This window comes from Ranitomeya variabilis, chromosome 4, assembly GCF_051348905.1.
Source record: "Ranitomeya variabilis isolate aRanVar5 chromosome 4, aRanVar5.hap1, whole genome shotgun sequence".
Lineage (NCBI taxonomy): Eukaryota > Metazoa > Chordata > Amphibia > Anura > Dendrobatidae > Ranitomeya > Ranitomeya variabilis.
This window is the reverse complement of record NC_135235.1, coordinates 686,927,055-687,071,233: the sequence shown is the minus strand read 5'-3', so window position 1 is coordinate 687,071,233 and position 144,179 is coordinate 686,927,055. Positions and strand designations below refer to the sequence as shown.

At 44.3% G+C, this 144,179-nt stretch overlaps 1 protein-coding gene across 1 annotated transcript; it reads right to left on the bottom strand.

Annotated features, from left to right (window-relative positions):
* Window positions 1-36,454: 36,454 nt before the first annotated feature.
* On the bottom strand, window positions 36,455-117,576 carry LOC143767630 (uncharacterized). Its single transcript, XM_077256067.1, has 11 exons — window positions 117,199-117,576; window positions 82,412-82,561; window positions 82,103-82,282; window positions 81,897-82,020; window positions 81,716-81,813; window positions 66,257-66,406; window positions 65,948-66,127; window positions 65,742-65,865; window positions 65,561-65,658; window positions 65,273-65,363; window positions 36,455-38,354 (listed from the first exon to the last, which is right to left on the bottom strand). The coding sequence occupies exons 1-11, from the start codon at window positions 117,223-117,225 to the stop codon at window positions 36,562-36,564; spliced, it is 3,015 nt and encodes a 1,004-aa protein (XP_077112182.1). The 5' UTR covers window positions 117,226-117,576; the 3' UTR covers window positions 36,455-36,561.
* Between the last annotated feature and the right edge of the window lie 26,603 nt (window positions 117,577-144,179).

Here is a 144,179-nt window from a genome sequence, read left to right as displayed (position 1 = left end):
ATGGCGGCGACGGGGGTAGAAGTAGCGCTTGGAAAGCCGGCCGGCTGGGACGCCGGCGCATGCGCAGTGGAGCCGCATCACGGAAGTAGATCCCTGCCCCCAGGAGGTCAGCAGTCTATTTCCGGGGGAACCGCCATATTGGTTTCCTCTAGGCGGTTTTCTCCATGTCCCCCTGACGCTGCACCAATGGATCAGGTAAAAAAAAAAAAAAAAAAGGGGAAGGGGGTGTGTGTGTGTGTGGAAATCCTGCACTATAAATGGCACATAAGCGGGACAGACAGCGCGCTATCATGTCTTCCCAAGAGGAAGTCTCTGTGCGCCCTATGGAGGACCCACTGATACCTAGTGGTGATACCAGAAATAAGAATAGTGGACACTCAAAGAGGAGTGATTCCACTGTGAAATCAGGAGGCAGATCGTCCCGTTCCACACCCCAGGCCAGGCAAACCCAGCAACCGGTAGATACATGTGCTTCTGGGTGAGTGTTGTATAGCTTCAAGAAAGCTTATAAGTATTTCCTCTGCTTATGTTTTAGTCAAAGAGGACGGGGAAAACAAAGCATAAACAGTGTGCTATATGTACTGAGCCCCTGCCTGACTCTTATCTTAAAAAGCTGTGTCAGGCCTGTATAAACAACACCTTGCAGCAGGAGGAGTCTGTCAAAATGAATGACATACGGCTTATAATTCGGGAGGAGCTGCAGTCGTTAGGAGGGGGCTCCTCTGTTAATATGGAAAGAAGGAGTAGGAGAAAGTCCTCACCTAAAGCTGACACGTCAGCAGAGAGTGGAGAGGTGGATTCGGATGTGTCTCAATCGTCTGAGTCATCAGGGGAACAGAACTATGTCTGTTTTCCTACTGACGGTGTCAACAACTTAATAAAGTCAGTAAGAAGTATGATGGGGTTGGCTGAATCAAAAGAACCCCAAACGCCTCAGGAACTTATGTTCGCTGGTCTTTCTCAGCGGAAGGGCCAGGTATTTCCTGTAAATCAGGCCATAAAAGACCTCGTTAAAAAAGAATGGGGTAAAGGGCAAAAGGGGTTTGTGCCAATACCCTGCAAGAGACGCTACTCCTTTGATGACGAGGATATGGATTCCTGGGCTAAAGTACCGAAATTCGATGCGGCAGTAGCATCTACAGCTCGCCGTTCCTCTTTACCTGTAGAGGATGCAGGCTCCTTATCTGATCCGATGGACAGGAAATCGGATGCACTCCTTAAAAAATCATGGGAGGCCTGTGTCACTGCTTTCAAGCCAGCAATCTCAGCCACGTGTACCAGTAGGTCTATGCTGGTTTGGTTGGAGCAGCTGGACCAAAATATCAGAAACGGTGTTTCTAGGGAGAAATTACGTGCGTCAATTCCCTTGATAAAAGGTGCTGCGGCATTTATATCCGATGCCTCCGTGGATTCTCTCCGCCTGGCGGCCAGAACAGCTAGCCTCTCCAATACTGCTCGCCGAGCTTTATGGCTAAAAAACTGGAAGGGAGATGCCCAGTCTAGATCCAAATTATGTGCCATACCCTGTCAGGGTGAGTACCTCTTTGGAAGTGTGTTGGATGAAATTCTCACTAAGGCGGGTGAGCGAAAAAAGGGCTTCCCTAATCCATTTGTTCCTTCTTACAGAAGGGCATTCAGGAAGCCATCATTTGGCAGAAAGGGAGGCTTTAAAGAATGGAGGAACAAAGAGTTCAGGCAAAAGGGCAATTTGTTCAACAAACGTCCCTTCAAACCAGCTGAAAAATTCCGGGAACCCTATTCCACCAGTGGGCGGTAGACTTCTAGGATTTATAAATCAGTGGAATAAAATAACTGTTAATCCATGGGCCTTAAAATTAATATCCTCAGGCCTTACCCTAGACTTTATTCGAAAACCTCCGGATTCCTTCCTGCTCACCTCCCTAAAATCCAGACTACAACAGGAAGCACTGGAGATAGAAATTAAGTCCCTTCTTGCCAAACGGGTTTTAATAGACGTTCCGTCATCTCAAACAGGGGTGGGGTTCTACTCCCCCTTGTTTCTGATTACTAAACCTGACGGATCCTATAGAACTATATTTAATTTGAGAAGACTGAACACGTTCATAAGACCCACAACATTTAAAATGGAGTCTGTTCGATCAGCCATTAAAAATCTGTTCCCAAGCTGTTACATGGTAGTACTGGATCTTAAGGATGCGTATTACCATCTTCCTATACACCAGTCACACCAGCAGTTTCTCCGGGTAGCAGTATTTATAGACGGGCAAATTCGTCATTTACAATATAGGGCAATGCCCTTTGGCCTATCCATGGCTCCTAGGGTCTTTACTAAATTGCTATTGGAGGTAATGTCTTTTCTGCGATTAAAAGACACTCTGGTCATTCCATATCTGGATGACCTACTAATTGTGGGAAAAAACTCCTTACAGTGTGAACAAAGGTTGGAGGAGGTGGCGTTTTCCTTACAAACGCTGGGCTGGATTGTCAACTGGGAAAAATCCAGACTCCAACCCGTCACTTGTCAGAGATTCCTAGGACTCCTTCTGGATTCAGTGGACCAAATTTGTCGGTTACCTGATGATAAGAAGTCTTCTATTGTTGGCAAAGTAAGCCTGGCAATCAAAAGACGTGGTATGTCTCTGAGAAATGCCATGTCACTACTAGGTTCACTGTCATCATGTATCCCTGCGGTTAAATGGGCACAATTCCATACCAGGCAGCTCCAGAAATTCATATTGCAGGAGGACATTAAAAATAAAGGACATTTAGACCGAACAATTTATTTTACATCAGAGGTAGTACACTCCCTTACATGGTGGTTAGATTGGGGAAATCTATCAGAGGGGGTACCTTGGGTCATCACCCCTGCTACCATAGTAACCACGGATGCTAGTCCGGAAGGCTGGGGAGCACATTTTAAAGATCAGGTGGTTCAGGGCCTTTGGTCCAGATCAGAACTGACTAATTCCTCTAATGTAAAAGAATTAAGAGCCATATATTACTCCCTACTCCACTTTCTTCCCCAGCTACGAGGCTCTCACACAAGGGTCCTCTCGGACAACACCTCGGCAGTAGCCTATTTGAATCATCAAGGAGGTACACGGTCAGAAAATCTTATAAAAATCTCATCAGACATCATGACCTTAGCCGAAAGTCATCTGTTGTCCTTATCAGCTGTGCACATCAGAGGCATAGACAACGTTCGGGCCGATTTCCTCAGTCGCCATACCCTTCATCAGGGGGAGTGGATGCTCAGCAGAAAGATTTTCAGATTGATAACAGACCGATGGGGAGTACCTCAAATAGACCTATTCGCAACAAGGTCCAACCGTCAGGTCAAAACTTTTGCCTCCCTTTGCAGACTAGACAATCCCGACATATTCGATGCCCTTCAGGTGCCATGGACATTCGACCTAGCCTATGCGTTCTGTTGTGAATTCTGTTTTTGGGCTCCCTCTGGTGGTTACTGGTGGTACTGGTTGACTGGTGTCTTGTTTTTTCCAGTGCACCTGTTTCCATTAGGAAATTGGGAGTCTCCTATTTAGTCTGGCTTCCCAGTCATTGTAGTGCCGGCAATCAATGTTATAAGAGCACCTTGTTGCTTGCTTCCTGCTCCAAGTCTGCAATTCAGCTAAGTTGAATCTTTGGCTTTTTGTGTTTGTTTTGTCCAGCATGCATTTACATTTCTCGTGCTGCTGGAAGCTCTAGTGATCTGGAATTGCTACTCCGGTGTCATGAGTTGACAACGGAGTTAAGGTAATTCCAGGATGGCTGTTCAGGGTTTTGAGGTGACCGCGAAGTCCTCTTTTGTATATTCCGCTATCTAGTCAGAGGGCCTCGCTTTGCTGAATCTATATTCATACTGCGTTTGTGTTTTCCTCTTACCTAACCGTTATTATATGTGGGGGGCTACTATAACCTTTGGGGTTTCCCTGGAGGCAAGTCAGGTCTGTGTATTCCTCTACTAGGGGTAGTTAGTTCTCCGGCTGGCGCGAGGTGTCTAGAGACAACGTAGGCACACCCCCTGGCTACTTTTATTTGCGTGTTAGGTTCAGTATCGTGGTTACCTAAGATACCATCCTTCCTAGAGCTTGTCCGTTTTTTGCCTAAGTCCCTGCCATTGGGAATCATGACAGTATTGCCGGCCTAATGTATTAAGAGTATTGGCTGAAGAAAGAGAGAAAAAAGAAGTCTCTGACACTTTTTTTTTTTTTTTTACTCAGAAGTTCTGTCTAGCCATAATTGCAGTCTGCTGTTTTTTTTTTCTCTCCTCTTAACCCCTGAATGGCTCAGATCTCTGCTGTTGAAAAATGGATATCCAGAGTTTAGCTTCAAACCTGAATACTCTCGCTTCTAAGGTTCAAAATATCCAAGACTATGTTATACATGCTCCTATGTCTGAACCCAAGATCCCTATACCCGAGTTCTTTTCTGGAGATAGATCTCGTTTTTTGAATTTTAAGCACAATTGTAAATTGTATCTTTCTCTGAGATCTCGCTCCGCTGGAGATCCCGCTCAGCAGGTTAAAATTGTTATTTCCTTGTTGCGGGGTGACCCCCAGAATTGGGCATTTGCATTGGCACCAGGGGATCCTGCGCTGCTCAGTGTGGATGCGTTTTTTCTGGCACTGGGGTTGCTCTATGAGGAACCTAATTTGGAGATTCAGGCTGAAAAGGCCTTGATAGCCCTCTCTCAAGGGCATGATGAAGCTGAAATATATTGTCAAAAATTTCGAAAATGGTCTGTGCTTACTCAGTGGAATGAGTGCGCCCTGGCGGCGAATTTCAGAGAAGGTCTCTCTGACGCCGTTAAAGATGTCATGGTGGGGTTTCCTACGCCCACAGGTCTGAATGAATCCATGACTGGCTATTCAGATTGATCGGCGTTTACGGGAGCGCAAACCTGTGCACCATTTGGCGGTGTCTTCTGAGCAGGCACCAGAGATTATGCAATGTGATAGAATTCTGTCCAGAGGTGAACGGCAGAATTATAGGCTCAAAAATGGGTTGTGCTTCTACTGTGGTGATTCTGCTGATGTTATATCAGCATGCTCTAAACGCACAAAAAAGGTTGATAAGTCTTTTTCAATTGGCACCTTACAATCTAAGTTTATTTTGTCTGTAACTTTGATCTGTTCATTATCATCTATCACTGTGGATGCCTATGTGGATTCTGGCGCTTCCTTGAGTCTTATGGATTGGTCCTTTGCCAGACGCTGTGGGTTTAGCCTAGAGCCTTTGGAAGTTCCTATCCCTCTGAAGGGTATCGACTCCACACCTTTGGCTAGGAATAAACCACAATTCTGGACACAAGTGACTATGTGTATGACTCCTGACCATCGGGAGGTGATTCGCTTCCTTGTGTTGCATAACTTGCATGATGTCTTAGTGCTTGGATTGCCATGGTTGCAAACTCATAATCCAGTCCTCGACTGGAAAACAATGTCTGTGTTAAGCTGGGGATGTCGGGGTGCTCATGGGGAAGTACCTTTGGTTTCCATTGCTTCATCTACTCCCTCTGAAATTCCGGCATTTTTGTCTGATTTTTGTGATGTTTTTGAGGAGCCTAAACTTGGTTCTCTTCCCCCTCACCGGGATTGTGATTGCGCTATAGAATTGATTCCTGGCAGCAAGTTTCCCAAGGGTCGTTTGTTCAATATGTCTGTGCCTGAGCATGCTGCTATGCGAGAGTATATTAAGGAGTCCTTGGAAAAGGGACATATCCGTCCATCCTCATCCCCTTTAGGAGCAGGTTTTTTTTTCGTGGGTAAAAAAGATGGCTCCCTGAGGCCCTGCATTGATTATCGCTTGTTGAATAAGATTACAGTCAAATATCAGTATCCTTTGCCACTATTGACTGATTTATTTGCTCGTATTAAAGGGGCAAAGTGGTTCTCTAAGGTTGATCTTCGGGGTGCGTATAATTTGGTGCGGATTAAGCAGGGAGATGAGTGGAAAACTGCATTTAATACGCCCAAGGGCCATTTTGAGTATTTGGTAATGCCTTTTGGTCTTTCTAATGCTCCTTCAGTCTTTCAGTCCTTTATGCACGATATTGTCCGTAAATACCTGGATAAATTTATGATTGTGTATTTGGATGATATTTTGATTTTTTCGGATGACTGGGAGTCGCATGTTCAACAGGTTAGGAAGGTTTTTCAGGTTTTGCGGTCCAATTCTTTGTTTGTAAAGGGTTCAAAGTGCATTTTTGGGGTTCAGAAGATCTCCTTTTTGGGGTATATTTTTTCCCCTTCTTCTGTTGAGATGGATCCTGTCAAGGTTCGGGCTATTTGTGATTGGACACAGCCTACTTCCCTGAAGAGTCTTCAGAAGTTCTTGGGCTTTGCTAATTTCTATCGTCGATTTATAACTGGGTTTTCAATTGTGGCTAGACCTCTGACTGATTTGACTAAGAAGGGTGCTGATGTTGCCAATTGGTCCTCTGCGGCTGTGGAGGCCTTTCGGGAGCGTAAGCGCCGCTTTTCTTCTGCCCCTGTGTTGCATCAGCCTGATGTTTCGCTCCCTTTTCAGGTTGAGGTTGATGCTTCCGAGATTGGAGCAGGGGCAGTTTTGTCGCAGAAAGGTCCCGATTGCTCAGTGATGAGACCATGTGCATTCTTCTCTCGAAAGTTTTCGCCCGCCGAGCGAAATTATGATGTCGGTAATCGGGAGCTCTTGGCTATGAAGTGGGCATTTGAGGAGTGGCGTCATTGGCTTGAGGGTGCTAGACATCAGGTGGTGGTCTTGACTGATCACAAGAATCTGATTTACCTTGAGTCTGCCAGGCGTCTGAATCCTAGACAGGCGCGCTGGTCTTTGTTTTTCTCCCGGTTTAATTTTGTGGTTTCATACTTGCCGGGCTCGAAAAATGTGAAGGCAGATGCTCTTTCTAGGAGTTTTGAGCCTGACTCCTCTGGTGATTCTGAGCCTACGGGTATCCTTAAGGATGGAGTGATTTTGTCTGCTGTCTCCCCAGACTTGCGGCGTGCTTTGCAGGAGTTTCAGACTGATAGGCCTGATCGTTGTCCGTCTGGGAGATTGTTTGTTCCAGATGAGTGGACCAGTAGAGTCATCTCAGAGGTTCATTCTTCTGTGTTGGCAGGCCACCCTGGAATTTTTGGTACCAGAGATTTGGTGGCCAGATCCTTCTGGTGGCCTTCCCTGTCTCGGGATGTGCGTACCTTTGTGCAGTCTTGTGATGTTTGTGCTCGGGCCAAGCCTTGCTGTTCTCGGGCTAGTGGATTGTTGTTGTCCTTGCCTATTCCGAAGAGGCCGTGGACGCACATCTCTATGGACTTTATCTCGGATCTCCCGGTTTCTCAGAAAATGTCTGTCATTTGGGTGGTGTGTGACCGTTTTTCTAAGATGGTTCATTTGGTACCCTTGCCCAAATTGCCTTCTTCATCGGAGTTGGTTCCTTTGTTTTTTCAGAATGTGGTTCGTTTACATGGTATCCCGGAAAACATCGTTTCTGACAGGGGATCTCAATTTGTGTCCAGGTTCTGGCGAGCGTTCTGTGCCAGGATGGGCATTGATTTGTCTTTTTCGTCTGCGTTCCATCCCCAGACTAATGGCCAGACGGAGCGAACTAATCAGACCTTGGAGACTTATTTGAGGTGTTTTGTGTCTGCTGATCAGGATGATTGGGTCGCCTTTTTGCCGTTGGCAGAGTTTGCCCTCAATAATCGGGCCAGTTCTGCCACTCTGGTTTCTCCTTTCTTTTGCAATTCAGGGTTTCACTGTTGTGAATTTGGATTCTGGGCTCCCCCGGTGGCTACTGGTGGAATTGAACTGGTGTCTTCATCTTCTCTGTTCACCTGTTCCCATCAAGATGTGGGAGTCGCTATATAACCTTGCTTCTCTGTTAGTTGCTTGCCGGTCAACAATGTTATCAGAAGCCTCTCTGTGCTTGTTCCTGCTCCTAGACAACTACTAGATAAGTTGGACTCTTGTCCATGTTTGTTTTTGCATTTTTGTTCCAGTTCACAGCTGTAGTTTCGTTACTGTGTCTGGAAAGCTCTTGTGAACAGGAATTGCCACTCTGGTGTTATGAGTTAAGGCCAGAGTCTTAAAGTAATTTCTGGATGGTGTTTTGATAGGGTTTTCAGCTGACCATGAAAGTGTCCTTTCTGTCTTCTGCTATGTAGTAAGTGGACCTCAAATTTGCTAAACCTATTTTCATACTACGTTTGTTATTTCATCTTAACTCACCGCCAATACATGTGGGGGGCCTCTGTCTCCTTTCGGGGTATTTCTCTAGAGGTGAGCTAGGACTAATATTTTCCTCTGCTAGCATTATTTAGTCCTCCGGCTGGTGCTGGGCATCTAGAATCAACGTAGGCATGCTACCCGGCCACTGCTAGTTGTGCGTTAGGTTTAGTTCATGGTCAGCTCAGTTCCCATCTTCCAAGAGCTAGTTCCTATATATGCTGATGCTATGTTCTCTTGCCATTGAGATCATGACAGTTTGACCGGCCCACTAAAGGGTTAAAATCCTTGGCTGAGAAAGGAGAGAAATAAGAAGTCTGCTGAAATTTTTTTTTTTTTTTCTCTCCTTCTAATCTTTGAATGGCTCTGTGTCCACCTGTTTGTAATGGATCTTCAGAGTGTAACTGCAGGTTTGAATAATCTCGCCACGAAGGTACAAAATTTGCAAGACTTTGTTTGTCATGCACCTGTATCTGAGCCGAGAATTCCTTTGCCGGAATTTTTCTCGGGGAATAGATCTGGGTTTCAGAATTTTCGAAATAATTGCAAATTATTTTTGTCCTTGAAATTTCGCTCTGCCGGAGACCCTGCACAGCAGGTCAGGATTGTGATTTCCTTGCTCCGGGGCGACCCTCAAGACTGGGCTTTTTCATTGACACCAGGGGATCCTGCGTTGCTCAATGTGGATGCGTTTTTTCTGGCCTTGGGGTTGCTTTATGACGAACCTCATTTAGAGCTTCAGGCAGAAAAAACTTTGATGTCCCTATCTCAGGGGCAAGATGAAGCGGAAATTTACTGCCAAAGATTCCGTAAATGGTCTGTGCTTACTCAGTGGAATGAGTGCGCCCTGGCGGCGACTTTCAGAGAGGGTCTCTCTGATGCCATTAAGGATGTTATGGTGGGGTTCCCTGTGCCTGCGGGTCTGAATGAGTCCATGACAATGGCTATTCAGATCGATAGGCGTTTGCGGGAGCGCAAACCAGTGCACCATCTGGCGGTGTCCACTGAGAAGTCGCCAGAGAGTATGCAGTGTGATAGAATTCTGTCCCGAAGCGAGCGGCAGAATTTTAGACGGAAAAATGGGTTGTGTTTCTATTGTGGTGATTCTACTCATGTTATATCAGCATGCTCTAAGCGCACTAAAAAGCTTGATAAATCTGTTTCCATTTGCACCTTACCGTCTAAGTTTATTCTATCTGTAACCCTGATTTGCTCTTTGTCATCTATTACTACGGACGCCTATGTCGACTCTGGCGCCGCTTTGAGTCTTATGGATTGGTCCTTTGCCAAACGCTGTGGGTATGATTTAGAGCCTTTGGAGACTTCTATTCCTCTGAAGGGGATTGACTCCACCCCATTGGCTAATAATAAACCACAATACTGGACACAAGTAACTATGCGTATTAATCCGGATCACCAGGAGATTATTCGCTTTCTGGTGCTGTATAATCTACATGATGATTTGGTGCTAGGATTGCCTTGGCTGCAATCTCACAACCCAGTCCTCGACTGGAGAGCTATGTCTGTGTTGAGCTGGGGATGTAAGGGGGCTCATGGGGATGTACCTATGGTTTCCATTTCATCATCTATTCCCTCTGAAATTCCTGAGTTCCTGTCTGACTATCGTGACGTCTTTGAAGAATCCAAGCTTGGTTCGTTACCTCCGCACCGAGAGTGCGATTGTGCCATAGATTTAATCCCGGGTAGTAAATACCCAAAGGGTCGTTTATTTAATCTGTCTGTGCCTGAACATGCTGCTATGCGAGAATATATAAAGGAGTCCTTGGAAAAGGGACATATTCGTCCATCGTCATCTCCCTTAGGAGCCGGTTTTTTCTTTGTGTCAAAAAAAGACGGCTCTTTGAGACCATGTATTGATTATCGGCTTTTGAATAAAATCACTGTTAAATACCAATACCCATTGCCGTTGCTGACTGATTTGTTTGCTCGCATAAAGGGGGCCAAGTGGTTCTCTAAGATTGACCTTCGTGGGGCGTATAATTTGGTGCGAATCAGGCAGGGGGATGAGTGGAAAACCGCATTTAATACGCCCGAGGGCCACTTTGAGTATTTAGTGATGCCTTTTGGTCTTTCAAATGCTCCGTCAGTTTTCCAGTCCTTTATGCATGATATTTTTCGCGATTATTTGGATAAATTTATGATTGTGTATCTGGATGATATTCTGATTTTTTCGAATGACTGGGACTCTCATGTCCAACAAGTCAGGAGGGTTTTTCAGGTTTTGCGGTCTAATTCTTTGTGTGTGAAGGGTTCTAAGTGTGTTTTTGGGGTACAGAGGATTTCCTTTTTGGGATATATTTTTTCTCCCTCTTCCATTTAAATGGACCCTGTCAAGGTTCAAGCTATTTGTGATTGGACGCAGCCCTCTTCTCTTAAGAGTCTTCAGAAATTTTTGGGCTTTGCTAACTTTTATCGTCGATTTATTGCTGGTTTTTCGGATATTGCTAAGCCATTGACCGATTTGACTAAGAAGGGTGCTGATGTTGCTGATTGGTCCCCTGATGCTGTGGAGGCCTTTCGGGAGCTTAAGCGCCGTTTTTCCTCTGCCCCTGTGTTGCGTCAGCCTGATGTTGCTCTACCTTTTCAGGTTGAGGTCGACGCTTCTGAGATCGGAGCTGGGGCAGTGTTGTCGCAGAAAAGTTCTGACTGCTCCGTGATGAGGCCTTGTGCCTTCTTTTCCCGTAAATTTTCGCCCGCTGAGCGGAATTATGATGTTGGGAATCGGGAGCTTTTGGCCATGAAGTGGGCTTTTGAGGAGTGGAGCCATTGGCTGGAGGGGGCCAGACATCAGGTGGTGGTATTGACTGACCACAAAAATTTGATTTATCTTGAGACCGCCAGGCGCCTGAATCCTAGACAGGCGCGCTGGTCATTATTTTTCTCTCGGTTTAATTTTGTGGTGTCATACCTACCGGGTTCTAAGAATGTTAAGGCGGATGCCCTTTCTAGGAGTTTTGAGCCTGACTCGCCTGGTAACTCTGAGCCCACAGGTATCCTTAAGGATGGAGTGGTATTGTCAGCCGTTTCTCCAGACCTGCGGCGGGCCTTGCAGGAGTTTCAGGCGGATAGACCGGATCGTTGCCCACCTGATAAACTGTTTGTTCCTGATGATTGGACCAGTAGAGTCATCTCTGAGGTTCATTCTTCTGCGTTGGCAGGTCATCCTGGCATTTTTGGTACCAGGGATTTGGTGGCAAGGTCCTTCTGGTGGCCTTCCCTGTCACGAGATGTACGAGGCTTTGTGCAGTCTTGTGACGTTTGTGCTCGGGCCAAGCCTTGTTGTTCTCGGGCTAGTGGATTATTGTTGCCCTTGCCTATTCCTAAGAGGCCTTGGACGCACATCTCGATGGATTTTATTTCAGATCTGCCTGTTTCTCAGAAGATGTCTGTCATCTGGGTGGTGTGTGACCGTTTCTCTAAGATGGTCCATTTGGTTCCTCTGCCCAAGTTGCCTTCTTCTTCCGAGTTGGTTCCTCTGTTTTTTCAAAATGTTGTTCGTTTGCATGGTATTCCTGAGAATATCGTTTCTGACAGAGGGACCCAATTCGTGTCTAGATTTTGGCGGGCATTCTGTGCTAGGATGGGCATAGATTTATCTTTTTCGTCCGCTTTCCATCCTCAGACGAATGGCCAGACCGAGCGGACTAATCAGACCCTGGAGACATATCTGAGGTGTTTTGTGTCTGCTGACCAGGATGATTGGGTTGCTTTTTTGCCATTGGCGGAGTTCGCTCTCAATAATCGGGCCAGCTCTGCCACTTTGGTGTCCCCGTTTTTCTGTAATTCGGGGTTTCATCCTCGATTTTCCTCTGGTCAGGTGGAATCTTCGGATTGTCCTGGAGTGGATGCTGTGGTGGAGAGATTGCATCAGATCTGGGGGCAGGTGGTGGACAATTTGAGGTTGTCCCAGGAGAAGACTCAGCTTTTTGCCAACCGCCACCGTCGTGTTGGTCCTCGGCTTTGTGTTGGGGATTTGGTGTGGTTGTCTTCTCGTTTTGTCCCTATGAGGGTCTCTTCTCCTAAGTTTAAGCCTCGGTTCATCGGCCCGTATAAGATATTGGAGATCCTTAACCCTGTTTCCTTCCGTTTGGACCTCCCTGCATCCTTTTCTATTCATAACGTTTTTCATCGGTCATTATTGCGCAGGTATGAGGTACCGGTTGTGCCTTCCGTTGAGCCTCCTGCTCCGGTGTTGGTTGAGGGTGAGTTGGAGTACGTTGTGGAGAAAATCTTAGACTCCCGTGTTTCCAGACGGAGACTCCAGTATCTGGTCAAGTGGAAGGGATACGGCCAGGAGGATAATTCTTGGGTGAATGCATCTGATGTTCATGCCTCTGATCTGGTTCGTGCCTTTCATAGGGCCCATCCTGATCGCCCTGGTGGTTCTGGTGAGGGTTCGGTGCCCCCTCCTTGAGGGGGGGGTACTGTTGTGAATTTGGATTCTGGGCTCCCCCGGTGGCTACTGGTGGAATTGAACTGGTGTCTTCATCTTCTCTGTTCACCTGTTCCCATCAAGATGTGGGAGTCGCTATATAACCTTGCTTCTCTGTTAGTTGCTTGCCGGTCAACAATGTTATCAGAAGCCTCTCTGTGCTTGTTCCTGCTCCTAGACAACTACTAGATAAGTTGGACTCTTGTCCATGTTTGTTTTTGCATTTTTGTTCCAGTTCACAGCTGTAGTTTCGTTACTGTGTCTGGAAAGCTCTTGTGAACAGGAATTGCCACTCTGGTGTTATGAGTTAAGGCCAGAGTCTTAAAGTAATTTCTGGATGGTGTTTTGATAGGGTTTTCAGCTGACCATGAAAGTGTCCTTTCTGTCTTCTGCTATGTAGTAAGTGGACCTCAAATTTGCTAAACCTATTTTCATACTACGTTTGTTATTTCATCTTAACTCACCGCCAGTACATGTGGGGGGCCTCTGTCTCCTTTCGGGGTATTTCTCTAGAGGTGAGCTAGGACTAATATTTTCCTCTGATAGCATTATTTAGTCCTCCGGCTGGTGCTGGGCATCTAGAATCAACGTAGGCATGCTACCCGGCCACTGCTAGTTGTGCGTTAGGTTTAGTTCATGGTCAGCTCAGTTCCCATCTTCCAAGAGCTAGTTCCTATATATGCTGATGCTATGTTCTCTTGCCATTGAGATCATGACATTTCACCCTCGTTTTTCATCTGGCCAGGTGGAATCTTCGGATTGTCCTGGAGTGGACACTGTGGTGGATAGACTGCACCAGATTTGGAGTCATGTGGTGGACAATTTGAAGTTGTCTCAGGAGAAGACTCAGCAGTTTGCTAATCGTCATCGTCGTGTGGGTCATCCTCTCCGTGTTGGGGACTTGGTGTGGTTGTCTTCTCGTTTTGTCCCTATGAAGGTCTCCTCTCCTAAGTTTAAGCCTCGGTTTATAGGTCCTTATAAGATTTTGGAGATTCTTAATCCTGTATCTTTTCGTTTGGATCTACCAGCATCTTTCACCATTCATAATGTCTTCCATCGGTCGTTGTTGCGGAGGTACGAGGTACCGGTTGTTCCTTCTGTTGAGCCTCCTGCTCCTGTGCTGGTGGAGGGTGAATTGGAGTATGTTGTGGAGAAGATTTTGGACTCTCGCATTTCCAGATGGAGACTTCAGTATTTGGTTAAATGGAAGGGATACGGTCAGGAGGATAATTCTTGGGTGACTGCCTCTGATGTTCATGCCTCTGATTTGGTTCGCGCCTTTCATAGGGCGCATCCAGATCGCCCTGGTGGTTCTCATGAGGGTTCGGTGCCCCCTCCTTAAGGGGGGGGGGTACTGTTGTGAATTCTGTTTTTGGGCTCCCTCTGGTGGTTACTGGTGGTACTGGTTGACTGGTGTCTTGTTTTTTCCAGTGCACCTGTTTCCATTAGGAAATTGGGAGTCTCCTATTTAGTCTGGCTTCCCAGTCATTGTAGTGCCGGCAATCAATGTTATCAGATCACCTTGTTGCTTGCTTCCTGCTCCAAGTCTGCAATTCAGCTAAGTTGAATCTTTGGCTTTTTGTGTTTGTTTTGTCCAGCATGCATTTACATTTCTCGTGCTGCTGGAAGCTCTAGTGATCTGGAATTGCTACTCCGGTGTCATGAATTAATCCAAAAAGTCCTTTTTATATCACTTAAGATGGTACTTCCACAATACTAGTAACCAACCACAAGATGGCAGTAGGATCACTGTCACCTTCAAGAAGCCAACCATAAATAAGAAATTATTCTAAAAAAGTTTTTATTAAGGAAACAAACAATGAAAACAATACATCAAAACATAGATTAAAAACTACTGCATTCCATCAGGATAGTACCCCATGGGAAAATAGCAGTAGGAGGCCGTATGTATATATTAATACTGGGAAGAATAATGCAACAGATACAGACAAACAGAGAGATAATTCAAGAGTTCAGGATTCCATATGGATTTACATATATGGCGCTATCAGCATCCCTATTGAAACACCATAAATCCCCCGTATTTCTAGCAACTCTGCATGTCATGAAGGCATAAAGACAATCATCATGGATCTAATAAAGCTGAATGCCACATCATACCAAGTAATACAATAAGAGATAAGTGCAAAATATCTTTACCCAGATACCGTGGATAACCGTGTGCCTCCTATACAGCTTTTTCCGGCGCCCCGACGCGCGTTTCGCCCTTTGCTTCTTCCGGGGGCGTGTCTCAAAGGAGACCGGGTGACGTATATATATATATAAAGAAGGCCAATCAAATGCCGCCGCTAATGAAAAAATGGGACCGCTCATTCCGCCGATGACTCAATCGGCGCATGCGCAGATCCATCTCTCCCTGGATGAACCAACACTTCCGGACATCCGCCGTGTGGACCGCAAGCTAAAGCAAGCAGGAACCACCAATGACGCTGTCTGAAGTGTACAGGGAGGAAGACCCACGCATGCGCACTATCATCCGGAATGAAAACCGGAACAGTGAAAAAAGAAGATGAGAATTTAATATACAGAGTGCCAAAATAAGAATACGGTACTAGTAGTGCAATAATAATAAAGTGCTAAAGTGCAATTACCACTTGGTATATAGAAATTGTCTATAATAACCAGAAAGTGCATGTTTAATTACCCGAACAAGGGTGCAAAAAAGCCATATGTGAAAAAGTGCGAACTAGTGCGCATGAATGCAACATGAAACCACAACGCATGCATATTGTAAGTAATGCATACGCAGAAGTGAAAACATATTTATGGACATACAGCAAGTGCCGTGAAAACTATACTATAAAGCCAACCGAAGTGAATCAGTGCAAACAGCCACAAAAAATCTATAGTAGATAATTTAATATACTAAAAATGCCCATACAATAGTATAAATATAAAGTGCAGTATAAATGTAGAAAGTACATAAAACACATAAAAAACATATACTAACTACTCAGGATCTCATTAGTAGAACAATTAATATGTGTTCATAATCTAATAAATAGAATAATAAACATCCATTCATGATACACCTCTTATAATGGATAACCCTTTAAAAATTACTCTATATCCAAAAGACCACATACAAACATAACACAATATCAAGACATATAAAAAGTATTTTTTCTTTTCTAAAGTGCATATAATAAAGTTAACCAAATTAAACAGCAAGTGTTCTTCACTCTTGATATAGATCCTTTTCGTAAGATCAACGTAACGAGTCCTCCCATTCTTCATCAAAAGCGGCAGAAGAAGCGGCCATGGCAAAATGCTATATCAACTATATGAATAAAATACACAAAATTAGAAACCATAATTAAAATACACTAAACTATATACTAATAACCCCATTAAAAACACCCAACCCTAAAAATACCTCTCAAAATGGATTATTAATGTACTTATATGATACTATTTACAAAAAGGCAGAGAAACCAAAGTTTTCATTAAGGCCACCTGGACTAAGGGTTCCCAGGCGATATATCCACTTACTCTCCACCCGGGCAAGAATTTTGGCCAAATCACCCCCTCTAGTACCCAAGGAAACTTGATCAATAGCTTTTACTACCAGACCTCTAGCATTACTTTCATGATAGATTTTAAAATGTCTGGCAATAGGTTTGAGGGGCACACCATTATCCACTTTTTTAGCCTTAAGAATATCCCTAACATGTTCCCTAGTTCTTACCTTCAGTTCCCTAGTTGTCATACCAATATACACTTTACCACAAGGGCATTGCGCATGGTATATAACCCCTTCGGAACTACAATTAAGGTGTTGTCGAATGTCATATTGTTTAGAGCCATCAAAATTACCAAAGTTTGTTGCCTTTGTGTGATTGAAACAGCCTTTACAAAAGCCACACGGAAAGAAACCTGGCCTTCCTATATTCTTCTTATTCTTTTTACGCTCGTAGTGGCTATGCACCAAAGTATCTTTCAAATTTGCAGATCTTTTCGCAACAAAAGATGGACGATCAGGTAAGCAATGTCGTAAAGTTGAATCCGCTTGCAATACTTTCCAATGTTTTAACACAATTTCTTTGAGTTCATTCCACTTATTGTTATAAGTTGAAATAAAACGTACTTGTTCAGGAAGATTTTGTACTTTAGTCATGGAAGAGTCTTTATATAATAGTTGGTTGCGCGAGGTTTTTGCAGCTCTAAGGTATCCTCTTTTAATCATCCTTTTGCTATATCCCCTTTCGGTAAATCTTCTTGTTAAATCCATGGCTTGTTTTTCAAAATTAGTATCATCTGAACATATACGCCGAGCCCGGAGAAACTGCCCAACCGGAATACCACGGACTGTGGAGAGGGGATGGGAGGAATCTGCACAAAGAAAGGAGTTAGTAGATGTTGATTTTCTGAAGATATCAGTATTTATCACACCACTGGGACCGACTCCAATTTTGATGTCCAAAAAATCAATTTCCCTTCCAAATTTAAATGTTAGTTTGATGTTCTTGGTATTGTTGTTTAGATGTCGCATGGTACATTCTAAGCTTTCCAACGAACCTTCCCATATAAACAGAACATCATCGATGTATCTCATCCAGTTATGGATATGACACATTTCCTGGATGAGATCACCTTGAAACACCTCCCTCTCCCAGGCCCCCAAAAACAAATTAGCATACGAGGGGGCACAAATGGCCCCCATTGCAGTACCCTGCAATTGTAGATAGGTCCGGTTATTAAACGTAAAGATGTTATGCGTCAGCAAAAATTCGAGCAAAATCATGATTAGATCCACCATGTCGGGTTCCACTGGACTGGAATTTAGAAAAAATCTTGTTGCCTCCAACCCATCTTGATGCCTTATGGATGTATATAAAGATTCTACGTCGGCCGCTACAAAAATCATGTTGTCCTCCAAACACAATTGATCAAGACGTTGCAATGCCGACGTGGTATCTTTAATGTAAGAAGGAAGGTTAGTGACCAACGGTTTTAAAAAATAGTCAATTACACTCCCAATCACTTCACAAAGTCCCCCATTACCTGCTACGATAGGACGGCCTGGGGGATCCAGATGATTTTTATGTATTTTCGGTATCAAATAAAGAGTGGAGAGTTTTGGATGGCAATTTCTAATCTGATCCACCAATTTCTTAGTCACCAGACCTTGTGTGAAAGCTTTTTCCATAATATCCACCAAAAGAGCCTGAAAGGAGGACATTGGATTATACGATAATTGACGATAGCAACTATGGTCATTCAAAAGTCTATTGGCCTGTTTTTCATATTGGTCAATTGGCCAAATGACCAAATTGCCCCCTTTATCGGCCGGTTTAAAAACAATATCGTCCCATGTCTGCATTTCTCTCAAGGCCAACCATTCCAATTTAGAGAGGTTCGATTTACTTCTTTGTTTACATGCCAACTCCTCTATATCTTGTGTGACCAGTTTTGTAAAGATCTCTACCGCGGGGCAGAGATTTAAAGCGGGAAACGTTTTACAACTAGTATATAGATGTTTAGGGATCATACTCACACTTGATGTACCAGATGTACCAGCATTTTCTTCTTCTAAGGAGATTAGAGCCTCCAAGGCCTCATCTTCAGCTGTTGTAGGTATATGATCCTTTTCTATCTTCAATGCATGTAACTTTTTAAGAACTAATTTCCTAGCAAATAGATGAGTGTCTTTTACCGATGTGAACGGGTCTAGGTTATTAGAAGGGGAAAACGTCAGACCACGTTGCAAAACATTAATCTGTTCTTCAGTTAAAACACGGCTAGATAAATTAACTATCTGATAGCGATCTGCAGGTCTACCATTCTTTTGTGCCTTTTGGAAGATGTCGGGGAATTTTTTCTTTCTCTCATTCCCTTTAAATTGAGGATCTCGTGTATTCTCTGCATCACTCGCCGAGGTTGCACTATCCGCCTCAGAAGCATAGGATCTGTCAGATTGTGTCCTAACTCTATTTCTTGGACCATTTTTCCCTCCTTTTAATTGCCACCTAAAGATTTTGTTAGAATCATAGTCTTCCACATCACGGAGATATTTTTTAGATTTTTCTTGGCTAATTTTATCTTCCCATTTTAATGCATCAGTCTCCAGATCCTTGGACCATTTACTGAATTGATCTGTAGTCATTTCTTTTGCTAATGTTTTAGAGATAGATTCCAAATCATTGTCCAGCTCTAATAATGAAGATGTATTATTTTCAATTAAAATTTGAATGAACTCTAAAGAACACCTCGATGCTGCTGATGTCCATCTTGCAATTAGCTCTTTATTGCCAAGTTCATAGGTAGGATACAATTGAATTCTCAATCCCCTAGGGACTATTTTTTTCTCTAAATAATTTTCGAGTGTGGTCTTATTCCACCATAGCTTTGTTTTACGTTGCAGAGTGTATCTATATTTATGCAACAAATCTTTAATTTCAAGAGAGGTATTCTGCGAAACCACAGGGGTACTTCGTGAGAAAATATCAGTAGTCTTTGAACGCCAGGCACTTTCCCTGGCTTTCAGATCCATACTGGAACGGACACTCTGTTACAAAAACAGCAATCAATAATTAATCCAAAAAGTCCTTTTTATATCACTTAAGATGGTACTTCCACAATACTAGTAACCAACCACAAGATGGCAGTAGGATCACTGTCACCTTCAAGAAGCCAACCATAAATAAGAAATTATTCTAAAAAAGTTTTTATTAAGGAAACAAACAATGAAAACAATACATCAAAACATAGATAAAAAACTACTGCATTCCATCAGGATAGTACCCCATGGGAAAATAGCAGTAGGAGGCCGTATGTATATATTAATACTGGGAAGAATAATGCAACAGATACAGACAAACAGAGAGATAATTCAAGAGTTCAGGATTCCATATGGATTTACATATATGGCGCTATCAGCATCCCTATTGAAACACCATAAATCCCCCGTATTTCTAGCAACTCTGCATGTCATGAAGGCATAAAGACAATCATCATGGATCTAATAAAGCTGAATGCCACATCATACCAAGTAATACAATAAGAGATAAGTGCAAAATATCTTTACCCAGATACCGTGGATAACCGTGTGCCTCCTATACAGCTTTTTCCGGCGCCCCGACGCGCGTTTCGCCCTTTGCTTCTTCCGGGGGCGTGTCTCAAAGGAGACCGGGTGACGTATATATATATATAAAGAAGGCCAATCAAATGCCGCCGCTAATGAAAAAATGGGACCGCTCATTCCGCCGATGACTCAATCGGCGCATGCGCAGATCCATCTCTCCCTGGATGAACCAACACTTCCGGACATCCGCCGTGTGGACCGCAAGCTAAAGCAAGCAGGAACCACCAATGACGCTGTCTGAAGTGTACAGGGAGGAAGACCCACGCATGCGCACTATCATCCGGAATGAAAACCGGAACAGTGAAAAAAGAAGATGAGAATTTAATATACAGAGTGCCAAAATAAGAATACGGTACTAGTAGTGCAATAATAATAAAGTGCTAAAGTGCAATTACCACTTGGTATATAGAAATTGTCTATAATAACCAGAAAGTGCATGTTTAATTACCCGAACAAGGGTGCAAAAAAGCCATATGTGAAAAAGTGCGAACTAGTGCGCATGAATGCAACATGAAACCACAACGCATGCATATTGTAAGTAATGCATACGCAGAAGTGAAAACATATTTATGGACATACAGCAAGTGCCGTGAAAACTATACTATAAAGCCAACCGAAGTGAATCAGTGCAAACAGCCACAAAAAATCTATAGTAGATAATTTAATATACTAAAAATGCCCATACAATAGTATAAATATAAAGTGCAGTATAAATGTAGAAAGTACATAAAACACATAAAAAACATATACTAACTACTCAGGATCTCATTAGTAGAACAATTAATATGTGTTCATAATCTAATAAATAGAATAATAAACATCCATTCATGATACACCTCTTATAATGGATAACCCTTTAAAAATTACTCTATATCCAAAAGACCACATACAAACATAACACAATATCAAGACATATAAAAAGTATTTTTTCTTTTCTAAAGTGCATATAATAAAGTTAACCAAATTAAACAGCAAGTGTTCTTCACTCTTGATATAGATCCTTTTCGTAAGATCAACGTAACGAGTCCTCCCATTCTTCATCAAAAGCGGCAGAAGAAGCGGCCATGGCAAAATGCTATATCAACTTCAGTTCCCTAGTTGATTGGCCTTCTTTATATATATATACGTCACCCGGTCTCCTTTGAGACACGCCCCCGGAAGAAGCAAAGGGCGAAACGCGCGTCGGGGCGCCGGAAAAAGCTGTATAGGAGGCACACGGTTATCCACGGTATCTGGGTAAAGATATTTTGCACTTATCTCTTATTGTATTACTTGGTATGATGTGGCATTCAGCTTTATTAGATCCATGATGATTGTCTTTATGCCTTCATGACATGCAGAGTTGCTAGAAATACGGGGGATTTATGGTGTTTCAATAGGGATGCTGATAGCGCCATATATGTAAATCCATATGGAATCCTGAACTCTTGAATTATCTCTCTGTTTGTCTGTATATGTTGCATTATTCTTCCCAGTATTAATATATACATACGGCCTCCTACTGCTATTTTCCCATGGGGTACTATCCTGATGGAATGCAGTAGTTTTTAATCTATGTTTTGATGTATTGTTTTCATTGTTTGTTTCCTTAATAAAAACTTTTTTAGAATAATTTCTTATTTATGGTTGGCTTCTTGAAGGTGACAGTGATCCTACTGCCATCTTGTGGTTGGTTACTAGTATTGTGGAAGTACCATCTTAAGTGATATAAAAAGGACTTTTTGGATTAATTATTGATTGCTGTTTTTGTAACAGAGTGTCCGTTCCAGTATGGATCTGAAAGCCAGGGAAAGTGCCTGGCGTTCAAAGACTACTGATATTTTCTCACGAAGTACCCCTGTGGTTTCGCAGAATACCTCTCTTGAAATTAAAGATTTGTTGCATAAATATAGATACACTCTGCAACGTAAAACAAAGCTATGGTGGAATAAGACCACACTCGAAAATTATTTAGAGAAAAAAATAGTCCCTAGGGGATTGAGAATTCAATTGTATCCTACCTATGAACTTGGCAATAAAGAGCTAATTGCAAGATGGACATCAGCAGCATCGAGGTGTTCTTTAGAGTTCATTCAAATTTTAATTGAAAATAATACATCTTCATTATTAGAGCTGGACAATGATTTGGAATCTATCTCTAAAACATTAGCAAAAGAAATGACTACAGATCAATTCAGTAAATGGTCCAAGGATCTGGAGACTGATGCATTAAAATGGGAAGATAAAATTAGCCAAGAAAAATCTAAAAAATATCTCCGTGATGTGGAAGACTATGATTCTAACAAAATCTTTAGGTGGCAATTAAAAGGAGGGAAAAATGGTCTAAGAAATAGAGTTAGGACACAATCTGACAGATCCTATGCTTCTGAGGCGGATAGTGCAACCTCGGCGAGTGATGCAGAGAATACACGAGATCCTCAATTTAAAGGGAATGAGAGAAAGAAAAAATTCCCCGACATCTTCCAAAAGGCACAAAAGAATGGTAGACCTGCAGATCGCTATCAGATAGTTAATTTATCTAGCCGTGTTTTAACTGAAGAACAGATTAATGTTTTGCAACGTGGTCTGACGTTTTCCCCTTCTAATAACCTAGACCCGTTCACATCGGTAAAAGACACTCATCTATTTGCTAGGAAATTAGTTCTTAAAAAGTTACATGCATTGAAGATAGAAAAGGATCATATACCTACAACAGCTGAAGATGAGGCCTTGGAGGCTCTAATCTCCTTAGAAGAAGAAAATGCTGGTACATCTGGTACATCAAGTGTGAGTATGATCCCTAAACATCTATATACTAGTTGTAAAACGTTTCCCGCTTTAAATCTCTGCCCCGCGGTAGAGATCTTTACAAAACTGGTCACACAAGATATAGAGGAGTTGGCATGTAAACAAAGAAGTAAATCGAACCTCTCTAAATTGGAATGGTTGGCCTTGAGAGAAATGCAGACATGGGACGATATTGTTTTTAAACCGGCCGATAAAGGGGGCAATTTGGTCATTTGGCCAATTGACCAATATGAAAAACAGGCCAATAGACTTTTGAATGACCATAGTTGCTATCGTCAATTATCGTATAATCCAATGTCCTCCTTTCAGGCTCTTTTGGTGGATATTATGGAAAAAGCTTTCACACAAGGTCTGGTGACTAAGAAATTGGTGGATCAGATTAGAAATTGCCATCCAAAACTCTCCACTCTTTATTTGATACCGAAAATACATAAAAATCATCTGGATCCCCCAGGCCGTCCTATCGTAGCAGGTAATGGGGGACTTTGTGAAGTGATTGGGAGTGTAATTGACTATTTTTTAAAACCGTTGGTCACTAACCTTCCTTCTTACATTAAAGATACCACGTCGGCATTGCAACGTCTTGATCAATTGTGTTTGGAGGACAACATGATTTTTGTAGCGGCCGACGTAGAATCTTTATATACATCCATAAGGCATCAAGATGGGTTGGAGGCAACAAGATTTTTTCTAAATTCCAGTCCAGTGGAACCCGACATGGTGGATCTAATCATGATTTTGCTCGAATTTTTGCTGACGCATAACATCTTTACGTTTAATAACCGGACCTATCTACAATTGCAGGGTACTGCAATGGGGGCCATTTGTGCCCCCTCGTATGCTAATTTGTTTTTGGGGGCCTGGGAGAGGGAGGTGTTTCAAGGTGATCTCATCCAGGAAATGTGTCATATCCATAACTGGATGAGATACATCGATGATGTTCTGTTTATATGGGAAGGTTCGTTGGAAAGCTTAGAATGTACCATGCGACATCTAAACAACAATACCAAGAACATCAAACTAACATTTAAATTTGGAAGGGAAATTGATTTTTTGGACATCAAAATTGGAGTCGGTCCCAGTGGTGTGATAAATACTGATATCTTCAGAAAATCAACATCTACTAACTCCTTTCTTTGTGCAGATTCCTCCCATCCCCTCTCCACAGTCCGTGGTATTCCGGTTGGGCAGTTTCTCCGGGCTCGGCGTATATGTTCAGATGATACTAATTTTGAAAAACAAGCCATGGATTTAACAAGAAGATTTACCGAAAGGGGATATAGCAAAAGGATGATTAAAAGAGGATACCTTAGAGCTGCAAAAACCTCGCGCAACCAACTATTATATAAAGACTCTTCCATGACTAAAGTACAAAATCTTCCTGAACAAGTACGTTTTATTTCAACTTATAACAATAAGTGGAATGAACTCAAAGAAATTGTGTTAAAACATTGGAAAGTATTGCAAGCGGATTCAACTTTACGACATTGCTTACCTGATCGTCCATCTTTTGTTGCGAAAAGATCTGCAAATTTGAAAGATACTTTGGTGCATAGCCACTACGAGCGTAAAAAGAATAAGAAGAATATAGGAAGGCCAGGTTTCTTTCCGTGTGGCTTTTGTAAAGGCTGTTTCAATCACACAAAGGCAACAAACTTTGGTAATTTTGATGGCTCTAAACAATATGACATTCGACAACACCTTAATTGTAGTTCCGAAGGGGTTATATACCATGCGCAATGCCCTTGTGGTAAAGTGTATATTGGTATGACAACTAGGGAACTGAAGGTAAGAACTAGGGAACATGTTAGGGATATTCTTAAGGCTAAAAAAGTGGATAATGGTGTGCCCCTCAAACCTATTGCCAGACATTTTAAAATCTATCATGAAAGTAATGCTAGAGGTCTGGTAGTAAAAGCTATTGATCAAGTTTCCTTGGGTACTAGAGGGGGTGATTTGGCCAAAATTCTTGCCCGGGTGGAGAGTAAGTGGATATATCGCCTGGGAACCCTTAGTCCAGGTGGCCTTAATGAAAACTTTGGTTTCTCTGCCTTTTTGTAAATAGTATCATATAAGTACATTAATAATCCATTTTGAGAGGTATTTTTAGGGTTGGGTGTTTTTAATGGGGTTATTAGTATATAGTTTAGTGTATTTTAATTATGGTTTCTAATTTTGTGTATTTTATTCATATAGTTGATATAGCATTTTGCCATGGCCGCTTCTTCTGCCGCTTTTGATGAAGAATGGGAGGACTCGTTACGTTGATCTTACGAAAAGGATCTATATCAAGAGTGAAGAACACTTGCTGTTTAATTTGGTTAACTTTATTATATGCACTTTAGAAAAGAAAAAATACTTTTTATATGTCTTGATATTGTGTTATGTTTGTATGTGGTCTTTTGGATATAGAGTAATTTTTAAAGGGTTATCCATTATAAGAGGTGTATCATGAATGGATGTTTATTATTCTATTTATTAGATTATGAACACATATTAATTGTTCTACTAATGAGATCCTGAGTAGTTAGTATATGTTTTTTATGTGTTTTATGTACTTTCTACATTTATACTGCACTTTATATTTATACTATTGTATGGGCATTTTTAGTATATTAAATTATCTACTATAGATTTTTTGTGGCTGTTTGCACTGATTCACTTCGGTTGGCTTTATAGTATAGTTTTCACGGCACTTGCTGTATGTCCATAAATATGTTTTCACTTCTGCGTATGCATTACTTACAATATGCATGCGTTGTGGTTTCATGTTGCATTCATGCGCACTAGTTCGCACTTTTTCACATATGGCTTTTTTGCACCCTTGTTCGGGTAATTAAACATGCACTTTCTGGTTATTATAGACAATTTCTATATACCAAGTGGTAATTGCACTTTAGCACTTTATTATTATTGCACTACTAGTACCGTATTCTTATTTTGGCACTCTGTATATTAAATTCTCATCTTCTTTTTTCACTGTTCCGGTTTTCATTCCGGATGATAGTGCGCATGCGTGGGTCTTCCTCCCTGTACACTTCAGACAGCGTCATTGGTGGTTCCTGCTTGCTTTAGCTTGCGGTCCACACGGCGGATGTCCGGAAGTGTTGGTTCATCCAGGGAGAGATGGATCTGCGCATGCGCCGATTGAGTCATCGGCGGAATGAGCGGTCCCATTTTTTCATTAGCGGCGGCATTTGATTGGCCTTCTTTATATATATATACGTCACCCGGTCTCCTTTGAGACACGCCCCCGGAAGAAGCAAAGGGCGAAACGCGCGTCGGGGCGCCGGAAAAAGCTGTATAGGAGGCACACGGTTATCCACGGTATCTGGGTAAAGATATTTTGCACTTATCTCTTATTGTATTACTTGGTATGATGTGGCATTCAGCTTTATTAGATCCATGATGATTGTCTTTATGCCTTCATGACATGCAGAGTTGCTAGAAATACGGGGGATTTATGGTGTTTCAATAGGGATGCTGATAGCGCCATATATGTAAATCCATATGGAATCCTGAACTCTTGAATTATCTCTCTGTTTGTCTGTATCTGTTGCATTATTCTTCCCAGTATTAATATATACATACGGCCTCCTACTGCTATTTTCCCATGGGGTACTATCCTGATGGAATGCAGTAGTTTTTAATCTATGTTTTGATGTATTGTTTTCATTGTTTGTTTCCTTAATAAAAACTTTTTTAGAATAATTTCTTATTTATGGTTGGCTTCTTGAAGGTGACAGTGATCCTACTGCCATCTTGTGGTTGGTTTCCGGTGTCATGAGTTGACAACGGAGTTAAGGTAATTCCAGGATGGCTGTTCAGGGTTTTGAGGTGACCGCGAAGTCCTCTTTTGTATATTCCGCTATCTAGTCAGAGGGCCTCGCTTTGCTGAATCTATATTCATACTGCGTTTGTGTTTTCCTCTTACCTAACCGTTATTATATGTGGGGGGCTACTATAACCTTTGGGGTTTCCCTGGAGGCAAGTCAGGTCTGTGTATTCCTCTACTAGGGGTAGTTAGTTCTCCGGCTGGCGCGAGGTGTCTAGAGACAACGTAGGCACACCCCCTGGCTACTTTTAGTTGCGTGTTAGGTTCAGTATCGCGGTTACCTAAGATACCATCCTTCCTAGAGCTTGTCCGTTTTTTGCCTAAGTCCCTGCCATTGGGAATCATGACAGCGTTCCCTCCATGGAATCTATTACCTATAGTAATAAGAAAAATAAGGGAGGAGGGGGCAAGAGTTCTATTGGTGGCCCCATTTTGGCCCAAAAGGCCATGGTTCTCCTGGCTCAGGGCGATGTCAACTACAGACCCTTGGATCCTGCCTCAGTCCAAGGACCTGTTGTCTCAGGGACCGTTTTTCCATCCTCGGGTAAAAGGCATGAATCTGACTGTATGGAATTTGAGAGGCACTTACTAACTCTAAGGGGTTTTTCCAGTGGGCTTATAGATACTCTTATGAAGAGTAGGAAGCCTTCTACTACCCAAATCTATGTTAGGGTTTGGAAAAAAATCCTTCAATTTCATACTGCACAACTTTCCGCTGAGGTACCTATATTTTCAATATTGGAGTTCTTACAAAAAGGGCTTGAATTGGGACTGTCTGTAAATACCCTAAGAGTCCAGGTCCCAGCTCTGGGAGCACTTTTCAGTTATGATGTGGCGGGAGATAGATGGGTTTCTCGTTTTATATCAGCATGTGAACGATCAAAACCTATTCATATACCACAGGTGCCTCAATGGGATCTATCTCTGGTCCTAGATGCCTTGACACAAAGCCCGTTTTAGCCTCTAGATGCGGCCTCATTAAAGAACATCTCGCTAAAAACGATATTGTTAGTAGCGTTAGTATCCGCTAGAAGAGTGAGTGACCTCCATGCCTTGTCAATTGACCCTCCTTATCTATCCGTGACATCTGATAGAATAATTTTGAAAACGGACCCTTGTTATCTCCCTAAGGTAGCCACTAGTTTTCATAGATCCCAGGAGATCTTGTTACCTACCTTCTATAAAGACCACTCGACTCCAGAAGAAGCCAGGCTTCATACCCTAGATGTTAAGAGAACTATTCTAGCCTATTTAGAGAAGACTAGGGACTGGAGGAAGAGTAGGGCTCTCTTTGTGTCTTTCCAGGGAAAAACCAAGGGTTCCAGAGTTACAAAGAACACGCTGTCACGCTGGATAAGAGATGCCATAGTCCTGGCGTATAAAGCTGGAGGAAGAGATCCTCCAATGCATGTGGGAGCACACTCCACAAGAGCCGTGTCGACCTCCTGGGCAGAAAGGGCGAATGTGCCGATAGACCTTATATGTAAGGCTGCAACTTGGTCTTCACCAAATACCTTCTATAGACACTATAGATTAGATCTATCTGCTGCTTCTGACCTAACCTTTGGGGTTTCGGTTCTTGATTCAGTTAACCCACCCAATATATAGTCTCTGAAAATCTCTCAGTGGGTGCTGTCGTGGCGAATAGAAAATATCGGATTACTCACCGGTAATGCTCTTTTATAGAGCCCACGACAGCACCCATTCAAATCCCTCCCTTTTCTTTTCTTTAGTTGCACGTGGTGCCTTGGTAGGGAGATGTAGATAATAAAGTAATATATATTTAAGGTTGTAAATATGTACATATGTCTGAACCTGTTAAACTAAAAAACCTGGCGGCGGTTCCTCCTTTTTCTCTGTAAAACAACTGAGGAGCGAGGGGGGGCCGCCCCTTTTATCTCTCTGTAGGTTTCCTGTTCCTAGGGGCGGATCCCCTCTCTCAGTGGGTGCTGTCGTGGGCTCTATAAAAGAGCATTACCGGTGAGTAATCCGATATTTTTTTTTTACTTTTACAATGGTAACCAGGGTAAATATCGGGTTACTAAGCGCGGCCCTGCACTTAGTAACCCGATGTTTACCCTGGTTACCCGGGTGCTGCAGGGGGACTTCGGCATCGTTGAAGACAGTTTCAACGATGCCGAAGTCGTTCCCCTGATCGTTGGTCCCTGGAGAGAGATGTCTGTGTGACAGCTCCCCAGCGACCACACAATGGCTTACCAAGGATCACAGCCAGGTCATATCGCTGGTCGTGATCATTGGTAAAGGCCCCGTCTCACTTAGCGACGCTAAAGTGACCCCGACAACGATACGACCTGTCAGGGATCGTTGCTGCGTCACTATGTGGTCGCTGGTGAGATGTCAAACAGTGAGATCTTCCAACGATCGCAGCTGCGATCTCACTGTTTGACATCTCACCAGCGACCTGTAGCGACCTGTACAACGATGTCACATGGGAGCTATTATGACGATTTAGTGTCTGAGTCGTCAACGAGGTCGTTGGTAAGGTGTCAAACACAGCGATGTGTGCTACCCAGCGGGACCTCAACGATCAAAAAAAGGTCCAGGCCATTCCGACACGACCAGCGATCTCACAGCAGGGGCCTGGTCGCTGCTACGTGTCACACATAGCGAGATCGCTACGGAGGTCGCTGTTGCGTCACAAAACTTGTGACTCAGCAGCGATCTCGCTAGCGATCTCGCTTAGTGAGACGGGGGCTTAAGTCGTTTAATGTAAAGGTACCTTAAGAATGGAGATGAGATCAAGTAGGATTACTTGATTATTTAAACAATTTGCAGTTTTTCCTTCTCTTCTTTAGAAGTCAACAAACTGGCTCCATAACACAATGCATAATTAGCATAGCAGCAAATATCAGTAGTGATTTAAGGATAAGCACACAATAAAAGTCAATATTCCAGGCTTACACAAACAAAAGTCTGTTTTATTGACCAACAAGAAATCAACACTTAAATTTAAAGCCAATATACAGATAAAATTCTATTATTCTTTGTTTGCTAAAAAATAGTTGTCTGGTTAATTAAGATACAATGCTGTATATCTTCACAATGCCAAAAGTAAAAAAGATTGTTTTTAGAAATATTAAAAAATATATAAAATCACCCCCCCCTTTCACCCCATTCAAAATAAAACAATAAAAAAAAAACATACACATATTTGGTATAGAAGCATTCAGAATCTCCCGATCTATCAATATAAAAAAATAATTAACCCGATCGCTAAATGGCGTAACGAGAAAAAAATGTCAAAATGCCAGAATTCCTTTATTTGGTCGCCGCAACATTGCATTAAAATGCAATAAAGGGTGACCAAAAGATCGTATCTGCACCAACATGGTATCCATTAAAAACATGAGCTTGGCATGCAAAAAATAAACCCTCACCCAACCTGAGATTATGAAAAATGGACAGAGAGTGATGGGTATCGGAAAATGGTGCAATTCTTTTATACTTTACAGAAATTCAGCAAACAGAGAATAGTCAATTGCTGCGTACACGTCGCGTTAATAATACACAGGAAGGTTTTAAACGACAATCTGAAGAGCTTCTGTCTAGGCTCCGCGATAGAGGCTATCCTGATGAGGTATTAGAATCTGCTGTTAGTCGAGTTGAAACTAAAACATGGAGTGTTAGAAAAAACAGACACGATTCTTTTGACCAACGATTTGCTTTTTGTTTTCAATATGGTCCGTTAGATCGAGAAATTAGATCCACCATTCGAAAACACTGGCATATTTTGGAAAGGGACAAAGAATTGGCGAGCAAAACTGGAGATGGTCCATTAATATCTAACAGACGAGGGACCCGAATTAGAGATAAGATCATACATAATCGGGTGACAGAAGATAAAACTACATGGTTGGAAAGGGGGATCCCTAAAGGGAATTATCGATGTGGCCAGTGTCACTTTTGTCGTTTCCACACTATTGGACAAACATTAAATATCGGCCCCATTACACATACAATTCGACAATTTATCTCTTGCAGACAGAATACGTCGTTTACGCCGTGTTCTGCCCATGCAGGAGATTTTATATTGGAAAAACCATCCGCAAACTGTTTGTCAGATTTAGAGAACACTTTAAATCCATTTCTTCGGGTAAAGGCGCTCTGAGATTGATTGAGCACATTAGAGAAGCCCACGAAGGAAATCCAGAGGTGTTGACATTTGCGGGGATTGAGAGAATTTCTCTCCCCGCACAGGGGGGCGATCTACATAAAATATTATTGCGACAGGAGACCAAATGGATTTTACGAACACGTGCCACTGGTTTAGCTGGCATGAATGACAGAGTAGACATGTCTATATTTTTATAGTCCTAAATTACAATTTGATTATAATATTGTAGATTATTGCTGTACCTGGTTGATGAAATTTATCTATCCATATTTGTATATTTAATCCTGCTTGTCTATGACTTTTGTCATTCCACAGATCCTGGGACATTTCAGCTTGATTGCATCCATACATATCCAACAGTTTTGATGCAGTAGTTTTATTGTTGTTCTGTTCCCTATGCCCGCTACCATTATTGTATGTATTTCTCGTATTTTTTGTAATTTTTGTACTTTTTGAGTTGTCTGATTCCAGCAATATTTATATCTCTTTCTTCTCGGAGACATATGATATATATCCCAGACTTTGGTGCTGTGAATATTTGTTTTTAAATGTTTTTAACAAGCACCGTGCACCTTGTATACTCTGATTGGAATTCGACGCAGGAGGAGTGAGGTAATTACTCACCTTCTTATTGTGGCGTCATTTCCTCTCAGACAGACCCGTGGAAGCGCTTTTCACAGCGCGAAACGGCCGTCGTCTCGTCTGATATGGACTGCACTCCCTCACACCCCCGTGCCGTGAAGACTTGTCGTTTATACGTGATTCTGAAATAAAGGAATTTTGACTGCCAACTTGGTGAGTGCTGTAGCGTTTTTTTCTACCATTTTTGCTCTTTTATACTTTATCTACTAAAGATGAGTTATTTTTACTGATACAGAGGGTATAGAAAGTATTCAGGCCCCTTTACGTTTTTCACTCTTTGTTTCATTGCAGCCATTTGGTAAATTCGAAAAAGTTCTTTTTTTTCTCATTAATGTACACTCCACACACCATCTTGACTGAAAAAAACAGAAATGTAGAAATTTTTGCAAATTTATTAAAATAGAAAAACTGAAATATCACGTGGTCATAAGTATTCAGAACCTTTGCTCAGTATTGAATAGAAGGTGAATGATGATAGACAGCCATTTTCAGGTTACTCAAGAGATGCTCAATTGGGTTTACATCAGGGCTCTGGCTGGGCCTGTCAAGAATGGTTAAAGAGTTGTTTTGAAGCCACTCCTTTGTCATTTTAGCTGTGTGCTTAGGGTCATTGTGTTGTTGGAAGGTGAACCTTTGGCCAAGTCTGAGATCCAGAACACTCTGGATGAGGTTTTCATCCAGAATATCTCTGTACTTGGCCTTATTCATGTTTTCTTCAATTGCAATGAGTCGTCTTATCCCTACAGCAGAAAAACACCCCCACAGCATGATGCTGCCACCACCATGTTTCACTGTTGGGATTGTATTGAGCACGTCATGTGCAGTGCCTGGTTTTCACCACACATACCGCTTAGAATTATCACCAAAAAGTTATATCTTCATCTTATCAGACCAGAGAATTTTATTTCTCATAGTCTGGGAGTCTTTCATGTGTTTTTTAGCAAACTCAATGCGGGCTTTCATATGTCTTGCACTGAGGAGAGGCTTCTGTTGGGCCACTCTCCCATAAAGGCCCCACTGGTGGAGGGCTGCAGTGATAATTGACTTTGTGGAACTTTCTCCCATCTCCCTAATGCATCTGTGGAGCTCAGCCACAATGATCTTGGGGTTCTTCTTTACCTCTCTCACCAAGGCTCTTCTCCCACGTTTGTTCAGTTTGGCTGAACGGCCAAGTCTAGGAAGACTTCTGGTGGTCCCAAACTTCTTCCATTTAAGGATTATGGAGGTCACTGTGCTCTTAGGAACCTTGAGTACTGCAGAAATTATTTTGTAACCTTGGCCAGATCTGTGCCTTGCCACAATTCTGTCTTTGAGCTCCTTGGCCAGTTCCTTTGACCTTTTCTCATTTGGTCTGACATGTACTGTGAGCTGTGAGGTCTTATATATACAGGTATGTGCCTTTCCAAATCAAGTTCTATCAGTTTAATTAAACACAGCTGAACTCTAATGAAGGAGTATAACCATCTCAAGGAGGATCACAAGGAAATGGACAGCATGTGACTTACATATGAGTGCCTGAGCGAAGGGTCTGAATATCGTATTTTTTGGATTATAAGACGCACTTTTTTCCCCAAAAATTTGGGGAGAAAATGGGAGTGCGTCTTATAATGTGCATCTACCTTACCATTACCATTGCTGCAGGCCACAGGCTGGGATGAAGGGGTGTCCAGCGGTGCTGCTGGTGTCTGGCGCTGCTGTCCATTGCTCTGCGGATGTCTCCAGTGCCTAGTGGCACTGCGGAGGTGTCCGGGGCTGCTGTCCGATGCTCTGCTGGTGTCTCCGGTGCTGCGGGTTCGTGGCCGGTGCTGCCCGATGCTGCTGCGTCTGTCTCCGATGCTGCGCAGAAGCAGATCTCAGCACCGAACTCTTGGGAAGTGAGATTTCAGCGCTGAAATTTCATCTGCTGAAATCTCAGTGTTGAGATCTCCATCTGCGTATATGCCACCCACTGGGCAGCCATTTTCCCGGAGTCCACCTCACAGGAAAAAATGGGACTGCCGGGGCTCTGGCCTTTCACAAAATGTCAGCAGAGCTCAGGTAGCACCCAAGACCACCACAGCAGCACCAGACAGTGTCGGTGGGGCACCCGCAGCACCAGAGACACCAGCAGAGCACCGAGCAGCAGCGCCGACACCCACAGCACTGCTGGGCACCGGAGACACCTGCAGAGCACCTGGCAGCAGCGCTGGACACCCACAGCACTGCAAGACACCCCTTCATCGCAGCCTCTGGCCTGCAGCATCACCCCACTCCTGCCTCCTCCAGCAGCGACCCTGGGTCCCCGCTTCACAGCAGCCACCACCCCCAGTAAGCAATAAGACTCATGGATTATAAGAAGCACCATCATTTTATAAAAAAAAATCCTATTCTTCTCAAAATTTGGGATGCTTCTTATAATTTGGAGCGTCTTATGAAGCAAAAAGGATGGTACTTATGACCATGTGATAATTCAGTTTTTCTTATTTAATAAATTTGTAAAAATTTCTGTTATTTTTCAGTCAAGATGGTGTGCAGAGTGAACATTAATGAGAAAAAAAAATGAACTTTTTTGTCAGCCACCAATTGTGCAAGTTCTGCTACTTAAAAAGATGAGAGAGGCCTGTAATTGACATCATAGGTAGACCATAATTACGAGAGACAAAATGAGAAAACAAATCCAGAAAATCACCTTGTCTGATTTGGCAAGATTTGTTTTTGCAAATTATGGTGGAAAATAAGAATTTGGTCACCTAAAAACATGCAAGATTTCTGGCTCTCACAGATCTGTAATTTCTTTAAGAGGCTCCTCTGTCCTCCATTCATTACCTGTAGTAATGGCATCTGTTTGAACTTATCAGTATAAAAGACACTTGTCCACAACCTCAAACAGTCACACTCCAAACTCCACTATGGTGAAGAACAAAGAGCTGTCAAAGGACACCATAAACAAAATTGTAGCCCTACACTAGGCTGGGAAGACTGAATCTGCAATAGGCAAGCAGCTTGGTTTGATTAAATCAACTGTGGGAGCAATAATAAGAAAATGGAAGACATAAAAGGCCACTGATGATCTCCCTTGATCTGGGGCTCCACGCAAACTCTCAGCCCGTGGGGTCAAAATGATCACAAGAAAAGTGAGCAAAAATCCCAGAACCACATGGGGGGACATAGTGAAAGACCTGCATAGAGTTGTGACCACCGTAACAAAGAATGCTGAGTTGCATCAAAAGAACACCATCCCTACTGTGAAGCATGGATGTGGCGACTTCATGCTTTGGGGCTGCTTCTCTGCAAAGGGACCAGGACGACTGATCCATGTACATGATAGAATGAATGGGGACATGTATCGTGAGATTTTGAGTGCAAACCTCCTTCCATCAGCAAGGGCATTGAAGATGAAACATGGCTGGGTCTTTCAGCATGATAATGATCCCAAGCACACCACCAGGACAACGAAGGAGTGGCTTCGTAAGAAGCATATGAAGGTCCTGGAGTGGCCTAGCCAGTCTCCAGATCTCAACCCCATAGAAAACCTTTGGAGGGAGTTGAAATTCAGTGTTGCCCAGCAACAGGCCCAAAGCATCACTGCTCTAGAGGAGGATCATGGAGGAATGGGCCAACATACCACCAACAGTGTGTGCCAACCTTGTGAAGATTTACAGATAAAGTTTGACCTCTGTCACTGCCACCAAAGGATATATAACAAAATATTGAGATGAACTTTTGTTAATGACCAAATACTTATTTTCCACCATAATTTGCAAAAAAATCTTGTCAAATCAGATAAGGTGATTTTCTGGATTTGTTTTCTCTTTTTGTCTCTCATAGTTGTGGTCTACCTATGATGTGAAATACAGGTCTCTCATCTTTTTAAGTGGGAGAACCTGCACAATTGGTGGCTGACTAAAAACTTTTTTCCCCACTGAATATATAATTATCCCTTGATTAGAAGATTCACTGAGAAAAGCATGAAACTAAACTTTATTATTTCCAAATGTAAAAATATACCCATAATTCACTCCCTGAAAGTTATTTAGAAGGTGACTAATAGAAAAAACATATACCCCACGTCTCTGTATATAGGTTGAGGTGACATATACACACTCGCTCTCCAAGTCTCTCATTTCTACTGGTTTCGTCTGCCTCGCCAAAGATGACTCATCAAGAGATTAATATTGACCTATATTCAAGCGAGACTAAATGAAAAAAATAAAATAAAATCATGTATCATGTTATCCAAAACAGTCAGAAAACTAGCCATATATTGGCAGATCCCAGACTTCAAACTATATGCTTCGGAAGTTTATAAGCCACTCCAGTGTCAGGAATAGATAGTATGTGAAAATGCAGTATATACCGCTCAGGGTACACTTAACTTCCAGAGATAATTTCCATATTCATACTAAATAATTGCATAGATCTCCCAGACATTATGGTTGTACATTTCCCTAGTCTTTATAAAGATATTGCACTCATTCCCTGACAAACCACAGCATGGCCATTAGTTAGAAGCTGCAGATGATATTTGGAGCAGGTAAGTTTCTGACACTGGGAGTGGCTTATATACTTACGAAGCATATAGATTGACGTCTGGGATCTGCCTATATATGGCTAGTTTTCTGACAGTTTCGGATAATGTGATACATGATTTTAGTTTTTTTTGTCTAGTCTCGCTTGAATATAGGTCAATATTACATAAAGTCTCCTGATGAGATGTCTTTGGTGAGGTCGATGAAACCCGTAGAAATGAGAGGCTTGGAGAGTGAGTATATAAACATCACCGCACCCTATATACTGAGATGTTGAGTATATGTTTTTTCTATTAGTCACTTTCTGACTAACCTTCAGGGGGTGAATTATGCATATAGTTTTACAACTGGAATTAATAACGTTTAGTTTTATCCTTTTGTCAGCAAACATGAGGAATGACAAGGGACAACCCATTTAAGAAGACCAAGAAATGTATATTGAACAGCGCTCAATCCAGGTGTAAAAAATCTTCAAAATGAACTTTATTTAAGCCATGGTTCAACGCGACGTTTCGACCACAACATGGTCTTTATCAAGACCATGTTGTGGTCGAAACGTCGTGTTGAACCATGGCTTAAATAAAGTTCATTTTGAAGATTTTTTACACCTGGATTGAGCGCTGTTCAATATACATTTCTTGGTCTGCTGAAATCCAGGACGGTTCTCTGGATGTGGAACGAGCGCTCTACCAAACAGTGAGTGTTGTCAGCCTGTTTTGTTTTTTATAACCCATTTAAGAAGATCCGATTTTGGATAAAACTATTCCAACATTATGAACATAAAAAAGACTTCTCCCCTATGTGACATCTCTGATGTTTATTAACAGTTGATTTCCAAGTAAAATATTTCCCACATTAAGAAAATCAAAAAGGCTTCTCTGATGTCTAACAAGAAGCGCTTTCCGATTAAAACATTTCCCCGAATTCTGAACAGGAAAAAGGCTTCTCTCCTGTGTGAATTCTCTGGTGCTTAACACAATCTGATTTTTTGTTAAAACATTTCCCACATTCTGAACAGCAAAAAGGCTTCTCTCCTGTGTGAATTCTCTGGTGCTTAACACAATCTGATTTATTGTTAAAACATTTCCCACATTCTGAACAGGAAAAAGGCTTCTCCCCTGTGTGAGTTCTCTGATGGACAACCAAATGTGATTTCTGTGCAAAACATTTTCCACATTCTGAACAGGAAAAAGGCTTCTCTCCTGTGTGAGTTCTTTGGTGGATAACAAAATGTGGTTTATGTGCAAAACATTTCCCACATTCTGAACATGAAAAAGGCTTCTCTCCTGTGTGGGTTCTCTGGTGCATAACAAGATCTGGTTTATTGTTAAAACATTTCCCACATTCTGAACAGGAAAAAGGCTTCTCCCCTGTGTGAGTTCTGTGGTGGGTAACAAACTGTGATTTACGTGCAAAACATTTCCCACATTCTGAACATGAAAAAGGCTTCTCTCCTGTGTGGATTCTCTGGTGCTTAACACACTCTGATTTATTTTTAAAACATTTCCCACATTCTGAACAGCAAAAAGGCTTCTCTCCTGTGTGAATTCTCTGGTGATTAACAAAACCTGAGTTAGTGTTAAAACGTTTCCCACATTCTGAACAGCAAAAAGGCTCCTCCCCTGTGTGAGATCTCTGGTGGATATCAAGAGCCGATTTCTGATTAAAACATTTCCCACATTCTGAACAGGAAAAAGGCTTATCCCCTTTGTGAGTTCTCTGGTGGGTAACAAAACTTGATTTAGTTGCATAATATTTCCCACATTCCGAACAGGAAAAAGGCTTCTCCCCTGTGTGAGTTCTCTGGTGGGTAACAAATTTTGATTTCTGTGCAAAATATTTCCCACATTCTGAACAGGAAAAAGGCTTCTCCCCTGTGTGAGTTCTCTGGTGGGTAACAAAATGTGATTTCTGTGAAAAATATTTCCCACATTCCGAACAGGAAAAAGGCTTCTCCCCTGTGTGAGTTCTCTGGTGTATATCAAGTGCTGATTTATGTTTAAAACATTTCTCACATTCTGAACATGAAAAAGGTTTAGCTCCTGTGTGAATTCTCTGGTGAGTAACAAAATGTGATTTACATGTAAAATATTTCCCACATTCCGAACAGGAAAAAGGCTTCTCCCCTGTGTGAGTTCTCTGGTGGGTAACAAAATTTGATTTCTGTGCAAAATATTTCCCACATTCCGAACAGGAAAAAGGCTTCTCCCCTGTGTGAGTTCTCTGGTGGGTAACAAAATTTGATTTCTGTGAAAAATATTTCCCACATTCCGAACAGGAAAAAGGTTTCTCCCCTGTGTGAGTTCTCTGGTGTATATCAAGTGCTGATTTATGTTTAAAACATTTCTCACATTCTGAACATGAAAAAGGTTTAGCTCCTGTGTGAATTCTCTGGTGAGTAACAAAATGTGATTTCCATGTAAAATATTTCCCACATTCTGAACATGAAAATGGCTGTTTTGCTTTAGGAGAAGTTTGCTTTTTATTGCCTCTTTTTGGACTTTGATTTTCCTTAGTAGTCGGTAATAAATCAGAAGGGACCTGCTTCATAGGATCGGATGACAGATCTTTGCTGTAAATGGAGGATGGTATATCTGGAGTAATAGCAATCATTTCAGTTGTATCTTGTAGGATCTCAAGATCATCGGATTTAAAAATTGAAGATGTCAGCTGTCCCTCTAATCTGGTACAGTCATCTGCTAAGATAAAAACTATTTTTTAATAAAATATCCTTGAGTTTTATATTTTTGAACATTTCTACTTAAACTATCCATAAAAATGGCAAGCTATGTAAAAAAACTTTAATTATTTATTAAGACAATGACAGTCTAGCAGTGTGCTCAAACAACATTTAGGATCCCTGTATTTAGCAATACTATAGCGAGAATTTATGGTGTGTGTCTCCTGAAGCACAATTTTGGCACTATATGTTGGGTAATAAAATGGCAAATGTGTAATTTTTCACTCTCCAACATCACTACCACGACAATGACAGTTCACAGTCTAATAGAAAACCTTGTTGGATGAACCAGTAATGCATGGTGTTCAACTGTTTGTTCATTATGCCTCCCAAATATCGAATAAAATGAAACTAATGTTATGTAAGCGAAAAAAATACCAATTCTCCTCTCACAAAAGACAAGTCCCCACTCAGGTCTATTATCTGTCAATGGAAAAGCAGAGGTTCCCACACTATTAGTGGCTCAAAGGCTATTGAAAAGCAACAAGGTTTCCATAAACCAATTCAGCAAAATCAGCTCTCACTTCTGAGTCTTCCAGTGTGCTCAAACAACATTTAGTATCACTGTATTTAGCAATACTATAGTAAGTAGAACCCACTTAATTTATAGTGTGTGTCTCCTGAAGCACAATTTGGGCACTATCTGTTGGGTAATAAAATGGCAAGTGTGTAATTTTTCACTCTCCAACATCCACCGTGTGTTAATTTACAAAAAGTGGCTGTGGAGTCAAAATATTCACTCCTCCTAAGGATTATAACCCTCAGTGAATTAATTTATAAAATGGAATCACTTTGTGGGGATTTAGACTGTTCTGGTTTTCTGTAATTTAGTTATATTAGGGCTTCTGCATTTGATGTGTCCAATCTCATCTGGGATCTGTTCCTGCTGTTCAGCTGGAGAAATCTACTCCCTACTACAGCCAATTGGAAAGTACCACACCCTACTAAAGCTCAAAGCATATTGTCGGAATCTGCCTGATACAGCGTTGTTCTCCTCGGGTTCAGTCCTCTGTGCTCAGCTAGCGGCTTGTGTATTTGTTTCCTGTTCAGACCATGACCCATTTACTGACTACTCCCATCTTCTGATTCTGTATTCTGTCCTTCTGGTTCTGACCCAGCTACCTGACTATTCTTCTCGCCATCTAACACCACAGCATAGCAGGTAACACCATGGTCCAAGCCTAGGGGTCCCTTTGTAAGTCCAGATTCCATGTAAGGGTGCTAAAGGGTCATGAGCAAGGCAATCCTTGGGATATGGAAAGCAGAGAAGATAGTGCCAAGCTTGTTCATGGTGGACATCTTTTGAGCTGCCAAGTGACCACGAATAGTGCTTCCAATACATTGTGTCTTTAAACTATTCCAGCAAGATCTGTATTCAAATAGCTAAATGGCGTTCCTTCCCTTCTGAACACTGCCATGTGGCCAGACAGTAGTGTACAACTGTATATAGGGTATTGTGCAAAGCTGGAAAATAATTTGAAAGATCCATTTGTTTTCTATTCTTTGTGAAGAATTCCAAACTTACCACCACATAAAGTGACACAGATATGTAAAATGGGGCCTGATTAGGAACTACTGAAATGATCAAGCTCAACAGTCTTCATCAGTAATAAATGAGTAACTAGTGGTGAAACCTTTTCATTTAGTAACATCAGGTGGTGGCTGTTCCCCAGATAGGCAGCTGGAAACTTCATTATTTCTTTTGTGTCAAGCGCCAGTGGATTATCTCTTAATAGTGGTGAAACCTCTCTGGTGTAATTAGCATATGGAACTCGGAGACTTCACAATCTAAACTATCGCAAGCTCCAATATTTTCGGTCAGATGAGTTTCAAGAAGAAATATTAGGCATTTAAAGAGAACTGTGTATAAGGCCGGTTGCACACGTCCTGATATTTCCGGTATCGGAAAAACCGGTACCAGAGATGTCCATGTGTGTAATACTTGTGGCACACGTGTGGAAACCGTGTGCCACTTGTGTGCAGCATCAGTACCACATGGACGGCTGGCAGGGAAGAAGCGCTACAGTAAGCACTGTTCTCCGGCGGCGGGTGCTGAAGATGCTCTCATCAGTCTCCCCCTGCTGGGAGGAGAATTATGAGAGTTATATTAAAGTCAGAATGATGACAGCAGGTGGGGGCTTTGGGACTATTACTCCCATCAAACTATAACTGCTGCTAAGAACAGTGACAGCAGGAGCGGATGATGGGGGTATTTGTTACCCGCCGCCTGCGCTATAACTAAATAAATTGGTGAAAAACCCGGCGTGGGTTCCCCTGTATTTTCTTTAACCCCTTCACCCCCAAGGGTGGTTTGCACGTTAATGACCGGGCCAATTTTTACAATTCTGACCACTGTCCCTTTATGAGGTTATAACTCTGGAACGCTTCAACGGATCCCAGTGATTCTGACAATGTTTTCTTGTGACATATTGTACTTCATGATAGTGGTAAAAATTCTGTGATAGTACCTGCGTTTATTTGTGAAAAAAAACGGAAATTTGGCGAAAATTTTGACAATTTCGCAATTTTCCAACTTTGAATTTTTATGCAATTAAATCACAGAGATATGTCACACAAAATACTTAATAAGTAACATTTCCCACATGTCTACTTTACATCAGCACAATTTTGGAACCAAAATTTTTTTTTGTTAGGGAGTTATAAGGGTTAAAAGTTGACCAGCAATTTCTCATTTTTACAACACCATTTTTTCTTAGGGACCACATCTCATTTGAAGTCATTTTGAGGGGTCTATATGATAGAAAATACCCAAGTGTGACACCATTCTAAAAACTGCACCCCTCAAGGTGCTCAAAACCATATTCAAGAAGTTTATTAACCCTTCTGGTGCTTCACAGGAATTTTTGGAATGTTTAAATAAAAATGAACATTTAACTTTTTTTCACAAAAAATTTACTTCAGCTCCAATTTGTTTTATTTTACCAAGGGTAACAGGAGAAAATGGACCCCAAAAGTTGTTGTACAATTTGTCCTGAGTACGCCAATACCCCATATGTGGGGGTAAACCACTGTTTGGGCGCATGACAGAGCTCGGAAGCGAAGGAGCACCATTTGACTTTTCAAATGTGCCTAAACATTGAAACCCCCCACAAGTGACACCATTTTGGAAAGTAGACCCCCTAAGGAACTTATCTAGAGGTGTGGTGAGCACTTTGACCCACCAAGTGCTTCACAGAAGTTTATAATGCAGAACCGTAAAAATAAAAAATCATATTTTTTCACAAAAATTATCTTTTCACCCCCAATTTTTTATTTTCCCAAGGGTAAGAGAAGAAATTGGACCCCAAAAGTTGTTGTACAATTTGTCCTGAGTACGCTGATACCCCATATGTGGGGGTAAACCACTGTTTGGGCGCATGGCAGAGCTCGGAAGGGAAGTAGCACCGTTTGACTTTTCAATGCAAAATTGACAGGAATTGAGATGGGACGCCATGTTGCGTTTGGAGAGCCACTGATGTGCCTAAACATTGAAACCCCCCACAAGTGACACCATTTTGGAAAGTAGACCCCCTAAGGAACTTATCTAGATGTGTTTTGAGCGCTTTGACCCACCAAGGGCTTCACAGGAATTTATAATGCAGAGCCGTAAAAATAAAACAAACATTTTTTCCCACAAAAATTATTTTTTTAGCCCCCAGTTTTGTATTTTCCCGAGGGTAGCAGGAGAAATTGGACCCCAAAATTTGTTGTCCAAGTTGTCCTGAGTGCGATGATACACCATATGTGGGGAGAACCACTGTTTGGGTGCATGGGAGGGCTCGGAAAGGAAGGAGAGTCATTTGGAATGCAGACTTAGATGGAATGGTCTGCAGGTGTCACATTGCGTTTGCAGAGCCCCTAATGTACCTAAACAGTAGAAACCCCCCACAAGTGACACCATTTTGGAAAGTAGACCCCCTAAGGAACTTATCTAGATGTGTGGTGAGCGCTTTGACCCACCAAGGGCTTCACAGAAGTTTATAATGCAGAGCCGTAAAAATAAAACAAAAATTTTTTCCCACAAAAATTATTTTTTAGCCCCCAGTTTTGTATTTTCCCGAGGGTAACAGGAGAAATTGGACCCCAAAAGTTGTTGTCCAATTTGTCCTGAGTGCGCTGATACCCCATATGTGGGGGGGAAACACCGTTTGGACGCATGGAAGGGCTCGGAAGGGAAGGAGCGCCATTTGGAATGCAGACTTAGATGGAATGGTCTGCAGGCGTCACATTGCGTTTGCAGAGCCCCTAATGTACCTAAACAGTAGAAGCCCCACACAAGTGACCCCATTTTGGAAACTAGACCCCCCAAGGAACTTATCTAGATGTGTTGTAAGAACTTTGAACCCCCAAGTGTTTCACTACAGTTTATAACGCAGAGCTGTGAAAATAAAAAATCTTTGTTTTTCCACAAAAATTATTTTTTAGCCCCCAGTTTTGTATTTTCCCAGGGATAACAGGAGAAATTGGACCCCAAAGGTTGTTGTGCTATTTGTCCTGAGTACGCTGCTACCCCATATGTTGGGGTAAACCCCTGTTTGTGCACACGGGAGAGCTCAGAAGGGAAGGAGCACTGTTTTACTTTCTCAACGCAGAATTGGCTGGAATTGAGATCGTACGCCATGTCGCGTTTGGAGAGCCCCTGATGTGCCGAAACAGTGGAAATCCCCAATTATAACTGAAACCCTAATCCAAACACACCCCTAACCCTAATCCCAACAGTAACCCTAACCACACCTCTAACCCTGACACACCCCTAACCCTAATCCCAACCCTATTCCCAACCGTAAATGTAATCTAAACCCTAACCGTAACTTTAGCCCCAACCCTAACCCTAACTTTAGCCCCAACCCTAACTGTAGCCTTAACCCTAGCCCCAACCCTAACCCTAACCCTAGCCCTAATGGGAAAATGGAAATAAATAAAAAAAAATTATTTTTCCCTAACTAAGGGGGTGATGAAGGGGGGTTTGATTTACTTTTATAGCGAGTTTTTTAGCGGATTTTTTTGATTGGCAGCCGTCACACACTGAAAGACGCTTTTTATTGCAAAAAATATTTTTTGCGTTACCACATTTTGAGAGCTATAAATTTTCCATATTTTGGTCCACAGAGTCATGTGAGGTCTTGTTTTTTGCGGGACGAGTTGACGTTTTTATTGGTAACATTTTTGGGCACGTCACATTTTTTGATCGCTTTTTATTCCGATTTTTGTGAGGCAGAATGACCAAAAACCAGCTATTCATGAATTTCTTTTGGGGGAGGCGTTTATACCGTTCCGCGTTTGGTAAAATTGATAAAGCAGTTTTATTCTTCGGGTCAGTACGATTACAGCAATACCTCATTTATATAATTTTTTTATGTTTTGGCGCTTTTATACGATAAAAACTATTTTATGGAAAAAATAATTATTTTTGCATCGCTTTATTCTCAGGACTATAACTTTTTTATTTTTTTGCTGATCATGCTGTATGGTGGCTCGTTATTTGCGGGACAAGATGACGCTTTCAGCGGTACCATGGTTATTTATATCTGTCTTTTTGATCGCGTGTTATTCCACTTTTTGTTCGGCGGTATGATAATAAAGCATTGTTTTTTGCCTCGTTTTTTTTTTTTTTTTTCTTACGGTGTTTACTGAAGGGGTTAACTAGTGGGCCAGTTTTATAGGTCGGGTCGTTACGGACGCGGCGATACTAAATATGTGTACTTTTATTGTTTTTCTTTTATTATTTAGATAAAGAAATGTATTTATGGGAATAATATTTTTTTTTTTTCATTATTTTGGAATTTTTTTTTTTTTTAATTTTTTTTTTACACATTTGAAAATTTTTTTTTTTAACTTTTTTACTTTGCCCCAGGGGGGGACATCACAGATCGGTGATCTGCCAGTTTGCATAGCACTCTGACAGATCACCGATCTGCGAGAAGTGCAGGCTGCTTCACAGTGCCTGCTCTGAGCAGGCTTCTGTGAAGCCACCTCCCTCCCTGCAGGACCCGGATCCGCGGCCATCTTGGATCCGGGTCTGGAGCAGGCAGGGAGGGAGGTAAGACCCTCGCAGCAACGCGATCACATCGCGTTGCTGCGGGGGGCTCAGGGAAGCCCGCAGGGAGCCCCCTCCCTGCGCGATGCTTCCCTGCACCGCCGGCACATCGCGATCATGTTTGATCGCGGTGTGCCGGGGGTTAATGTGCCGGGAGCGGTCCGTGACCGCTCCTGGCACATAGTTCCGGATGTCAGCTGCGATAAGCAGCTGACAGCCGGCCGCGATCGGCCGCGCTCCCCCCGTGAGCGCCGCCGATCGCGCTGGACGTACTATCCCGTCCGTGGTCATGGGGGCCCACCCCACCTCGACGGGATAGTACGTCCGATGTCAGAAAGGGGTTAACCAGTCTGGCAAAACTCACAACTAGAGGCTGCAACCCTCAGTTTTCAGCTTCAGCACAGGCTGGTTGTCAAGAATAGAGGGGTCCACACACTGTTTTTTTTAATTATTTAAATAATTTAAAACAATTATATGGGGGTCCCCCCATTTTTGACAACCAGCCTTGCTAAAAAGCTGACAGCTGGTTGCTGGTATTCTCAGGCTGGTAAGGGGCCATGGATATTGACAACCCAGCCTAAAAATAGCAGACCGCAGCTGCCCAGAAATGGCTTATCTATTAGATGCACCAATTCTGGTGCTTTGCCTGGTTCTATCCACTTGCCCTGTAGCGGTGGAAAGTGGAGTTCATATTTGTGGGGTTGATATCACCCTTGTATTTCCAGGTGACATCATGCCCACGGCTTAGTAATGGAAAGGTGTCTATAAGACACCTCTCCATTACTAATCCTATAGCTATTTGGTAAATAAAGACACAGCCAGAATAAAGTCTTTCATTAGAATTAAAACAAAACACAGTTTTCGTTTTTATTTAAAAATAAGAAACACAGAATTCTCATGGTGATCTGCTGTGAAGTCACTTAGCTTGAACTGTGGCGACCTCATCACTGAATTTTTCCCATGGTTCTGAGGTCACTGCAATTCAGCCTGACTGGGAGCCTCGATTATGTCACTGCTGGTTAATGATGCTGCATTTGCAGCAGCTCATTCACCAGTGGTTCTCAGCCTGGACGGTCACAATTTTCACAATCCAGGTTGCCAATTAATTATCCCCCAGTCATGGATTACGGCATGGGACAGAATGACAGACAGGTATGGTATATTGTTGTTTTTTATTTTATTTATTACAGGAGAACGAGGGCTTCGGTGGAAATAGGCGTTAGGTGAGTATAACTGTGTTTGTTATTCTTAAATAAAAATGGAAAACCGTGTTTTGTTTTATTTAGAATAAAAGACTTTATCCTGGCTGTGTCTTTATTTACCATGTAACTATGGTGTTAGTAATGGATAGACACCTATCCATTACTAAGCCATGGGCTTGATGTCACCTGACAATACAAAGGTTACATCAACCCCAAAAATATAAACCCCACTTGCCACCACTACAGGCAAGTGGAAAGAGCCAGGCAAAGTGCCAGAATTGGCGCATCTAATAGATATGCCTTTTCTGGGTAGCTGCGGGCTGGTAAATGTTTAATCTGTATTTGTAGTTTTCAGTTAATGAGATTCTCGTGCTTCAGGGTGGTAATGTTGCTGTGGCTGTGGGTTGGGCTGTGGCCAGGGCTTTATGTGGTGCTCTGCGTATATATTCATCTGTATTGGCTTATGACAGGTCACTGATCCTTCAGTGACCTGCCACCTATTTTACATAAAAAATTACATCCAGCAAAATGTCACCGACGATGGCGGCGCCTGCGCAGTAGCATCTCTAAGTAAGAGATAGATACTACTGCACAGGTGCCGCCAGTGTCATTTGTAAAAATTTTTTCCTCACAATAGCCACCATATTATATACATTATCAACAATAATATCAACACTATTATATGCATTATGTAAAAGGGAGTTACAGACTCACATTAGTCAGGAAGGCCGATCCCACCACAATCAAACTATCATACAGAATGAACAGGTAAAAAAAAAGACAGAATAAAAAAAATGTTACAAATTCCCAACAACAACGTATGTAAGAGGGGAGAAAGAACACTAAACCGGAGTTGCACTCATTTATGGTGGATCATTGGAGCTACTATGAGTCCTGACCAAAAGCATAGAGAATGTATTAGCGCCCCCATTTCAGGAGAGGTTGTGTAGAAATCTGAATTCCTTAGGATGGAAAACATAATGGAATTCATGACGTTTAAATAAATCTATGAAACCAGGGCTCGAGCCATGCCAACACATCTCCTGCAGGCGTGAATAAATGTATATTACGGCCATCAGCCATACACAGCTTAGATATATACCATGTGTGATGCAGTGACTCATGCTGCAGCTAGGGGGCGCTGTGTGGGCTCCTCAGGATACACATGGAGGCGTAACTGGGTTTGTGAAACAGTGTTCGGCATGATTGTAAATGGCAGTTATGTGTCGCAGAGGGAGTCTGCGCTGTTAGCCAGTATTGTTGTTCTGGGACTTGTAGTTCCATAAGAGTTGTGTTTGTGTAGCTTTAAAGGGAGTCTTACAGGGTTAGTCAGAGAGCTGGGTGGGTCTGACTAACCACACACACATCCCACCTATGGGAGTAGGTACAGGTACATAATGTGACCATGGTTTGGGTCACATGTGTCTGGGGGAGAGAGAGTGTATGGACCTGAATGGCCTGTGTGTTCTAAGATCCTGGATGGACTGAGTGTTGGGAGATCCTGGAAGTAGGATCAGATCCCTGAAGAGCACATGGTGAGCCCATGGATCTAAAGGCCTGTGTTGGAAGATCCTGGGAGTAGGACTTCCCGAATAGCACATGGAGAGGTCGTATGTGCAGAGTCTGTGATGGCACTGCGTTGGGAATCTACCATTTCTTCTGTGGGTCTGGACTGTCATGAATGCAATGGTCACAAGGATGGTGATCCCAGTTAGACAGTTTCCCCAGGAGAGAGGACTGACAGGAGGTCAGCGTGTGGAGCAGGAGCTCCAGGAAGGTAACCCAGAGCGTTGGGGGACTGGGTGTTCTGACGAGAGTTAGTTAATGAACTGTTCGGTCACCCATGGTAACTGGACGGAGTAAGGTCCAGCATGTTTAGTGAGCGCAACTTAATGTCATGTTTCAGTACAGCATGTAATAGAATGTTCGCGGTACGGTTTATGACTGCATAATAAACCGCATACACTGTTTAAGTGGAAAGTATTCCTGTGTGCCTTAAATTTCGCAGCCAAGTGAGTGTCCCCCAATACATTCAGTAAGCGCTATCTTACATATGGTGCTAGACTGCGATCAACGGTCCAGGTGTGCTGTTTCATGTATGTTCTTCAGTTTCTATGTATGTTGTTATATTTTAATCTGCTGCCACCCAATGGCCTTTGTCCGTATGGCAGCTTGTTATTAATTATTCTTTTGGGCATGTCTTCCACTTCCGGTTCAGGGGTCAAGTCTTCTCTTCCTCTGGCAGCCATTTCAGTTTCAGTTACTTGCTGTTGTGAGAGGACACACTTTAACCGGGCTTAGGAAGGCATCAGTCTTTCGACCTCTTTTGTTGCTCACACTTGCAGTCATACTTGGTGCTACATCTTACTGTACCTGGTCTACACCTGCATTTCTGGAGAAAGTACTGTATTACCAGGTATTGGCTGTATGTCCGGATTTACAAATAAACAAGTCTGGATTGCACAATCCCTGGTGTGCATCATATCTCCGGACGCTGAGCAGCATTGGTCCTGTCTGCCTCACGTGGAGGAAAATACTGAAGGTACGATTATCTCTCTCACAACGCTTATTAATCAACACCTCCATTCGCCTCATGTGGGGACAGAACAGTCGAAAGACTGCCTTGAAGCCCGGCCAGAATCACCCTTATATCCCTATCCATGTGCCCACGTGTTGTGAATTAGACTTTTTGGCTCCCTCTTGTGGTTACTAGTGATATGACTCTGGGATTTTCTTCCCTCAGGTTCCACCCACCTGTGTCGTTAGTTCAGGGGTGTTGCTATATAAACCTCCTGGATCCTTAGTCCAGTGCCTGGCATCGTTGTAATCAGACACTTTCTGTTTGCTCCTATCTGCTGGTCCTGGTTCGTGCAAAATTAAGCTAAGTCCTGCTTCTTTGTTTTTTGGGTTATTTGCTTGCTCTCATTTTTGTCCAGCTTGTACTAAATGTGATTCCTGACCTTGCTGGAAGCTCTAGGGGGCTGGTGTTCTCCCCCCGGGCCGTTAGACGGTTCGGGGGTTCTTGAATTTCCAGTGTGGATATTTTTGATAGGGTTTTTGCTGACCATATAAGTTATCTTTCTATATTCTGCTATTAGCTAGTGGGCCTCTCTTTGCTAAATACCTAGCTCATTCTTATGTTTGTCTTTTCCTCTTACCTCACCGTTATTATTTGTTGGGGGCTTGTATCCAACTTTTGGGGTCTTTTCTCTGGAGGCAAGAAAGGTCTTTCTTTTCCCTTCTAGGGTTAGTTAGTTCTCCGGCTGGCGCGAGACGTCTAGAATCAACGTAGGCACGTTCCCCGGCTGCTGTTATTTGTGGTGCTAGGATTAGATATATGGTCAGCCCAGTTACCACTGCCCTATGAGCTGGTTTTTTGTGTTTGCAGACTTAGTAATTATTCCTGAGACCCTCTGCCATTGGGGTCATAACACCCACGCTCCGACTGCTCACATACTGCAGCCCTGCTCTGCTAAGAAATCTCCTGCAGCATCACCTCAGACCGCATTGTGCATAAAGGCTCTCTGTATATTATACCACATCGCTGCTGGTTGTCGGACCGCAGAACCCCACAATTTTCCAAAAACACCTTGGGAATCTTATCAGGGGGTCGCAACTAAGCTGCACCGTGATTTCCAGCCCCAATTCAAAAGGTACGTTTCTTAAAGGGACAGCGCACCTGAAATCAAAATGTCCGAAAAGGACCTTAGGCTACGTTCACATTTGCGTTGTGCGCCGCAGCGTCGGCGACGCAATGCACAACGCAAACAAAAACGCAGCAAAACGCATGCACAACGCTGCGTTTTGCGCCGCATGCGTCCTTTTTTTGATTGATTTTGGACGCAGCAAAAATGCAACTTGCTGTGTCCTCTGCGCCCAGACGCGTACGCCGTAGTGACGCATGCGGCGCAAAACGCAAGTGCAACGCATGTCCATGCGCCCCCATGTTAAATATAGGGGCGCATGACGCATGCGGCGACGCTGCGGCGCCCGACGCTGCGGCGCCGACCGCAAATGTGAACGTAGACTTACGCAGTTCCCTGATGCTGAAACAGAGCAAATACCAAGATGCACGACCAGTACGCTCCATCAAGCCAACATTAAAGGTCATCGAGAATTACCATTCCACAACGGATGAGTTCAATGACAACCTGGACGACCTATGGGAACGAGTTGCCTCCCTCATGTGAAGCAACCAGCGCCACAAAGATGATGCAGCGAGTTTACAGGACACTATAACACAGCTAGACATGGCCCATGACAGATTCAAGAGACTGTCCGCAAAGTATCCTGCCTTCCTAAAAGATTCTAAAATCGACGAAGCCCTATCAGAGTTAAGCAAGGCAGATTCCACAGACAGAGGAAGGGACGCCGCCATGCAAGACACCAAAGGTAAGGCGGAGCTTCTTATCGCCCATCTGCAAGAAACTAGATCACACAGGTCAGCCTCATCTAAACACTCTGTTCGGTCATACAAATCATCCTGCTCAAGAACTTCAGCCCTCAGCGACAGAATTCTAGTGGCCCACTTAAATGCAGAGCGGTCCAAACTAAGACGTTCCTACACAGAAAAGAAAGCTGAGGCAGAAGTCAAGGAAGTAGAGGCAGAAGCACAGAAGTGAAGAAAGGCTCGAGCAAGGATTCTTCCAGCAGAAGCAGAGGCTCGAACAAAGATTCTTCAAACAGAAATGGAGGAAGAAATCGCGCTAGCTGAAGTAAAAATACTCGCGCAAGCATAGAAGCAAAACTTCGACCCGATTTGCCTGCCACCACAGGAAGACGACCCAGCTGTTCATACCAGAGACTACATGCAGAGACAGATACCTGCAGCGCACACCTTCTCCAGCGACGTTCAACCCAACATTGCGGAAATGTCCAAGTCAGCCCAACCTATGGTGCCAGTATCGCCCACAGCCCCTACAGAGACCCAAGACCAACGCCATGATGCACCCCCTCAGGAGCAGTCATCACCGCAAGACGACCGCAAGGGGCACTCCAGCCTGCCTCCACAGTTCAAGCAGCAGTCATCAGAATCTCCAGAGGTCAAACCACAGCTTAACCCTGCAGCGACATCATTCTACCCGGGAACAATTCACCCTTCCACGCCACACAGCTTATACGCCCGAGGGGCACCACAAGCTAATACGGTAAGAAGGAGTGAAGGATCGGCCATGTCCGAGTTTGCCAGGTTCATGGTGAGCAGAGAGCTAATCAGCACTAGCCTCTCAAAATTCGACGACTGTGTAGAGAACTACAGAGCCTGGAAAGCAACCTTCAAGGCTGCCATTGCTGATCTCAACCTATCTGCGGAGCAGGAGCTCGACCTTATGGTAAAATGGTTGGGTCCCAAATCCACAAATCGTATTAAGAGTCTTAGGACCGTATATGTGGGGCAAGCTGAAGCAGGTCTCGCAGCTGCCTGGCAGAGACTCGAAAGAACCTACGGCAGCGCTGAAGCCATAGAAAAGTCCCTATTCAAGAGACTGCAGAATGTTCCAAGGATCAACCTTAAGGAAGCCCACAAGCTTCTGGACTTAAGTGATCTGCTAATGGAGCTGGAGCTTGCTAAAAGAGACCATCGTCTGTCTGGAATGTGCTACCTGGACACTGCCCATGGGTTGAACCCAATCGTCTCAAAGCTGCCACATAGTCTGCAAGAGAAGTGGGCAGTGTGCATCTCCAGGTATAAAAGGTCACATGACGTCACCTTTCCTCCGTTCATTCAGTTCTGCAAGTTCACTGACGAACAAGCCCAAATGAGGAACGACCCTAGCCTTGACTTCCTGGAGTCTAACACTGCAGCTCCAGCAACACCTTCATCAAGGTATGAAAGCGCCGCACATAGACGCAAGGGCTCAAGGAACAGTGTAAGCGTCAGAAAGACTAACCTGCCATCACCTGCAGTACCTGCCAATAAGCAGTACACTATTCCGTCGAGGGATAAGTCTTTCAATCGTGAGTGTCCCATTCACAAAAGACAACACTCACTGCACAAATTTAGAGGCTTCAGGTCGAAAACCATGCAGGAGCGCAAGAAAATCCTCAGCGAACTTGGGGTATGTTTCAAGTGCTGCGCTTCATCAGAACACATGGCCAAGGACTGTAAATCTGCCATTAAATGTGAAGAGTGTCACAGCGACAGACACCCAATAGCCTTGCACCCAGCCTCAGCCACCAGCGATCCAGCAGTCGCAGTTACCTCTAGTCCCGCTACAAGCCATGGCGGGGAGCCACAGAATCACGCCAAGTCCACCACAGCTGTTTCCTGCTCATGCTAAGAGGTATGTGGGGAGAATCAAAGTGCTAAATGCTGTGCCAGGATATGCCTAATCAATGTTTATCCAGAAGGGCAACCAGAGAAGGCAGTTAAAATGTGTGCCATCATTGACGATCAGAGCAATCGATCCCTAGCTGGAACTAAGTTCTTTGAAGCCTTTAGAATCAAGGGACCAGCAATGCCCTACACCAGTGTTCCCCAACTCCGGTCCTCAAGAGCCACCAACAGGTCATGTTTTGAGGATTTCCTTAGTATTGCACAGGTCATTGCATGCTTGCCTGTCCAGGTGATGCAATTATCACCTGTGCAATACTAAGGAAATCCTGAAAACATGACCTGTTGGTGGCTCTTGAGGACCAGACTTGGAGAACACTGCCATACACTCTGAATACTTGCTCGGGGCGCATAGAGACTAGCGGCAGAGGAGCACAAGGTTTCATTGCTTCTCCTGTCAGTGGAGATGTAGAGATACCCCTACCTATGCTAATCGAATGCGATCAAATACCAGACCAAAGGGATGAGATCCCTACCCCGGAAGCTGCTTTCCACCAACCACACTTAAGACACCTAGCCAGCGTTATCCCACCTTTGGACACAGATGCTGAAATCCTACTTCTGCTCGGCAGAGATAATTTAAGGATACATAAAGTCCACCAACAGTGTAATGATCCTGACTGTGCCCCCTACGCCCAGAGACTTGACTTGGGGTGGGTAGTCATAGGAAATGTATGCTTGGACCGAACAGGAGTCCATTCCTTTAAGACCTACGTATGCCGGGATGGGCGCACTACTTTCTGAAAACCATGTGCTCATCACTATGAGGTGAAGGAAAAGCCTCCAGATCCTGTAGAGCTGCCTGATGTTATCTCTTCTCCCTATGCAGACAACCTGGGAAGATTGGTGTTTCATACCACTAAGGATGACAACAAAGTAGCCCCATCTATGGAAGACAAGGAATTTGTCAGGATAATGGACAATGAGTTCCTTAAGGACGAGACTAATCACTGGGTTTTTCCCCTACCCTTCCGAGCTACCAGGGTAAGGCTCCCGAACAATCGTGAACAAGTCCAGATTCAACTCTCTCCAGTGCATACTAAGCAATAAACCAGAGATGAAAGAACATCGTCACCTTTATGGGCAAAATATTCTATTACAACCATGCGCCTCCCTTAAAGGAAAATGAGGAGTGCTGGTACCTACCCTCATTTGGAGTATATCACCCGAAGAAACCTAAACAAATTAGAGTTGTCTTTGATTCAAGCGCCAAACATCAAGGCGTATCTCTCAATTATGTCCTCCTCACAGGTCCTAATCTGACAAACAACTTAGTAGGAGTGTTGATGAGGTTGAGGAAAGAGCCCATTGCCATCACCGCCGACATTGAACAGATGTTCCACTGTTTCATAGTCAGAGAGGACCACAGGAATTTCCTCAGGTTCCTGTGGTACAAGGACAATGACCCCAGCAAAGAGATGGTGGAGTATTGCATTCGGGTGCACGTATTCGGGAACAGCCCTTCACCCACAGTGGCAACCTATGGCCTGCGGAGAACCAGACTAGAAGAAAAGTCCGAGTATGGAACAGACGCCAGAGACTTTGTAGAGAAAGACTTTTACGTAGACGATGGACTAAAATCTCTACCCACAGAAGAAGCGGCAATCGACCTACTTAAAAGGACCCAACATATGCTGTACCGAGCTAAGCTTAGACTGCACAAAATTGCTTCAAACAGCCTGGCTGTCATGACAGCCTTTGAGTCAAGTGACCACGCACCTGGATTCAAGGACATAGACCTAGGACCAGACCGTCCGCCTGTGCAGAGAAGCTTAGGCCTGAGGTGGAACCTGTCAGCCGACACCTTCGGTTTCCAAATCGGCTGTGCAGACAAACCATTCACTAAACTTGGTGTCCTGTCAGTGGTAAATAGCCTATATGACCCACTGGGATTTGTAGCACCAATTACCATACAAGGTAAATCCCTTCTGAGACAGCTTTCTGAAACCGTCAAGGACTGGGGTGCCCCACTACCTCCTGATAAGGAACCAAAATGGGAAACCTGGAAGCAGTCTTTGTGTGCCTTGGATAAAATCCATATACCGAGATGCTACACTGGAATCTCACTTGCTGCTAGCACTAGGACAGAACTCCATGTGTTCTCGGATGCATCCACGGAGGCCATTGCAGCTGTTGCCTACCTGAAGGTGACGGGATCCGACAATCAAGATCATGTTGGTTTCGTTTTCGGCAAGGCTAAGTTGGCTCCCAAGCCTGACTACACTATTCCCTGGCTTGAACTCTGTGGGACCGTGCTTGCAGTAGAACTTGCAGACTTTATTCAGCATGAGCTGGACACTCACATAGATGACATACAATACTACAGTGACAGTAAAGTTGTCTTAGGTTACATCTACAACCAAACAAGGCGCTTCTACGTGTACGTCAGTAACCGCATCGAGAGAATAAGAAGGTCTTCCAAACCTGAACAGTGGCACTATATCCCATCTGAACTTAATCCAGCCGACCATGCCACTAGACCTATGTCTATAAATTCTTTTGCTAACTCTTCTTGGCTTTCAGACCCAAAGTTTCTGCTGGAACAGAAGGGAAGTGAATGTTTCCAGGAAGTCTTCAGCATCCAGGATCCGGATGACGATCCAGAAGTCCGCCCGAGATCAGTGCTCTGGCCCCGAACGCTAAACCAACCTTCACCTTCGGGTGCCAGCGCTTCGAACGCTTCTCCAATTGGATGAAACTCGTCAAGACTATCGCAAGGTTAGTCCATATTGCGAGATCTTATCACAATTCACATGAAGACAAAGACTGTCATGGTTTGCACGTCTGCCAAAAACCACTCTCTGCTGAGGACATTTCTCACTGCGAGTCCCTTATAATACTTTATGTCCAGCAGAGTGTATTCAGTACTGAATGGGAATGCTTATACCACAAACAGCAAATCCCTCTGAAAAGCCCCATTGCCCATTTGAATCCACTAATGGACAGCTTCGGTTTGCTGAGAGTCGGTGGTCGATTAAATCGAGTGAAGCTAGAGTATTCAGAGCAACATCCTTGCATCAGTCCCAGTAGACATCACATCACCGATCTACTGATTCGGCATTTTCATGAAAAAAACTGAACACCAAGGCAGGCAGGTCACAGAGGGCAAGATACGGTCTGCGGGACTTTGGATCATAGGCATGAAAAGACGTGTAGCGGGACAATACATCGCTGTGTGCAATGTCGTAAAACTAGAGGAAAACAGGTGCATCAACAAATGGCCGACCTACCCTTTGACAGACTGAGTGCTGAACTGCCTTTCACCTACGTCGGCCTAGACGTCTTTGGGCCATGGAAGATATCTGCACGCACGACTCATGGAGGTCATGGCAACAGCAAACGTTGGGCCGTACTATTCACTTGCTTGAGTGTCCGTGCCGTTCACATAGAAGTGATAGAATCTATGGACACATCCAGCCTGATTAACGCTCTTCGAGGGTTTCTAGCGATCAGAGGACCAGTGAAACAGTTAAGGTCCGACCGCGGAAGCAACTTCATCGGTGCATGTCGAGAGCTGGATATTGACATCAAGCCAATTCAGGATCAACTGGCAGAGAGAGGTTGCACCTGGATCTTCAATCCTCCGCATAGTTCTCACATGGGAGGTTCCTGGGAAAGGATGGATCTCACGCAACATCTTGAACTCTATGCTTATGGACATAAACTCTTCAAGACTTACGCATGAGACCTTGGTTACTCTTCTGTTGTGAACTATACTTTTTGGCTCCCTCTTGTGGTCACTAGTGGTATGACACTGGGATTGTCTTTCCCCAGCTTGGTACCCACCTGGTTCGTTAGGCCAGGGGTGTTGCTATTTAAACTTCCTGGATTCTCAGTCTGGTGCCTGGCATCGTTGTAATCAGTTCATTTCTGTTTGCTCCTGTCTGCTGGTCCTGGTTCTTTGCAAGATAAGCTAAGTCCTGCTTCCTTATTTTTGGTTATTTGCATTGTTCTTATTTTTGTCCAGCTTGTACAAAATGTGATTCCTGATATTGCTGGAAGCTCTAGGGGGCTGATTTTCCCCCCCCATGCCGTTAGTCGGTTCGGGGATTCTTGAATATTCAGCGTGGATATTTTGATAGGGTTTTTTGCTGACCGTGTAAGTCATCTTGCTATATTCTGCTATTAGTCAGTGGGCCTCTCTTTGCTAAAACCTAGTTCATTCTTACGTTTGTCTTTTCTTCTTACCTCACCGTTATTATTTGTTGGGGGCTTGTATCCAACTTTGGGGTCTTTTCTCTGGAGGCAAGAAAGGTCTTATTTTCCCTTATAGGGGTAGTTAGTTCTCTGGCTGGCGCGAGACGTCTAGAATCAACGTAGGTACGTTCCCCGGCTACTGCTATTTGTTGTGCTAGGATCAGGTATACGGTCAGCCTAGTTACCACTTCCCTATGAGCTGGTTTTTTGTGTTTGCAGACTTTGTTGTAACCTCTGAGACCCTCTGCCATTGGGGTCATAACAGTATGCCAGGCCTAAGTGAATAGTTAATGCATTGCCGAAGTGGGATTAAAAGAAAGGAAATTCTGAGTTGTTTTTTTTTTCTTTCTTCCTCCCCTTTTTCTCTGAGTGGCTTTAAGCTTTGCTGCAGACATGAATGTCCAGACTCTGATTACTAGTGTGGATCAGCTTGCTGCTCGTGTGCAGGGCATTCAGGATTTTGTTACTAGTAGTCCTATGTCAGAACCTAAAATACCTATTCCTGAGCTGTTCTCTGGAGATCGATTTAAATTTAGGAATTTTAGGAATAATTGTAAATTGTTTCTATCTCTGAGACCTCGTTCGTCTGGAGACTCAGCTCAGCAAGTTAAAATTGTTATCTCTTTTTTGCGTGGCGACCCTCAGGATTGGGCTTTCTCGTTGGCGCCAGGAGATCCGGCATTGGCAAATATTGATGCGTTTTTTCTGGCGCTCGGATTGCTTTATGAGGAGCCCAATCTTGAAATTCAGGCAGAAAAAGCTTTGCTGGCTATCTCTCAGGGCCAGGATGAAGCTGAAGTGTATTGCCAAAAATTTCGGAAATGGTCCGTGCTTACTCAGTGGAATGAGTGTGCTCTGGCCGCAAATTTCAGAAATGGCCTTTCTGAAGCCATTAAGAATGTGATGGTGGGTTTCTCCATTTCTACAAGTCTGAATGATTCTATGGCGCTGGCTATTCAGATTGACCGGCGTTTGCGGGAGCGCAAAGCCGCTAATCCTCTGGTGGTGTTGTCTGAACAGACACCTGATTTAATGCAATGTGATAGAATTCAGACTAGAATCGAACGGAAAAATCATAGACGTCAGAATGGGTTGTGTTTTTACTGTGGTGATTCTACACATGTTATATCAGCATGCTCTAAACGCCTAACAAAGGTTGTTAGTCCTGTCGCCATTGGTAATTTGCAACCTAAATTTATTTTGTCTGTGACTTTAATTTGCTCATTGTCTTCATACCCTGTTATGGCGTTTGTGGATTCAGGTGCTGCCCTGAGTCTTATGGACTTGTAGTTTGCCAAGCGCTGTGGTTTTGTTCTGGAGCCCTTGGTAAATCCTATCCCTCTTAGAGGTATTGATGCTACGCCATTGGCGGAAAATAAGCCGCAGTTTTGGACACAAGTGACCATGTGCACGACTCCTGAACATCGGGAGGTGATTCGTTTTCTTGTTCTGCATAAAATGCATGATTTGGTCGTTTTGGGTCTGCCATGGTTACAGACCCATAATCCAGTTTTGGATTGGAGGGCTATGTCTGTGTCAAGTTGGGGCTGTCAGGGAATTCATTGCGATTCCCCGCCGGTGTCTATTGCTTCCTCTACTCCTTCAGAAGTTCCTGAGTATTTGATTGACTATCAGGATGTATTCAGTGAGTCCAGGTCCAGTGTTCTTCCTCCTCATAGGGACTGTGACTGCGCTATAGATTTGATTCCGGGTAGTAAATTTCCTAAGGGAAGATTATTTAATCTGTCTGTACCTGAGCATGCCGCAATGCGTTCTTATATCAAGGAGTCTTTGGAGAAGGGCCATATTCGTCCATCCTCTTCCCCTCTTGGTGCGGGATTCTTTTTTGTGGCCAAGAAGGACGGATCTTTGAGACCTTGTATAGACTATCGGCTTCTGAATAAAATCACTGTTAAATTTCAGTATCCTTTGCCTCTATTGTCGGACTTGTTTGCCCGGATTAAGGGTGCCAGGTGGTTCACCAAGATAGATCTTCGTGGTGCGTACAACCTTGTGCGCATTAAGCAGGGAGATGAATGGAAAACTGCATTTAATACGCCCGAAGGTCATTTTGAGTACTTGGTGATGCCTTTTGGGCTCTCTAATGCTCCTTCAGTGTTTCAGTCCTTTATGCATGACATCTTCCGGAAGTATCTGGATAAATTTATGATTGTTTATCTGGATGATATTCTGTTTTTTTCTGATGATTGGGACTCTCATGTAAAGCAGGTCAGGATGGTGTTTCAGGTTTTGAGTGAGAATGCTTTGTTTGTGAAGGGCTCAAAGTGTCTCTTTGGAGTGCAGAAGGTTCCCTTTTTGGGTTTTATTTTCTCCCCTTCTGCTGTGGAGATGGACCCAGTCAAGGTCCGAGCTATTCATGATTGGACTCAACCCACGTCTTTTAAGAGTCTTCAGAAGTTCTTGGGTTTTGCTAACTTCTACCGTCGTTTTATCGCTAACTTCTCTAGCGTTGTTAAACCTTTGACGGATATGACCAAGAAAGGTTCTGATGTTGCTAATTGGGCTCCTGCAGCCGTGGAGGTCTTCCAGGAGCTGAAGCGCCGGTTTACTTCGGCGCCTGTTTTGTGTCAGCCTGATGTTTCACTTCCCTTTCAGGTTGAAGTGGATGCTTCTGAGATCGGTGCAGGGGCTGTTTTGTCGCATAGAGGCTCTGGTTGCTCTGTAATGAGACCATGTGCTTTTTTTTCTAGGAAGTTTTCGCCTGCTGAGCGGAACTATGACGTTGGGAATCGGGAGTTGTTGGCCATGAAGTGGGCATTTGAGGAGTGGCGTCATTGGCTCGAGGGAGCTAAGCATCGTGTGGTGGTCTTGACTGATCACAAAAATCTGATGTATCTCGAGTCTGCTAAACGCCTGAATCCTAGACAGGCTCGTTGGTCATTGTTTTTCTCTCATTTTGACTTTGTGGTCTCGTACCTGCCTGGTTCGAAGAATGTGAAGGCTGATGCTCTTTCTAGGAGCTTTGTGCCTGACTCTCCTGGAGTCTCAGAGCCAGCTGGTATTCTTAAAGAGGGAGTAATCTTGTCGGCCATTTCTCCTGATTTGCGACGTGTGTTGCAGAGATTTCAGGCTGGTAGACCTGACTCTTGTCCACCTGACAGACTGTTCCTGATAAATGGACCAGCAGAGTCATTTCCGAGGTTCATTCCTCGGTGTTGGCAGGGCATCCGGGGATTTTTGGCACCAGAGATTTGGTAGCTAGGTCCTTTTGGTGGCCTTCCTTGTCACGGGATGTGCGGTCATTTGTGCAGTCCTGTGGGACTTGTGCTCGGGCTAAGCCTTGCTGTTCTCGTGCCAGCGGGTTGCTTTTGCCCTTGCCTGTCCCGAAGAGGCCTTGGACACACATTTCCATGGATTTCATTTCAGATCTTCCGGTGTCTCAAGGAATGTCTGTCATCTGGGTGGTATGTGATCGTTTTTCCAAAATGGTCCATTTCGTGTCCTTGCCTAAGTTGCCTTCCTCTTCCGATCTGGTTCCTTTGTTCTTTCAGAATGTGGTTCGTTTGCACGGCATTCCTGAGAATATCGTGTCTGACAGAGGATCCCAGTTTGTGTCCAGGTTCTGGCGATCCTTTTGTGCTAAGATGGGCATTGATTTGTCGTTTTCATCTGCCTTTCATCCTCAGACTAATGGCCAAACGGAGCGAACTAATCAGACACTAGAGGCTTATTTGAGGTGTTTTGTTTCTGCAGATCAGGATGATTGGGTGACCTTCTTGCCATTGGCTGAGTTTGCCCTTAATAATCGGGCTAGTTCCGCTACTTTGGTTTCGCCATTTTTCTGCAACTCTGGTTTTCATCCTCGTTTTTCCTCGGGACATGTTGAGCCTTCTGACTGTCCTGGGGTGGATTCTGTGGTGGATAGGTTGCAGCGGATTTGGAATCATGTGGTGGACAACTTAAAGTTGTCACAGGAGAAGGCTCAGCGTTTTGCCAACCGCCGCCGCGGTGTGGGTCCCCGACTTCGTGTTGGGGATTTGGTATGGCTGTCTTCTCGGTTTGTTCCTATGAAGGTCTCCTCTCCTAAATTCAAGCCTCGCTTCATCGGTCCTTATAAGATTTTGGAAATCCTTAATCCAGTGTCCTTTCGTTTGGATCTTCCGGTGTCGTTTGCCATTCACAACGTGTTCCATAGGTCTTTGTTACGGCGGTACGTTGTGCCTGTGGTTCCTTCTGTTGAGCCTCCTGCTCCGGTGTTGGTTGAGGGCGAGTTGGAGTACGTGGTGGAGAAGATCTTGGATTCTCTTTTCTCTAGACGGAGGCTTCAGTATCTGGTCAAATGGAAGGGCTATGGTCAGGAGGATAATTCCTGGGTGGTCGCCTCTGATGTTCATGTGGCCGATTTGGTTCGTGCCTTTCACGCTGCTCATCCTGATCGCCCTGGTGGTCTTGTTGAGGGTTCGGTGACCCCTCCTTAAAGGGGGGGGTACTGTTGTGAACTATACTTTTTGGCTCCCTCTTGTGGTCACTAGTGGTATGACACTGGGATTGTCTTTCCCCAGCTTGGTACCCACCTGGTTCGTTAGGCCAGGGGTGTCTGGTGCCTGGCATCGTTGTAATCAGTTCATTTCTGTTTGCTCCTGTCTGCTGGTCCTGGTTCTTTGCAAGATAAGCTAAGTCCTGCTTCCTTATTTTTGGTTATTTGCATTGTTCTTATTTTTGTCCAGCTTGTACAAAATGTGATTCCTGATATTGCTGGAAGCTCTAGGGGGCTGATATTCTCCCCCCACGCCGTTAGTCGGTTCGGGGGTTCTTGAATATTCAGCGTGGATATTTTGATAGGGTTTTTTTGCTGACCGTATAAGTCATCTTCCTAGATTCTGCTATTAGTCAGTGGGACTCTCTTTGCTAAAACCTAGTTCATTCTTACGTTTGTCTTTTCTTCTTACCTCACCGTTATTATTTGTTGGGGGCTTGTATCCAACTTTGGGGTCTTTTCTCTGGAGGCAAGAAAGGTCTTATTTTCCCTTATAGGGTTAGTTAGTTCTCCGGCTGGCGCGAGACGTCTAGAATCAACGTAGGTACGTTCCCCGGCTACTGTTAGTTGTTGTGCTAGGATCAGGTATACGGTCAGCCTAGTTACCACTTCCCTATGAGCTGGTTTTTTGTGTTTGCAGACTTTGTTGTAACCTCTGAGACCCTCTGCCATTGGGGGCATAACACTCTTCTGGCTGAAGTTTCTGCCATAATCAACTCAAGACCCCTTGTCCCAGTGTCAATGGATCCTGAAATGCCAACTATTCTTACACCGGCTACTCTTCTTACCCAAAAGATCGGGGACCCGCTAACAGTCAGCGGAGAGTTTACTCACGCAAACTCCTACCAGAAGCAGTTAAAACGCGTACAGTACCTCGCCGATTACTTCTGGAACCGGTGGAGAAAGGAGTATCTTGTGGTTCTGCAAGGAAGAAGAAAATGGCGACAGAGTAAACTGAACTTGAAAGAAGGAGATATCGTGTTAATGAAGGAACAACAAGCTCAAAGGATTGACTGGCCTATGGGAATCATTACAAAGACTTTCCCTAGTGAAGACGGTAAGGTCCGGAAGGTGGAGCTGAAGGTCCTTAGGAAAGGTGTACCTAAGACATTTCAGAGGCCAATCCACGAGCTCGTATTGGTACTATCGATCGAGGACATTCCGGTAGGATAAACTATGAACAGAACACTGCAATAGTACTTTGTCCGTTGGATTATAGTGGGTCACAGATAGTTTGGCCTAGTGCGGCTTCTCTGATCCGAAGATGGGTTTTCCTTTGGATTATCTCAGGAACTGACTTAAATTAATGTCTTATCTTGTTAAAAGTTGTTATTATTGCATTACATGCATGTTTGGTTTCATTTTCTAGGTTGTTGGACTTTATTTCAAGGACATTAATATAGCGAAATCCCTTACGGAATTTCAGACGGGGAGTGTGCTGTTTCATGTATGTTTTTCAGTTTCTATGTATGTTGTTATATTTTACTCTGCTGCCACCCAATGGCTTTTTCCGTATGGCAGCTTGTTATTAATTATTCTTGTGGGCATGTCTTCCACTTCCGGTTCAGGGGTCAAGTCTTCTCTTCCTCTGGCAGCCATTTCAGTTTCAGTTACTTGCTGTTGTGAAAGGACACACTTTAACCAGGCTTAGGAAGGCATCTGTTGTGAACTCTGTTAGTAGGCTCCCTCTTGTGGTCACAACTGGTATTGTGTGAGTGTTGTCTTGGGCTCCCTCTGGTGGTTTGTTTATCTTCCTGCGGGGTTGGCTGGATCAGCTGTCTCGTTATCCACCAGGGAGGTTTTCTATTTAGCTCAGCTGCAACTTCATTTGTTGCCGGCTGTCAATGTGTTCAGACCTATTCTGATTTCATCTCACTACGTTTGGTCTCAGTCTTTCCAAGACAAGCTAAGTTTGCTTTTCAGTTTTTTACTCATCTGTTATCAATATTTGTTCTCTGTATGATGAGTTTATTCCAGCTTGCTAACATGTGATTTTTTGCTTGCTGGTAGCTCTGGGGTTCAGACTTGCTCCCCTCACACCGTTAGCTGGTGTGAGGGCTCGCGCATGCTCTGAGTGGATTTTTAGAGGGTTTTTCACTGACCGCATAGACCCCTTTCTATTTTTCTGCTATCTAGTATTAGCGGGCCTCCTTTGCTGAATCTGATTCATCTCTGTGTTTGTACTTTCCCCTTAACTCACTGTTATTATCTGTGGGGGGCTTTTCTATATCTTTGGGAATCATTTCTCTGAGGCAAGGGAGGTCTTGATTTCTCTTTAGGATTAGTCAGTTTCTCAGGCCGTGAAGAGACGTCTAGGATTTTAGGCACGTTCCACGGCTACCTATAGTTGTGTGTGGTTAGGATCAGGTATGCGGTCAGTCCAGTTACCACCTTCCCAGAGCTGGTCTATGATTTAGTACTTAGGCTACGTTCACATTTGCGTTGTGCGCTGCAGCGTCGGCGCCGCAACGCACAACGCAAACAAAAACGCAGCAAAACGCATGCACAACGCTGCGTTTTGCGCCGCATGCGTCCTTTTTTTAATTGATTTTGGACGCAGCAAAAATGCAACTTGCTGCGTCCTCTGCGCCCGGACGCGGGCGCCGCAGTGACGCATGCGGCGCAAAACGCAAGTGCGACGCATGTCCATGCGCCCCCATGTTAAATATAGGGGCGCATGACGCATGCGGCGACGCTGCGGCACCCGACGCTGCGGCGCAGACCGCAAATGTGAACGTAGCCTTAGCTGGTCAGAGTTCGGATCCTCAGCCACTGGGATCATAACAGGCATCAGTCTTTTGACCTCTTTTGTTGCTCACACTTGCAGTCATACTTGGTGCTACATCTTACTGTACCTGGTCTACACCTGCATTTCTGGAGAAAGTACTGTATTACTAGTTATACGCTGTATGTCCAGATTTACAAAATAAACAAGTCTGGACTGCACAATCCCTGGAGTGCATCATCTCTTCGGACGCTGAGCAGCAGTGGTCCTGTCTGCCTCACGTGGAGAAAAATACCGAAGGTACGATTATCTCTCTCACAACGCTTATTAATCAACCACACCTCCATTCGCCTCATGTGGGGACAGAACACCAGGAAGCACTTGTGGAGGTGATTGCTATAACTCCGTGGGGTTATGAAGTTTTCTTTGGATTGGCGTGTCCCCCCAATACATTCAGCAAGTGCTATCTTACACATGGCACAGGTGTAATGTTTTTCCTGTAGTTTATCACAATCCTCCTTGAAATTACTGTATTTTCTCAGACTATAAGACACACTGCACTATAGGACGCACCTAGGTTTTAAAGGAGGAAATTAGGAAAAAAAACTGAAGCACAAAATGTGGTAAATTCTGTACTTAAGGGCCCAATCTCATCCTGGTATGCAAGGCCCTATCCTTTTAAGTGACCCCCAACCCCCTCCCTATCCTGGTATGCATGGCCCCATCAGTAAACAATAAAAAAACCAAACCATTAAAATTACCTACCCGGCGCTCCCTCGAAGCCTCCTGCTCCGGTGCCAGCAACTGCTTTATGCTTGTAAGCAACGCAGAGAACAATGAGTATTCATGAATATTCATTTCTCATAAGTATCGCCACACGTGATCGCCGGTAGCAGCAGAAAGCTGGCGGCTGACACTGCGTGCTACTGAAGAGCAATGAATACTCACTGCTCTTTGCGCACATAGTCCTGGCAGCTGTGCTCTGCTTGTGAGCAGGACATGACGTCACTGCCACGCGCTGCTTACAAGCATATAGAAGTTGCTGACACCGGAGCAGGACGTTGGAAGGGAGCGCCGGGAAGGTAAGTGTAATACTTTATTTTAATGTTTTCTGATGGCGCCATGCATACCAGGCTGGGGATGGGGGTGTGGGCCAATTATAAGGATGGGGCAATGCATACCAGGACCGGGGTTGGGGGCCAAACATACAAAGATATTATTATTAAAGAGAAATGAATATTCATTGCCCTCCAAGCCTATTGGCATGGAATGCAGTGAATATTCATTTCTCTTTAGCAGCGGCAACCGGAATTAACTGATGCCACCCGCTCTAGCCCCTGTGACCCGCTACTCCATCAATGACGTTCCCCTACCTTAGTTGTCACTCATAAAAGCAGAGTTTAACCAGAAAGACTGGACCTGGTCTTGTAGGGACCATATGAGCACATTCAGCAGCACAGAAGGGAGAAAAGGTAGATTCATCCAATAAGATATCAGGGTTCTAGGAAGCCAACAGCATCATTACACTTCGCTTTCTCTTACAGGCTGATCATAATATTTTTCTTCAAGTGATTTTCTAACTTGTCAGCACATTCTACGTACGCTGTCATTTGGCTTTGTAGTTTACAGATCTGGGCAGGTAAGTGTCAGCGTCTTCTAATCCCAGGGGGTAGGTAGATCCACCAGGAGGTAAGTTCTATAGAAAAGGGCTTTCAATGCCCAAAGTCATTTAAACAGTTTTGGGTGGAGGAGAGTGTTGTGGATTTGAGGCCAAATTGTGATCACACTATTGTAATAAGGCCGGCGGACTACACCACCGATAAAGTAGCCACAGCCGGTGACTGAGAACAATCTGTGACTTCTCTGCATTTAGTGGTTACTACTCACCTGGGTAGTCATATGTAGGAATCTCCTCTTTACACCACTCATCACCACTCACATATGTATCTGTAGTATTAATATGGGTCAGATCTTCACCCTGAAACAAATATTGTAAAAGTCACCGACAGATGAGAAGTCACATCTATGGCCAGCTCTAATCCTGTCATCTCCACCATTCTCATTACACAAGTATAAAACATATAATACTGGGGGATAAAACAAGACTGAGCACAAGACCTTCACACCCGTCTACACATCATAGTGGAGATCTCATGACACCTTCTCTCCATCTACCTGATGATCCTGAGGAACATTGAGATCTTCTTGTTTACAGTCCTGTGGAAGGAGAGGATGGGGACATCTCTCTGGTGTTGTCCTCTTACTGGATAGATCTGGAGGAAACACATACATGGACTGAATTCATTCTTTACATACAGATAATTATATGCAGTGTGTATTTAGTCCTGTCTATTACCTGGTGATGTGAGGGGCTGGGGATCCTCCATCATGACATTCTTGTACAGATCTTTGTGTCCTTCTAAATACTCCCACTCCTCCATGGAGAAATAGACAGCGACATCCTGACACCTTATAGAAACCTGACACATACAATGATATCATCATCCACCGTTCCCTTCATAGCGTTACTGTATAATGTCCCAGCATTCCCAGCAGTGTCACCTCTCCAGTCAGCAGCTCAATCATCTTGTAGATGAGTTCTAGGATCTTCTGGTCATTGACGTCCTCATGTACAGCGGGGTGAGGTGGAAGCACCGTGATTGGGCTCAGGGATCTTCCCGATCCCTCAGACACAGGGTCCTGACAGCGCTCACTAGGGGTCTTCTTCACTACTGTGTAATCCTGGTTATGGAGAGACACATTAATAAATCTCACTACAGACATTTCCACAGTCCTCACCTCTCCAGTTCTGTCCATCTGTTATTCCCACAGATAAGAATGATGTAATGTGACATCATCAGAATCTCTCACCTCTCCAGTAAGCCGGAAGAGGATCTCTATGGTGGGGTGTAATATCCTCTCCGCCATCTTGTCTCTGTCCATATCAATCCTTGATGGGTAAATCAGGAACATTTTCTTATGTAGAAGATCTTCTCTGAGAGGATCAGATATTGTAGAGACCTGAATGAGAAGAAGATGAGCTGATGTAACATCATAAAATCCTGGGTAATAATACAATTACTGGAGATAATAAGGGAAGGAGGAGATTTATTATTTTAAGTTTAAGAAAGGAACGTAGGGCACTATCGCGAAATATCTAATGTATAAATGGGATCATCCTGAAGCATGTAGGAAAACTGCCACACGTGCACAAAAAAGGACATGCTAAATCAGAGATCACCAAAGAAGACATATAGTTCAATACTTTGAGTATACCAAAAGACCAAATTTAAAAACATTTAAAACCAATGATGCCCATCGAAGATAGGTTCTGCTAATCGGACCTAAAGGCAAAATGAGACAGATATACAGTATATATATATATATATATATGTCACACTTGCGCCCAGACTGGTTGGCGCGGGCGTGCGGGGGTGTGGCCCCACTGTGCCACAGACCAGACTACCCTGGAAGGGGCGTAACTAAGTAGCTTTCTTGGTGTTCGCTGGAGCCTCTGATGGTGAGGTCAGGCTTGTGCTGCAGAAAGCTACCAGGTACCACTCCAGGGTGGTGTCTGGCTGTGGCTGCTGATTCCACCGGAGAACGGAACATAGACAGGCAAGCGGGCACGGCTGGCACTCTGGCAGGCGGGCACGGTTGGGACACAGGCAGGCAGACGGGTGCAACAGAGACACTGGCAGGCGGGCACGGCTGGCTCTCTGGCAGGCAGGTACGGGTACTACAGAGACACTGGCAGGCGGGCACAGCTGGCTCTCTGGCAGGCAGGTACGGGTACTACAGAGACACTGGCAGGTGGGCACGGGTTGTTCTCTGGCAGGACAGGCAGACTAGGCTGGTACACTGGAAGAACCGGTAGGGACTGGTCTGCAGGCAGGTATGTAAAACAGGTAAGAATCTGTTCAGACAGGAGGACTTAAGAAAAGGTAGAGAAAGACCGCAAGAGCAGATGCAGAGCGAAAGCACAGTAGCTAGAGCCAAGAACAGATATGCAGGAGGCGGAGCCAAGGGCTGGAGGCGGAGCCATGTGCGGAAACGCAGGAGGCGGAGCCAAGAGCAAGAGGCAGAGCCAAGTGCAGAAATGCAGGAGGCGGAGCCAAGAGCAGGAGGCGGAGCCACATGCAGAAACACGGGAGGCGGAGCCAAGAGCAGGAGGCGGGACCACTTGCAGAAACGCAGGAGGCGTAGAACTGCAAGGAGCGGAGTCGCAGAGCGAGAGCTGAGCGGAGCCGCAGAGCAAAGCCACAGAGTGCAGAGCAAGGTCAGAGTGCAGAGCAAAGCTACAGAGAGCAGAGCTGAGAGCAAAGCCCCAGAGTTCAGAGCTGAGAGCAGAACAAAGTCAGAGCGCAGAGCTGAGTGCAGAGCAAGACACAGAGTGCAGAGTGTTGTGATCCGCTTTTTGGGCTCCCCTGGTGGTGGCTGATGGTACTGGGGACTTGTGTGTACTTTTCTGCCTCTTCTCACCTGCTTCCATCAGTGTTTGGGAGTTCCCTATTTAGCCTTGCTCTCTACTCACTTCCTTGCCGGTCATCATTGTAACCTGAGCCTTTCAGTTGCATGTTCCTGCTAGTAGTCTGCTGATCAGCTAAGTGGACTCTTGTCCTTATTGTTTTGTATTTTTTGTCCAGTTTACAGTTTGTCATTTCCTGTTACTGGTAGCTCTTGTGGACTGAAATTGCCACTCCTGTGTGATGAGTTGACACAGGAGTCTTAAAGTAATTTCAGGATGGGTTTTTGAAAGGGTTTTCAGCTGACCGTGAAGTCCTCTTTTGTATCCTTCCTCTATCTAGTAAGTGGACCTCGCTTTGCTAAATCTACCTTCATACTGTGTATGTCTTTTCCTCTGAACTCACCGTTAATATATGTGGGGGCTGCTATCATCTTTGGGGAATTTCACTAGAGGTAAGCCAGGTCTGTGCCTTCCTCTTCCAGGTGTAGTTAGTTCTCCGGCTGGCGCGTGGCATCTAGGCAGCCGTAGGAATGCTCCCTGGCTACTATTAGTTGTGTGGTAGATTTAGGTCACGGTCAGCTTGAGTTTCCATCACCCGAGAGCTCGTCTGTTATTTTTGTGTTTCTGATGTTCCCTTGCCATTGGGAAACACGACAGTATGACCGGCCACAGTTAAAGTAATTGGCAGAAGAAAGGAGAGTAAAAGAAGTCTGTAGATTTTTTTTTTTATTTCTTTTTTCTCTCATGTTTGCTCCTTAGTTGGATCAGTTGTATTTCTGCTCTATTTACAGCCTTGCCTTTCTCTCCTTCTAATCCTTGAATGGCTCTGATCTCTCCTGTTTAAGGATGGACTCTCAGAGTTTGGCTGCAGGTTTAAATAATCTTGCTACGAAGGTTCAGAATTTACAAAATTATGTTATACGTACTCCTATGTCTGAACCTAAGATTCCTACACCAGAGGTATTTTCCGGAGATAGATCTCGGTTTCTGAATTTCAAATGTAATTGTAAATTATTTCTTTCTCTTAGACCTCACTCCTCTGGAGATCCTGTCCAGCAGGTTAAGATTGTGATTTCTTTGCTGCGAGGTGACCCTCAAAATTGGGCATTTTCATTGACACCAGGGGATCCTGCGTTGCTCAATGTGGATGCGTTTTTTCTGGCTTTAGGGTTGCTTTATGAGGAACCTAATTTGGAGATTCAAGCTGAGAAAGCTTTAATAGCCCTGTCTCAAGGGCAAGATGAAGCTGAGATATACTGCCAAAAATTTCATAAATGGTCTGTGCTTACTCAGTGGAATGAGTGTGCCCTAGCGGCAAATTTCAGAGAGGGCCTTTCTGATGCCGTTAAGGATGTCATGGTGGGGTTTCCTACGCCCACAGGTCTGAATGAGTCCATGACAATGGCGATTCAGATTGATCGGCGTTTGCGGGAGCGCAAACCCGTGCACCATTTGGCGGTATCTTCTGAAGGGACGCCAGAGAAAATGCAATGTGACAGAAGTCTGTCAAGAAGCGAGCGGCAGAATTATAGGCGCAAAAATGGCTTGTGCTTCTACTGTGGTGATTCCGCGCATGTTATATCAGCATGCTCTAAACGTACTAGGAAGGTTGACAAGTCTGTTTCTATTGGCACTTTACAGTCTAAATTTCTTCTGTCTGTAACTTTGATTTGTTCATTATCAGTTATTACCGTGGATGCCTATGTGGACTCTGGCGCCGCTCTGAGTCTCATGGATTGGTCCTTCGCCAGGCGCTGTGGGTTTGATTTAGAGCCTCTGGAAGTTCCTATACCTCTGAAGGGTATTGATTCTACGCCTCTGGCTTGTAATAGACCACAGTTCTGGACGCAAGTGACTATGCGTATGACTCCAGACCATCAGGAGATGATTCGCTTCCTCGTGTTGCATGATTTGCATGATGTTTTGGTGCTTGGATTACCATGGTTACAATCTCATAACCCAGTTCTTGACTGGAAAACTATGTCTGTGTTAAGCTGGGGATGTCGGGGGGCTCATGGGGACATACCTTTGGTTTCTATCTCGTCATCTATCCCCTCTGAGATTCCGGCATTTTTGTCGGATTATGGAGATATTTTTGAAGAGCCTAAAATTGGTTCTCTCCCTCCCCACAGAGATTGTGATTGCGCCATAGATCTGATTCCTGGCAGTAAATTTCCAAAGGGTCGTTTGTTTAACCTATCTGTACCTGAGCATGCTGCCATGCGAGAGTATGTTAAGGAGTCCTTGGAAAAGGGACATATTCGTCCTTCTTCGTCACCTTTAGGAGCTGGGTTTTTCTTTGTCTCTAAAAAGGATGGCTCGCTGAGGCCTTGTATTGATTATCGACTCCTGAATAAAATTACAGTCAAATATCAGTATCCGTTGCCTTTGCTTACTGATTTGTTTGCTCGCATAAAGGGGGCTAAGTGGTTCTCCAAGATTGATCTCCGTGGGGCGTATAATTTGGTGCGAATTAAGCAAGGGGATGAGTGGAAAACCGCATTTAATACGCCTGAGGGCCATTTTGAGTATTTAGTAATGCCTTTCGGCCTTTCTAATGCACCTTCAGTTTTTCAGTCCTTTATGCATGATATTTTCCGTGAATATCTGGATAAATTTATGATTGTGTATTTGGACGATATTTTGATTTTTTCTGAGGACTGGGAGTCTCATGTTCAACAGGTCAGGAGGGTTTTTCAGGTCTTGCGGGAGAATTCTCTGTGTGTAAAGGGTTCTAAGTGTGTTTTTGGGGTTCAAAAGATTTCCTTTTTGGGGTACATTTTTTCCCCTTCTTCAGTTGAGATAGACCCTGTCAAGGTTCGGGCTATTTGTGACTGGACGCAGCCTACTTCTCTAAAGGGTCTTCAGAAGTTCTTGGGCTTTGCTAATTTTTATCGTCGATTTATAACTGGTTTTTCTGGTGTTGCTAAGCCTCTGACGGATTTGACTAAGAAGGGTGCTGATGTTGCCAATTGGTCCTCTGCCGCTGTGGAGGCCTTTCGGGAACTTAAGCGCCGCTTTTCGTCTGCCCCTGTGTTGTGCCAGCCCGATGTTTCTCTCCCCTTTCAGGTTGAGGTTGATGCTTCCGAGATCGGAGCAGGGGCGGTTTTGTCGCAGAAAAGTTCCGATTGCTCAGTGATGAGACCTTGTGCGTTCTTTTCTCGAAAATTTTCTGCCGCCGAAAGAAACTATGATGTCGGTAATCGGGAGCTTTTGGCCATGAAGTGGGCATTTGAGGAGTGGCGTCATTGGCTTGAGGGTGCTAGACATCAGGTGGTGGTTTTGACTGATCACAAGAATCTGATTTATCTTGAGTCTGCCAGGCGCCTGAATCCTAGACAGGCGCGCTGGTCGTTGTTTTTCTCTCGGTTTAATTTTGTGGTCTCATATCTACCAGGTTCTAAGAATGTGAAGGCGGATGCCTTTTCTAGGAGTTTTGAGCCTGATTCCCCTGGTGATTCGGAACCTACAGGTATCCTTAAGGATGGGGTGATATTATCTGCTATTTCCCCAGATCTGCGACGTGCTTTGCAAGAATTTCAGGCGGATATACCTGATCGCTGTCCGCCTGGTAGACTGTTTGTTCCTGATGATTGGACCAGTAGAGTCATCTCGGAGGTTCATTCTTCTACGCTGGCGGGTCATCCTGGAATTTTTGGTACCAGGGATTTGGTGGCTAGATCCTTCTGGTGGCCATCTCTGTCTCGAGATGTGCGTGTTTTTGTGCAGTCTTGTGATGTGTGTGCTCGGGCCAAGCCTTGTTGTTCTAGGGCTAGTGGGTTGTTGTTGCCCTTGCCTATTCCAAAGAGGCCTTGGACGCACATCTCTATGGACTTTATTTCTGATCTTCCTGTCTCTCAGAGGATGTCTGTTATCTGGGTGGTGTGTGACCGTTTTTCTAAGATGGTTCATTTGGTGCCATTGCCGAAGTTGCCTTCCTCATCTGAGTTGGTCCCTTTGTTTTTTCAAAATGTGGTTCGCTTGCATGGTATTCCTGAAAATATCGTTTCTGATAGGGGTACCCAGTTCGTTTCTAGATATTGGCGGGCATTCTGTGCCAGGTTGGGCATTGACTTGTCTTTTTCGTCTGCCTTCCATCCTCAGACTAATGGCCAGACGGAGCGAACTAATCAAACTTTGGAGACTTATTTGAGGTGTTTTGTGTCTGCGGACCAGGATGATTGGGTTGCCTTTTTGCCGTTGGCGGAGTTTGCTCTTAATAATCGGGCTAGTTCTGCCACTTTGGTCTCCCCTTTCTTTTGCAATTCGGGGTTTCATCCCCGTTTTTCTTCTGGTCAGGTGGAGTCTTCGGATTGTCCTGGAGTAGATGCTGTGGTGGATCGGTTGTATCGGATTTGGGGACAGGTGGTGGACAATTTGAATTTGTCCCAGGAGAGGACTCAGCGGTTTGCTAACCGCCAGCGTCGTGTTGGTCCTCGCCTTTGTGTTGGGGACTTGGTGTGGTTGTCTTCCCGTTTTGTTCCAATGAGGGTTTCTTCTCCTAAATTTAAGCCTCGGTTCATTGGTCCCTATAGGATTTTGGAGATTATTAACCCTGTTTCCTTTCGTTTGGACCTCCCGGCATCTTTCGCTATCCATAATGTGTTCCATCGGTCGTTGTTGCGGAGATACGAGGTACCGGTGGTTCCTTCTGCTGAGCCTCCTGCTCCTGTGCTGGTTGAGGGTGAATTGGAGTACGTTATAGAGAAGATCTTGGACTCCCGTATTTCCAGGCTGAGACTCCAGTATCTGGTTAAATGGAAGGGCTATGGTCAGGAAGATAATTCTTGGGTAACTGCCTCTGATGTTCATGCCTCGGATTTGGTTCGTGCCTTTCATAGGGCTCATCCAGGTCGCCCTGGCGGTTCTTGTGAGGGTTCGGTGCCCCCTCCTTAAGGGGGGGGTACTGTTGTGATCCGCTTTTTGGGCTCCCCTGGTGGTGGCTGGTGGTACTGGGGACTTGTGTGTACTTTTCTGCCTCTTCTCACCTGCTTCCATCAGTGTTTGGGAGTTCCCTATTTAGCCTTGCTCTCCACTCACTTCCTTGCTGGTCATCATTGTAACCTGAGCCCTTCAGTTGCATGTTCCTGCTACTAGTCTGCTGATCAGCTAAGTGGACTCTTGTCCTTATTGTTTTGTATTTTTTGTCCAGTTTACAGTTTGTCATTTCCTGTTACTGGTAGCTCTTGTGGACTGAAATTGCCACTCCTGTGTGATGAGTTGACACAGGAGTCTTAAAGTAATTTCAGGATGGGTTTTTGAAAGGGTTTTCAGCTGACCGTGAAGTCCTCTTTTGTATCCTTCCTCTATCTAGTAAGTGGACCTCGCTTTGCTAAATCTACCTTCATACTGTGTATGTCTTTTCCTCTGAACTCACCGTTAATATATGTGGGGGCTGCTATCATCTTTGGGGAATTTCACTAGAGGTAAGCCAGGTCTGTTCCTTCCTCTTCCAGGTGTAGTTAGTTCTCCGGCTGGCGCGTGGCATCTAGGCAGCCGTAGGAATGCTCCCTGGCTACTATTAGTTGTGTGGTAGATTTAGGTCACGGTCAGCTTGAGTTTCCATCACCCGAGAGCTCGTCTGTTATTTTTGTGTTTCTGATGTTCCCTTGCCATTGGGAAACACGACAGCAGAGCTGAGAGCAGAGCCAGAGTGCAGAGCTGAGAGCAGAGCAAAGTCAGAGTGCAGAGCATGACACAGAGTTCAGAGCCCAGAGCAAAACCACAGAGAGCAGAGCAAGGTCACAGAATGCAGAGCAAGGAGCAAAGCAAGGTCGCAGAGAGCAGAGCCAAAAGCAGAGCAAAGCAAGACACAGAGTACGCACAGCAGGGAAAGGAAACCAAGGCAGGGATATAAACAGACAAAGGAACAGGACTAAGCTAAGACAAAATCAGGAACAGGACAAGGCACAGAGACATGGACACAGGCCAGGGTACGACGCACCCCTTGGGTGGCGAACACAAGAGTTAAAGAGACAGGGCCTGGCACCTCAGCAGCTAAGAACTGACTGAGGGAGTAAGTTGCACAGGCCCCCACCAATGGGTGGGGATGTCTTAAATACAGGAAGCCTCATGGCGATTGGCCAGGGACACCTTAGCAAGGTGCACACAGTTTCAAAAAGACACAGGAGTTGCCAGTGCCGCCCCCCTATGCACACAGACAGAGCATGCACAGAGCAAACAGCAGACATGAGGCACACAGCATGGAGCTGGCAGCAGAGAGAAGTCACAACAAGGCCCAGAGAAGTAAGTGAGTTTGAGTGTAATACAGGTGAGGGATGGGAGGCCATGCAGCGATGCCAGCAGGGTTGTTACAATATATATGCCATTGACATTATATATATATATATATATATATATATACACACTCACTGGCCACTTTATTAGGTACACCATGCTAGTAACGGGTTGGACCCCCTTTTGCCTGCAGAACTGCCTCAATTCTTCGTGGCATAGATTCAACAAGGTGCTGGAAGCATTCCTCAGAGATTTTGGTCCATATTGACATGATGGCATCACACAGTTGCCGCAGATTTGTCGGCTGCACATCACCACCACCAGCCTGAACCATTGATACAAGGCAGGATGGATCCATGCTTTCATGTTGTTTACGCCAAATTCTGACCCTACCATCCGAATGTCGCAGCAGAAATCGAGACTCATCAGACCAAGCAACGTTTTTCCAATCTTCTACTGTCCAATTTCGATGAGCTTGTGCAAATTGTAGCCTCAGTTTCCTGTTCTTAGCTGAAAGGAGTGGTACCCGGTGTGGTCTTCTGCTGCTGTAGCCCATCTGCCTCAAAGTTCGACGCACTGTGCGTTCAGAGATGCTCTTAGGCCTACCTTGGTTGTAACGGGTGGCGATTTGAGTCACTGTTGCCTTTCTATCAGCTCGAACCAGTCTGCCCATTCTCCTCTGACCTCTGGCATCAACAAGGCATTTCCGCCCACAGAACTGCCGCTCACTGGATTTTTTTTCTTTTTCGGACCATTCTCTGTAAACCCTAGAGATGGTTGTGCGTGAAAATCCCAGTAGATCAGCAGTTTCTGAAATACTCAGACCAGCCCTTCTGGCGCCAACAACCATGCCACGTTCAAAGGCACTCAAATCACCTTTCTTCCCCATACTGATGCTCGGTTTGAACTGCAGGAGATTGTCTTGACCATGTCTACATGCCTAAATGCACTGAGTTGCCGCCATGTGATTGGCTGATTAGAAATTAAGTGTTAACAAGAAGTTGGACAGGTGTACCTAATAAAGTGGCCAGTGAGTGTATATACACAGTACAGACAAAAGTTTGGACACACTTTCTCATTTAAAGATTTTTCTGTATTTTCATGACTGAAAATTGTACATTCACACTGAAGGCATCAAAACTATGAATTAACACATGTGGAATTAGATACTAAATAAAAAAGTGTGAAACAACTGAAAATATGTCTTATATTCTAGGTTCTGCAAAATAGCCACCTTTTGTTTTGATGACTGCTTTGCACACTCTTGGCATTCTCTTGATGATCTTCAAGAGGTAGTCACCGGGAATTGTCTTCCAACAATCTTGAAGGAGTTCCCAGAGATGCTTAGCACTTGTTGGCCCTTTTGCCTTCACTCAGCTCACCCCAAACCATCTCGATTGGTTCAGGTCTGGTGACTGTGGAGGCCAGGTCATCTGCCGTAGCACCCCATCACTCTCGTTCTTGGTCAAATAGCCCTTACACAGCCTGGAGGTGTGTTTGGGGTCACTGTCCTGTTGAAAAATATATGATTGCCCAACTAAACGCAAACCAGATGGAATAGCGTGCCGCTGCAAGATGCTGTGGTAGCCATGCTGGTTCAGTATGCCTTCAGATTTGAATAAATCCCCAACAGTGTCACCAGCAAAGCAGCCCCACACCATCACACCTACTCCTACATGCTTCACGGTGGGAACCAGGCATGAAGAGTCCATCCGTTCACCTTTTCTGCCTCACACAAAAACACGGTGGTTGGACCCAAAGATTTCAAATTTGGACTCATCAGACCAAAGCACAGATTTCCACTGGTCTAATGTCCATTCCTTGTGTTCTTTAGCCCAAACAAGTCTCTTCTGCTTGTTGCCTGTCCTTAGCAGTGGTTTCCTAGCAGCTATTTTACCATGAAGGCCTGCTGCACAAAGTCTCCTCTTAACAGTTGTTGTAGAGATGTGTCTGCTGCTAGAACTCTGTGTGGCAGCATTGACCTGGTCTCTAATCTGAGCTGCTGTTAACCTGCGATTTCGGAGGCTGGTGACTTGGATAAACTTATCCTCAGAAGCAGAAGTGATTCTTGGTCTTCCTTTCCTGGGGCGGTGCTCATGTGAGCCAGTTTCTTCTTGTAGCGCTTGATGGTTTTTGCCACTGCACTTGGGAACACTTTCAAAGTTTTCCCAATTTTTCGGACTGACTGACTGACTGATTTTTTAAAGTAATGATGGCCGATCGTTGTTCTTTACTTAGCTGCTTTTTTTTTTGCCATAATACAAATTCTAACAGTCTAGTCAGTAGGACTATCAGCTGTGTATCCACCAGACGTCTGCACAACACAACTGATGGTTCCAACACCATTTCTAAGGCAAGAAATCCCACTTATTAAACCTGACATGGCACACCTGTGAAGTGGAAACCATTCCTGGTGACTACCTCTTGAAGCTCATCAAGAGAATGCCAAGAGTGTGCAAAGCAGTCATCAGAGCAAAAGGTGGCTACTTTGAAGAACCTAGAATATAAGACATAATTTCAGTTGTTTCACACTTTTTTGTTAAGTATATAATTCCACATGTGTTAATTCATAGTTTTGATGCCTTCAGTGTGAATGTACAATTTTCATAGTCATGAAAATACAGAAAAATCTATAAATGAGAACTTGTGTCCAATCTTTTGGTCTGTACTGTGCATAAATCAAATGAAGAGTAAATGTAATTAATACACCCTGGTCAGAAAAAATGCTCCATTAATTTGGCACCTGATAGGGGGCATCTAAAAAAGAAAGTGCAGCCCCTTTAAAAGTGAATGTTGTTCACAGAAAGAATCTGCTTGCTTATTCTTTCAAATAGTGCTGCATACAAATAAATATGATACAATAGTATGAAGACTACTGCACTGTAAACTGAACAACAAATTCATTCCTATATAAATAGATGTGAAGAATAAGTAACCAAGGTTAGAGCAGTTTGTGGCCACTAAAGACGACGACTCTATTCTATGGACTTGGTCTTTAATAAGGGTTAATAACTCCATTCCCTTAGCTTAACCCTTGATTAGGATTGATGGAGGGGAAGTGTACACCCTTTTGTTAGTAATGGTTCTGGCCAAAAAGCACAACTAATGAGAAATCCCACAAACTGTGCCGCATACAAATTCAATAGAATGAATATGACATCAATATTGTGACATCCTCACAGTGAGGAGGCAGCAACAAATGCACAAAAAGAGGAACCATATGAGTGAAAAGATATAAGAGTAGATGCCGGTGAATATGGATGTCTCAATAGTCTGCTAATAAAGCCATAACCATCGTTGCTGGACCTGCTATCACAGAGGGGGGCAAGTCAAGGTGATACCTATTGAACACGACCAGTGAGGTTGTCAGTCAAGATGCCAGAGGTCCGAAGGACATGAGAGCCCAACGCATGTCTCCACACATGGTGACTTCATCAGGGGCAGGTGTAACGGCTCAAGTATACTCCTATGTTTAAAGAGACATACAGAAACTGAAAGATCATTGTCAGCTGTGGGAGACCCCGGCTGAAGGTGCCGGAAGTGATGTCATCGGTGACGTTGCGGCATTCGAGAGTGTAGGTACACAGGCGTATTGATACAGACTGGGGCAATGTGCCAGCCGGCTCATTGAAATGAACTTACACGTGAGTCAAAAGAAGCAAGGCGAAGGTCTTGCTGTGGTAATTGTTGTGGATTCTGTTTTTGGGCTCCCTCTGGTGGTTACAACTGGTACTGGGTGACTTTGGTGGGTTGCGGTCTCTGGTTTCCACCTGTCCATCAGAGGCTGGGTGTTTCCTATTTAACCTGGCTTTCCTGTCATTGCCTTGCCGGCTATCAATGTATCAGTGTGTCTCTGTTACCTTTGCTACCTGCTCCTAAAGCCTTCAAGACAAGCTAAGTCTGGATTTCCCTGTTTCTTGTTTGCTTTCATGTTTTTAGTCCAGCTTGCAGATATGTAATTCTCTGCTGCTGGTTGCTCTAGTGGGCTGAAATTACCACTCATGTACCATGAGTTGGCACATGAGTTTAAGTAATTTCAGGATGGTATTTTGAAGGGTTTTAAGCTGACCGCGCAGTTCTCCTTTTGTATCCTCTGCTATCTAGCTTTTAGCGGGCCTCATTTTTGCTGAATCTGTTTTCATAACTACGTTTGTGCCTTCCTCTCATTTCACCGTCATTATATGTGGGGGGCTGCTATTTCTATGGGAATATTTCTCTGGAGGCAAGCGAGGTCTTTGATTCTTCTGATAGGGGAAGCTAGATCTCCGGCTGGCGCGAGGCGTCTAGAGTCCCCCCAGGAACGCTCCCCGGCTACTGTTAGTTGAGTGTTGAGGTTCAGGATCGCGGTCAGCTCAGGTTCCATCACCCTAGAGCTCGTCCTGTTTTTGCCCGTGTTTGGTTGACAAATTCCCTGCCATTGGGAACATGACAGGTAATAGCTTCTATGGATGAAGCAGAGTGGTGGCGCATGCGTAGAGGTACTTATATAGGCTCTTACAAAAAAGGAATCTAGAGCAGCTGATATTTTGCGCTACACAGCCGATAATTGTATGGGGCTGGAACACTAAGCCGCGGCATGGAATATTTATCAAGGAACCTCTCAAAAGGCCCCATATAAATAAAAATGAGGCATAAATGCCAGGATATAGATTAAAGAAACAGAGACCCCACTATTGCTATAAGACCTCTAAGAGTTTGTAAAGAGGTCTGTAATGCTGCTGCAGTGCAGTGTAGCGCAACCTCCACCAGGAGATGCTGGGGAGGGAAGAAAGGTTGCACCCACAGCATAACACCACTGAGCAGAAGCACCAGCACCACCTGGTGGCGAAAGAGTCGTCAGACGGGCCGAGTCAGAAACAGTCAGGACAAGAAGTACCAGAGGTCACAGCAATACACGTGGTCAAATAAAAGCCAGAAGTCAGAGCCAGATGGGAGCAGAGATAACAGAGATGGGAGACAGTCAAACAGGTCAGAAGACAAGCCGGGTCACATACCAAGAGGTCCAGGAACAGGGAGCAAATACTAAGACAAGTGGGGTGGCAGGAAAGGGAAGTCACGGGAACAGAGTAAACGGGAAGAGGACAAAAACATGATATCAAGGGATCAGCTGCTCTAGCCTGGGAGCATGAACTATCACTGTCATTGGTCTGCAGGCACAGCAGACTGAAATAGCCACACCGAACCCAAAACGAGGCAGAGAAGGTTAACCCCAGCATGACCAGACCGGGGAGAGAATAACATGAAACAAACCCTGGCCTGGATCATGACAAGGTCCTCCTGTATTTTTTCTTACAAGGAACCAAATGTGTCAGAGTTAGACACAAAACCTTAACTGGTCCTGATGAGACATTGCACACATATTCCAAAACAGCCAAAAGAAACCAAGTTACAGAACAGCCCATGTTTGCGCTACACAGCCAGTGATTTGTATGAGGCTGGAGCGCTGAATAGCAGCAGAAAATGCTTGTAAAGATTCTTACATATGGAAATGCCGCACTCATACCAAGATGTAAACTGAAGAAAGAGGACCACACAATTACTATCAAATCATTAGGAGTATATATGACAATCTTCCTATATATTACTTTCAGAAGTACTAGTTGTGTCAAAATCAGACACAGAGCAAGGGCTGATCCTAATAAGGCGAGATAAGGTGTTACTACAGGTCACACACCTAGTAGAGCGGTCTTAGTTAAAGAGAAATAACATATAGAAATTACAATCAAGGAAATATCCCATGGATTCATGGAAGAGGATAGCTACAAAAGAACCATAATGGTCCTGGCATAGAAGGCCGACTTATTTGACAGTTGATGCCTAATCAAGTGTCAAACGACAATACAGTCCTATAACGATCAGATATTCGATGGCAATGTATAATAAAGATCAATTAGATAAATAGACAGAAGCCATAAGATGTATTGGCATCACTAGAATGAGGAGTCAGATGTCCTCAGGGTGCAGCAGAGTGAAGCATTTACCATATATTTACTGCAATGGGTGCTGTGAATGTGTTAGAAGAAACATCCATTCATCCATTTTATACAATCCCGAATCAGGTGTAAAAAAATACCAAGAAATGTCAGTACGGGAGTGAATGGCACATCAATTGCCGGGTCTGTCTTTGCAAATAGCAGAGGGACAAATCACCCCTATAGTAAGATGCAAGTAAGCCAAACAGAGCAAAGATGTCCATAATGGAAAAGTCATAGTTGTTTGCAGAAGCCTGTGAGGAACAAGTCTTCATTTAGACCCTTGGGGAGCGACTCTGAAGATCATAGATCCATTTAGATTCACAGCGAAGGACCTAGGTTTGTGATGTTACAGTGCAACTAACTATTCACTATTGATGTCAGTACCAGTCTGTCACTGAAAATTTGTTTACTGTTAACGATATCTATAACCCTGTATGTAACCCCTTTTCACATGTACAGCACCATGGAATTAATGGTGCTATATAAATAAATAATAATAATATCAATTCTATTGAATTTGTATGCGGCACAGGGTGCATTAAGTGACATTTAGGGCTCATGCCCACTTGCGATGAAATCGGACGAATTCAATCCAATAAATAAACACTGAAGCTGTTCTCGCAGCCGGCATAGGAGATAGAGGGCTTTGGGGAATTAGCGGATGTTGTAAGTATGATTTAATTAAGAACAATAAAGGAGTCTGTGTGTTTATTTCAAATAAAGGATTTTTTTAATGGTGTCTGTGTTTTATTAACTATTTCACTATAAGAGGTTAGTAATGGGGGCGTCTAATTGACGCATCTTCATTACTAACCTCGGGGCTTGATTTCACATACTTCATATGCCACCGCTACAGGGCAGTGGGACGAGCAAGGCTTATAGATGCGCCTTTCTGGGGTGTCTGAGAGCTGATGTTTGTAGCCAAGGGAGGGGCCACTATCCATGGCCCCTTCCTAGGCTACAAATATCAGCTCTCAGCTGTCTGGCTATAAATTATAAATTACATACATGTCCTCTAAGTTGCACACACACTGTACTAATTGTATCCACTGACATTTATATGACAATTGTATGTCACTGACATATATATATAGCTCCCTATTATGCATCTATTTACTGTATGTAAACCATCTCTTCTATCCTATCGGCTCCTGCAGTAATTTTTCAGAAGCTAACAAATGAATTACGGGCTAATCTTCTATCTCTCTCTGTAATATAAATACATATATATTGGTCACTGACACAAATATATATATTCTATGAGTATAAAGTATGTTTTCTATTTTTTCCATATTTTCTATTCTAAGCTGTCAGTGTAATTTTACTGCATGCGCACACGATTTACCGTCTTTTTTTATTCCTATCTATCTAAATCGGATGCTAGGTGTGAAAAATCGGATTATACTCGCATAAAAAACGCATGACACTTGCATGACAATTGCACTGCACTTGTCCGACTCTCCTGCATGAAAATCAAACCGATTTTTAAATCACTACGGTGTCTCCAGCCTTAATCCTGCCATCTCCACCCTTCTTATTACACAAGTATAATACATATAATAATGGGGGAAAGACCAAGACTGAGCACAAGACCTTCACAGCAATCTACACATCATAGTGGAGATCTCATGACACCTTCTCTCCATCTACCTGATGATCCTGAGGAGCATTGGGATCTTCTTGGTTACAGTCCTGTGGAAGAAGAGGATGGGGACATCTCTCTGGTGTTGTCCTCATACTGGATAGATCTGGGGGTAACACATACAGGGACTGAATTCATTCTTTACATACAGATAACTATAGGCCGTGTGTATTTAGTCCTGTCTATTACCTGGTGATGTGAGGGGTTGGGGAACCTCCATCATGACGTCCTTGTACGGATCATTGTTTCCTTCTAAATGCTCCCACTCCCCCATGGAGAAATAAACAGCGACATCCTGACATCTTATAAGAACCTGACACATACAATGATACCGTCATCCCCTGATCCCTTCATAGTGTTACTGTATAATGTCCCAGCATTCCCAGCAGTGTCACCTCTCCAGTCAGCAGCTCAATCATCTTGTAGAGGAGTTCTAGGATCTTCTGGTCATTGATGTCCTCATGTGTCAGGGGGTGAGGTGGAGGTCCTGTGATTGGGCTCAGGGGTCTTCCCCATCCCTCAGACACAAGGTCCTGACAGCGCTCACTAGAGGTCTTCTTCACCACTGTGTATTCCTGGTTATGGAGAGACACAATAATAAATCTCACTACAGACATTTCCAGAGTCCTCACCTCTCCAGTTCTGTCCATCTGTTATTCCCATAGATAAGAATGATGTAATGTGACGTCATCAGAATCTCTCACCTCTCCAGTAAGACGGAAGAGGATCTCTAGGGTGAGGTGTAATATCCTCTCTGCCATCTTGTCTCTGTCCATATCCATCCTTGATGGGTAAATCAGGAAAATTCTCTTATATAGAAGATCTTTACTGAGAGGATCCGATATTGTAGAGACCTGAATGAGAAGATGAGCCGATGTAACATCATAAAAATCCTGTGTAATACAATTACTGGAGATAATAAGGGAAACATATGAGAACGTGTAAGGCTGTGTGCACACGTAGCATATTTTTCGCATTTTTTTCGCGGTTTTTCACTATAAAAATGCTATAAAACCGTGAAAAAAACGCTAACATTAAGCATCCTATTTAATAGAATGCAATCCGCATTTTTTGTGCACATGCTGCATTTTTTTCCTGAGTGGAATCACATTCCAGAAAAAAACGCAGCATGTTCATTAAATTTGCGGAATCGCAGCGATTCTGCACACCTAGGAATGCATTGATTTGCTTACTTCCCGCACGGGGCTGTGCACACCATGCAGGAAGTAAGCAGATCATGTGCGGTTGGTACCCAGGGTGGAGGAGAGGAGACTCTCCTCCACGGACTGGGCACCATATATTTGGTAAAAAATAAAAGAATTAAAATAAAAAATAGCGATATACTCACCTTCTGGCGGCCCGACCTCCTCAGCGTCTTCCGTGGTGTGTGTGAAGGACCTGCGATGACGTCACGTCGCGGTCACGTGACTGCGACGTCAATGGAAGGTCCTGAACACACAGCATCTATAGGGAAGCAAGCCGCTGAGGAGATCGGGCCATATATCGGGTGAGTATAACCATTTTTTGGGGTTTTTTTTAATTATTTTTAACATTCTACCTTTTACTATAGATGCTGCATAGGCTGCATCTATAGTAAAAAGTTGGTCACACTTGTCAAACACTATGTTTGACAAGTGTGACCAACATGTCAGTCAGTTTTCCAAGCGATGCTACAGATCGCTTGGAAAACACTAGCATTCTGCAAGCTAATTATGCTTGCAAAACGCTAGTTTTCTGCGGGTATATGCATGCCAATTCTGCATGCGACATACCCGCGGCAGGAGGCGCAGAATTGCCGCGGAAATTTCCGCGGCAATTCTGCAACGTGTGCACTTAGCCTTAATGTTGCATTCTCTAGTCTTATATGGACTGGAAAATAAGCTGAATTGCTGACTAAGTTCTCTCCTCCATTCCCCCAATCTCTGGCTATGTTACTCACTGTTTCGGCATCTGATTAGCTGTAGGAATTACAAGTTCGTTAAGACTGACCAGATACAGAGATTGGCGGGAACCCAAGCACAAATGGCATTTTTATTATTTTAAAACATTTTGTTTTTTCACTGACATCTACTAATAAAACCTATATATTTAGGCCACAGACAACAAGCAGTTTCTCCCTCGGAGTCGGCAGCTGAATACGTTTCTCATAGATAACGCTAATTCTCCTCTCATTTACCGACCCTGGAATCGGCATTAGCAATACTGCAGGAGATATTCATTACACGGGACAGGAGAAATAACTACTTCATGATGAGGACGACATCTTCATCTTCTACTACGGCTCTAGAAACAGATTTGCCCAGAGTCGGTCACTGACTCCATCCCCACCGGCCTCTATATGAAGGTTTCCAGTCTTCCCCGCACTGTAATCTTCTATCACGTTAGATCTGAGGTCTGAGTCACACACAGAAGTTTGAGGCTTTTATAAGAGATTTTTTGTAAGAACAAAAAGACAAGTGATATTTGATGCCAATGTCTCCATGTAGGCTTCCATTTATTACATCAAAAACACAAAAAACAGGTGTGACAATATTCCAAAAATAATTAATTATAGTGAAGTGTTGAGGCAGTATCACAGAAATATTCAATAAAAGTGCCCATAAAAATGCAAATTAGTGTGCTCTTCCTATTAACAATAGCGCACACTCAATTAATCATTGCACATAATCCCATATAGCCTATAATTCCCTTGTGGGAATATACTCTGCACCTAAATACACTCTGCCTGCCTGCGGGGGTTGGCACCCTATAGTCCTGCGAAAATGGCGCCCCCGCTCTCGTTGTCTGGCCCTAATGTGCCCTAGCAGTGCTAAATAGCAAAGATAAATACATATACATCAATTTAAGACACAGCGTGCAGGTTAGAATGACGATTATACATATTTATACATTAAGTATGTTCATCTCGACGCGTTTCCCCGAGATCCAATTGGATCAGCTGATTGGAACCTGTGGTTTTGGGATGGATACTATTCCCCACCGCAGTATCGGGCACACTTCTCCGAATTGATTTAACTCCTTACCCTTCATTCACATAAGTGGTCATTATTTGAGTCCTGATGAACCGATCTCGGGGAAACGCGTCGAGATGAACATACTTAATGTATAAATATGTATAATCGTCATTCTAACCTGCACGCTCTGTCTTAAATTGATGTATATGTATTTATCTTTGCTATTTAGCACTGCTAGGGCGCATTAGGGCCAGACAACGAGAGCGGGGGCGCCATTTTCGCAGGACTATAGGGTGCCAACCCCCGCAGGCAGGCAGAGTGGATTTAGGTGCAGAGTATATTCCCACAAGGGAATTATAGGCTATATGGGATAATGTGCAATTATTAATTGAGTGTGCGCTATTGTTAATAGGAAGAGCACACTAATTTGCACTCTATTTTATTTATATAGCACATTAGTCAATTTGACGATTATATGTTTCTCTGATTTGTATGGTCTGCTGTTTGCCTTTCTATTCTACACTTGAGAGTTTAGCAGGGTGAGTCAGGGATAGCCTACGTTGATCGGGGGCGCCATTGCGCAGGTTATATAGGGTGCCAACCTCCGCGGCAAGGTAGGGCACAGATAGCTTGCGTATTAGGGACTGAGTGCACCCTGTATCTTTTCTTCAGCCAAACAAAAGACGTTTTTAGGCTGTGTATGTTGTTTTTTATCTATATTATTAGTAAATGTTACGTTTTATTGTGTATTTGATTAATTTGGCAATGTAGTGCTTTAGTCGGTGAATTGAAGTGTTGAGGCACCAAATAGAAAATTTTTACCCAGGATATGGACACCTTGAACCAATGTTACAACCTCCACTATAATAAATCTTCAGGGTGATGCCTAGATGTGAGACTATTTATAAGGCCGGGGTCACACTAGCGTATGGCATCCAACGAGATAGCATTGGATGCGATATGCTACTGACTCTCGACTCCTGCTCTGCTGCGAGCGGGAGCTGAGTGTCATGCTACTGTGCTCCGAGCCTCTCACACAGAGAGGATGAGAACACAGCAGTAGAGACGAAGACACTAATTTCTCCATCTCCTCCATTGCCAGGGTCGGTGTATATCGCACAGCACTCAGATGGTCTCCGAGTGCTGTGCACTGTGTCACTCGCACCCATAGACTTATATGGGTGTGAGTGACCCAATACTCGACTGAGTCTCGGTGTTAATCGCAGCATGCTGCGATTGTTCCCGCATGCTCATTCGGCATGAGAAAATAATTGCAGATATGAGTTGGCCCATAGAGTAACCCTTGTCCAAGTGCTATGCGATGTTTTCTCACATAGCACTCGTCCGTGTTATACGCTAGTGTGACCCCGGCCTAATCAAGACAACGGGATGAAGAAAATCAGCACTCACTCATTTTAGAAAATACTTCAGTCCTTTTTAATTTTCATATGATTCAGGACAATGACAAAGTGCAACAGTGCTAGCAGTGTGACGGCGGGTGCAGTGATTTAAACAAAAAAAAAAAACATTACGGACAAAGAACGTTTCGGACTTAATTTGCATTTCTACTGGTCCATGTTCCACTGGTCTATGAACATGAACCAGTAGAAGGACTGAAGGGTCTTCTAAAAGGGGTAAGTGCTGACTTTCTCAATTCCGTTATCTGGATTACAAAAATAATATTGAGGATGGCGGCATTGTGAGAACATTATACGGTGTGTGGGGGCCAAAAAAAGGACCCTGTACTATGGGAGTAAGGCTGGAGTCACACACAAGGTATAAAAATGGTCCGTTTTACACCGACGAGAATCGCAGAAATGTTCCCTGAACAGTGATCCATTTGTCATCCGTGTGCAGAGCGAGGATGCGATTTTCTTGGATGTAAGCATCCATGTGACATCAGTATGACATCCGCATGGTGAGATTTTCTCGCCGGCTTGCAAAATGGACATATAATGGATCCATGGGCTCAAATATTCGTGAAAACATATATACAGTCTATATATACAGTACAGATCAAAAGTTTGGACACACCTTCTCATTTAAAGATTTTTCTGTATTTTCATGACTATAAAAATTGTAAATTCACACTGAAGGCATCAAAACTATGAATTAACACATGTGGAATTATATACTTAACCCCTTCCTGACGTCGGACGGGATAGTACGTCCGACGTCAGGTCCCCTGCTTTGATGCAGGGCTCCGCGGTGAGCCCGCATCAAAGCCGGGACATGTCAGCTGTTTTGAACAGCTGACATGTGCCCGCAATAGGCGCGGGCAGAATCGCGATCTGCTCGCACCTATTAACTAGTTAAATGCCGCTGTCAAACGCAGACAGCGGCATTTAACTACCGCATCCGGCCGGGCGGCCGGATATGACGTCATCGCCGACCCCCGTCACATGATCGGGGGTCGGCGATGTGTCAGGAAGGTAACCATAGAGGTCCTTGAGACCTCTATGGTTACTGATCGCCGGTGGCTGTGAGCGCCACCCTGTGGTCGGCGCTCACAGCACACCTGCAATTCTCCTACATAACAGCGATCTGATGATCGCTGTTATGTAGCAGAGCCGATCGGGCTGTGCCTGCTTCTAGCCTCCCATGGAGGCTATTGAAGCATGGCAAAAGTGAAAAAAAAAAGTTTTTAAAAATGTGAAAAAAATAAAAAAAACATAAAAGTTTAAATCACCCCCCTTTCGCCCCAATCAAAATAAATCAATAAAAAAAAAAATCAAACCTACACATATTTGGTATCGCCGTGTTCAGAATCGCCCGATCTATCAATAAAAAAAGCATTAACCTGATCGCTAAATGGCGTAATGAGAAAAAAAATCTAAACGCCAGAAATACATTTTTTTGGTTGCCGCGACATTGCATTAAAATGCAATAACGGGCGATCAAAAGAACGTATCTGCACCAAAATGCTATAATTAAAAACGCCAGCTCGGCACGCAAAAAATAAGCCCTCACCTGACCCCAGATCACGAAAAATGGAGACGCTACGAGTATCGGAAAATGGCGCAAATTTTTTTTTTTTTTGCAAAGTTTGGAATTTTTTTTCACCACTTAGGTAAAACATAACCTAGACATGTGAGGTGTCTATGAACTCGTACTGACCTCGAGAATCATAATGGCAGGTCAGTTTTAGCATTTAGTGAACCTAGCAAAATAGGCAAGCAAAAAACAAGTGTGGGATTGCACTTTTTTTGCAATTTCACTGCACTTGGAATTTTTTTCCCGTTTTCTAGTACACAACATGGTAAAACCAATGATGTCGTTCAAAAGTACAACTCGTCCCGCAAAAAATAAGCCCTCACATGGCCAAATTGACGGAAAAATAAAAAAGTTATGGCTCTGGGAAGGGGGGGGATCAAAAAACGAACACGGAAAAATGAAAAATCCCACGGTCATGAAGGGGTTAACAAAAAAGTGTGAAACAACTGAAAATATAGACTTATATTCTAGGTTCTTCAAAGTAGCCACTTTTTGCTTTGATGACTGCTTTGCACACTCTTGGCACTCTCTTGATGAGCTTCAAGAGGTAGTCACCGGAAAAGGTTTTCACTTCACAGGTGTGCCCTGTCAGGTTTAACCCCTTCCCGACATGCGCCGTACTAGTACTGCTCTGCGGGAACTGAGTTCCCGCAAACTGCAGTTCTAGTACGGCGGCACGAACGCGCAGTCTCACAGTGAGAACCGCGGCCATTGCGTGCGGGTGTCAGCCGTATGTGACAGCTGACACACCGCAGCAATGCCCATGATCGGCACTAGTTACATAGTTACATAGTTACATAGTTATTAAGGTTGAAGGAAGACTGTAAGTCCATCTAGTTCAACCCATAGCCTAACCTAACATGCCCTAACATGTTGATCCAGAGGAAGGCAAAAAAAACCCATGTGGCAAAGAGTAACTCCACCATGGGGAAAAAAATTCCTTCCCGACTCCACATACGGCAATCAGACTAGTTCCCTGGATCAACGCCTTATCAAGGAATCTAGTGTATATACCCTGTAACATTATACTTTTCCAGAAAGGTATCCAGTCCCCTCTTAAATTTAATTAATGAATCACTCATTACAACATCATATGGCAGAGAGTTCCATAGTCTCACTGCTCTTACAGTAAAGAATCCGCGTCTGTTATTATGCTTAAACCTTCTTTCCTCCAGACGTAGAGGATGCCCCCTTGTCCCTGTCTCAGGTCTATGATTAAAAAGATCATCAGAAAGGTCTTTGTACTGTCCCCTCATATATTTATACATTAAAATAAGATCACCCCTTAGTCTTCGTTTTTCCAAACTAAATAGCCCCAAGTGTAATAATCTATATTGGTATTGCAGACCCCCCAGTCCTCTAATAACCTTGGTCGCTCTTCTCTGCACCCGCTCCAGTTCAGCTATGTCTTTCTTATACACCGGAGACCAGAACTGTGCACGGTATTCTAAGTGTGGTCGAACTAGTGTCTTGTATAGAGGTAAAATTATGTTCTCCTCATGAGCATCTATGCCTCTTTTAATACATCCCATTATTTTATTTGCCTTTGTAGCAGCTGCCTGACACTGACCACTGAATATGAGTTTGTCATCCACCCATACACCCAGGTCTTTTTCATTGACGGTTTTGCCCAGAGTTTTAGAATTAAGCACATAGTTATACATCTTATTACTTCTACCCAAGTGCATGACCTTACATTTATCCCCATTAAAGCTCATTTGCCATTTATCAGCCCAAGCTTCTAGTTTACATAAATCATCCTGTAATATAAAATTGCCCTCCCCTGTATTGATTACCCTGCAAAGTTTAGTGTCATCTGCAAATATTGAAATTCTACTCTGAATGCCCCCTACAAGGTCATTAATAAATATGTTAAAAAGAAGAGGGCCCAATACTGACCCCTGTGGTACCCCACTGCTAACCGTGACCCAGTCCGAGTGTGCTCCATTAATAACCACCCTTTGTTTCCTATCCCTGAGCCAGCTCTCAACCCACTTACACATATTTTCCCCTATCCCCATTACTCTCATTTTATGTAACAACCTTTTGTGTGGCACCGTATCAAAAGCTTTGGAAAAGTCCATATATACTACGTCCACTGGGTTCCCTTGGTCCAGTCCGGAACTTACCTCTTCATAGAAGCTGATCAAATTAGTCTGACATGAACGGTCCCTAGTAAACCCATGCTGATACTGGGTCATGAGGTTATTCCTCTTCAGATACTCCAGCATAGCATCCCTTAGAATGCCCTCCAGGATTTTACCCACAGTAGAGGTTAAGCTTACTGGCCTATAATTACCGAGTTCAGTTTTTGCCCCTTTTTTGAATATTGGCACCACATTTGCTATACGCCAGTCCTGTGGTACAGACCCTGTTATTATGGAGTCTTTAAAGATTAAAAATAATGGTCTATCAATGACTGTACTTAGTTCCTGCAGTACTCGGGGATGTATCCCATCCGGGCCCGGAGATTTATCAATTTTAGTTATTTTTAGACGCCGCTGTACTTCCTGCTGGGTTAAGCAGGTGACATTTAATGGGGAATTTTTATCACTAGTCGTTTTGTCTGCCATGGGATTTTCTTTTGTAAATACTGATGAAAAAAAGTCATTTAGCATATTGGCTTTTTCCTCATCCTCATCCACCATTTCACCCAGACTATTTTTAAGGGGGCCAACACTGTCATTTTTTAGTTTCTTACTATTTATATAGTTAAAGAATATTTTGGGATTATTTTTACTCTCTCTGGCAATGAGTCTCTCTGTCTCAATCTTTGCTGCCTTGATTTGCTTTTTACAGAATTTATTTAATTTTCTGTATTTATTTAATGCCTCCTCACTACCTACTTCCTTTAATTCTCTAAATGCTTTCTTTTTGTCCCTTATTGCGCCCCTTACAGCTCTATTTAGCCATATTGGTTTCCTCCTATTTCTAGTATGTTTATTCCCATACGGTATATACTGTGCACAGGTCCTATCCAGGATGCTAATAAATGTCTCCCATTTTCTTTGTGTATTTTTGTGTCTCAGGATATCGTCCCAGTTAATTGCACCAAGATCCTCTCTCATCCGTTGGAAATTTGCCCTCCTGAAGTTTAGTGTCCTTGTCACCCCCCTACTACCCATCTTATTAAAGGTTACATGAAAACTTATTATTTTGTGATCACTATTCCCCAAGTGACCCCCAACCCTTATATTTGATATGCGGTCTGGCCTGTTGGTTAATATTAGGTCTAGCAGTGCCCCCCTTCCTTGTTGGGTCCTGAACCAGTTGTGAAAGGTAATTGTCTCTCATAGTTGTCAAAAACCGATTACCTTTGCTGGAACTGCAGGTTTCTGTTCCCCAATCTATTTCAGGGTAGTTGAAGTCCCCCATAATAATGACTTCTCCTTGAGTCGCAGCTTCATCTATTTGCTTTACGAGGATATTCTCCATTGCTTCCATTATTTTTGGAGATTTATAACAAACCCCTATCAGTAATTTATTATTTTTTCCCCCTCCCCTTATCTCCACCCACAGGGACTCCACATTTTCATTAGATTCACCTATATTATCACGCAGGATGGGTTTTAAGGCAGATTTTACATATAGACACACCCCTCCCCCTCGCTTAACCGTACGGTCATTTCTGAACAGGCTATAGCCCTGCAAGTTAACAGCCCAGTCATGGCTCTCATCCAGCCACGTCTCAGATATCCCCACCATGTCATAATTATGCTCCAACAACATTAGTTCTAATTCATCCATTTTGTTGGCGAGGCTTCTGGCATTAGTATACATGCACTTGATGTTACTTTCTGTACCTCTATTCTTTCTTAAATTACTAACTGTTCTAACCCCACCCCCCATGCCACCGCCACCCCCAACTTCCTTATTTGTGCCCAGGTCTCTATCTGCACTATCTTCCCCTCCTATAAAATGAATACCCTCCCCCCCAATCCCTAGTTTAAACACTCCTCCAACCTTCTAACCATTTTCTCCCCCAGCACAGCTGCACCTTCCCCATTGAGGTGCAGCCCGTCCCTAGCGTAGAGCCTGTAGCCAACTGAGAAGTCGGCCCAGTTCTGCAGGAACCCAAACCCCTCCTTCCTACACCAATTCTTGAGCCACTTATTAACCTCCCTAATCTCCCGTTGCCTCTCTGGCGTGGCACGTGGTACAGGCAGTATTTCGGAAAATACCACGTTGGAGGTCCTTGCTTTCAGCTTGCAGCCTAATTCCCTGAAATCATCTTTAAGGACCTTCCACCTACCTCTAACTTTGTCATTTGTGCTAATGTGCACCATGACCGCTGGGTCCTCGCCAGCCCCTCCCAGTAATCTGTCCACCCGATCAGCGATGTGTCGGACTCGAGCGCCAGGTAGGCAGCACACCATCCGACGATCCCTGTCTTTGTGACAGATTGCCCTATCTGTTCCCCTAATAATTGAGTCCCCCACTACCAGCACCTGTCTGGCCTGCCCTGCTCTCCTATTTTCCTCCTTACTGGAGCAGTCACTCCTCCGGCTTTCAGAGGACATGCCTGGCTGCAGCAGTGCTACCCCTGTACTGGCACCCCCCTCATCTGCCAACTTAGCAAACTTATTGGGGTGTGCCAGATCAGGACTAGCCTCCCTGGCACTCTTCTCTCTACCCCGCCTTCTATCTGTCACCCAGCTAACTGCCACACTGTCCTGCAGCTCGCTAGCTAGCGCCGATCGTGGGCATTTAACCCCTCTGATGCCGCTGTCAGTAGTGACAGCGACATAGAGGGGCATCGCACAGGGACGGGGGCTCCTTGCGCTCTCCCACCGGAACAACGCGATGCGATCGCGTTGTTCCAGTGTTCTGGAAGGAGTCCCCGGATCCAAAATGGCCGCGGGGCTTCTTCCGGGTCCTTCACTGAGGTGGCTTGCTCTTAGCAGGCGCCGGAAAGCCTCCTGCACTGCCTGTCAGATCATGGGGTCACTTGTAGGGGGTTTCTACTGTTTAGGTACATCAGGGGCTCTGCAAATGCAACGTGATGCCCACAGACCATTCCATCAAAGTCTGCATGCCAAAACAGCACTCCTTCCCTTCCGAGTTCTGCCATGCGCCCAAACGGTTGTTCCCCCCACATATGGGGTATCAGCGTACTCAGGACAAATTGGACAACAACTTTTGGCATCCAATTTCTCCTGTTACCCTTGGGAAAATGAAAATTTGGGGGCGAATATATCATTTTCATGGAAAAAATGTTTTTTTTTTCATTTTTACGGCTTTGCGTTATAAACTTTAGCGAAACACTTGGGGGTTCAAAGGTCTCACAACACATCTAGAGAAGTTCCCTGGGGGGTCTAGTTTCCAATATGGGGTCACTTGTGGAAGTTTCTACTGTTTAGATACATCAGGGGCTCTGCAAACGCAACGTGACGCCCGCAGACCATTCCATCAAAGTCTGCATTCCAAAACAGCGCTCCTGCCCTTCAGAGTTCTGCCATGCGCCCAAACGGTGGTTCCCCCCCACATATGGGGTATCAGCGTACGCAGGACAAATTGGCCAACAACCTTTGGGGTCCAATTTCTACTGTTACCCTTGGCAAAAAAATTAAATAATTTTGTGGGAAAAAAAATGATTTTTTAATTTTCACGGCTCTACATTCTAAACTTTAGTGAAACAATTGGGGATTCAAAGTGCTCACCACACATCTAGATAAGTTCCTTAGGGGGTCTTCTTTCCAAAATGGGGTCAATTGTGGGGGGTTTCCACTGTTTAGGCACATCAGGGGCTCTCCAAACGCGAAACGGTGTCCCATCTCAATTCCAGCCAATTTTGCATTGAAAAGTCAAATGGCGCTCCTTCCCTTCCGAGCTCTGCCATGCGCCCAAACAGTGGTTTACCCCCATATATGGGGTATCAGCGTACTCAGGACAAATTGATCAACAACTTTTGGGGTCCAATTTGTCCTGTTACCCTTGGGAAAATAAAAAATTTGGGGCGAAAATATCATTTTTATGAAGGGGTTAATAAGTGGGATTTCTTGCCTTATCAATGGGGTTGGGACCATCAGTTGTGTTGAGCAGAAGTCCGGTGGATACACAGCTGATAGTCCTCCTGAATAGACTGTTAGAATTTGTATTATGGCAAGAAAAATGCAGCTAAGTAAAGAAAAACGAGTGAGCATCATTACTTTAAGAAATTAAGGTCAGTCAGTCTGCAAAATTGGGAAAACTTTGAAAGTATCCCCAAGTGCAGTTGCAAAAACCATCACGCGCTACAAAGAAACTGGCTCACGTGAGGACTGCCCCAGGAAAGGAAGACCAAGAGTCATCTCTGCTTCTGAGGATAAGTTTATCTGAGTCACCAGCCTCAGAAATCGCAGGTTAACAGCAGCTCAGATTAGAGACCAGGTCAATGCTGCCACACAGAGTTCTAGCAGCAGACACATCTCTACAACAACTGTTAAGAGGAGACTTTGTGCAGCAGGCCTTCATGGTAAAATAGCTGCTAGGAAACCACTGCTAAGGACAGGCAACAAGCAGAAGAGACTTGTTTGGGCTAAAGAACACAAGGAATGGACATTAGACCAGTGGAAACCAGTGGAAATTTGTGCTTTGGTCTGATGAGTTCAAATTTGAGATCTTTGGTTCCAACCACAGTGTCTTTGTGCGACCCAGAAAAGGTGAACGGATGGACTCTACATGCCTGATTCCCACCATGAGGCATGAAGGAGGTGGTGTGATGGTGTGGGGGTACTTTTCTGGTGACACTGTTGGGGATTTATTCAAAATTGAAGGCATACTGAACCAGCATGGCTACCACAGCATCTTGCAGCGGCATGCTATTCCATCCGGTTTGCGTTTAGTTGGACCATCATTTATTTTTCAACAGGACAATGACCCCAAACACACCTCCAGGCTGTGTAAGGGCTATTTGACCAATAAGGAGAGTGATGGAGTGCTATGCTAAAGATCTGTGAAATCAAACTGTCCACTTAGGAAGCAAAAAAAAAATTTAGAATTGAGAGTTCTCAGTGGTTGATACCTTTTAATGGCTAACTGAAAAGATGATAACAAATTGCAAGCTTTCGAGACTACGCCGTGCTAAAACCACTTAGGAAGCAACACTGTTTGAAAATCAATTTCACATATTGTTGTGCAAATGGAATAGACAACAGATTGACATTATTGGCAATTATCATGACACACTCAGTAAAGGAGTGGTTTTGCAGGTGGGGACCACAGACCGCATCTCAGTACCAATGCTTTCTGGCTGATGTTTTGGTCACTTTTGAATCTTGGTTGTGCTTTCACACTCATGGTAGCATGAGATGGATGGTACAACCCAAACAAATGGCTCATGTAGTGCAGCTCATCCAGGATGGCACATGAATGCGAGCTGTGGCAAGACGGTTTGCTGTGTCTGTCAGCATAGTGTCCAGAGGCTGGAGGTGCTACCAGGAGACAGGCTAGTACACCAGGAGTTGTGGAGGGGGCCGTAGGAGGGCAACAACCCAGCAGCAGGACCGCTACCCCTGCTTTTGTGCAAGGAGGAACAGCACTGCCAGAGGCCTGCAAAATGACCTCCAGCAGGCCACAAATGTGCATATGTCTGCACAAATGGTTAGAAACCGACTCCATGAGGACGGTCTGAGTGCCCGACATCCACAAATGGGGGTTGTGTACACAGCCCAACACCGTGCAGGATGCTTGGCATTTGCCACAGAACACCAGGATTGGCAAATTCGCCACTGGCGCCCTGTGCTCTTCACAGATTAAAGCAGGTTCACACTGAGCACATGTGACAGACGTGGAGACGCTGCCAACAACATCCTTCAGCATGATCGGTTTGGCAGTGGGTCAGAAATGGTGTGGGGTGGCATTTCTTTGGAGGGCCGCACAACCATTCATGTGCTCACCAGAGGTAGCCTGACTGCCATTAGGAACCGAGATGAGGGGGGGGGGCATGGCCTAGCCTGCAATGTGAGAAGACGTGCGGCTGAGCTCTCCTGCCACAATCTCCCTAAACACTGGTACCTGAGGCGACGGCGAACGCTGAATTCACTCTTAAGAGTGTGCAGTGACCCGGGGAGCAGCAGTGAGCAGTGTGCGGTCAGGTGGAGAGGAGTCCCGCATGAGGATGACACGCAGGAGACAGAAGGAGCCGGCAGCGTCTGGAAGCTCTCAGGCCCAAGATGGCGCTGAGACTGCAGAGGAGGCGGCAAGGTCAAGCGCGGCATATCTAAGGAAGATGGAGGTGATCGCTTGGCTGGAACGCTTTGCGAGGTCAGAGGTGGCTGCTAATGAGCGGTCAGCAGCTGAAGGTGAGAGACCTGAAACAACATATGTCCCTGGGGAACAACAAGAAGGAGGGGGCCAGTCGCAGAGCAGTGGGGAGGAACAGAGATCCCCTGATGTGGATGCACGTGCTGACCAGCTTGAACATCAGACACACTAGACATAGCAGAGCCGACGCTCAAAGATATATTCTCTGTGGTGATGTACAACAAGTCTGCCCTTGCAGCTCTGAACAGTCGTGTGGATGAATTAAAGGGAGAGATGGTTGCTATTAATGCTGCAGTGCGCAAAGTTGAACAGAGAGTGGAGGTGGTGGAAGAACGTCTGGGGAGCGCTGAAGACCAGGTTAATGAACTGTTGAAAAGGGAAAAAAAGTATGTGCAGCGTATAGCTGAACTGGAATTTAAAACTGATGATCTTGAGAACCGCTCCCGCAGGAGTAACCTGAGGATTGTGGGGGTGCCAGAAAAAGCGGAAGGAAATAACCCCACTGAGTACATTGAGTCATGGCTGAAAAACACTGTAGGAGGGGACGGTCTCACTAAAATGTTTTCCGTTGAAAGGGCACATCGTGTGCCCACTAGACCCCTGCCCCCAGGATCAGCCCCAAGAGTCATCTTGGCTAAAGTTCTGAATTATCGGGACCGGGATACCCTGCTGAGGAAAGCCAGGAACTGTGCAGATCTAACCATAGACGGCAATCGCATCTCCATCTACCCAGATTATTCTGCTGCCGTCCAAAAGCTCCGAATGACGTTTGGAGAAGTCAAAAGGCGACTACGAGACTTGGATTTGCGCTATTCAATGATTTACCCAGCTAGACTGAGAGTCGCTGCATTGGATCGGGTGCACTTTTTTTAGAATCCAGAGGAAGCGACACACTGGCTGGATTCTAACACCAAAAATATCAGAGCGGAACGGTCCCGCTGAAGCAGACTCTGAGTGAAGTGGAAACAGTGATTACCTGTCATTCAGTTTGAATTTGATAAGTTAAAGGGAACCTGTCACCACGTTTTTGGAAGATGGGATAAAAATAGCGTTAAATAGGGGCAGAGGTGGGCATTACATTAGTGTGTGTGTTATGCGTTTATTACCCACCTAAGTTGCCGAAATAACTTTGCAAAGTCTCCGTTTTCGCCTGTCAATCAGGCTGGTCAGGTCACATGGGCGTGGTGTCTTCACCCAGATTTGGCGTAGTTTTCCGTTGGTGGCGTAGTGGTGTGCGCATGCCCAAAGTCCGGAATCCTCTTCCAGGGGATTTAAAATAGCGCGGTGTTCGTTATTGCATTGGTGATCGGTGGGCGCGGCCATCTTCCTTTGGCCGCGCGTGCGCAGAAGCGGCGCTCTGCTGGCCGCGGCTTCAGGAAAATGGCCGCGGGATGCCGCGCGTGCGCAGATGGATATCGCGGCGGCCATTTTCCTGAAGCCGCGGCCAGCAGAGCGCCGCTTCTGCGCACGCGCGGCCAAAGGAAGATGGCCGCGCCCACCGATCACCAATGCAATAACGAACACCGCGCTATTTTAAATCCCCTGGAAGAGGATTCCGGACTTTGGGCATGCGCACACCACTACGCCACCAACGGAAAACTACGCCAAATCTGGGGGAAGACAACGCCCATGCGACCTGACCAGCCTGATTGACAGGCGAAAACGGAGACTTTGCAAAGTTATTTCGGCAACTTAGGTGGGTAATAAACGCATAACACACACACTAATGTAACGCCCACCTCTGCCCCTATTTAACGCTATTTTTATCCCATCTTCCAAAAACGTGGTGACAGGTTCCCTTTAATGGTCATCTCTGAGATGACATAATGTTATGCTGGTATATGTGAGTTGTGTTCGGCGGCGCAACGGACATTGCAGTTTGATAAATGTGGACGGGAGAGTAGTTGGAGCATTGAGCTTGTATTGTTAGGCTGTAAAAACGCCCTCTTAGATCTCAAATAGAGAGGGAGAGTGAATTCTTATCAGCTTAAAAGTTGTGTGAGACAATCAATCTTTCGGGAGGGGGATGGAAGGGAAGGTTGGGAGTTATTTCAGTTGGAAGTTTGGGAAGGTGGGGGGGCGGGAGGGAAGGGCAAGGGGGGGGAGGACCGAGACCTCTTTTTTTAATGAGTCAAACGTTTGGTACTGTGATATATCATGGGGGGTAGAATTAAAATTCTAAGCTGGAACGTTAGGGGTCTCGCAAATGTCTCAAAGCGGGCCGCAATTCTACAATATCTGCTGAAACTGAGGCCCTCAGTGATATGCCTTCAAGAAACACACCTGGTAGAAGACAAAGTAGCTATATTACAAAAAAGATGGGTGAGGAAGGCTTATCACTCGACGTACTCAGCCTATGCTAGGGGAGTGTCGGTATTAATCCACTATTCTACTCCATATGAAGAAGTGGAGGTTATAATAGACAAAGATGGGCAATACGTGTTTATTGTATGTAAGATACTGCATAGATTATTATGTATAGTGTCTTTATATATCCCTCCACCGTTTTCAGGAAAAAAGATACAGGAAATTCTGGACATATCGGGGAAATGGACTGGAGTCCCGTTGCTTGTAATAGGAGACGTGAATAATATTGCAAATGATCATTGGGATAGGGGCAAACATACAGGGAACAGAGAGGAAGGGAATGTAACACCTTTTGGAAACTACATGAGGGAAATTGGATGGATAGACTTGTGGAGAGTTCGAAATATGGAAAACTACACTTACTCGTGCTACTCGGCGACGTATGGTTCCTTGTCTCACATTGATGTGGCTTTAGGAAATGAAGGGATGGATAACTTGGTGCAGGAAGTGGAATATTTGCCCAGAGTTCTATCGGATCATTGTCCTCTGATGGTATCTCTACAATTGGGAGAACAGGGGAGGTTGGCAGGTATGGGATGGAAAATTCACCCCTTTTGGTTACGGTTGCTGGATATGGGAAAGATAGGAGAGGAACTGGGTGAATTCTTTAGGATAAACGAAGGTAGTGCAGAGGGTCATATAGTTTGGGATACTATGAAGGCGTTTTTGAGAGGGATCTTATTCAGAGAAGTATCTCGATTTAAGACTAGGTCTCAAAAACTAGATAAAGCAGTGATGGAGGAATTAAGGGCAGCAGAGGAGGCATTGGGGGCACAGTGTTCCAAAGCTACGCAGACCCGCATGAGAGTGGCCCAGTCGGAGGTTAATAAACTTCACATCCGTAAGGCAGAGAGACTGCGGGCATTTCAGAACGAGGCATTCTATGCGGAGGGTGAGAAAGTGGGGCACCTGCTCTCAGTCGTAGCTTCGGCACAACGGGAATCCTCGCATGTATACGCAATTAAAACAAAGGAAGGTAATGTGGTTACACAAGTGGATCACATTTTGGATGTATTTAAACAATTTTACAGTGAGTTATACTCCTCTAAGATACATAAAGGTCAAGAGGAGATGGACAGGTATATGAGTGCGATTAAGCTTCCTAGACTAGGTGAGGAAGATAGAGAATGGATGGATAGGCCGATGGCGGCGGAGGAACTGAGGGTGGCACTGGCGGATATGGCGGGTAATAAGGCCCCGGGGGCGGACGGCATTCCGGTAGAGGTGTACAAAACTTTTAATGAAGAAATAATAACTAAATTGGAGAAGGTATTTAATGAGTCGTTGGAGAGGGGAATACTACCTACATCTATGAGAGAGGCCATTGTAGTGGTCATTCCTAAAGCTGATAAGGATCCGCTGAATCCGGAGTCCTACAGACCAATCTCACTCCTTACGGCGGATATAAAGATTTTGGCGAAGGCCTTGGCCAACAGACTAACCCATGTGATTGATAAAGTAATCCACCCAGATCAATCTGGATTTATGCCCAACAAATCTACAGCAATCAATTTAAGGAGACTATATTTAAATATGCAAATTCCAGCCGAAAATGCTGGAAAGAGAGTGGTGGTGTCTTTGGATGCCCATAAGGCCTTTGATTGTGTAGAATGGAATTACTTGTGGTCAGTTTTGTTGTGCCTTGGGTTCGGGCCTAAGTTTATATCTTGGTTGGGTTTGCTATACTCCTCTCCAATGGCAAAAATTAGAGTAAATAATAAATTATCTGATAGTTTCTCATTGCATAGGGGTACAAGGCAAGGGTGCCCATTGTCTCCGTTGCTATTTGCCCTAGCTGTGGAACCCTTGGCCGCTAAAATAAGGGAGGCACGAGACATAAAAGGATTTGTCTATGGAATGAAGGAGGAGAAGGTGTCTCTGTATGCTGACGATATTTTGTTATTTTTGGGGGACTCAGGGGAGAATCTGGATAACGCGGTGGCATTAATTGAGGAATTTGGGGAATTCTCTGGACTCAAAAAAAATTGGGACAAATCGTGCATTATGCCCATCGATGAGGTAGAAAGGGGTACAGGGGAGGTGGAAATGTCAGCAAAATTGAAGGTAGTTTCGAAATTTAAATATTTGGGGATACAAATCGCCCTTCCTCTGACGAGGTTTGAAGAACTTAATCTAAGCCCTCTGCTACAAAAAATACGTACAAAAATTTCGGCGTGGAACAAACTACATCTCTCTGTAATTGGAAGAGTGAACCTTTTGAAGATGATTGTGATGCCACAGCTGTTGTATGTACTGCATAATTCTCCAATTTGGATTCCGCAGAGTAGGTTCCATAAAATCAAATCGCTGTTTGGCGAACTAATATGGGGGGGGAAAGCCCAAGGTTTAAACAAGAAACTTTGCAGAGGCCAAAGGCGGAAGGGGGCTTGGCACTCCCTAACCCTTGGGTATATTTTTTATCAGCACAATGCCAGCTTATTGGAGGATGGGGGGAGGAGACGGAAAAGGGGTAATCGCCCAGTAGTTTGAGATATTTGTTTGGAAAATGGCTTCTGGGTGAGAGTTTGGAAGGGGGGCAATTTTTTAAACTGGATTCTCTGTTTCCTACTGTTCTCCTAATTCATAAGGTATGGGAAAAAGTTAAACAGATTAGGGGTGTCACAGGCCTTACCAAATACTCACCTATATGGGATAATATAAACTTACAAGAATTTAAGCAAATGGAAGGATATGGGCCATGGAGAGAGGCAGGAATTAGAAAGATGGGTCAGCTACTGGGTCAAGGGGGACTTAAGTCATTTGTGGAGTTACAAACAGAATTCCAGTTATCACATTTAAATTTATATCATTATAAAAGAATTCAGCATGCTTATCGGTCGCAATGTCAGAGAAAACTTATTGAGATCCAGATTGATATCACGCTGGCTTCCATTTTGGAGAACAGCGGGAAAAGGGGGGCTATTTCAGAAGTGTATAGAGATTTATTATTCACCTTTCTAGTCAAACATCCCATCAAGTCTAGAGTGAAATGGGAAGCTGAATTGGGAGAGTTAAATGATGACAGATGGGAATCTATTTTAGAATATGTGACTAAGATCTCTATGAGCGAACCTGGGAGGATGTCTCAATTATATGTGATTCATAGAGCTTACAGAACTCCTGATAAGACTGTTCAAGATGGGATTGAGGTCTGATTCCGAGTGTCCACGATGTTCGCAAGAACAGGCAGACATGTTACACATGCTGTGGCACTGCCCTAGATTGTCTGCCTTCTGGACATTTGTATTGAATCGGATTGAATTGGTATATAGATGTGTCATTCCCAGAGACCCTTTGGTCTGTATATTAGGTTATATGGAAGAAATAGCAGTGGTATCTATATTTAAACTGGCGATTGCTAGATTGTTGTTCATAGCAAGGAAATTGATAGCTCGGTTCTGGATCAGGGAGGAGCCTCCGACTAGAAGAGACTTTCTTACGCAGGCGGACCATATAATTTTATTGGAAAAAAGTATCTATACTAAGAGAAATAAACTAGATGTATTTCAAAAGATTTGGCAGCCATGGATAGAATGGAATTAGAATTGTGGGGAGGATGCATAATGTTATAGATGATGTTCATACTATACAACTGTATTTGAATTGGGGAAGGAATATTAGATGGGAATTTGGGAAAGCATTAAAGGGGTCTCGAAGCGGGGGGGGGGGGATAGGGAGGAAAAAGGGGGGGGGAGTTATGTTCATAAAATATATGATTATCTGTGAATAACAGCTTGATGTCATTTGTTATCATTGATTTTCCTTAATAAAAATTTATCTGATTTAAAAAAAAAGGAACCGAGATGAGATCCTCAGACCCCTTGTGAGACCATATGCTGGTGCGGTTGGCCCTGGGTTCCTCCTAATGCAGGACAATGCCAGACCTCATGTTGCTGGAGTGTGTCAGCAGATCCTGCAAGATGAAGCCATTGAAGCTATTGACTGGCCCGCCCATTCCCCAGACCTGAATCTGATTGAACACATAAGGGATATCATGTCTCGCACCATCCACCAACGTCTGACACAGACTGTCCAGGAGTTGGGGATGCTTTAGTCCAGGTCTGGGAGGAGATCCCTCAGGAGACCATCCGACGCCTTATCAGGAGCATGCCCACGCATTTTAGGGTGATCATACAGGCACGTGGAGGCCACACGCGCTACTGAGCATCATTTCCTTATCTTGAGGCATTTCCGCTGAAGTTGGATCAGCCTGTAACTTCATTTTCCACTTTGATTTTGAGCATCACTCCAACTCCAGACCTCCGTGGGATATTAGTTGTGATTTACGTTGATCATTTTTAGGTTTTATTGTTCTCAACACATTCCACTATGTAATGAATACAGATTTACAACTGGAATATTTAATTCAGTGATATCTAGGATGTGGGATTTTATCGTTCCCCTTATTTTTTTGAGTAGTGTATACGTCTATACTATGTGTAGATATTTATTTTATTCTAACATGTCAGTGTGATTCTACATTACACAGCACTGAATTGCCGGCTTTTCTATAGGACACCGGTGCTTATTTTTCGCAAATCACACTGATGGTCCGTGTGGTGTGAGTTTTTCTCGCACCCATAGACTTTCATTGGCGAGTCTCGGACGATATACGATGCAAATCACAGCAGGCTGTGATTTCTCTCGCACATATAATACGGCCGAGAAAACAACGGATGATGAGAGATGCCCCATAGATTAACATTGGTCCGAGTGCTATGCGATTTTTTCTCACATAGCACTCATCCCTATTCCTCTCTAGTGTGACTCTGGCCTGATACGTTTCCTTGGTTCCCGTCTTTCATAGTTGGGTCTTTTGTATCTATCAGCGGAAAAGGAACAAAACCATTGTGATTCTTATAAGGAGGCAACAAAAAACCCCTAAATATAACATTTTATAACAACCACACAATTTGTGACTCTTCAGGGTAAATCGCTATCTCAACATTGGATTAGAGCTGATACTATGAAGCTAAAGTGACTAAACAGAATTTCTTACAAAGTTGCCGTGTGCACTACTGGAAGGGATGGTGCTAAGGTTAGGTTCCCACACCTTCTTAAACCATAATCAAAAAGAACCTAGCACTCAACTTGATGCCTTTAGAGTGAGTTTAATTGTAGTGGTACACAATAAACGTTTCGGTCCTACACCTGGACCTTCGTCAGTAACGTACTGCAAAGTAGAAAGGGGACGAAAGGGTCGGAAGACACTAAGAAACGGCGTCTTAAAACTGAACCACACAAGAGCGGTACTGTGGAGACCGTGGCTGGTTGTGGCGGGAGCAGACACGGATTCCACCGCTGTGTGCTCCCGCCACAACCAGCCACGGTCTCCACAGTACCGCTCTTGTGTGGTTCAGTTTTAAGACGCCGTTTCTTAGTGTCTTCCGACCCTTTCGTCCCCTTTCTACTTTGCAGTACGTTACTGACGAAGGTCCAGGTGTAGGACCGAAACGTTTATTGTGTACCACTACAATTAAACTCACTCTAAAGGCATCAAGTTGAGTGCTAGGTTCTTTTTGATTATGATTAAACAGAATTTCTGTCACCTCCATAAAGAGGCACTTTTCCATGTTTGTCAGAACTGTCCGAGGACTATTAGAGGTGATAGTTTTCCCCAATTAGAAGGGACACCTGTGGATATTGGGGTCTTTACCTGCTACAATTCTGATTTACTCGGTAAAGTGCTGGAATCAATTTCTCCCAAAGGGTTAAATGACATCTGTAACTTCAGTGTCTTTCTATGAAGCTTCTTCTCCGAACTTTCTTCTTCTGTTTTGTGCTGTATTTCTATTACTCTCCGGAATCTGGAATGTATTAAGTCCTATAGAAACTGCGGAGAAAGAATCATTTCTAACTCTGTGTTTCCAGGATTCTTCTTGTGGGAATTGGCTGCGATATCCCCTGTGCAATATATTTTTAGTATTAAAGGGAACCTGTCATCAGATTTGGCTAATACGAGTTAAGGCCACTGCCTTTCAGGGCTTATCTACGACATTCTATAATGCTGTATATAAGCCCCCGATCTGACCTGCACGAGAAGAAAAATAACTTTTATTATAGTCACCTGCGGGGCGGTCTGGTCTGAGGAATGTCGCAGGTCTTGGTCCGGCACCTCCCATCTTCTTGCGTTGCCGCCCTCCTGCTTGCTTCATGGATCCAGGGCATCACGCTCCTGCACAGGCGCCAGGAAAAGTTAGAGAGGCCCAGCACCTGTGCACAGCAGTTCTTTGCTCAGCCCTCATCAGGGCAGATAAGTATGTCTGCGTGTGAGCGTGATTCCGGGAAGCCAAGAAGCAAGCAGGAGTGCGCCCCGCAGGTGACTATAATAAAAGTTAGTTTTCTTCTCTTGCAGGTCGGATCGAGGGCTTACCTACAGCATTATAGAATGCTGTGAATAAGCCCTGAAAGGTGGTGGCAATAACTCGTATAGGCCAAAGCTGGTGACAGATTTGCTGTAATAACTAATAATCATGTCACTATGGACGTGTGGTGGTTGTTTGTTTCTTTCCTTATTTTATTGTTTCATTTATTTTCTTTATGTCACGTACAGTGGGTACAGAAGGTATTCAGACCCCTTGAAATTATTCACTATTTCATTGCAGCCATTTGGTAAATTCAAAAAAGTTTCTATTTTTCTCATTAATGTACACTCTGCACCAAATCTTGACTGAAAAAAAAGAAATGTAGAAATTTTTGCAAATTTATTAACCCCTTAAGCCCCTAGGGTGGTTTGCACGTTAATGACCGGGCCAATTTTTACAATTCTGACCACTGTCCTTTTATGAGGTTATAACTCTGGGACGCTTCAACGGATCTTGGCAATTCTGACATTATTTTCTCATGACATATTGGGCTTCATGATAGTGGTAACATTTCTTCGATATAACTTGCGTTCACTTGTGAAAAAAAAACAGAAATTTGGCGAACATTTTGCAACTTTCCAACTTTGAATTTTTATGCCCTTAAATCACAGAGATATGACACACAAAATAATTAATAAGTAACATTTCCCACATGTCTACTTTACATCAGCACAATTTTGGAACCAAATTTTTTTTTTGCTAGGGAGTTAAGGGTTAAAATTTGACCAGCAATTTCTCTTTTTTACAACACCAATATTTTTTAGGGACAACATCACATTTGAAGTCATTTTGAGGGGTCTATATGATAGAAAATAACCAAGTGTGACACCATTCTAAAAACTGCACCCCTCAAAGTGCTCAAAACCACATTCAAAAAGTTTATAAACCTTTCAGGTGTTTTACAGAAATTTTTGGAATGTTTCAAGAAAAATGAACATTTAACTTTTTTTCACAAAAAATTTACTTCAGCTCCAATTTGTTTTATTTTACCAAGGGTAACAGGAGAAAATGGACACCAATATTTGTTGTACAATTTGCCCTGAGTACGCTGATACCCCATATGTGGGGGTAAACCACTGTTTGGGTGCATGGCAGAGCTCGAAACGGAAGGAGCGCCGTTTGACTTTTCAATGCAAAATTGACTGGAATTGAGATGGGACGCCATGTTGTCTTTGGAGAGCCCCTGATGTGCCTAAACATTGAAACCCCCCACAAGTGACACCATTTTGGAAAGTAGACCCCCTAAGGAACTTATCTAGGTGTGTGGTGAGCACTTTAACCCACCAAGTGCTTCACAGAAGTTTATAATGCAGAGCCGTCAAAATAAAAAAATCACATTTTTTTCACACATATGATGTTTTTGCCCCCAATTTTTTATTTTCCCCAGGGTAAGAGAAGAAATTGGACCCCACAAGTTCTTGTGCCATTTGTTCTGAGTACACCGATAGCCTATATGTTGGGGTAAACCACTGTTTGGGCGCATGGCAGAGCTCGGAAGGGAAGGAGCGCCATTTGACTTTTCAATGCAAAATTGACAGGAATTGAGATGGGACGCCATGTTGTCTTTGGAGAGCCCCTGATGTGCCTAAACATTGAAACCCCCCACAATTGACACCATTTTGGAAAGTAGACCCCCTAAGGAACTTTTCTAGATGTGTGGTGAGCACTTTGACCCACCAAGTGCTTCACAGAAGTTTATAATGCAGAGCCGTCAAAATAAAAAATCATATTTTTTCACAAATATGATCTTTTCGCCCCCAATTTTTTATTTTCCCAAGGGTAAGAGAAAAAATTGGACATTAAAAGTTGTTGTGCCATTTGTCCTGAGTACGCAGATACCCCATATGTGGGGGTAAACCACTGTTTGGGCGCATGGCAGAGGAAGGGAAGGAGCGCTGTTTGACTTTTCAATGCAAAATTGACAGGAACTGAGATGGGACACCATGTCACGTTTGGAGAACCCCTGATGTGCCTAAAACATTGAAACCCACCACAAGTGACACCATTTTGGAAAGTAGACCCCCTAAGGAACTTATCTAGATGTGTTTTGACAGCTTTGAACCCCCAAGTGTTTCACTACATTTTATAACGCAGAGCCGTGAAAATAATTTTTTTTTTTTTTTTTCACAAAAATTATTTTTTAGCCCCCAGTTTTGTATTTTCCCTAGGGTAACATGAGAAATTCGACCCCAAAAGTTGTTGTCCAATTTGTCCTGAGTATGCAGATACCCCATATGTAGAGGGGAACCACCGTTTGGGCGCATGGCAGAGCTCGGAAGGGAAGGAGCACCTTTTGTTATGCAGACTTAGATGGATTGGTCTGCAGGCGTCACGTTGCATTTGCAGAGCCCCTGATGCACCTAAACAGTAGAAATCCCCCACAAATGACCCCATATTGGAAACTATAGACCCCACAAGGAACTTATCTAGATGTGTTGTGAAAACTTTGAACCCCCAAGTGTTTCACTACAATTTATAACGCAGAGTCGTGAAAATAAAAATTAAGTTTTTTCCCACATAAATGTTTTTTTAGCCCCCCAAATTTTTATTTTCTTAAGGGTAACAAGAGAAATTGGCCCCCAAGAGTTATTGTCCAATTTGTCCTGAGTATGCGGATACCCATATGTTGGGGTAAACCCCTGTTTTGGCACACGGGAGAGCTCGGACGGTAAGGAACATTGTTTTACTTTTTCAATGCAGAATTGGCTGGAATTGAGATCGGACGCCATGTCTCGTTTGGAGAGCCCTGATGTGCCTAAACAGTGGAAACTGTTGTGAATTCCGTTCTCGGACTCCCTCCTGGTCGTGAATGGTACTTCGGTGAGTTCCGTCCTTGGACTCCCTCTGGTGGCCTTGAGTGGAACTGCTGGTCCTTGAGGTTGGCTTGCTCAGCTGGCCTCGTTTATTGCTATGCTGGCTTCTCTATTTAACTCCACTCAGATCGTTACTTCATGCCAGCTGTCAATGTCCCAGTACTGGTTCAGATCTCTCTTGGATTTTTCTGATGACCTGTCTACTCCAGCAGAAGCTAAGTCCCTGCTAGTTCATTTGTTGTTCATTGCGTACTGAATATATTTCTTAGTACTTGCTAAGTTCTAGTCCAGCTTGCTATCATGATATTGCCTTGCTAGCTGGAAGCTCTGGGGTGCAGAGTGGCACCTCCACACCGTGAGTCGGTGCGGGGGTCTTTTTGCACACTCTGCGTGTTTTTTTGTAGTTTTTTGTGCTGACCGCATAGATCCCTTTTCTATCCTCTGTCTATTTAGTGAAGACTGGCCTCCTTTGCTAAAACCTGTTTCATTCCTGTGTTTGTGACTTTCCTCTTAACTCACAGTCCATATTTGTGGGGGGCTGCCTTTTCCTTTGGGGAATTTCTCTGAGGCAAGGTAAGGCTTTATTTCCTATCTTTAGGGGTAGTTAGCTCTTAGGCTGTGAAGAGGCGTCTAGGGAGAGTTAGGTACGCTCCACGGCTATTTCTAGTGTGTGTGATAGGATTAGGGTTTGCGGTCAGCAGAGCTCTCACTTCCCAGAGCTTGTCCTGTCTTCTAGTCTAACCATCAGGTCATTCCAGGTGCTCCTAACCACCAGGTCCATAACAGGAAACCCCCAATTCTAACTGAAACCCTATCCCAAACACACCCCTAACCCTAATCCCAACCATAACCCTAACCACACCCCAAGCCCTGACACACCCCTAACCCTAATCCCAACCGTAAATGTAATCCAAACCCTAACCCTAACTTTAGCCCAACCCTAACCCAAATTTTAGCCCCAACCCTAACTCTAATTTTATCCCCAACCCTAACCCTAACTTTAGCCCCAGCCCTAACTGTAGCCCTAACCCCACCCCTAACCCCAACCATAGCCCCAACCATAGCCCTAACCCTAGCCCTAATGGGAAAATGGAAATAAATACATTTTTTTAATTGTTTATTTTTCCCTAACTAAGGGGGTGATGAAGGGGGGTTGATTTACTTTTATAGCGGGTTTTTTAGCTGATTTTTATGATTGACAGCTGTCACACACTAAAAGACGCTTTTTATTGCAAAAAATTTCCCTTCTGCTTTCAAACATGCCACAATCACGCCTACCTTTCTGGCCCAGATGTCACCTCTCTGCTGTCCAGAATCCCGGAGTGTCTATCAGCCATATCCTCCTTCTTCTCCTCTCGCTTCCTCAAACTCAATGTGGCCAAATCTGAACTCATCATCTTTCCTCCATCTCATAGATCTTCCATACCTGACTTATCTATTGCAATTAACGACATCACACTTTCCCCGTACCGGAAGTCCGCTGCCTCAGAGTAACCCTTGACTCTGCCCTGTTCTTCAAACTGCACGGCCAAGCTCTTTCCACCTCCTGTCGCCTCCAGCTCAAAAACATCTCCAGAATCCATCCTTTCCTCAACCGTCAATCTACTAAAATGTTTGTGCATGCCCTCATCATCTCCCACCTTGACTACTGCAACATCCTTTTCTGTGGCCTCCCTGCTAACACTCTTGCACCTCTCCCTGCACTGTAACCTCCCCACATTGGCAATGTGCCAATAAAGGGATTTTAATAAAATTTGTTTTTACCCTGTTGACACAACACACTTTTATAATCTCCACACATCTTACACATAACACCACATTATAAATTCACACACTAGTAAAACCAAAAGAATTATAATCATTACTATAAAACTATGCCTCTAGATAAAAAAAATCCTTGATGGGTGTAGCTTACAAAATGGGGTCACATATGGAGTATTGCCACTCTTTAGGCACATCAGGGGCTCTTCAAGCGCAACATGACGCCCGCAGACCATTCCATCAGTCTGAATTCCAAAACAATCTACTTTCCTTTCCAAGCATCCAAACAGTGGTTTTCACCCACATATAGGGTATTGGCGTACTCAGGAGAAATTGCACAACAACTTTTGTGATCCACTTTTTCTTTTTATTCTTGTGAAAATAAAAAAATCGTGCTAAAATATCATTTTTGTGGCTAAAAAGTTAAATGTTCATTTTTTCCTTCCACGTTTCTTCGGTTCCTGTGAAGCACCTGAAGGATTAATAAACTTCTTGAGTGGGTTTTTGAGCACTTTGAGGGATGCAGTTTTTACAGTGGTGTCACTTTTGGGTATTTTCTGTCAGATAGGCCCCTCAAAGTCACCTCAAATGTGATGTGGTCCTTAAAAAATTGTTTTGTAAATATGTTGTAAAAATGAGAAATCGATGGTCAACTTTTAACCCTTATAACCAAAAAATAAATAGGTTTCCAACATTGTGCTGATGTAAAGTAGACATGTGGAAAATGTTATTTATTAACTATTTTGTGTGATATATCTCTCTTATTTAAGGGCACAAGAATTCAAAGTTCGAAAATTGCAAAGTTTTCAAACTTTTTGACACATTTCCAATTTTTTCACAAATAAACATCATATTGAAGAAATTTTAGGACTATCATGAAGTACAATATGACATGAAGAAAACAATGTCATAATCACCAGGATCAATTTAAGCATCCAGGGTTATCACCTCACAAAGTGACAGTGGTGAAAAATGAAAAAATTGAAGTGGTCAGGAAAGTGAAAACAGGCTTTGGGCTGAAGGGGTTAAATACACCCTATAGCGCCACATGAAAGACACTAAAGGATACAACTTTATAATACTTAGGGGGCTGACAATAATCTAAGCGCTCCCTCCTATAACAGCTCTCCCTGACCTGCTTCCTGAGGACGGTGTGCCAAGCATCATGTCACTGGGTCTTCTATAAACCCGATAACGTGATGCAGCCGGACAGTCACAGTAATGCCAGTAGCCAACATGGCTGCAGCATCACCGTGTATGGCGGGCAATCCCCGCATGTTTATTGGCTGGGAACGCGAGCACGGTGCTCCATCACCTGCGATACTCCAGTAACAAGCTTGTCCGAGCCCCCGATGCCGGATCGAGTAGTGGAGAGCGGCTCCCTCATCACTAGTATCTACATAATTGTGCTGGAGCCGGGAGAGGAATCATCGCATTGTGGGAGAACTTCTCTGGGCTTCTGTCCTCTCATCCTGCAGTTTTCTGAATGGATCTAATGTGGCTGCATTCTGTCCACAGCTGTTATGCAGTAGCGTAGCTACTGGGGGGGAGAGGGGTTGGTTGCCCCAGCCCCCTGGGTTTTAAGGAGGCCCACCAGGAGCTACACTACTGTAATTGTATCGGTGTGCACAGCGCACCCATACAGTTACATTCTGCGGCAGTGCAGGGAGAATCGATCTCCCAGCTCTGCCGCCCCACTGCTATGAGGCACTTGAGCAGGCGGGGGGCCCAGTGCAAGCAAGGGGCCCCCCATCATCACAAGTTCAGCTCTATCGGCTAGATGCCGATACAGCTGACAACACTGATGAGAGAAGGAGCATTACCCTTTCTCTCCCATTATACCACTGTCAGCATCTGACTCCACCAACGCCGGCACTGACAGGTGGTCGCGATTACGTCATTACCTGGTGCCCGCTGTCTGGAGATGTGCGGGCACTCAGAGCAGTGGAGGAACCAGGAAGAAAGGTGAGTATTGGATTTATTTTTTTATGGGGCTTAATTATGCTATATAGGCTGCATTATATGAAGAGCTGCATTATGCTATAGAGGTTGCCTATGGGGTGCATTATATGAAGGGCTGCATTATGCTATAGAGGCTACCTATGGAGGTGCATTATATGAAGGGCTGCATTATGCTATAGAGGTTGCCTATGGGGTTGCATTATATGAAGGGCTGCATTATGCTATATAGGTTGCATATGGGGGTGCATTTTATGAAGAGCTGCATTATACTATAGAGGCTGCCTATGGGGGTGCATTATATGAAGGGCTGCATTATGCTATAGAGGTTGCCTATGGGGTGCATTATATGAAGGGTTGCATTATGCTATAGAGGTTGCCTATGGGGGTGCATTATATTAAGGGTTGTATAATACGATATAATGCACCCCATAGGCAGACTCTATTAAAGGTTTGGCAGATAAGAGATACGGCCATCACCTTTCAGGGCTAATAAACAGCATTCTATAATGCAGAATATCTGCCCCCAATCCAACCTGTGAGAGAAGAAAAATAACTTTTATTATACACACCTGTGGGGTGGTCTGGTCAGAGGGGTCTCGCTCTTTTAGGTCCAGTGCCTCCTATCTTATGATCACCGTCCTCCTTCTTGCTGCATGTGAATGATGCGTCTGCACCGTTCAGGTCAGAGGGCGCGATGATGCGATTAGTGTGCGCGCCGCCCTCTGCCTGAACAGTCAGTACGGAGGATGGAAGACAGAGCAGCGCCTGGAACGAGGAAGGTGACTATCGCAAGTGCCGGGGCCAGAGCGAAGAGAGGTGAGTATGTGATTTTTAAAAAAATTTTAATCGCAGCAACAGCATATGGGGCCACAATGTGTGGAGCATCTATGGGGCTACAATGTGTGGAGCATCTATGGGGCCACAATGTGTGGAGCATCTATGGGGCCACAATGTGTGGAGCATCTATGGGGCCACAATGTGTGGAGCATCTATGGGGCCACAATGTGTGGAGCATCTATGGGGCCACAATGTGTGGAGCATCTATGGGGCCACAATGTGTGGAGCATCTATGGGGCCACAATGTGTGGAGCATCTATGGGGCCACAATGTGTGGAGCATCTATGGGGCCACAATGTGTGGAGCATCTATGGGGTCACAATGTGTGGAGCATCTATGGGGCCACAATGTGTGGAGCATCTATGGGGCCACAATGTGTGGAGCATCTATGGGGCCACAATGTGTGGAGCATCTATGGGGCCACATTGTGTGGAGCATCTATGGGGCTACAACGTTTGGAGCATCTATGGGGCCACAACGTTTGGAGCATCTATGGGGCCACAATGTGTGGAGCATCTATGGGGCCACAATGTTTGGAGCATCTATGGGGCCACAATGTATGGGGCATAATGTGTGGATCATCTTATGGGGCCATCAACCTTTGTGCAGCATTGTATGGGGCAAATGTTTCTATAGAGCATCTTATGGGACCATTATTAACCTTTGTGCAGCATTATATGGGGCGTATTTTGTATGGAGCATCTTATGGGGCCATCATGAACTGTATGGAGCATTATATGGGGCTCTTGATTCAATATGGATAGTCAAAAGCACTTAACCTACTGATGTCTCAATTAATTTTACTTTTATTGGTATCTATTTTTATTTTTGACATTTACCGGTAGCTGCTGCATTTTCCACCCTAGGCTTATTCTCGAGTCAATAAGTTTTCCCAGTTTTTTGTGGCAAAATTAGGGGGTTCGGCTTATACTCGGGTCAGCTTATACTCGAGTATATAAGGTATATAGGTCAAAACTGGTGACGGGTTCCCTTCAAGGAATGCATTGTACTATAGAGGCTGCCTATTGCGTGTGGATTATATTAGCGGCTGCATTATGCTATAGAGTCTGCCTAGGGGGTGCATTTTATTAAGGGCTGCAGTATACTATAGAGACTACCTATGGGGGGCTGCATTATACTATAGAATCTGCCTATGGGAGAGTGCGTTATACAATATGGAGGCTGCCTATGGGGAGTGCATTATACTACATGGAGGCCTATGGGGAGTGCATTATACTATATAGTTTGCCTATGGGGAGTGCAGTATACTATATTGAGGACTAAATTACAACAATTCTCCACATGAAAAGGAGAAACACCGAGGCATCCATAAGATAATAAATGTACAATATTTTATTGAAAAATTCTTATTACATAACGTTGATAAACCCACGGATTAAATCCGTACAATAGGAAACTTGTTTAAAAACAAGCAACAACGGGCAAGAATGGAAATAGAATCTCATATATGGCATGTAAGAAATAAGGTATAATTATGACAATCAATTCCCCATATAATGAAAACCCATACAAAATAATTGTAATGTAAAAATACAATCTTGCTGCGGACCTAAAATAGTCATATAACGTGAAATAACAGCAAATACAATTATGATGGAACAAAGGGAATAGTCACGAGATATATAAAGCTAGATTCCAGGCTAAAGAAAAATGTACAATTGCAAAAAAGTGCAAGGTGCTAAAGATCAATAGTCTAAATAGACCTATTGATCACTTTTAGAAGCAAAAAATCTGTATCAATGATTATACAGTCATATGAAAAAGTTTGGGCACCCCTATTAATCTTAAGCTTAATGTTTTATAAAAATGGTTTATTTTGCAACACTGCCACTTCTGGCCTTAACAAGAACTGTACCTGTGTTCTTCCATTTCCTTACTATGTTCCTCACAGTGGAAATTGACAGGTTAAATCTCTGAGACAGCTTTTTGTATCCTTCCCCTGAACCACTATGTTGAATAATCTTTGCTTTCAGATCATTTTACAGTTGTTTTGAGGAGCCCATGATGCCACTCTTCAGAGGAGATTCAAACAGGAGAACAACTTGCAAGTGGCCACTTTAAGTAGCTTTTCTCATGATTGCATACACCTGGCTATGAAGTTCAAAGCTCAATGAGGTTACAAAACAAAAAAAAGTGCTTTAGTAAGTCAGTAAAAAGTAGGTAGGAGTATTTTAAACAAGAAAATGATAAGGGTGCCCATACTTATGCACCTGTCAAATTTTGTTTGAATGCAGATTGCACATTTTCTGTTAGCAAAATAAACCTCATTTCAAGGCAGAAACATTACTGTGTCCAACAGTTATTAGATATATGAAACTGAAATAGCTGTTGCAAAAAAAAACAATTTTTATAAAACATTAAGCTTAAGATTAATAGGGGTGCCCAAACTTTTTCATATGACTGTATAAACCTCAAAAATAAGAGGGAAAAAGGTACGCTGAAACAGTGTCACAAAGAAACCATTACTTGGACCCAGATAGCTTTGTATGAGATGAATGTAACTTACATGATCTATCAGGTATTGCACGTATTGCGCCCATGCCGCTACCCCGACAGCGCCGTTTCGCCTACCAGTCTTCTTCCATATGGGGGCAAATGTTATTTATTGTACGGATTTAATCCGTGGGTTTATCAACGTTATGTAATAAGAATTTTTCAATAAAATATTGTACATTTATTATCTTATGGATGCCTCTGTGTTTCTCCTTTTCATGTGGAGAATTGTTGTAATTTAGCTGTTTGTGAGGTTAACATATACTTTTGTGGGATTTTGGATTTTTATATTGAGGACTATATTGAGGATTGTCTGGTGCGTTATACTATATGGAGGCTATCTATGGGGTTATCATACAGTGTGGAGATTACAGTGTTGGAGCTATCAAATAGTTTGGGGGATACTAAGGGGTCATTATATATACAGTGAGGGGACATTAGACTGTATAAGAGAGCTTCATCCTGTGTATAGGGGAGCTGTACAGGGGGAGACTCGGGACATTGTAAAATGTAAAGTGGGCACTTATTGTTATAGGGGAACTCAGGTTACTGTGACTGTCAAAGGAGCACACAGGGCAATATTACTTTCTAGGGGGCAAAATGTGTTTTCTAGGGCACCTGCACCCGCTATTACTATATTAAAAAATGGTTGCTTTTGAATTTAGAGGGCGCAGAGAACCACACAGAAGGTGCAGTAATAGGGACACATACGGCAGCAGCAGCTCAGTATTGGGGTATCAGGGGCAGTAATAGGGACACATACGGCAGCAGCGGCTCAGTATTGGGGTATCAGGGTCAGTAATAGGGACACATACGGCAGCAGCGGCTCAGTATTGGGGTATCAGGGGCAGTAATAGGGTCACATACGGCAGCAGCGGCTCAGTATTGCGGTATCAGGGGCAGTAATAGGGACACATACGGAAGCAGCGGCTCAGTATTGGGGTATCAGGGGCAGTAATAGGGACACATACGGCAGCAGAGGCTCAGTATTGGGGTATCAGGGGCAGTAATAGGGACACATACGGCAGCAGAGGCTCAGTATTGGGGTATCAGGTGCAGTAATAGGGACACATACGGCAGCAGAGGCTCAGTATTGGGGTATCAGGTTCAGGAATAAGGACACATACGGCAGCAGTGGCTCAGTATTGGGGTATCAGGGGCAGTAATAGGGACACATACGGCAGCAGAGGCTCAGTATTGGGGTATCAGGTTCAGGAATAAGGACACATACGGCAGCAGTGGCTCAGTATTGGGGTATCAGGGGCAGTAATAGGGACACATACGGCAGCAGTGGCTCAGTATTGGGGTATCAGGTGCAGTAATAAGGACACATACGGCAGCAGTGGCTCAGTATTGGGGTATCAGGGGCAGTAATAGGGACACATATGGCAGCAGCGGCTCAGTATTGGGGTATCAGGGGCAGTAATAGGGACACATATGGCAGCAGCGGCTCAGTATTGGGGTATCAGGGGCAGTAATAGGGACACATATGGCAGCAGCGGCTCACTATTGGGGAATCAGGGGCAGTAATAGGGACACATACGGCAGCAGTGGCTCAGTATTGGGGTATCAGGGGCAGTAATAGGGACACATACGGTAGCAGTGGCTCAGTATTGGGGTATCAGGTGCAGTAATAAGGACACATACGGCAGCAGTGGCTCAGTATTGGGGTATCAGGGGCAGTAATAGGGACACATATGGCAGCAGCGGCTCAGTATTGGGGTATCAGGGGCAGTAATAGGGACACATATGGCAGCAGCGGCTCACTATTGGGGAATCAGGGGCAGTAATAGGGACACATACGGCAGCAGTGGCTCAGTATTGGGGTATCAGGGGCAGTAATAGGGACACATACGGTAGCAGTGGCTCAGTATTGGGGTATCAGGTGCAGTAATAAGGACACATACGGCAGCAGCGGCTCAGTATTGGGGTATCAGGGGCAGTAATAGGGACACATATGGCAGCAGCGGCTCAGTATTGGGGTATCAGGTGCAGTAATAGGGACACATATGGCAGCAGCGGCTCAGTATTGGGGTATCAGGTGCAGTAATAGGGACACATATGGCAGCAGCGGCTCAGTATTGGGGTATCAGGTGCAGTAATAGGGACACATATGGCAGCAGCGGCTCAGTATTGGGGTATCAGCAGGATGAGGAGGTTGTGCAGGTTGGGAATAGATGGTGAAGGGGCTGCAATATGAGAAGTGAAATGTGTCTTTGTTGTATTCTCTGCAGACGAGTTGTAGCTGGAAGAAATTGTCATGTCGGTCTGGGCCAGATGGAAAAGACGGGAAAAGTGAATGATTCCATCAGAAAGATCAGCGGTAAGTCATTATCTGTAACTGTGCTGTGATCTGTTATATGTTCTGCAGGGCTGGTATCTACCACTGACCTTATGGCGGTAATATCCATATTGGTCTTTATATAGAGATTATTTTAAGTAACAGCGCGGTCATCTGCTGAGGTTCTCCTCCACTATTAGGGGGCGTCACCCAGCTGTAATCACGGTTACCTGGTTAGGGGCCCACTCAGAAGTTTTGCCCCCCTGAACCAAAACCCTAGCTACGCCTCTGCGTTACATCACTGTTCACACCACACAGAGAGCTCAAAAGAGCCTCAGTGCTGAAAGGGTTAATGTCCCTCCTCCCTGCACCCAGTAATGGGGAATCTCCAGCACCTACCTCCACCTGCAGAGCCGCACTCCACATATATGGCCACTCTGTGCACACAGGACCTGTGATGAGGTCACAGGAGGGGAGGAGTCAGGGGTCACATGATCAGGGGCCTCAGGACTCTGCTGTGCTGACAAGTATTCAGCTTCTCTGCTGCTGCTGCTCCTTTAAGAACAGGTAACGTTACAAAAGTAGAACAATTCCCCCATTAAGTGATTGGATCCCCCCAGACCTTTCATGGACCTTAGTGATATTACAGACGGGAGATTCCAAGAGCGCTAGATTCAGGGGTAATCCTAGTGCTGACTGAGCCGTGCGCCTCCATCTAAGAGAGCGGCCACAACCCCAGACGATGCAGCGGCCGGAGCAATGTTATTGATGGAGGGAATTTCTGAGAGCAGCAAATTAATAAGAATGTTTTACCGGAACCTCCTGGGCATCAAGAAAAACCGTCTCCTATTCCCACCTGGAATCTGAGCCATAATTGCCAAATCCCCCGATCTGTGGTCATCAACCAGAAGAGGCTTATTTACTGGGACAAATCCCCTCATCTTCCCCAAATCCTGGCTTTTCTCTTCCAGAATATCTCTGCCCATAACACAAAGGCTGGTGGAGCTGGTGCTGGTGACCTGATGCTATTAGAGGGTCACTACTGACACATTGGCTCCTTTCTTCTAGAGTCAGGAGGACTGTGGTGGATCTGTCGGCAGTGACATTTAGGGCTAAGTCCGGATGACCTCTCCTGTGCTCTCTATGGATATCTGTGTATTTGTCCCACAGAGCCCGGGGATTGGAAGGTGCACAGGTTGTAGTTATTATAGGGCGCAGGTTAGAAGATGAGGAGGAAAGCGAGTGAGGGACGCCTCCTGCAATGTCAGGTCCCAGTGTGGACCATCCTCCATCAGACCACACTTTTGGCATGGCCTCCCTGTAAGTGTTTGTTGGTTCGGCTGTATGTACAGAAGACGCTCGCTCTCCACCTTGGCATACAGATCTACTATACATTGATGAGAAAGTTGCCTCCATTGTTGTCTGGTCATTATTTGGTAGGTGTAGAAGTCCAGAGCTGATATTTTATTGGTTGGTTTATTGGTCGGCCTCGCAGTGCTGGGATCAGTCTGTTAGATTATAGTGATCGCCATCTTGGCCATTCCACAGTATTATAGGATATTGCAGAGCATCATATGATCTATGTGTTTCTGTAATACGCTGAACATGTTCTCTCCGTTACTGAATAATTATATCTCGGCTTAGAAGAACCCATGTAAGGGGTGTGGCTTGAGCTCTGCCAATGTAGGAGGCAAGAGTTCAGAGCTCCTGAATAAGACATCAACAAGCGACTTCTAAATATACAAGAGGATGATATTTTATTATTAACCAGTGTTTTGACCCACTCCTGAATACGGCTGGTCATATTGGACGCAAGTATAAGACTTTAATTCAAGAAATGTTATTCATTTGCCTCAGCTGATGTAAACCGTGGCTTTACAAAGGCTGGCGACAGAATATTTACTGCTTATTTATCTGAACAAAAACTTATATACTGGACCCTCAGTTATTTTCTCTACTATTATCTAGTATTTACAACGGGTCACAAGGAATATTTAAGCTCTAAAACCTGGCTATTAACAGGACCACAAGAGCAGGGTTACAGCATTTGAGGAAAAATAGTCCTGATTTTTGTGTCTCTCTATCTACATATTGATATAACAATTTGGAGGCGAGTGCAGGTTCTTTCATTTGCGGATTTCACAGGCTTGGTCCGAAGCATTTCGCATTATAATAGCAAAATTAAATAAGGGCACAGTGCTGTTTCTGAAAGTTACCTCAGGTGGAAAGCGGGTGCATTGATACCAGTGACAGAGCTTGTAAAGAAGTTCCGACTGCTTCTCATCTCCATAGACGCTTCATTAACAAGCAGACTGTGCCTCTGAGGGAGGGAAGATTACGGAAAACCTATCTTCATACCACCTGCCTTATCAATTTTTTTACTGGGATTTATTGGTCTCCTCAGGAAAAAGGTGTGTAACTGTGTCTTTATTAATATAAAGACATTCAGCAACACCACAGAAGAAGATCTGAGACTTGGATCCGGGGGTGATATTCATCTATCCCCTTTTCTTGTTTTTCTCTTTTTTTTTTGTGTGTGTGTGGGGTCTCTCTCCTGGAAACTATTATCGGTACATAATCCATTAGAACTTTCAGTGACTACTGCAACAACGATAATAAGATTATTACCTGTGCACAGGTTTGCAATACACTCCTCTCTAAACTCGCAAAATAGAACTTTACTGTTTGGAATATATTCTAGTGATAAGAGACATATATATATCTCCTTGGGCAAATCTATACAAGTTAACATCTGCCATATTAAGATTATATATTGTTTCTTTCTATTCCTTAGGTTACTCTACAAGTTATAAGGTATATTATATTTAATTGTACTGTATTGTGTCGTGATACCCTATACACCTTATTTTGGCTAAACTCATTTTGGAAGTATTCTAATCCAAAATGGAGTCGTCGGGGAGAAGAGCAAGTGTTAAACAATACTCAGTCAAGTTCAAGTGGGGATATCTCAAATCAACATAGTCCTGAAAAATCTAGATCTCCCCACAGGAAGGGGGAACAAAATTTCATGTCTGGAAGACCTTCCCACATCCCTTCACATAGCAATGCTGTTAAAAGGGGGGTAACCAGAAATCTTTACCTTCCAATTCTCAATCTAACATTCCCCTCCAAAAAGGGAATAATAAAGGGGCGTTCAAACCACCAATATTGAATGCCCAAAAAACAGAGGAAATGGATATGTCCAGTTCCTTTAAAAGAAAGGGTTTGGTCAGTCAGGAAAGCAAATTAGACACTTCCCTCGAGGACTCGATAATTCCTCTGGATGACCACTTACCCAACGGCAGCCCCGATAGACAGAGGTTCAAGAAAGATCATACAGAACCTCCTTTACCAATAAAGATTTCGCCTCCAGCTATTAATTTAGATGATTACATTAATTCCAACAGACAAGCTACTGAGGGTTTTCTTGCCACTCTTTTTAAGTCTTTTAGTGAATCCATGAGGATAGGATTTGAGATACAAAACCCTCCAAGAAACTTGTACCAGCTTTAACCTAAGATTCGAAAAAAACGAAAAACGAATTACCCTTATAGAAAAAGACACCTTTTCTCTTTCTAAACAGAATGCTTCTCTACAATCCGAAATTTTATCCCTCAAGAATAAACTAACTGATCTTGAGGATCGGAATAGAAGAAATAATTTGAAATTGAGAGGTGTACCTGAAAGTGTTCTCCAGAAAGATCTTTTGGGATACTCTAAAAATTTGTTTAAACAACTGATCCCAAACCTTACTGATTTAGAGTTGAGCATAGATCGCATACATCGTCTCCCTCGTCCCCAGGAGATTCCCAAGGATAAACCTAGAGATGTCATCCTCAGGATACATTTTTTTGAGATGAAAGAAAAGATCCTTAAAACCATCAGAGAAAGAGGGTCCTTCCCAGAGCCATTTAATAACATTAAATTATTTTCAGATTTCTCAAAGGCCACAATGGACCTAAGAAGCAGTTATGGAGAAACAACATCTAAACTGAGAGAATAATAATAATAATAATAATAATTAATAATTTTATTTATATAGCGCCAACATATTCCGCAGCGCTTTACAACTTATAGAGGGGACTTATACAGACAATAGACATTACAGCATAACAGAAATCACAGTTCAAAACAGATACCAGTAGGAATGAGGGCCCTGCTCGCAAGCTTACAATCTATGAGGAAAAGGGGAGACACGAGAGGTGGATGGTAACAATTGCTTTAGTTATTTGGACCAGCCATAGTGTAAGGCTCGGGTGTTCATGTAAAGCTGCATGAACCAGTTAACAGCCTAAGTGTGTAGCAGTACAGACACAGAGGCTATTAACTGCATAAAGTGTATGAGAACATGATGGAGGAACGTGATTATGTTGTTGTTTTTTTATTAATAGGCCACACAGGGGTAATTAGGTTAATGCGTTGAGGCGGTAGGCCAATCTGAACAAATGAGTTTTTAGGGCACGCTTAAAACTGTGGGGATTGGGGATTAATTGTATTAACCTAGGTAGTGCATTCCAAAGAATCGGCGCCGCACGTGTAAAGTCTTGGAGACGGGAGTGGGAGGTTCTGATTATTGAGGATGCTAACCTGAGGTCATTAGCAGAGCGGAGGGCACGGGTAGGTTGGTAGACTGAGACCAGAGAGGAGATGTAGGGTGGTGCTGAGCCATGGAGTGCTTTGTGGATGAGGGTAGTAGTTTTGTACTGGATTCTGGATTGGATGGGTAGCCAGTGTAATGACTGGCACAAGGTAGAGGCATCGGTGTAACGGTTGGCGAGGAATATGATCCTGGCAGCAGCATTCAGGACAGATTGGAGCGGGGAGAGTCTGGTAAAAGGTAGGCCAATTAGTAGAGAGTTACAATAGTCCAGACGAGAATGAATAAGTGAGACAGTAAGAGTTTTTGCAGAGTCGAAAGTAAGAAAAGGGCGAATTCTGGAAATGTTTTTGAGATGCAGATAAGAAGAGCGAGCCAGTGATCGGATGTGGGGGGTGAATGAAAGCTCGGAATCAAGGATGACTCCAAGGCAGCGGGCATGTTGCTTTGGAGTAATGGTGGAACCGCACACAGAGATGGCAATGTCGGGCAAAGGTAGGTTTGTAGAGGGAGAGAACACGAGGAGTTCAGTTTTTGACAGGTTCAGTTTCAGATAGAGGGAGGACATGATGTTAGAGACAGCGGTAAGACAATCACTGGTGTTTTCTAAAAAGGTCGGCGTGATAACAGGAGAAGAGGTATATAATTGGGTGTCGTCAGCATAGAGATGGTACTGGAAACCAAATCTACTGATTGTTTGTCCAATAGGGGCAGTATACAAAGAGAAGAGGAGGGGGCCTAGGACTGATCCTTGAGGAACCCCAACAGTAAGGGGAAGGTGAGAGGAGGAGGAACCAGCAAAACAAACAGTGAAGGATCGGCCAGAGAGATAGGAGGAGAACCAAGAGAGAACGGTGTCCTTGAGGCCGATGGAGCGGAGCATAGTGAGGAGGAGCTGATGATCCACAGTGTCGAATGCTGCGGAGAGATCCAAGAGAATTAGCATGGAATAGTGACCATTAGATTTAGCTGTTAGTAGGTCATTAGAGACTTTAGTGAGGGCAGTTTCAGTAGAGTGTAAAGAGCGGAAACCAGATTGAAGAGGGTCGAGAAGAGAATTATCTGAGAGATAGCGGGTAAGACGGGAGTGGACCAGGCGTTCCAGGAGTTTAGAGATGAAGGGAAGATTAGAGACAGGTCTATAATTAGCGGCACAATTTTGATCGAGGGAGGGCTTTTTAAGTAGTGGATGTATGATGGCATGCTTAAATGAGGAGGGAAAAATACCGGAAGTGAGGGAAAGGTTGAATATTTTTGTTAGGTGAGAGGTGACAGCCGGGGAAAGGGACTGGAGGAGATGCGACGGAATGGGGTCGCTGGTGCAAGTGGTCGGGCGAGAAGATGCAAGGAGCCTGCTTACTTCTTCTTCTGTAACTGGTTCAAAGTCAGAGAGTGAACTAGATGCAGTGGGGGAGGGAGGACAGTGCTTGGTATGAAGAGATTGGGAAATGATTTCCTGTCGAATGTGGTCAATTTTTTCTTTGAAGTAATTGGCCAGATCGTCAGCGCGGAGATCTGTGGTTGGGGCCTGCTCTCTTGGGTTGAGTAGGGACCGGAAAGTGTCAAAGAGACGTTTAGGGTTATTGGACAGCGAGGTGATGAGGGTGTTGAAATAGGTTTGTTTGGAGAGGTGAAGGGCAGAGTTGTATGTTTTTAACATGAACTTATAATGGATGAAATCTTCGGGCAGATTAGATTTTCTCCACAGACGTTCGGCGCACCTGGAGCACCGCTGCAGGAAACGTGTTTGCAGCGTGTGCCACGGTTGTCGCCGTCTGTGCCGAGTTGTTCTATGTATAGGAGGTGCAGCTTCATCCAGGGCACTTTGCAGGGTTTCATTGTAATGCTTCAGAGCAGAATTAGGACAAGAGATGGATGAGATTGGGGCCAATGAAGACTGCAAGTTCTTCATAAGTTTCTGGGTGTTAATGGCCTGTATGTTTCTATAAGTGTGGAAAGTGGGGGTGACCTGAGCGGGATGGCAGTTCTTGATAGAGAATGAAAGAAGGTTGTGGTCAGAGAGCGGGAGAGGGGAGTTTGTGAAATCATCCAGTGAGCAAAGCCGGGAGAAGACCAAATCAAGGGAGTTTCCATCATCATGTGTTGGAGAGTTAGTATGCTGCGAGAGGCCGAAAGAGGAGGTTAGAGATAAAAGGTGAGAAGCAGATGGGGAGAGGGGAGAAGCAATTGGGATATTGAAATCACCCATGATGAGGGTGGGGGTGTCATAAGAGAGAAAGTGTGGAAGCCAGGTGGCAAAATGATCCAGGAACTGGTGAGAGGGGCCGGGAGGACGATACACCACCGCCACTCGCATGGAGAAGGGGACGTAGAGTCTGACAGCATGGACCTCAAAGGAAGGGAATACAAGTGAGGGTACTTGGGGGATAATTTGGAAGGTACATTTGGGTGAAAGGAGCAGACCAACGCCTCCACCTGCTCTGTTGTCTGATCTTGGGGTATGAGAAAAGTGTAGTCCACCAAATGAGAGAGCAGCAGCAGCGGTGGTGTCTGACTGCTGGATCCAGGTTTCAGTAAGAGCCAGGAGATTAAGAGAGTTAGAAAGGAAGAAGTCATGAATGAAGGAGAGTTTATTACACACAGAGCGAGAATTCCAAAGGGCACAATTCAAAGAGACAGAAGGCATGCAGGGAATATTAATAAGGTTAGAGGGGTTTCTTGGTGTAGCAGTTGGGAGGTTTGACTGGCTATAACATGGGGGGCCGGGGTTCGGAGAGATGTCTCCAGCAACTAGGAGAAGGAGGATAGAAAGAGTGATCAGATGGTTAAGTGATTTGTGAGAGCGTCTCTTGTGTTGGATGGTGGGACTGCATGGATCTATACTGTTAAGCAATGTGAACAGAGCATGAGTGCTATACATAGGAGAGGCAAGGACAGAGGGGCCAATATGGATGGAGTGTAAAGAGTTTATGCAAGGGCGGTGATTGTGTGTGAAAGCAGCAGCCATGATATAGATTATACAAATACATATGGTGAGTATTTGCTGTGTGCCAACTGAATAGGGAATAGATTTTGATTGTCTTACCTGTCTCCTGCCCTGTCTAACTGCCATGTTATAACTGCTGAATACTTAGAAAAAAAAGTACTTTGAAAAAAAATGTACACGAATAATAGTGCACGAATGCCCCCTGCATGAATGCTTCCCCAAGCTATATCTACATTTATAGGTGGCCAGCTCTTAGATCTCACTTTTTTTTTTTTTTTTTTTTTTTTTGGTCTTCCCCCCTCTCGTTACCAATCAATCTAACTCAATTGAGACAGCAGGGCACAATAAATGTAGTGATCAGATAAACAAATGTCCAGGTCTACATGGATCATAAACCCCTTTCAAAAACAGTTATGCGAACTCTTGGCATAAGGACAAGCAGAATAGAATTAAATATCTAGAAACAAAAACAATTGCATAACAAGCTGGCTAACAAATATAGATATAAGCAGGAATCAATGCCGAAGGTAGAAGGACTCTGATACCATTCAAGCTTGCTTGCTGTCAGGGAATGGAGCAATAGACATGCAGGATATTTCAGTTCAAAGAATGAATGATATATTACCATTCAAGCTTGCTTGCTGTCAGGGAATGGAGCAATAGACATGCAGGATATTTCAGTTCAAAGAATGAATGATATATTACCATTCAAGCTTGCTTGCTGTCAGGGAATGGAGCAAATAGACATGCAGGATATTTCAGAATTACACATGCCATATAGGTGGGGGTTTCCTACTAAATTAATAGTTTGGTATAATAGTAAAAACTATCAAATTAGCTCTCCCCAGGAGGGTTCTAGATTTATTAACTTCCTCCTTGAAGAGATGGCCCTCAAGGACAAAGACTAAAAAGGGTCCCTTTTTTCAAATCTAAATATAAAATTTGCCTTTTTTTTGTGTAAATCATATTATTAAACAATTATCAAGAAACATTCAGTCAATACATATAGAATCATCTATACATAGAAAAACAGAAATATATTGCTTTCAATGTAACATTTAAATAATAAAGCATATTTGGATATAAAGCAAATCTCAGTAACAGCAATCTTCGGTATCGTTTATGTTTGAGGGAGACATCCCTCCTCTAACACATCAAAGAGCGATTTAGGGTTAGTACTCAATACCTGTAACTCAATCTTAGGAATATATTGTTTATTAATTAGGAGGGCAATCCATCAGGATTACACCGAAGATTTATAAGATGAAAGGAGAAGAAAAATACTAAGAGAAGAAGAAAAAGGAGAGAAAAGAGAAGAAGGAGGGAGGGGAAGGAGGGTCAGGGGAAAAGAGGAGGGGGAGGAATACTCGGATCCTGGCTTCCCATCCACCCTATTCACAATTCTAGTTTGTTTACTATTGAGACACAATGACCCATTGGCAAAATTGCGAATATTCATCTCTGTACATCAAAGATAAGATCAGTTATCTATCCAGGTCGTCAGGTCTGTAGTTTCTCGGAACATAACCCAAGGAGACCATGTATTCAGGACTTTATCCAAGGTTCCAGTATCCTGTCCCACCAGCTGCTCCATCCTGAAAATGTGGTTCAACTCTGAAATCAACTCAGAGCGCGAGGGGGACCTTGTTTGTTTCCAATATCGGGGTATAAGGTTGCGTGCTGCTGTGAGGAAGTGCCTAAGAAGGCCTCATTTGAACCGGGCAATGGAGAGATCACAAATAGATAATAAGGCCAATTCCATTGTAGGCTGTATCTTGTCAAATGCTAGCTTGTTATAGAGGTCGAAGACTGCTCCCCAGAAATCATGAATGCGTGGGCAAGACCACCAAATATGCGAATATGTCCCCTTGTCCGACCAACACCTCCAACACAAATCCGGAGTGGTGAGAAACATGTTGTGTATACTGTCTGGGCACCTATACCATCGAGTTAGTAATCTGTAACCTCTCTCCTGATAGTCTGCAGACAATGAGGATCTAAATGTGTATAGGAGACTCTTGTTTCTATCTTCTGGTGTCAGCGGTCTATTCAAATCATTTTCCCATCTCGAGAAAAATATGGGGGTGCCAGATCTAGTAGCCAGGGCGTCTTGAAACATTTTGTATAAGAATGATATTGTATGCGGCGTAGGATTCTCGCCCATACAGGTCGACTCGAAGGGAGTGAGTGATCTGAAAACATCAGTCTGCCTAGATATTTTGTGAATATAGCTTTTAATTTGTTCATATATGAACCAAGCATCAGGAGGGGGATCCGAACCAGTGAAGAGGGACCCTAGAGGCTTTATTGAAGATTGAGTGATATAGTCATAAATTACAGGATGGTCGTCTTTGTGTTTGTGTAAGAGGGTCATTTTGCCTAGACCTGCGGGGAAATCAGGATTATTGATGATCGGAGTTAAGGGGCCAGGTATAGTTGAGATACAAAGCTTTTGGTTACTATTCTTAAGAAAAAGGTTTAAGTTTCTCGTGAGAAAAGGAAGGTCATCTCCCTGTCTCCGTGAGCCTCCCCTCTGCCATATGTTAGCTATGGGGTTGGTCAATGAAAGATTGAATCCTAAGCTTACCCATTTTTTGTTATGCTTATGGTAGAATAGGTCTAGTACACATGTCCCCAATGATGCATAATTATAAAATTGAAAATTTGGGAGGTTCAGTCCCCCCTCCCGTCCAGATCTACTTAATAGTTGGTATGAGAGACGTGGTCGCCTGCCAGACCATACAAATCTCGTGATTGTAGCCTTGAGTCTGGAGAAGAAGGAAGGTGGAAGAGTAATTGGAAAGGTTTGGAAGAAATAGAGGAGACGTGGCAGTAAATCCATCTTGATGGCATTAATCCTACCAAGCCAGGACAAATGTAGTTTGTTCCATCTCTCCAGATCTATCTCAACTCCACGCAAGGCCACTTTATAATTAGCCTCGTACAATTGAGATGTCTTCGAGGTCAATGCAATGCCCAGATATCTAAGTGAATCTGTCTGCCATCTGAACGGAAAGGAGGAGCGCAACTGTGAGGCCAGAGAGGGCGGGAGGGAAACGTTCAGCATCTCTGATTTATGGGAATTTATTTTAAAATTGCTCAGGGAGCCAAATTTCTGTAATTCTGATAAGATGTTGGGAATACTGATGACAGGGGAAGTAACATATATGAGAACATCATCTGCGAATAGGGCTAATTTGTGTTCTTCTGATTGAAACCTAAACCCCTTTATGGACGAGTTGTTACGAATTGCAATGGCTAAGTGTTCCATAGTAAGTATGTATAATAGGGGGGAGAGGGGGCATCCCTGCCTCGTGCCATTTTTTATATTTAAAGGATCCGACAGGAGTCCATTTACTCTGATCCGTGCAGAGGGGTGTTCGTAGAGGGCCATGATGCTTCTCAACGTTTTCTCCTTCAGACCGATTCGCACTAATGTTTGATACACAAAATCCCACCCCACCCTGTCAAATGCCTTTTCAGCATCGATTGAAAAAATACAAAGAGGGACTTTACTTTTGCTTGCCTCATCTATCAGAGAAATAGATCGTATAGTATTGTCCCTCGCCTCTCTTCCAGGAACAAACCCCACCTGGTCCTGGTTAACCAGATGAGGTAATAAGCAGTTCAATCTTTTAGCAATCATTTTGGCATGTATTTTGACATCTATGTTGATGAGTGAGATGGGGCGATAGCTGCTACATAGTGTAGGGTCTTTTTTGGGCTTTGGTATAACTGATATATGAGCAACTAAAGCTTGAGAAGGAAAAGACCCTCCCGAGGCCATGAAATTACAAGTATCTAGGAGTGGAGAACATAACAGATCCGAGAACTGTTTATAAAAGCTAGCTGTATAGCCATCTGGTCCAGGACTCTTTCCCAGCTTCAGATCCTTAATTACTGAAGATATTTCCTCTAATGAGAAATCCCGCTCCAGATCTGTCAGGGACTCCTCCGAGATAGAGGGCATCTTGTTTAACTGAATGTAGGATTTGATCTTATCTCGGAGAGCATGAGAAGGAAGGTCCACAGAGTGGCACCCTATATTGTTGTTGTGAATTTGCTTTTTGCTCCCTCTAGTGGTTACTAGTTTTTTGACTCTGGTTTTTCTGTCATTCCTTTTATCCGCACCTGGGTCGTTAGTTAGGGGTGTTGCTATATAAGCTCCCTGGACCTTCAGTTCAATGCCTGGCAACGTAGTTATCAGAGCTAGTCTGCTGTGCTCTTGTCTACTGATCCTGGTTCCAGTTATATCAGCTAAGTCTGCCTTTTGCTTTTTGCTATTTGTTTTGGTTTTGTATTTTTGTCCAGCTTGTTCCAAATCTATATCCTGACCTTTGCTGGAAGCTCTAAGGGGGCTGGTGTTCTCCCCCCGGACCGTTAGACGGTTCGGGGGTTCTTGAATTTCCAGTGTGGATTTTGATAGGGTTTTTGTTGACCATATAAGTTACCTTTCTTTATTCTGCTATCAGTAAGCGGGCCTCTCTGTGCTAAACCTGGTTCATTTCTGTGTTTGTCATTTCCTCTTACCTCACCGTCATTATTTGTGGGGGGCTTCTATCCAGCTTTGGGGTCCCCTTCTCTGGAGGCAAGAAAGGTCTATGTTTTCCTCTACTAGGGGTAGCTAGATTCTCCGGCTGGCGCGTGTCATCTAGAATCAACGTAGGAATGATCCCCGGCTACTTCTAGTGTTGGCGTTAGGAGTAGATATATGGTCAACCCAGTTACCACTGCCCTATGAGCTGGATTTTTGTATTCTGCAGACTTCCACGTTCCTCTGAGACCCTCGCCATTGGGGTCATAACAGTTTGCCAGGCCGGTATTAAATGTTTAATGCATTGCAGAAGAGGGATTATAAGAAAGATGATTCTGAGTTTTTTTTTTTTTTCTTTTTCCCCTTTACCTCAGAGTGGCTATGCTTGCTGCAGACATGAATGTCCAGACCTTGATTACAAGTGTGGACCAGCTGGCTACTCGTGTGCAGGGCATACAAGACTATGTTATCAGAAATCCTAGGTCAGAACCTAAAATACCGATTCCTGAACTGTTTTCCGGAGACAGGTTTAAGTTTAGGAATTTCGTGAATAATTGTAAATTGTTTTTGTCCCTGAGACCCTGTTCATCTGGAGATTCTGCTCAGCAAGTAAAAATTGTTATTTCGTTCTTACGGGGCGACCCTCAGGATTGGGCTTTTTCGCTGGCGCCAGGAGATCCGGCATTGGCTGATCTTGATGCGTTTTTTCTGGCGCTCGGTTTACTTTATGAGGAACCCAATCTTGAGATTCAGGCAGAAAAGGCCTTGCTGGCTATGTCTCAGGGGCAGGACGAGGCTGAAGTGTATTGCCAAAAATTTCGGAAATGGTCCGTGCTGACACATTGGAACGAGTGTGCACTGGCCGCTAATTTTAGAAATGGCCTGTGATGTATTGTACATAGTCTGTTTAGCGTCTTGTGCTTGGGTGCGAGGAAGACACAGTAGACACAGGTTTAGTTATGACTTGCTTGTATTACTGCATACAAGTATGCCACAGGAAAAAAGGCTTTACACAATTGCAGGTACACAGGCAGGAGACATGGCAGATGACATAGCAGATCAGAATAAACGTTGAGTTCAACATGAAGCACAAACTGGTTCAGAGTCTCTCTCTGTGTTACTTCCCTTGCAAATGTAGATTAGCATGCAGCAGAGTTCCAGTGTCCACAAATACCAAGTCCAGACTTCCAGGAGCAGGTCACAGGCTGACTGCAGACATGATTCAGAAGCACTGATTGAACAGCTGAGGCTGCTTATAAAGGCAAGAGACAGAGAACAGGGCGGAAACAAGGAAGCTAGAAACTCCATACTGACTCAGGGCAAAGTAGCTACAACAAGACAAAGCAAAAATGGCGACGGAAAACTTAGGTTTCAATAACAGAAAACAACAGCAAATGTAGCAAAAATACTGAGAACCTTACATGGCCTTTCTGAAGCCATTAAGAATGTTATGGTGGGTTTTCCCATTCCCACAGGTCTGAATGATACTATGGCACTGGCTATTCAAATTGACCGGCGGTTGCGGGAGCGCAAAACCGCAAATTCCCTCATGGTGTTGTCTGAACAGACACCTAATTCGGTGCAATGTGATAGAAAAACCGCAAATTCCCTCATGGTGTTGTCTGAACAGACACCTGATTTAATGCAATGTGATAGAATCCTGACTAGAAATGAGCGGAAAATTCATAGACGCCGGAATGGCTTGTGCTACTACTGTGGTGATTCTACACATGTTATCTCAGCATGCTCTAAACGTATAGCTAAGGTTGTTAGTCCTGTCACCGTTGGTAATTTGCAACCTAAATTTATTCTGTCTGTAACTTTGATTTGCTCACTGTCATCTTATCCTGTCATGGCGTTTGTAGATTCAGGTGCTGCCCTGAGTCTCATGGATCTCTCATTTGCTAAGCGCTGTGGTTTTACTCTTGAACCATTAGAAAATCCTATTCCTCTTAGGGGTATTGATGCTACACCATTGGCAGCAAATAAACCGCAGTATTGGACACAGGTTACCATGTGCATGACTCCTGAACACCGCGAGGTGATACGTTTCCTGGTTTTACATAAAATGCATGATTTGGTTGTTTTAGGGCTGCCATGGTTACAGACCCATAATCCAGTCCTGGACTGGAAGGCTATGTCAGTCTCAAGTTGGGGCTGTCGTGGTATTCATGGGGATTCCCTGCCTGTGTCTATTGCTTCTTCTACGCCTTCGGAAGTTCCGGAGTATTTGTCTGATTATCAGGATGTCTTCAGTGAGTCTGAGTCCAGTGCACTGCCTCCTCATAGGGACTGTGACTGTGCTATAGATTTGATCCCAGGCAGTAAATTTCCTAAGGGAAGACTGTTTAATCTGTCGGTACCTGAACATACCGCTATGCGTTCATATATCAAGGAGTCTCTGGAGAAAGGACATATTCGTCCGTCTTCTTCCCCTCTTGGTGCGGGATTCTTTTTTGTGGCAAAAAAGGACGGATCTTTGAGACCTTGTATTGATTATCGGCTTTTAAATAAGATCACTGTCAAATTTCAGTATCCTTTACCGCTGTTGTCTGACTTGTTTGCCCGGATTAAGGGTGCCAAGTGGTTCACCAAGATAGACCTTCGTGGTGCGTACAACCTTGTGCGCATTAAGCAAGGTGATGAATGGAAAACCGCATTCAATACGCCCGAAGGTCATTTTGAGTACTTGGTGATGCCTTTTGGGCTCTCCAATGCGCCTTCAGTTTTTCAGTCCTTTATGCATGACATTTTCCGGAAGTATCTGGATAAATTTTTGATTGTTTATCTGGATGATATTTTGTTTTTTTCTGATAATTGGGATTCGCATGTGGAGCAGGTCAGGTTGGTCTTTAAAATTTTGCGTGAAAATTCTTTGTTTGTCAAGGGCTCAAAGTGTCTCTTTGGTGTACAGAAGGTTCCCTTTTTGGGGTTCATTTTTTCCCCTTCTGCTGTGGAGATGGACCCAGTCAAGGTCCGAGCTATTCTTGATTGGACTCAGCCCTCGTCAGTTAAGAGTCTTCAGAAGTTCTTGGGCTTCGCTAACTTCTACCGTCGTTTTATCGCTAATTTTTCTAGCATTGTGAAACCTTTGACGGATATGACCAAGAAGGGCTCCGATGTAGCTAACTGGGCTCCTGCTGCCGTGGAGGCTTTCCAGGAGTTGAAACGCCGGTTTACTTCGGCGCCTGTTTTGTGCCAGCCTGACGTCTCACTTCCCTTTCAGGTTGAGGTGGATGCTTCGGAGATTGGGGCAGGGGCCGTTTTGTCGCAGAGAGGCCCTGGTTGCTCTGTTATGAAACCTTGTGCCTTTTTCTCTAGGAAGTTTTCGCCTGCCGAGCGAAATTATGATGTGGGCAATCGGGAGTTGTTGGCCATGAAATGGGCATTTGAGGAGTGGCGTCATTGGCTCGAGGGTGCTAAGCATCGTGTGGTGGTCTTGACTGATCACAAAAATCTGATGTATCTCGAGTCTGCTAAACGCCTTAATCCGAGACAGGCCCGCTGGTCATTGTTTTTCTCCCGCTTTGATTTTGTTGTCTCGTATTTACCAGGTTCAAAGAATGTGAAGGCCGATGCTCTTTCTAGGAGCTTTGTGCCTGATGCTCCTGGAGTCGCTGATCCTGTTGGTATTCTTAAAGATGGAGTTATCTTGTCAGCTATTTCTCCGGATCTGCGACGTGTGTTGCAGAGATTTCAGGCTGATAGGCCTGAGTCTTGTCCACCTGACAGACTGTTTGTCCCGGATAAGTGGACCAGCAGAGTCATTTCCGAGGTTCATTCCTCGGTGTTGGCAGGTCACCCGGGAATCTTTGGCACCAGAGATCTGGTGGCCAGGTCCTTTTGGTGGCCTTCCTTGTCAAGGGATGTGCGGTCATTTGTGCAGTCCTGTGGGACTTGTGCTCGAGCTAAGCCTTGCTGTTCTCGTGCCAGCGGTTTGCTCTTGCCCTTGCCTGTCCCGAAGAGACCTTGGACACATATCTCCATGGATTTCATTTCTGATCTTCCGCTATCTCAGGGCATGTCCGTTATCTGGGTGATATGTGATCGCTTCTCCAAGATGGTCCATTTGGTTCCTTTGCCTAAGCTGCCTTCCTCTTCCGATCTGGTTCCTGTGTTTTTCCAGAACGTGGTTCGTTTGCACGGCATCCCTGAGAATATTGTGTCAGACAGAGGATCCCAGTTCGTTTCCAGGTTCTGGCGATCCTTTTGTAGTAGGATGGGCATTGATTTGTCGTTTTCGTCTGCTTTCCATCCTCAGACTAATGGACAGACGGAGCGAACCAATCAGACTTTGGAGGCTTATTTGAGGTGTTTTGTCTCTGCTGATCAGGACGATTGGGTGACATTCTTGCCGTTGGCTGAGTTTGCCCTTAATAATCGGGCTAGTTCCGCCACCTTGGTTTCGCCTTTTTTCTGCAACTCTGGTTTCCATCCTCGCTTTTCTTCGGGGCATGTGGAGCCTTCTGACTGTCCTGGGGTGGATTCTGTGGTGGATAGGTTGCAGCAGATCTGGAATCATGTGGTGGACAATTTGAAGTTGTCACAGGAGAAGGCTCAGCGCTTTGCCAACCGCCGCCGCGGTGTGGGTCCCCGACTACGCGTTGGGGATTTGGTATGGCTTTCTTCCCGCTTTGTTCCTATGAAGGTCTCCTCTCCCAAATTTAAACCTCGTTTTATTGGGCCTTACAAGATATTGGAAATCCTTAATCCTGTATCTTTTCGTCTGGATCTTCCTGTGTCGTTTGCTATTCACAATGTATTTCATAGGTCCTTGTTGCGGCGGTACATTGTGCCTGTAGTTCCTTCTGCTGAGCCTCCTGCTCCGGTGTTGGTTGAGGGCGAGTTGGAGTACGTGGTGGAGAAGATCTTGGATTCTCGCCTCTCCAGGCGGAGGCTTCAGTACCTGGTCAAGTGGAAGGGCTATGGTCAGGAGGATAATTCCTGGGTGGTCGCCTCTGATGTTCATGCGGCCGATTTAGTTCGTGCCTTTCATGCCGCTCGTCCTGATCGCCCTGGTGGTCGTGGTGAGGGTTCGGTGACCCCTCACTAAGGGGGGGGTACTGTTGTGAATTTGCTTTTTGCTCCATCTAGTGGTTACTAGTTTTTTGACTCTGGTTTTTCTGTCATTCCTTTTATCCGCACCTGGGTCGTTAGTTAGGGGTGTTGCTATATAAGCTCCCTGGACCTTCAGTTCAATGCCTGGCAACGTAGTTATCAGAGCTAGTCTGCTGTGCTCTTGTCTACTGATCCTGGTTCCAGTTATATCAGCTAAGTCTGCCTTTTGCTTTTTGCTATTTGTTTTGGTTTTGTATTTTTGTCCAGCTTGTTCCAAATCTATATCCTGACCTTTGCTGGAAGCTCTAAGGGGGCTGGTGTTCTCCCCCCGGACCGTTAGACGGTTCGGGGGTTCTTGAATTTCCAGTGTGGATTTTGATAGGGTTTTTGTTGACCATATAAGTTACCTTTCTTTATTCTGCTATCAGTAAGCGGGCCTCTCTGTGCTAAACCTGGTTCATTTCTGTGTTTGTCATTTCCTCTTACCTCACCGTCATTATTTGTGGGGGGCTTCTATCCAGCTTTGGGGTCCCCTTCTCTGGAGGCAAGAAAGGTCTATGTTTTCCTCTACTAGGGGTAGCTAGATTCTCCGGCTGGCGCGTGTCATCTAGAATCAACGTAGGAATGATCCCCGGCTACTTCTAGTGTTGGCGTTAGGAGTAGATATATGGTCAACCCAGTTACCACTGCCCTATGAGCTGGATTTTTGTATTCTGCAGACTTCCACGTTCCTCTGAGACCCTCGCCATTGGGGTCATAACAATTGTATAGGGAATTATAGTATTCATGGAAGCTGGTGAGTATGTCCTGCGGGCTATAAACTTTCCCACCCCTGGCATTTTTGATATATGGGATATATGTATGTGGGCCTCGTGGGTGTAGGGCTCTTGACAAAAACCTGCCACTCCTGTTGCTTGAGCGGTAAAAGCGGCTTTTTATTTTCTCTCTCACACACCGAGATTTCTGATCTAGAATAGAGAGCAATTTTTGTCTGGCTGTAGATAAACTCGACAGAGTGAGCGGAGAGAGGTCCTGTTTGTGTTGTGTTTCAAGTTTGAAGATTTGGCCAGAGAGGTCTGTAATTTCGGCTATGCGTTCCCTCTTAAGACGGGCACCATGAGACATGAATATGCCTCTTAGCACACATTTTAGGGTCTCTCATTTAATCGAAGGGGACGCGGGATCCACCACATGGTCCACCACAAAACGCTCAATAGATCGTTTTATCTCCCAGACACATGCCGGATCCTGTAATAAGTTCTCATTTAATCGCCATGAGAAGTTAGGTTTTGTGAGGGGGTTCATTTGGATTGAGAAATAAACGGGTGCATGGTCGGACCACAAAATCGACCCCACATCCGCCTCCACCCCAGAGCTCAGTATAGACTGAGAAACGAAGAAATAGTCAATTCTACTATGTGGCATGTATAGGTGAGTAAAAACTATAATCTTTTATGTTGGGGTGTAGTGCCCTCCACACATCTACCAACCGCATGTCATATAGTTGCTTCCTCACTTTTTTGATAGAGGACAGTGGGTAGGAGGACTTACCCGTTGATATATCTACCCGGGGATCCATTGGAAGGTTGAAGTCGCTTCCCAGGATTATCGGCGAGTCACCTGCAAATTTTTCCAGGAGTTTTTTGCACGTGAAGCCAAATTTCTGTTGACCCTGGTTAGGGAAGTAGACATTTGCCAAGATAAGTTCACGCGCTCTCCATGCCAGTTTCAAAAAGACAAATCTCCCCTCTGGGTCAATTATTGAATCTAGGACAACAGGCAGGAAGGACTTATGGAATCCTATAGACACCCCCTTGGACTTCGAATGGGGGTTCGTGCTGTGGAACCATTTAGGGTAATAATATGATATGCAATTGGGGGTCGCTCCCGATTTAAAATGAGTCTCCTGCAACATCAAGACTGAGACACGTTGCTTATGGCCAGTATATAGCACCTGTCTCCTTTTTTCGGGTATGTTCAGTCCCTTTGTATTAAAGGAGCAAAATTTAACCTTAGCCATAGTCAAAGTGTTGCTTGAGTGGGTGGGTAAACATGATGGGGCACCAGGTCCGAGGTAGATCCATATATGGCTTTTGGACAGGGGATGGGTTACGGGATTGAAAGGAGATAGTTGAGAAGGAGAACAAAAGAAGGTGTAGTGAAAAGAAGACAGAAAAAGAAGGTGAGGACATGGTGAGTAAACACCTGGAGAAGGAAATCACGATACGTCGACATGTCAACGAGACAACGCCCGTATCAGGTAGGGTGAGGAAGGGCCGAGAACAAGGTCCGGTCTCTCCATCCCCCCGCAGCCTATTAAACACATCAATTATCATATAACATAGTGCGAGAATACACACTGACTGACTTCTAAACACAGTTAAAGTTGAGTGTAAAGTCTAACTGTTTAATTTGAACTTCAAAAAGAAAAATTAGATTGAAGGGGCATTTAGTGCACCTTTAAACGATAATAAGAAAAGTACAATCCAAGTTCGAATAAAACTACTTCTATATATAAATGTAGAGAATCATGGTCAAATGGTAAACCTAAAGATATGACAGGTTAGGAGGCTATATGTAAATCATGAAATTCACATTAAGAGTAAACCAGAGAAGAGAGTAAGTCTCTTCAAGTTTTGTCAGGAGAGGGGTCCTGATTCTTGCGTTGTTTAGAGCTTTGGACTTTCAGCCATCTAGGCGATATATCTGGTAGCCTAGGAGAACTAGGCCAGTCGGGTAGATCAACCATTGGTAGTTCAAAAGCGCCCAGGAAATTGGCTAGGTCGCCCAGGTTACGGAATACGGCTGTTTTTCCTCCTTTAAAAGCTATCAGCTGAAATGGAAAGCCCCATTTGTATGGAATGTCTCTTCCCTGGAGGAGTGATAGTAATGGTCTCAGAGCTCTTCTCAATTGTAGGGTTCGCCTGGATAGGTCTGAAAGTATAAGAATCTGCGTTTCACCATAGTGTATTGTACCTTTCTGTCTAGCAGCCTGCATGACGGATTCTTTGGTTTTATAATAATGGACTCTACAAATGACATCTCTGGGTCGCGAGCCCGATTGTGGCTTTGGCCCTAGGTATCTGTGGATCCGATCAAATTCCATGGAGCCTGATCCCTCATCATTTAATAGCTCCAAAAATATTTTCTGTACCACAGGGTCTAGCTCAGATGGGCCTATGGACTCAGGGAGACCTCGGATCCTGATGTTATTACGTCTGTTACGATTTTCAAGATCCTCTATTCCAGTAGTCAGTTCCTCCATCCATAAAGTGTGGCTAGTTATAACCTCTCTGTGGGATTGTATTTCTTGCAGTATGAGTTCTTGAGATTTTTCTACATCCTCCACTCTAGTGGTAAATTCTGATTTTAAAGCAAGGAGTTCCTTTTTGTATGAATTTTCTATTCTGCAAGCAAATTTCTCCAGATTCGTTTTAGTAGGGAGAGTTTTAATAAATCTGGTAAGATCATGTATATTCAGGTCATCGGGTGTTTCGCCACTATCATCTCCTTCTTCCATTGCTCTTTCAGGAGAGCCATGTGAGACTAATGAGTCTTGTGAAGAACAACGGTCACCCGTAATTTTAATAGAGGACTGGGATCTGGTACTTCTATATTTGTTTGTAGTTATAAAACGATCCATGTCTACTGTGGAGACTATAGGGTCTGGAGGTGATTCTATTTGCTTTTTGGATTTGCCCATGAGTATTAGCAATTGTCAGATATTAGCTTTGGCCGCGGGGGAAATAAGTGAGACCTAGGAAGCTACATCTCGCAGCTCACTCCCTGATCAGCAGAGACCTCTCCCCCATAAAGATTTCCCCTCTATTTAGGGAGGTAGCTTATGAACCTGTTGAGCCAGGCAGTGTAACTTGTATAGTGTTACGCCCGAGTTTACAATGTCTTCAATATTATTCCACTCTAGGGAATGGTTCCTGTGGATGTTCGGGTGTTCTGTGTGCCCGGCGCTGCCTATTGTGTTAGTCCAGTCCCTCTCGTTAATGGCGGTGTTTCGCGCCAAAAAGAAATCCCAGGGTGGATCAGGAGAGGAGTCTCAGGTGGGACCGGGCCGATGTCAGATCACTACCGCACTCTGTCTCTCCCTGCACCTAGTGAGCCCACTATGGAATCGACGGGCGCGAGGGGACGATAGGGACCGGTGATTAGGGTTGAGCGACTTTCATTTTTTTAAGATCGAGTAGGGTTTTGGGAAACCCGATTTTGTCCAGAGTCGAGTCGAGTGCAGTCGGCCGATTATCGCTAAAAGTCGGGGATCGACCGAAACACGAAACCCAATGCAAGTCAATGGGGAAGCATAGTCGGCAGTGAGTGGAGGCCAGGAAAACACCTACAGTGCCCATTTTAATGCCAAAAACATCCATTCTTGTTTCTGAAGCTTGCCAATCTTAATTAACTGTATAATAATAGTTGGGCATAGGGAATTGGGGGAAAGTTGTGGGGGGAGTAGGGCTGGCTCAAGTTTTTTGTGGGCCCAGGAAATGCGGACTACGTCACGGCGGTGTTGCAGGGAAAGGTAAGTATTTAAACGTTGCAAGTGCTGTGATCCTGAGCAAGCAGGGGGGGGGCCCACTCGTTCGCATTGGCACTGGCACAGGGCCCCTCAAAGTACGGCGGTGTGTTTGCATGGCGGGGGCGCCTCCCCACGAGCAGCGACACTTTTGCGTACTCTGAGGGGCCCTGTGCCAGTGACGTCGCCAACGAGTATGCCCCCCCACCTGATGAAGGAACCTGCACTTTCATCTGCACCTTCCTCTTTGTCCTTGTGTAAGGTGGTATAACATGCGGGAAGGGGAACCTTACTTTCAGCAGGGTCAGATTCTGGCTGTGTAGAGTACAAGGGGAATGTAGTGGTCTAGGTCAATGTACCAGCAGACTCATTTAGCAGTGGCTGGGCAATGGGCAGGATGAGGAGGAAACAGATATAGGGCCAAAGAATAAAGTAGGCTAAATGCAGTTCAAAATTGGTAACAGGACTAAACAGGCGGCATTGCTTTGTTCAGTGGAGTAGCAAACCCAAGAGCAGCAGACACTGTTTCAAGGGCCTAACCACACTAGTAGGCCAAATGCAGTTTAATATCTGATAGTATAGGGCGAAAGCCAGAATGTGGAAGCTCAGCTTTGTTCAGTTGAGGACAACACCAGGCAGGGGCACACAGACAGACACCTTTAGTAGGCCGGAAAAGCCTATTGCATTTTTTAAAATGGTAATTTGGAGCAGAAGGTTGAAGCTCAGCTTTATTTAGTTGAGGACAACACCAGGCAGGGGCACACAGACAGACACCTTTAGTAGGCCGGAAAAGCCTATTGCATTTTTTAAAATGGTAATTTGGAGCAGAAGGTTGAAGCTCAGCTTTATTTAGTTGAGGACAACACCAGGCAGGGGCACACAGACAGACACCTTTAGTAGGCCGGAAAAGCCTATTGCATTTTTTAAAATGGTAATTTGGAGCAGAAGGTTGAAGCTCAGCTTTATTTAGTTGAGGACAACACCAGGCAGGGGCACACAGACAGACACCTTTAGTAGGCCGGAAAAGCCTATTGCATTTTTTAAAATGGTAATTTGGAGCAGAAGGTTGAAGCTCAGCTTTATTTAGTTGAGGACAACACCAGGGAGGGGCAGAAGCCGTTAGTAGGCCCTAACCACCATTTTTTTTTTTAAAAACCACTTAATGAGAGCCGGAAGGTTGAAGCTCAGCTTTATTTAGTTGAGGACAACACCAGGCAGGGGCACACAGACAGACACCTTTAGTAGGCCGGAAAAGCCTATTGCATTTTTTAAAATGGTAATTTGGAGCAGAAGGTTGAAGCTCAGCTTTATTTAGTTGAGGACAACACCAGGCAGGGGCACACAGACAGACACCTTTAGTAGGCCGGAAAAGCCTATTGCATTTTTTAAAATGGTAATTTGGAGCAGAAGGTTGAAGCTCAGCTTTATTTAGTTGAGGACAACACCAGGGAGGGGCAGAAGCCGTTAGTAGGCCCTAACCACCATTTTTTTTTTAAAAACCACTTAATGAGAGCCGGAAGGTTGAAGCTCAGCTTTATTTAGTTGAGGACAACACCAGGCAGGGGCACACAGACAGACACCTTTAGTAGGCCGGAAAAGCCTATTGCATTTTTTAAAATGGTAATTTGGAGCAGAAGGTTGAAGCTCAGCTTTATTTAGTTGAGGACAACACCAGGGAGGGGCAGAAGCCGTTAGTAGGCCCTAACCACCATTTTTTTTTTAAAAAACCACTTAATGAGAGCCGGAAGGTTGAAGCTCAGCTTTATTTAGTTGAGGACAACACCAGGGAGGGGCAGAAGCCGTTAGTAGGCCCTAACCAAAGTTGAAGGCCAAATGAAGTTTAATTTCTGATACTATAGGCCGAAAGCCAGAAGGTGGAAGCTCCGATTTAGACAGTGGAGGACAATTTGAATTAGGGACTGCAGACAGACTTAGTAGGCTGTCCCCTGTGGACCATGCATCCACCACATTAACCCATTGCGCCGTAATGGACACGTAATCTTCCGTGGCCATGCCTACAGGTCCATGCGTCTGTTGTCAGGTGCACCTTTGTACTCACAGATTGCCAGAGTGCATGGACAATGCGGTCTTCTACATGCTGGTGGAGGATTGGGATGGCTTTTCTCGCAAAAGAAGTGTCGACTGGTTAGCTTGTAGCGTGGTACAGCGTAGTCCATCATGGCCTTATTAATAGTAAATAAAATATATAACTAGGCTCTATGAACTTTTAAATAGGTTCCAGGGGTACACGGGCAGCATTGGTGTGGTCAGTGGAGGAGTATTGCAAGTAGGGGCCGCAGACAGGCTATCAAAGGCCTAAAATAACAAACAGTAGGCAGTCATGGCAGTTTTACATCGGTTACATGGATACACAGGCAGGCACTCCAGGCAGCATTGTGGTCAGTGGAGGAGTATTGCAAGTAGGGGCCGCAGACAGGCTATCAAAGGCCTAAAATAACAAACAGTAGGCAGTCATGGCAGTTTTACATCGGTTACATGGATACACAGGCAGGCACTCCAGGCAGCATTGTGGTCAGTGGAGGAGTATTGCAAGTAGGGGCCGCAGACAGGCTATCAAAGGCCTAAAATAACAAACAATAGGCTCATTGCAGTTTTACAGCGGTTACATGGATACACAGGCAGCTAGGTGGTGAGTGGAGGAGTATTTAAAGTAAGGACCGCAGACAGGCTATCAAAGGCCTAACATAACAAACAATAGGCTCATGGCAGTTTTACAGCGGTTACATGGATAGACGGGCAGGCAGCTTGGTGGTGAGTGGAGGAGTATTTAAAGTAGGGACCGCAGACAGGCTTCAAAGGCCTAACATAAGAAAATGGGCTGGCTGTAGGCACTTTATAATTGGTTCCAGGGGTACACGGGCAGCAGTGGTCTGGCCAGTGGAGGACTAGTGGAAGGAGGGACCGCAGACAGGCTTCAAAGGCCTAACATAAAAAAATGGGCTGGCTGTAGGCACTTTATAATTGGTTCCAGGGGTACACGGGCAGCAGTGGTCTGGCCAGTGGAGGACTAGTGGAAGGAGGGACCGCAGACAGGCTTCAAAGGCCTAACATAAAAAAATGGGCTGGCTGTAGGCACTTTATAATTGGTTCCAGGGGTACACGGGCAGCAGTGGTCTGGCCAGTGGAGGACTAGTGGAAGGAGGGACCGCAGACAGGCTTCAAAGGCCTAACATAAGAAAATGGGCTGGCTGTAGGCACTTTATAATTGGTTCCAGGGGTACACGGGCAGCAGTGGTCTGGCCAGTGGAGGACTAGTGGAAGGAGGGACCGCAGACAGGCTTCAAAGGCCTAACATAAAAAAATGGGCTGGCTGTAGGCACTTTATAATTGGTTCCAGGGGTACACGGGCAGCAGTGGTCTGGCCAGTGGAGGACTAGTGGAAGGAGGGACCGCAGACAGGCTTCAAAGGCCTAACATAAAAAAATGGGCTGGCTGTAGGCACTTTATAATTGGTTCCAGGGGTACACGGGCAGCAGTGGTCTGGCCAGTGGAGGACTAGTGGAAGGAGGGACCGCAGACAGGCTTCAAAGGCCTAACATAAGAAAATGGGCTGGCTGTAGGCACTTTATAATTGGTTCCAGGGGTACACGGGCAGCAGTGGTCTGGCCAGTGGAGGACTAGTGGAAGGAGGGACCGCAGACAGGCTTCAAAGGCCTAACATAAAAAAAATGGGCTGGCTGTAGGCACTTTATAATTGGTTCCAGGGGTACACGGGCAGCAGTGGTCTGGCCAGTGGAGGACTAGTGGAAGGAGGGACCGCAGACAGGCTTCAAAGGCCTAACATAAAAAAATGGGCTGGCTGTAGGCACTTTATAATTGGTTCCAGGGGTACACGGGCAGCAGTGGTCTGGCCAGTGGAGGACTAGTGGAAGGAGGGACCGCAGACAGGCTTCAAAGGCCTAACATAAGAAAATGGGCTGGCTGTAGGCACTTTATAATTGGTTCCAGGGGTACACGGGCAGCAGTGGTCTGGCCAGTGGAGGACTAGTGGAAGGAGGGACCGCAGACAGGCTTCAAAGGCCTAACATAAAAAAATGGGCTGGCTGTAGGCACTTTATAATTGGTTCCAGGGGTACACGGGCAGCAGTGGTCTGGCCAGTGGAGGACTAGTGGAAGGAGGGACCGCAGACAGGCTTCAAAGGCCTAACATAAAAAAATGGGCTGGCTGTAGGCACTTTATAATTGGTTCCAGGGGTACACGGGCAGCAGTGGTCTGGCCAGTGGAGGACTAGTGGAAGGAGGGACCGCAGACAGGCTTCAAAGGCCTAACATAAAAAAATGGGCTGGCTGTAGGCACTTTATAATTGGTTCCAGGGGTACACGGGCAGCAGTGGTCTGGCCAGTGGAGGACTAGTGGAAGGAGGGACCGCAGACAGGCTTCAAAGGCCTAACATAAAAAAATGGGCTGGCTGTAGGCACTTTATAATTGGTTCCAGGGGTACACGGGCAGCAGTGGTCTGGCCAGTGGAGGACTAGTGGAAGGAGGGACCGCAGACAGGCTTCAAAGGCCTAACATAAAAAAATGGGCTGGCTGTAGGCACTTTATAATTGGTTCCAGGGGTACACGGGCAGCAGTGGTCTGGTCAGTGGAGGACTAGTGGAAGGAGGGACCGCAGACAGGCTTCAAAGGCCTAACATAAAAAAATGGGCTGGCTGTAGGCACTTTATAATTGGTTCCAGGGGTACACGGGCAGCAGTGGTCTGGTCAGTGGAGGACTAGTGGAAGGAGGGACCGCAGACAGGCTTCAAAGGCCTAAAATAACAAACAATAGGCTCATGGCAGCTTTACAGCGGTTACATGGATACACGGGCAGCTTGGTGGTGAGTGGAGGAGTAGTGCAAGGAGTGTCTGTCCCAGTACTCCCAAAATATAAATAGATGTTAATGTCTCGCAAAACAACCAAAACAAAAAAAAAGGTGGCATACTTAGGTACAGGGGTGGGCTCATCTGCTGAGTTTCTGACATAGTAATTTGGCAGTAACTATTTAATGGTGCCAATATAGGACACAGACACAGACTACTTTAAGTTGCATCATAGATGTCTACAAATTTGTATTGTCAGTGCCAGACATTGAATGATGTCAGCGAATAGACTAAAGATTGGTGGAGCTGTGCGACATAATTTTGCACGTGGTAGAGCACATTTTGAACTGGGGTAGGGGGGAACTCTCTTGAGGCCGGCGGGACCGCCCCAGGGCCCCTCATGTTACAACGGTGTGTCTGACGTTGGGTGCGCACCACCACCGCCAGAGACACTACATTGTACTATGAGGGACCCAGTAGCAATGCCGTCAACCAAAAGCGAGCACACCCACCTCTTCAGACAAACAGCAGTCTCACGGGTGCTTGCGCCAAGTCGCGATACCACGGCCCCGTGTGGGGAGTTTTGCCATTTAGGGAGGTGTAAACATGTCGTATGCTGTACAATCAGCTGCAGCAAATTAGACATTAGAAAAGTAATTCACAGGCAAGAGCTTTTCATAGGAAAGCTAGGTGTCGGCCGGGCAAGGTGGGGCAAAAGATTTCGAAATCCAGTTGTGGTTCATTTTAATGAATGTTAGATCGTCAACATTTTGGGTAGCCAGACGAGTCCTTTTTTCGGTTAATATTGAACCTGCAGCACTGAATACTCTTTCTGATAGGACACTTGCTGCCGGGCAAGCAAGCTCCTGCAATGCATATTCTGCCAATTCT

Coding starts and splice junctions, on each gene's coding strand:
- LOC143767630 (XM_077256067.1), bottom strand. CDS start 117,225: ATGTGGAGTGCGGCTCTGCAGGTGGAG. Junction 81,814..81,896: donor CCAACCCCTCACATCACCAG/GTAATAGACAGG, acceptor TGTTACCCCCAG/ATCTATCCAGTATGAGGACA. Junction 66,128..66,256: donor TCTTCCGGCTTACTGGAGAG/GTGAGAGATTCT, acceptor CTCCATAACCAG/GATTACACAGTAGTGAAGAA.